The sequence below is a fragment of the Falco punctatus genome, assembly GCF_963210335.1.
Source record: "Falco punctatus genome assembly, chromosome: Z".
Taxonomy (NCBI): Eukaryota; Metazoa; Chordata; class Aves; order Falconiformes; family Falconidae; genus Falco; species Falco punctatus.
Genome location: NC_137586.1, coordinates 24,769,634 through 24,913,812, shown reverse-complemented (window position 1 = coordinate 24,913,812; position 144,179 = coordinate 24,769,634). Strand labels below are relative to the sequence as shown.

The 144,179-nt window shown below is 40.5% G+C and overlaps 1 protein-coding gene and 1 long non-coding RNA gene across 5 annotated transcripts; one reads left to right on the top strand and one right to left on the bottom strand.

Moving 5' to 3' along the window:
* Positions 1–49,171: 49,171 nt before the first annotated feature.
* On the top strand, positions 49,172–59,254 carry LOC308056079. Its single transcript, XR_013924695.1, has 2 exons — positions 49,172–49,433; positions 56,927–59,254. It is a non-coding gene; the product is annotated as an uncharacterized lncRNA (long non-coding RNA).
* On the bottom strand, positions 58,482–119,632 carry PIK3R1 (phosphoinositide-3-kinase regulatory subunit 1). Of its 4 annotated transcripts, XM_080370863.1 has the most exons (16): positions 119,484–119,632; positions 114,179–114,939; positions 86,099–86,191; positions 84,291–84,365; positions 81,280–81,411; positions 80,202–80,394; positions 79,924–80,003; positions 69,583–69,685; positions 68,804–68,902; positions 68,500–68,680; positions 67,899–68,024; positions 66,692–66,834; positions 66,257–66,433; positions 66,078–66,146; positions 63,570–63,740; positions 58,482–63,113 (listed from the first exon to the last, which is right to left on the bottom strand). In XM_080370863.1, the coding sequence occupies exons 2-16, from the start codon at positions 114,510–114,512 to the stop codon at positions 62,924–62,926; spliced, it is 2,166 nt and encodes a 721-aa protein (XP_080226989.1). In that variant the 5' UTR covers positions 114,513–114,939; positions 119,484–119,632; the 3' UTR covers positions 58,482–62,923. The 4 variants fall into 4 exon arrangements, with proteins under 4 accessions (XP_080226989.1, XP_080226992.1, XP_080226991.1 ...); XM_080370866.1 differs by lacking the exons at positions 79,924–80,003; positions 80,202–80,394; positions 81,280–81,411; ... (2 more) ...; positions 114,179–114,939; positions 119,484–119,632 and adding an exon at positions 73,572–76,282; XM_080370865.1 differs by lacking the exons at positions 79,924–80,003; positions 80,202–80,394; positions 81,280–81,411; ... (2 more) ...; positions 114,179–114,939; positions 119,484–119,632 and adding an exon at positions 73,198–73,544.
* Positions 119,633–144,179: the final 24,547 nt, after the last annotated feature.

Here is a 144,179-nt window from a genome sequence, read left to right as displayed (position 1 = left end):
TATTTTAGGTGTTGCAATGCAAATGATATTACAGGTATTCTTCATGTAACAGCACCCTCACTTCAGCTATTGCCTGTGACAATGTTCTTTTTAAAAGTTTTTGTATGAAGAAGTTAAAAAAGTTCATCTGGGTGCTTACCCAATTTTTTTTGCCAATTGTTTGTAACTTAACACTGTAGAGCATGATTTTGGCTGCAAAGAGGATTGCAGCAAAATGCTACCAACTTCAATGAGCTAAAGACAACACCTACCAAGTCCTGTACATTAGAGCAGAACTGATATTGCTGTGACTTCAAAGCAGTCACTATTCAGCCAATAAAGGTACAGTAATGCAGTTATGAAGCAGAGCTTTGTAAAATAATGTATCCCTTCTCGTGTTTCCTAACAAAATTGCTTATTCTTAAAAATCCACAAGATTTGTGTGCTGCAACTTTCATGGCTGAGTAATTTGTTTTTCCCTCTGTCTGTTTTGGTGTGGTTTGGGTGGATTTTTTTGTTGTTGATGGTGGTGATCTGGGTTAATTTTTGGTTGGTTGGCTGGGTTTCTTATCCAAGTTGCAATTTTTAGAAATAAATGGTTATAAAATGATACCTTCTTACCTGTCTGAATAGTGAGCTGGCAATTGTCTGTATCACCTTCTCACCTTCCTTACTTGAACAGCATACTGTCCATGCTCAGCTCTGAATCAAGCATCTCCCTGGCAACAGCAGAATTTCTAGTGGCAAATGAAGGACTCCTACAAATACGTTACCTTTTGGTGAGCGCTGGTTTGTTAAGCATTGCATGGCAATTGATTGCTAGGATATTCCACCCTACAAGAGTAATTGTATAGGTACTGACAAAGTTATTTTTTCCCAGCACTTAATGACCATGTAATAATACTTCAAAAACCTTAAGACTTGGCCATGACCTTAATAATTTGAGTGTAAACGCAAAGCCAGTTTAATGAGCTACTCCCAGTCTAACCTAAGTAACGAACACCCAGATGGAGGGCCTTACCCACAGATTGTTGATGTCTGTCTACTCCTATCAAAGGATGGTAGAGTAGGTTTGTTTTTTCTCTGCTGAACTATAAAGGCGTTCCACCTTTTAACATGAAGTGCTGTAGCACAGATACAAACAAATGTAAAGATGTTCTTATTATCCATTTTCCAGCAACTTATGCTCATTGGCTGGTCTCAGTTGTAGGTTTCCTACATTTTCTTGAAAACATACCTGACCAAACTAATTTCCCATAAGGTGGCAAACCATTGAAGCATTGCCATTCACTTACATGGGCTTGGAACAAGATACCATGTTAGATTACCAATGGCTGGAAGCACCTCCTTCTTCCTTGTGATGTTGAAAATCTGGTGAGTCTTTAGGGAAAAGCTTGGGCAAAAAGTGTTGGTGAGACTGCTGAAGTGACAATGGTAGCTTAAAAACAAAGTTGAGTGCATCTCATAGAAAATCCATGAGTCCCCATTCTTCAGAGGTTACACACCAAGGTTAGCAACACATTTCCTGCAGGATTTCCCTACCCTACCATGCTGTTCTACCTGGACAGAACTTCTGTGGGACCCTGACTTTCATATGGATGTCAGCCTGTGTTTCCCTCACTACTGAAGTCCTGGCTGCCTTCACATCCTCAATGCCAAGGAATTCCATAAGAGTGAAGTGCAAAATTTAAAAAGAACAAGAAGGAGCAAATCAGACAGAAATCTGTAGCCCTCAACTGTTCCTAAGGTTATCTTTTGTAAAAATTAATAAATAAAACAGAGACAACCCCCTTCCAACCCACAACATGACACTCAGTTCTCTGGGCAGAGTAGGGGCAGACAGTCAAAGTGCAGCTTGTGCATGTTTCTGAAAGCACTTTAGAAAATAAATCCCTGTTTTGAGCTGAAGGAGCAAAATTGGACTCTTATTCTCAAAAGTAAAGTCCCTAGCATCAGCTGCAAGAGGTCTCCCCCAGATTCAAATGAAACAAGGTTTTTGCAAGTAAAAATTCTGAAGTTCTCAAATAAATATAGGATTTCAGGAAAGAATTCAGTAACAAATAGTTCATAGGAATGTAAAGCTATAAATGGACCAACAGTTTTCTGATACCACACTTATTTAATTACAAAATGCAGAAGTGCAATAAAAGGCACAATTTGAATGTTAGCCCACATGGCACAATGTGCTTAAGATGACACCATGTTTGTAAACAGAACATTAGGTAGATCAGCACAGTACAAAGCAATTTAATTAGGGACAGCATGACCTTTAACTGCTTATGTTCAAAAGCAGCAGAAGGAACCTCACCTATAATGACCATTTAGCTATGTCTACTTTGTTGCTGTTTTCTAGCATTATCTAAATGAACATATTTTTTCTATATTGAAGATAAATTTGGACGTCTGTAGCCTTTCAACAGGGAAATTTCCCTTCCTCAGCTCAATGTTCTGAGTATTGTCAATGAGGTCATACATATGTTCTCAGTAATATAATGGTAGCTTCAGTTTAACCATCAAGATATTGATTTCACCCTTGGGAAACTACCAAGCTGGGCATCATTAAAATAGTATTTGCCACTTTGCACTGATTGTACTAGAGAACAGCATTCCTGCCTTACTGTCCTTCCCATGGTGAAAGTTGTGTGTTAAGCGGTGCCTGCTGCAGGTCACAACAGCGTTGCATGCACTACCTCACCTTAGTATATTTGCAGTCAAAATTACAGCCTAGACCATGTTGTGGTTTCTTCCAGAAACAAAGGAAAAAGTAATTAAAAAAACCTACTGACTTTAAGAAAAACAGCTATCATTTATACATTATAACTAATGAGTACCATGTAATCAAGACCTTAGCTTTATCTCTTTTCTGTATGATAAAGTGCTATCACTTCTTCATATCGTGCTAGTAAATTGGGTCAATAATGACTCAGAAAATGCCACCTGCACTTCCTGCCAAGCACCTCAGTTATACTACCAGTCCTTTAACTGGAAATACAATTTTCCAGCTAGGCTTTCTTTTTTTAAAAAAGTTATTGTTCTTGCATTAGAATACCTTGTACTTGCTTTGTTTTAAAATGTAATGGTTGGCACATACAGTATGTGGTTCTGAATAATATCCTCCAGGTTAACAAATACAGCCAAGCGTGTAGTGCCAGAAAATGGTTTGTTGAGGGCAGGGGCCTGCTTTAGTTAACATGGGAGAAAGGCACCTCGCTGTGCAGCTCTAGTCTTCAGGTACAGCTGCTTGACTCTAGAGCAGCTCTCCATGCCGTGAGTGAGACAGCAAGAAGAAATTAGGTAGAGGATTTATTTACAGGAAAGTAAGGAGCAGGGATGGGAAGTGGTCCTGTGGTAAGTGACACATTCAGCCAGGCTATGCTGACTACCTGGATTTCTGGGAATTTAAGCAAGTGCCTGGTTAATAATGCCTGGCTATTAGCCTAAATTAAGTAGTTAAGGAGTACACCCCAGCTGCACCCACAGATGTGGTGGGTGTCAATGAGTGCCCCTGGTCCCAGCAGGAATGCAGCTGTGTCAGGGGGAAACCATGAACTCACTGGGTGGACTCACCAGAGAGCCTGAAAGGAAACATCTCTGTCCTCCTGGAAATCCCTAGCGGAACATGGTGCAGCGAAGGGGCGGGGGGGTGAGTGGGCAGGAGGGGAGCAGTGCTTCTGCTCTCTCCAGGACAAGGTGATCATATATGTACATTGTCTTGGGGTCATTGTTAAAAGGAATATTTCCATCCCACTCCACATGCAAGTATGTTCAAAGCAGGAATAACTAATTTTATATTTTTTTTTTCTAGTTAAGGCACTTCTAGCTTGCGAGGGACTGGAAACTAGATTTTCAAGGTGGATGAAGGGTACTAAAGAAGGCACTTCACTATGGGTTCCTCTGGACCTTGGTCCCTCCAGCCCTGCTGTGACTATTACCCATCCAGCATATTTATTTGCTCCTGAGCTTTGTCGTGTGAACCAGGTAATTCCTCCCAAGAGGAAACCTAGAACTGGTGGATGGGGACTTCACTCCAGGACCTATTCCACAGAGCCAGCGAGGGTGTGGGCTGTGCAAGGGTTCACTGCTCAGTCCACCAGTCTCTCAACATTATCTACGTAAGTCTTGAGCTCCCACATATACCGTGCCTGCGTGACATACTGCTGCTTTCCTGAGACAAAACCACCATGCTCATGGGTTGTCAAGGCTCTGTCCCTAAATATATCTGTCTTATCTTGAATTGGTGCACTAAGAACAACTAGCATGTTTCAGGGGCACAGAGGGGCAAGCTGGGGCTGAAGACACCAAAGGCATTCCAGATGCCCTCTAGACTCCATCAGCCACACAGCTCTGACCAGATGGCATGGCAGCTTGGCACAAGAAGATACAACCACTGTGCTGAGTTGTGGCAGCTTGCAATTCGAAATCAAATCCAGCCTTTTCCAAGGCCAGAGATGCCACCAAAAGGTCTGGTGAAACTTCATATCAATGTGCAAGACAGGACTGAGACTTTGGTGAGGAGGTCTTCATTGACCCACCTCTGCTTTACCATGTTCAGCACCCCTCTGGTCTGGGACTGGGGCTCTGTCTTGAGCCCAGTAAACCAGGAACCCCAGCTGCCATCTCCGTGTCCTCAGGTCTTAATGCTAAGTAAGAGGAACCAGAGGAAGTGCCACCTCACCACTGGCTATTCATCCCTCATGAGCCTGAGGAGATGGTGCTCCAGGGGGAGACCAAAGCTCTGGGACCAGGAGAGATCTGACACTAGGTGAGTCAGTCTCAGGGGTTATTTGTTGCTAGGGCAGTTACACGTGCACGGGTGGCAGTAGGCACTTGCCTCCTGTCCAAGAGGCAGATCCATGGATGGTCCTTGTGACAGAGCTTGAATAAACCACTTTGCACTCTCCTATTGTAGCCCACTGGTTGGAACATGGATGCGGAACTTATCAGCAGCTCCTCCCCAAAAATGGGCAATCCTGGCTGTGCAATGTGGACCATGTGGGTGCACGGACTCTGCAGAGTGGCATTGCAAACACCTATTACTTGTGTGACCACAATGGATTTTTTCCAGTCCTTAAAATCAATAGCTCCATTAGGTCTGACACCTTTTCTATGGAAGTGGCTATGAAGTGTGGTGATGTGGCTCCAAGGGGGCTCCCAGTTCCTAGCTAGGCACCTTAAAGGTGGCCTTCCATTTTTCTAGATTTTGTATCCTGGGGTGGCAATATCACATGGTTAGTCCCAACAGTGACAGACAATGGTGTCCATAACCCCAAACTTTCCCCATGCAAGGGAAGGACTGCCATAGGTTACAACTGAAAATAAGGTTGTTTAGCAAGTGGGGCTGTGTTGGGGAAAGCTGAAATCAAGTGTGGTGTGCAGATCTAGGAACCAGAGTTGCACCTATCTGGTGGTACCCCTCACCCAAGCCTGCGCCATCTCAGCTGGGCTCCCCCAGGCTGAGGCCATCCCAGTGAAGGCCTTCTGCCATCATGTGCAAAGAATTTGTGGGTGCAAGTGGGGCAGGAACACTGAGGGTCAGATTTGCTAGGCAGTAACGATGAAGGTGTGTTGCCTTGTTTTGGTGTGCTCTGTTGTGGCCCTGTGCAGAATGCAGCACAGACAATGAGGAGTGAAGCTGAAGGAGCAGCTGGTGAATGAATATGAATGGCCCTGGGACCGGGACTATGACAAGGTTTGTTCTGACTTTTGCTGCAGTCAGTCTGCTCCAGGGGTGCTGATCATGAAAAGCATGAGCATGAGTCATCCCTCACCAGCTGATCGGAGGCCCCAGGCTCCCTTCATGGATCATAAAGGCTGCATAGACACAGCCTAAGTGTCTTTGTAAGCATCAGAACTCAACTGTCAGGCATCACTATTACTCACAACTTGTCTTTTGACAGGGTCAGTTCTTCTGAATCTGATTTCCCAATAAAAGCTTCTATATCTGTGCATTTGTTTTGCTGGTGGGTAGACATCCAAATGATAGTGCTGTCCAGGGAGAAACTCATGACTAAGTCTTACTGGAATTCACAAAATTTAAATCCTCCTACTGCCACTTTGAAGCTCTTTGTCCCATGCATACCCTGAGCCTACTGAATGAAAAGGACATAAGGAAAGGGTCACCATATCACCTACTTTCATCTGCTGCTGAGCACCGCCTCAGCAAAACCCAAGAGCAGGGTGTGCTCACAGTTGGAGTGCCCTGGGGTCCAGGCTGGAGCACCCATCACAGTCATCACCTGTAGCTGGCTAGGTCGGTTGCTACCCAGACAAATATCCTCATCCCCGGATACTTTGAAAGAAAGGGTTTGCCGTCAAGATCTTGGCTTGTCCCCTTGCAAGACAGGAATGACACTTTCTCAACAAGAGTTATTTGAAAGAAGAGTTTAGACTGCTAAGATCAGGACAGTGTTAATGAGTTAATAAATCATCAGTTTCCCCTGAAATTCTTTAATCAAAAGCCTCTCCTTGCCAACTCTACTGTAGATCAACATCAGAACAATACTGTAAAATAACCCCTCCAAATTCATGTTTCTCCGTTAAATATGGGTCTGACTAGTTCCCATTTTGTAACAGAAATACACACCAAGACTGCTCTAGATAGCATCTATTTGATTTATATCAGTCTGAACTGCTCTCTAAATCGGGGGAAAGGCCATGTTTTGTAGCATCGTTACAGGCAGGTAAAAGGGGAGGAGAGGCAGGGAGGAGAGGCAGGAGGTAGGTAAAAATGGCCTGCAGATTTACCATACTAAAAATACTGGAAGTGGCATTCTCATCTTCTGGATTCACTGGAGCAGAAGGGAAAGTCTTGGGGGCTAGCAGTTTGAGTGAAAAGGAATGAAGACTGTGGATTTTTTAACAAAGGGTTCCTTATTTCATCTGTTAATTAATAATTGATGTTACCTAGGTGTTAATAAAAGCAAACAAAAGACAAAACAGCTTTGTGAGGCTGATTTGAAATCCTGTCACTCCCACCTGGTCATACTGAGCTTTTTTTGCCTTACATAATCTCCCTTACCATTTCCTTCGCTCTTCACTCATCCTGGTCTCCCTAGTCTGCAGGGGTTTTTAGCCTGTATTTCCGATGAAAAAGAAATAGAAGATCCTAGGGGAAGGGACAGTCTTTTGCTATTCATTAGAGAAGACCCTTGCTCGGTTAGTGGGATGCAGATCTAGAAGCAGGATGTGTAGCCACTGCCGGTGGCAATGACATGAACGGTAAGAAGAGCTGCCCTTGCCTCTGGGCTGGGGGTCTCTGTGTGGTGCTGTGCACCACTGTCATGTCTGTACTGCTGCAAGTGCCCACAGCAGATGCTATCACAAGGTCAGCCTCTCCTCACTGAGGTCTCTGTAAGTGCTGGCGTCACCTTGTCTTCGAGATGTTGTCTTTTGTTCTTACTTTACAGACACAGGTCTGAGCAGCTGTATCTGAGCCCTCACAGGGAGGGGTCTCACATGCGGGGGCTTCATAAAAACGTCCCTGCAATCTAAAGCAAAAGAAATGTTGCTATTCTCACTCCTACTCCTTCTCACTGTCAAAAGTCAGGCCTGTTGACAGGCAAAGGCAAACGTAAATGACATAAACTTGTTAATTATTCGTTTGTTCACTTTTACTTTTGTTGGAAATACTTTTATAGTACTACATTTTTACTCTCAATAATGTTTGATGCCAAATCTGATATGGACCTATGGTATGACTTACGTAATTCATACTTCAACTTTATTCAGATAATGACATTAGTATTTCTCCTCTTCATTGCAACAGAATGTATTATACTTACATTTTCAAATGCTTAAATGGACTTCTACTTCTCTCTTGAAAACCTGTTTAAAGTGAGGTTAGAGCTTTTGCTAGGACATTAACTTTCAATCTAAACCTGCATCTAGGACAAACCACGTCCTTTTCAAGCTGAACATTAATTAGCTCCTCTCTTTCCAGGTACACTCAACCTGGAATCTTCTTGGTCTCCAGCAGTGAAAAAATGCCGAGTGAATAAAGCTGTGTCTGAGATGGGTCTCATACCCAGCTCTCCAACGGTTAAGTAAAGGTAGCTCTTAAGTCATGCTGACTTCATCCCTTCAGGGTTTTTCCATCCCCTCAGACACGTGGTACACTCTGTCTTTCCTTTTTTTCTGATGCAATGCAGCCTTCATTATTGAAACACTCCAATGCCGATTTACTAATTAGCCTTTATTACCAGAATTGGTCTGACCTTATCTACCTTCAGTACTGTTCTTCCTGGCTCTGTTCCTCCAGAGCATTCTCATCTATTCCCATGTACAATGTACATTCAGGAGCTTGTCTGGGTTATGAGTCAGAAGATAAACCCGTCTCCCAGTCTGCAGCTGTAGTTGAAAGGCTCCTGAGGTTTAGCTGTAATCTCCAATATTCTTTACAGTAATTGTTATTTTCTTTACAGGGTAGATTGAGGTATCAATATCTAAAAGCAGTAGAGGTATTGTAATTTGCCTGGCATTTTTAATCCAGACTATTGACTACAGGAAAAAATATAGGCATAGAAGTGCATGTGCTGATTATCACAACGGTTTTTCCTCTGTTAAGCAGAGGGGGAGTGCCAAGAGTCTCCATCATAAGATGAACAGTCTCCAGAGGCTGGGTAAGATTTGTTCCATCAGGTACTTCTTGCTCTGACAAAGATGATGGAGGATGATGGGGAGCTGTTGTCCCACCTTCTCCTTCTTGAGCAGCTGTGCCGACAGTGCCATGGCATAAATAATCAAAATAACATCATCTTAAACAAAACAGAAACCAACTTAGAAAACTTCTCAGTTGGAGTAGGCAGTTGTACACTGCAGTCTCCCACAAACGAGCCTATCTGCTCGTTTTTTTGTCTCCTCTGTCCAGCCTTCGGTAGTGTGTAGGAAGCCTGCTCAAGAGGGCTGGTTCACAAGAAACCAGCAAGATTACACCAGATGACAATCAAATTTAGCTGAAAGGCTAAAGCTGAAAGGACTGTTGTCAGAAGCTACGGAGTTCAGCCCAACAATAAAATGGATGCTATCACAGAGTTGTGTGTGGAGTACATGAAAGATACTGGTACTTGGGGTTTCATACTGGCAAAAGAGCTGAAGTATTTCTGAGAGGCTCTGTTGAGTTGCTGATTCCATAGGACTTGTCTCATTCCTTGAGACTTCTGAACCTGCTGCCTTCAGTGGAGCAGCAGCACCCTACAACAAGCTCTTCCAGCCCTAAGCACCAGGAATTATATCTTGTTAAATAGCTGTTCATATCCTGCGCCTTAGGAACGTCACACCACACATGCATGGCAGTGTGGCAGCCTTAACATTTTGCTACCCAGATGAAACGTAGGAGGAATTCCCTGTGTTACATGAATGTGACTACATCACTCTAGCCATAACATGATTTGTACTGGTTTTTTTTATTATGTTTAACATATTTTTAAGCACCATGCATAACACTTCTAGCAGAACACTGTGGATGGATAAATGTGTTGTGTAATATTGTCTCCCGCATTTGTAACATTGTACAGACAGCTGGTACATGGACTATACTGTAGGCAAAAAGGCAAAACTGTTACCTTGTGAAACATTGTTAAATTATTGACAGTGTAGAACTGCCCATTTATGAACAGGTTGGAGCATATTGTAGTTTTTGGAATAACACTTGCAATTTTCCCTGTAGATTTTGTCCTAAGAGAAGATGGTGCAGTCATTATTCATTCTCTTGATAAAGCTATAGCAATTTGGCACTTAGTCCCTCAGTTGAGGGAGAAGAAGGGGACTGTGGTTTTTATTCAGGCATAGCCATTTTTCAAGAAAATACAGCTGACAATGACAGAGGACTTCCCAATAGAGTACACAAATCAGGGACAGAAAAAGACAAAAAACCACCAAACTGCTCCCAACAGTGCAAGCAACCCTCCTCAAAGGAAGAAAATGGTTGTTGTGGTAACGACCAATTTCCTGATCCCAAGCAGATGCTCTTGAAAAGGGATGAATTTACCAGTTCTTTTGGCAAAGCTATTTTCTTTTGATTGTGCTGGAACAACTAGAAGATTGCAAGAGGCTGGTTAAAAAAGAAAGTAAAATTAAGGGCTAGCTATAATATTAGTTAGCATGGTGGGAAAGGCCTTCACCTGCATCAGCAGCATCCAGCAGTGGCAGACTAGGAGGCTCCATCCAAAATCCTAGACATGCCCAAAAAGGGTACTCAGCTCCCCAGAGACATAAAATAATCTTTTCAGTGTGAGTACTGACAAAAGAGACTGATCAAATCACAATGCATGCAGAAGGACTGACTAAAGCAAGGAGCAGCTCATAAAAGCTAAAGCAGTTTGGGCTGGATTCATAATCAGGATGAAAAGCAATGGCATTTGAAGGAAAATAACCCAAGGAGCCATGTAACTCCAGCAAGACTAACAGTCTTTGGCAAGGCTAAGGGCAATCTTCCTTTTGAAGACAGAGGAAAATTGGGATAGGCAAAGGGGCTGCTGCCAGAAAATGTGGTTGTATAAACAGGGAAAACATGCCCAAATACAGAGGAGACAAACTACAGAGAAAATACTTTGAATGTCATGATGAAAAAAGTGTACAAACAAGGGACTCAAAGGAGCAAAATCACAGAAACAAGCAGGCATCCAGAGCGAATACTTGCACATACATGCGCTCAGCACAGCACAAAACAGCAAAGGAAACCACCAACCACAAAACATAAAAATGAACAGAAGATACCTGTAAAGCTATCAGATGCTAGAGAAGGGCTGAAGCCATGAAAAACTAGAAGACAAAGGCCAAACAGACACTGGGACATGTCTCTGTATTTGTGTCACAAAGGAACCCTGAGCCTTTTGCAAGGAAATAAAGTGAAATTGCAGCAAAAGAAAGCAAATTAAAATCATATGATGGCACACTCACAAAACCAGGAACACAGTGTAACTTCTTAAAAGCAGGGTACAGGAAAGGAGGAAGGCTGGATTTCAGGTAGAGAGCAAAGAGAACAAGGCCGCTGCTTTTATTAAAATATATGACCCTAACAACACTGAAGCCAGAAGAAATGTTCCTCCCATAGACAAACAGCAAACTGAAGGCATAGCAGGAGCAACTAAATCTTCTGTTCCATCAAGGCAGCCAGAAGGCTACTAAATTACCATTACATTTTTTTTTTTGATGGACCAGGATGTCTTCTGGATTTGTTACATGTGCTAATAGATAAAACAGTTCGGCTATTATAGGAGCTGAGTCCCAGAAAATCAATTCCATTACAAGAGCAGAACAACTACCAATAGGAGCCACAAAGAGAATGGAAAAGGAGATCGTATTGTCACAGAAGCCAGGAGCTGGGTGAGTAGCATACTTGCTTAAAACCAGGCAAGATATTTGCCAGAGACCCTTAGTACTTAAAGCACTAAAAAGAGCTCAACATCAAAGACCCGCATAAGGAGAAGTATAAAGTGACTTGACATCAGCAAAACATGTTAGCAAACAGTGCCAACAACAGATATTAATAAATGTCATCAGAGCTACTTCACCTTATTTGGGTTGTCATCAAGTTGATAGAAATAGCAAAGAATGACATTTGAGGTAAAAAATAAGGGCAAGACTTTCAGTGTTACCAGAAAGATGTACAAACAAGATTCTTAGGAAATTGCATCATAGTGGATGATGTTCTGGTGGCACAGATATGATGATAGCTTGGGGAAGGCTGCTGCAAATCATGCAGAAAGCCCCACTGTCTTCTGGAACTGTCTGGGGATGCAGGACTGCAGTTGGAAGTGGTGTCACATGCAGGAGTCCCCTGACCATGAAAGATCTGCCACCTGGCCTTAGGAAGGCAGGAGTAATAAAACACATATACACACTAAAGGGATTCAGTCAGTTTATAGACTATTAGCGTTAGTAAACTAGCTACACTTTCCCCTCCCGCCCCTGAACCTTTAGATGTAAGTAGATTTTCATGATTGCTGTGGCACAAATGTACTATATGGCTATTGCAACACGGCATCGCTATCCCATAGCTCAGAGACTGTCTACTCATCCCAAGATATTGGGATGTATACAGAAAGATGTGACAGAGGCTGCAGAAATGGCAGTAGGTGGCTTCTGTTTTGAAGGCCACATTGAAACAGGGACTTGCAGGACCAGTACATGTGAAAAGTACATAAGAAATACATCCAGCATGTCCAAGGGACAACTTCAAAAAGAAAGCAATCTTGAATTACTAGGTAGCTTTTTAAAAAGCCTTTACTGTCAGCTTCTGGAAGCTTTCATCACATGCTACTGGTATTGCATAGATGGCATTTAAATGCACACTTCAGGAGATTGAGATGTACCTGGCTGGCTTCTTTTCCAAAGTGACATTGTAACATGAAGCATGACAGTTCACCAAAAACATGACATCATCAACTTCAAAGAAATACAGGCAACTGAATGACACAGAACACACCAATCAAGGTAGTTAGGAGGCATTTTCAAGGCAGAGGTTAGAAACAGTTTGAGGATGAGCTATATCATACAACAAATTGCAAGTGTTCAGGCCAGTCTTTCTGCCGGGGGCATAAACAATCAGAGTGAAGCATGATCTGACTCCGGTGACTGGTGAAATGGGACCATGACAACATCAGCAAAAGTTTTCGCCAGGACACATTTGAACTTATCTGGAAGAAAATGTGGGAGAGCAGAGATGCCATAGACAGCTGACCATAAGACCCTGTGGTCACTTCTGATATGTGTGGGAAGATTCAAAGGCAATTAAAATAAAAGACTTTCCTAAGAGGTCTGGCAGCATTGCAATTGTAGAATATTTCACTGCAATCATCAAGTGTGCTTCCAATAAAAACTGCTGCTCAGACTCCTAGGACCAGAGACATGGACAATGTAGTCACAGCAACCGTAATGCAAGGAAGATGCAGCAGGCCTTCAGTCTCATGGTGTGGTTTCACAGGGAAATCCAGGTTACACAAAGCTTCCTTCTAGTTACCTGTGTCTGGGAGGTCAGTAGTATCAGATCACCACTAGTGGAAGAGGGCTAGAAATGTTTTTTTCATGCCCAGCAGAGAGTTTTGTGATTACCACGATCTGCCACTTCTGCAGCAAAATTTACTGAATGCATTTGATGTTCATTCTGAAAAGCATAGGAGAGAAACACACATGTAAAAGAGGGAATTTGTAATCCAAAGATAGGGCTCTTATTCTTGACTGTGGTGGATGCAGCGTTCAAGTTCTTTACACAACAATGTGGAAGGATTTTTAGCTGTATGTATGTAAGTAATGTATGCTGTATGTATGTAGCTAAAAAGCTCCATATTGCAGGAGAATATCTTTAACCAGAAACATAGTCTATGCTGAGATTACTTGGTTTTTCTCCTAAGTTTCTTTCCCTTAATTCTCCCTATTTCTGTGGGTTTTTGGCAGGGGGAAATGAGGGGAGGAAACAAATATTTTTTTTAAGGATAGGCTGCAGAAAATCAATGGGAGCAGTGTCCATAGGTGAGTGGCAGGCCATATGATATTCCCTCAAGCACTCTCTCATCCTTGAATACTTCAGCTCAGGGGATATCTTGACTTAGATGTGCCTCTGCTTATTTGCTTTTTTTTCTGGATACTTGTACAGTGTCCCCTTGAGCCCCCGTTAACCTTCAGTAGTTACCGCTTTGTCATGCTCTTATTTTATGCTTGTACACTGAGCACAACCAGCTGCCTTAAGCTTTTGCTTGATTGCTCTGTGTGGGGAGTTATAAAACAGCCTCTTCAGTAAAGAAAATCCTTGAAGTGGCACAACGCTCATGGTCTGTAGCTACATGAATTTATAGAAAAGTCCTTCTTGAAGACAAGAAAAATAGAACACTCTAATTTTTCATTTTATCAGATCATTATACCAGCAGCATCACTTCCAATTCAGGTCCTATCCCCACTAAAGATACTTTTAAAACTTTATCTACAGAACAGAAGCATACATTCAACGGGATATATAATTAAGTGACATTAATATCTTCCTTATGAACTTCTTCATCATTTTTCTCCTGGACGTGAGCTTCACACAGCATTTTTCTGAGAAGTTCTGAACACTAGCTGATGGGGAAGCATCTGCACCGACCATCACTCATCATCCATAAACATATAAAGCTCCTTCCTAAATCTGCCTATAGGAAGCTCTAATATCTCCTTCAGTTATATCCAGAGTGGGTCTGGGCTGAGCACGTCCAGCTGGCAGGGCATGCTCTTCTCCACGCTGCCCAACTTGCCACCACTTGTGCCTCTTCTCCCAGGAAAGGCTTGGGGACAAGGTTTTGACCAGAAGAGAGATAGGCCTGACATTAAGAGTTAAAAAGCCAGAACTGGCTGCCATTGCAGACAAGTGGTGTTGATCTCAGTTCATGACACAGAGATGTTAATAACTAGACAGGGGCAGATATTTTTTCCTCAACCTGGGGGAATTTTTAAGCTTTCAGAATTTTTCTGTATCTCACGTCAAGGCAGAAAACGGAAACACTGAAAGCCAAGCCAGATCCTTTCCTGCTCCTTCACTCTGGATCCTCTTCAAAGTGTCTTTCAATTTCAAATGTATTTTCCCTTTCTTCTGTTTTGTCTTTGGGAAGAAGTCATATATCATCTCTGATCTGCTCTCCCTTTGCCACTGCCCTCCAGAAGGCACCCACTTGGCAGTAAGTGCCCACACTTCTGGCTGTGCCCTCTTACCACCTCTCTGTGAACAGTGGGGCCGAGCTGGTGTAGAGGTCCTCAGCACTCTCCTAGAACTGCTGCTATAGCACCTACCCAACATAACATAGTAAATGGTTAATATTTTTAATCTAAAAATTACTTAAGTGAGACGTTTCAAATGTGAAAAGTCTTTTCCAAACACTTCAAGGCATGAAGTTCTTCCACTGCATCTATTGCTATGGTCATTAAGTTTAGGTAAAGCTCTGTTTTAATGGCTGGCTGCCTCCCAGGTAAATTTCAGTGAAATACCAGGACCTACATTTGTAAGAGAGAAACAGGAGCTGAGCTTTTGCACCCTACAGCACAACTGACTCTAGAGGGAACTGGCCTCATTTTCCAAAGCTCTAGTAGGACTCTAGTAGGTCCAAATGAGGCTCAGCACTTTTGAAAGTAAAACCTTGTTATTCAGGGACTCAAGCATAGATCCGGATCTAGCTTCAAACACAAATGTTTGTGTTCAGTGTTTCCCTAGGACAGAGTAAATCCTGTCACCTACAGACACCTACATGTACAGCCTTCACCAAGATGGCAATAGAAATAGCTAGGCTAGTATTGATTTTCCTTGGATTGTGGCTATGTTGTGTAGGGATCTGTGCTGCTGTAAGCTGCTTTTCAGAGCACCTTTTGGATTTTTCTGGGTTCTGCTATGCCTGTCCTCTGTATTTATCTCTTTTCTTGACTTTCCTTGATTATTTTTCCAGTTGATTTGTTTAATTTTGAATCAACTTCATTTAATTTCATAATGCTCAGCATCTACTCAAGAAAAAGGGGCAAAACCATTTCTTCTTGTTTTACTTCCATCACCAAAGCAGTGAGTATAGTGATGTCTGTTGTGGGCTTATACCTGATCTAGTAAAGCAAGATAATGTGTCCCACACAAAGAGGCAGAGCAATTTTATTCAAAAAATATGTGTCAAGCTTAACAGCTCCTGACATACCCTCTTTTTGCTCATAACTTTAATGCCAAAGTGTATATACATCTGCAATGAATACAAATACCTGACATCAATATGGGATCTCATACCAACCAGGTGCAGGTGTGCATAATTTAGCTGTGGTCAAATGGCATTCCCTTAATGAGTTGCCTTCCTTCTTCTTGCCCTTACAGTCCTTTGCATTTGAAGCAGATTGTAAGGGACCCCTTTTCCACAGAGACAGCCAACACGTCTTTGTCTTGAGTGCTTTTGTGCATGGTTACAACTACCCTGACTTTGTATTGCTGTGACATCTACAAACCTTGGTCAAGGCTCACCATACTGTTGTTCCTGGTCCAGATAAGCATAGTAACCCCACAGTGCCATACCTTATATCTTTCCTCTCATTGTGTTTCTTTTAATGACAGGACACAGCAGGCTGGGCCATTCAGTCCAGTTAAGATGCCTAGGCTGCCCCTTCTCTTGTCCCAGCAATGGCATCAGTAATAGTCAGTTAATGTTGTTATTGCAGGAGCTGGTAGTCTTTGTTTGTGCAGTGGGAACTACAGCACCAAGCCGGGAGCAACCATAGAGTAAAGGCAGTTCGCCCTTTGGGAGACTGCAGCATAGCAGAGAGAGGAGGGTTTGGGCAGATGGGAGAGTACAGGAAAGCAATAGGAGGGCACTGGCTACATTAATAGAGTATTCATGCCCACAACAGCACACAGGCAGTCTAGCAGTGTCAGGTTGCCCAATGCCTGACTACACAAAAATCAAGCAGCAGGTAGAGCAGACCAGAAGTCTGCTTAAATCCCTCTTTACAGATGCAGAGATGGGAGCAGTTGAGCAGGACTGGTATCCAGGGATGTGCTGAGCTCCCTGAGGCCTCAGGCACCTTGTCACCATGAACGCTGCTCAAAAAATATACCAGAGAAAATAACCACAGTCCTAAAAAGTCTTCTGGCCTCCTGAGTGTGCAGCTACCAGGCATGGCCACTGCCCTAGAAAATTTTGTCAGTGACATCAGAAATAGCAGTTCCAAAAGAGACCTGATTCATTGACATTTGTTCTGTGAAATTTCACACTGATGCAATTTCAGGTAAATGAACACAGATGGAATCAACCTACTTCCACTTCAGGTAAATAGCATTTATTTATTTCCGATGCCCACAAAGCAGAATGACCCTGCTTTCTTGTTTAGCCCTGCAATGACAGGCCCCATCAGTTGATCCAGAAGCAAGCAGTGATTTTTAAAAATCAACATGGATAAGTTTTCAAGCCAGCTCCATTTCTGCAAGAATTCTAGCAGACTGAAACTGCAACATGTAATAGGCAAAAGGGGTGACAGCAAAGTAAAAAAGACAGTAACTGGAGACTCAGTAAAAACCTGTTAGACACAAAAGAGCTTTGTGTAGTGTTTCTGGTGCCTTGGCTAGGTGCTGTGTCTTAGCAGACAGCAGGGGAAAGGGCTTAGCCATGCATCCCTGGCTCTGGCCCAGATCAGCCCTTGATGTGAAGAAATCCCTGGAAGAATCTGTAGAGGAACAATGGCACAGGCATGGCAGTGGGGGCCCCTTGCCAGACCTGATGCTGTGGCGGCTCCCAGCAGGGACACACAATACAAGTACCATAGATATACAACATGCTGTTTCACTAGAGCCACGGGATGGGGCCAAGACAGATTAACACTCCTTCAGCATCACTCCACACTCTTCCAGCTCCTCCACTGCCTTCAGGATGGATGGTATTAGAATTCAGTGTTAGGGTACTGTGCATCTCCTGGCAACGTTGGCCTGTTACCACTTAAAACACAAAAGGGAGCTCCAGTGTTAGCAAGCAAGGCTGCTGGGCTGACTGCAGCAGTGCACACTTTCATCTCTCAGCTCAGCCTTCAGCAGAGTTCTAATTTATTTGCTCAGAACTATTTATATACCATTTTTAAACCTCATACATACAAGGTTTCAGGAATTTAACATGTTTTAAACCACTTCCACCTCCCCTTTTCATTCTGGTATTGAAAGAACAGACACCTCGTATGCATTATTGAACACTGAAGATCAAGACAGAATTGAAAAACAGACAAGCTAAAGCTAAACAAAATATACTGGGCTGTGTATCTGTTATGCTCTTGGTCAGCTCAGAAAGACCTAACCAAAATTGCCCCATAATACCCAACTTGTGCTATGTACCATTTACAAATCAGAACCTAAGGAAGATCTTTGGCAATGTTTTGTCAGCAGATAAGCTGGCTAAATGTTAACCTTTTTTTGCAATCCCTAATCAGAGGTTTCCATTCATACGACTGCTGTGTACTCTGAACCTTGAGTTAATGTGTCTATGTTTACAGGAAAGCTTTGGTCACATCGCTTTGGGGCTCTGCAGACATTAAAATGTGACCTCCTGCTGCCAGCTCAGGAGGCAACCTGCTGCTGCCTCTGCTTAGGTCACGTTAGTTAACAAGTTCATGTCAGGTCCCGTGTTTATCTTGTTAAACATGACTTGTGGTTTCCAAATGAAGCACACCATCCTGAAAGTAGAATTTTACAGACAGAGAAAGCACCATGATTTGGAAATTCACATTAGATGGACAAAAATATTTCCAAATCCCTGTACTGGAGTGAGGCAAACCTGAAAGAGATTGCTTGCCTGGGAAAGCAAACTCTGCCCGTAGAACACCTGCAAGCCCACAAGAGTCTTCTTCCATGAAAAAAATCAAACAGAAAACTAGAAATTTTGGGGTTTCTGAATATAATATATCAGTGTGGTCTATTTTTAAAATGTAAATGAGAGAGAAATATTAGCTCAGTGTTGTAATTCATCAGTACCAAGTATTAAAAAAAGGAATAGAAGATGCATAATAGCAGCAGAAATGTTAGATTTGCACAGTGCAGGTTGAAATTTCATTTTGGTAATTCAGGATTGTTTTGTGATTTCTCAGTAGTGCAGAGCTGACACAGTTAAACTGGTTGCAGGACAGATGCAGAGTGCTAGGGTAAAATGTTCTTACAGAGCAGTTCGGTGGCTCCCTGGTCTGACATGAAGCCCGTTCAGCAGAGGGAGGTGAGGAAGACCGGAGGATCTGAAGAGGAAAAAGCAGCTCATAATATTCTCTGTTTGTTCTGGCCTACCTGGATTGTGGGAATGCTTTGTGGGCAGTGCTGGGCCAGCGTCCTGCGCACAACAGAGCCATGTTCCCTCTTTCCCTCAAAAATTCTGCAGCTCCGGGACTTGCTGAGCTGCAGCAATAACATGGGGCAAGTCTTACACTCAGTATCCTGGGTATTCGGGCTCTGACTCTCTGTGTTTAAGTGTGCTGCTGCAGACTTAGCCTGTCTCTTCTGTGTCCTGACAACCTAGTTTTGAAATGCTTTTCCTGAAGTTGTGCTTAGACATTTTATTTTCCAGACAAGAAATATAGTTAGGTCACAATTCAGTAAACCATCCCTTTCCCACACAACACTTCATCACAGACTTAACTGTAACTTTAGCACTGACCTGAAGGAGATGTGGGAACATACTCAGTTTGCTGTCCATGCTAAAATATTTTCCTGAGCAAGGACTGGCAAAAGGATCAATCCTGAGCTGAACTGGGGCCTTGCCAGATTTTATTTTTTAGAGCCCAGCTGGTTTTTCCTGGTTTTTAGCTTAAAAAAACCCAAACAACAGCATTGCAAGAATTTATTTTACAACATGAGAAAAGTTCTATTTGTTATACTCTGCCATAACTCAATAACAATTGAAGGGATAGAGCTTACTAAAATAATTTATTTCTAGTCAGAAAGCAGAGATGAACATTTTAAGCTCAAAAAGTGAATGTTTTTCTGACTCACAAAAGGTGAGAGCTCAGGGCGATAACTGAGACTGCCTTGTGGTCTTACTGCAGCCTTCATGCAAAAGCTCCTGGGTAAATTAGTTGTTCTTACATGCAAACTATGGCAGTAAACCTTTTGTAGAGGTCCTTACAGTACTGCAAATCAGTTCTGTGAATGTAAGATCATCAACACAGGGATTATATTTATTCTTCCAGTCGTACAGCTCCAGGCGTGCTCTGACATTAAACCACAAAGGGACAATAGCAGAGTACAGGATCAAACAGCCCCACCTTAAAAATGCGACACCAGTGATTACATTAGCTTTGGATTTGGGCACAGATAAAGATACCGTTTTCTGGTTGCCTTACAGCTGTGGCCAGGACGAGCTCTCCAACAGCTCTCAGTAACCACAGCTCTTGCCTGAGGATCTAAATTTTAGACTCATGCAATGAAAAGCAGTAATGCAGAAACCTCCCCTCTCTCTCCACATGCTTCATGTGTGCACCATGCCATTGAGGCACAGTGTTTGCTGCATGTTGGTAATAAGCTGTTTCTGTAGACCTATTTCAGGTATGAATCATGATGGAACAAACTCAGCCCTGTGGGGTGCAGGAGGGAGCAGAGCCTTGGAGCAGAGTCTGCTGCTGCCCTGCTCAGCTGCCTTTCTGGCCCTAACATGCCACCTCTGCTGAGACTTTTCCCGGATGTACTGTAGTCCTTCAGTGTCCCCCCTCCTGTCATGGCCCTACTAAAACTAGCTCTCTCCTGAGCATTCTTCCCATCTGGACCTCTAGGAAGCCTTCCTTCAGCCTGTATCATCTCACCAAGGTGGGTCTGCTTCTCTCTGGGGTCTTTCTGTGCTCATTTAAGAGAGTGGGAAAATAATTTCCTGTTAAGAAATGATATACAGCTTTACTTGTAAATCCCCTGTGAATCACTACCCTCATGAACAGATTTATTTTACCATGTTTGATGTCAGATACAATCTAAATTATATTTACATGTGTCCTAGGCTTCTGCTGTGCAAAGGATTTCCAACATACTGAAACAAAGCCTGATAACTGCTTAGAACTAAGCAGTATTATCTGATATTTTTTTTTAGTGTCTCAGGAATAGTAATCATACATTACTTTGCAGTAAAGCCATTATATAGTGACCCATCTGTGGAAGATTTCCCATGAACCTAGTGGTGAAGGGACAACCTGGTTTAGCTGCCTATCGCTTCCACATGAAGCAGAAAAGCATGACTATATTGCCCAAAACTGCCTTTCCAAGAAGGCTGGTGAAAAGGAGAAGCCTGTGGATGGAGGCTGGTTTGTCTGAAAAACATTTAGTATGTATAAGCTGCAACCTTATAAATATCTGTAACTGTTTAGATTTACCCCTGTGGTCACTGAGGGATAGCAGAAGCATATCGTGCCATGTGCAATTACAGACTTCATCCCTCTCCACGTGGGAGGAGGCAGCACAGCTTTCATTAAACATCTTTTTATCCCAGACTAAAAACTGTACACAACTGATCAATAAACTGGAAAAGAAAATATATCTTTTATTTGAATTAATGAAAGCTCAAACTCAAGTATCAGCACAAAGGGTCAGACTGTTATGTTCTTAGGGGCAGAGAACAGCACTAAATGCAGTTTGGTGGAAGCAAATAGCAGATGCAAAGGAGCTAAGGGGTTAGCCAGTGTCAGTAAAGTACCACAGACAAAGTCACAAGAAAAAGAAACAGAGAAAGAAGGACAAGTGAAAGGGGGAAGTCTGATAAAGTACTGCCAAGGTTGTATGGAACTGTGTGGGTTTTCCTCTGCAGAACTGTGTAAGAAACATTTCCTGATTTTCAATGCCTTGGTACACTGATCCCCTTCTCTTAACAGATTTTCACAAAGATGTAACTTTTAAGATGAACCTGTCTGAAGCTACACGATATGTTGCTATATGCATTTGTTATATGCATTTGTTATATGCATGCATGTTATATACAGCTATAAAGTGTACACTACAGAGTATATAATACATGTTATCTGCTTTATAGTGGCCAGAATAAGCTCTAGAAAAACAGCAGTGATGCTTTCAGACTTCCAATCAGCTGGCCAAGCCAATAAAAGGTAATGAATTTCTTCATGCCCTTGCAGCATGGGCAGGTTGACTTACCTCTGACTTGTGCCTCCTGCATGGTAACCATTGATGATGATGTAAAGAGCCGCATTGTGAGCTGTTCTTTGAGTTGGCTGTACTTCCAGGTGATCACAAGATTTTGGTTGGCTTGTTTCAGGGAGTATTTTTTGTTTTGCAATTTCTTTCTTTTGACTTGTAGGTATGATTTATAGCTTGCTTTGTTTTTATGCAAGAGCAATTATTCATTTCCTTTCTGCATGAAAACTTTTCACCTTCTCTTTTGTGGCTGCTTTCCTCTTCAGGATTGCTGTTTCAGATTAAAGAGGTCCTAGCAATAACAGTTAAAACTGTCAGTTGCTGTCAGCAGTTAGAAGACATGGGGCACTAGGGGTAGATGCAAGCTGCAGTGCTGATGGGGGAAAAGAGCTGAATAAACCAGCCAAGATCCCCTACTTGCTGCTATGTGAGCCAGACACCCATACAGGGGCAGTGAGGACTGTCTGGTGTATCCCTCCCTGGATGTGTATCTTCCCATGGAGAAAGCCTTAGAGAGATTATTTGCAGGACTTGATATGCCTTCATCTGTTTGAGGAGGTGTTCTCTTAAACCAAAAGAAGATGTTAACACAGGCCCTCAGTACACAAAGTAAATGATACTAATCTCCTCTGTGCTTATTTTACACCAAACCGGCTGCCTTCATTTTGTATGTCGAGGACGACATCCTCCTTTCCTACACAGCTCAGTATGCACGGCCAGCAAGTGCCAGCATTGCCCCTGAAGGCGACTGATTCCTCGAGAAGTTTTTTGAAACCGAGTCCCACAAGCTTCCTTCTTTGCCACAAAGTATAAAGTCTGGTTTATCTTCATGACCATGCACAACTGCCTCTAACACAATTAACCTCCTAGCAGGCAGCCCCAGCTTTTAACTGTGTAGCTGTATCTGAAGTGTGAGCCACACTTACAGTTCTGCTGCTGAAAGGTGGGGTTTGGAGGTCAGCGTGTCACCCTGGATTACAGCGTACACAACCCAATACATACTCCTTCCCAAGACAAAGTCCTCAAGCGAAAACAGTCAGCAAGAGACCTAAACAGATAGATCTGGGACATGCAGTTGAAGAAGCTGAGTTTGTCTCTAATAGGTCCAGAAGCATGCCCTGTGCTTGTAAGCCTAAGGAAAGCATTTATGGACACCAAAGTTTAGGGTGATAGACTTGAGGACTTGGTAAATGTGGTTGGTTAATGGTTAAGTTAGTCACAGCTGTGCGGAATGAATCTTCACATTCATGCACTGCAGCTCACTGTTCTGCTGTTTGCACTGCACTTTGCAAAACTTGCATCCACAGTGTTTCTCCATATTAGCAGGAATTTTCCTGTTTCCACGGATGAGGAAATTGCATCACAGAGAGGTCAAATGATTTTCCCTCAGTCATACAAAGTTGGAAACAGACCGCAGGAACACCTAATCCATCTTCCTGGCTCGAATCTTCAGATGGCTGAAGAAAACCAGTGAAAGACTTTTTCAATAGTAGGTGGTAATTGCTCCACCACAGGGAAGATTGTAAGGCCATTGTGCATGGTGTTTCCAATGACTAAGGACACCATTTAAAGAGGTTAATAAAATGTGAAATCGTTATGGAATGATTTTTCCAGTCTCTGTTCTTGTTGGTGCTGGCATTAGCACTGTGATTCTCTGTGCCTTTCTGGTAACCATGCTATTTTTCTCCCTCTTCTTACTCTAAGGACTTCTCCCACAGGGTTTGTAGATAGATTTTGCTATTTTAGATAAATGAATTTGTGAGGGGTCTTAGAGAATAAATGCAGTGATTAAATCTTATTCCCTATATATGTGCTTCCAGAATCTGCTGTAAGTCAGCATGGTAGTGTGCTAACTCCTGACAAAGACCAAGATTTGACTAATGAAGTTCTTTGATAAACTTTGAGGGAGACTGCAACAGAATATGGTATCATCTTTCTTTCCTTAAGTGCTCAATTTGTTTCAGATTTGAAATAGAGAAGGTGGGGGGAATAAGGATAAAAATCCCAAACCCATGACCTAAATAAGGAAATAATGAGAAATGGGTAGAGCAAAGAAAGTTTTTAATAATGCAGGGATCCAGTTCTTCAAGTAGAAAGAAATTTAATCCATTTAATAATATTTAAACTAAGTAATCTTCTGTAGGAAACATTTCAGATAATTAATTAATTTTTTTCAAAAAACAAACATGACCAGAGATGTGTGTGTGATGGAAAGCTGGAAGTATTCAAACACAGGACAGTAAGGGATGCATAGTAGGCTTCTTTTCTGGGCCAGTGCTTCCTATTGTGTCCTGGATCCAGCTTCTTTCTAATTCTGTTGCCAGCTGTGCTAGGAGTGAGCATGCTGGGTCAAGGGGGCTATGGAGGTGACAGAAGCAGTCCAGCCTTCAGGGAAGTATCAGCATATGGAATGGCACCAGGGAGCCAGAACACTTTCTGGAGGAAAGCGTCACCTCCCAGACAGAGAGAACACAGGGAATGCTGCAGGGACATGTTGGTGTTTTCCTTGGATGAGCTGGCCAGAACTGTGCTAAATGTGTATCTGTGTGGTGATAGATACCTAATTTTCACAGTGAAGAAAGATTGCTTTAGGTCTTGTAAACTGACCTCCTGCCTTTTATTTGATCTTTGGGTTTTCTCTTTTTCCCCCACTCTTAGTTTTCCTCCCCTTCTCTATTATTTCTGAGAGACAGAGAGAGCAGTGCCATTTCAGGTTCAGAAACTCCAGTCTTCGAAACTCGTAGCAGCTCCCCTGGACTCCTAAGGGAACAATATTAGGGCAGTTACCTTGTACTCAGTGGAAGCAGATTATGGAGCCAGGTTACAGTCTGGGAAGCTGCAAGCAGCTTTCTGGCTTGATGCATACAGCTATGCCTGATTGCTCCCCAAATGCTGTGGAAATCTCCCTGCACACTTAGCTATTCAGATCAGAAGCGGGCAAGGAATGAGAGAATGACAAAAGGATCACTGTTCCCCCTCCTTCCACCACAAAGAGGGGATGTTCATTTCCAGGATGTGTATGTGGTCCAGAGGGTAGACTCACCCTGCAGAAGAGGCCATAGCAAAAGTCATCAAGGCTAATTTGGCTGTGAGAGGTTGCAGTCTGAGAATTCACTGGCATGTGAAGCAACAGTAATGGCCCTCCCATTTCTGGGATGTGCTTTTTTCTTTATGTTTTGTTTTCATTTCTCATTGAGTGTGCTAAGAAGGAAAACATTTGAACATGGCTCAGTTGTAAATAATACCTTTTATTCATACATACACACATGAGCCTTGGTGGATTCTGCAGTGTAAGAAAAAGAAACTTGGTCAAGGTCCCAAGCTAGTGAAGGCAGTGCAATACCATAGCTTTGTACCATTGGGACAATTGGTGGAAAATGATCAGAAGAAAGTGTAATTTTCCTGGAGGAAGGGTTTTCTTTCCTCTTACAACTTCCTGTAGGTTCTTCTAGTCTTGAGACTATAAGGGAAAAGATTTTAAGGAAGCATAAAAGAAATAACTCATTTGTCAAATATAATGCATTTTTTTTGGTAACCACTGTATTCAGGAGCCTTCTTTGCTTGCTGAAATTTTCTTCTGTGTTCAGCTATTTGGGGGGTGAAGTCTTCTGCATTTCCCTGAACTTTGTGCTTCACCACCCTGTGGCACATCCACTGCATGGTTAGACAGTTAAGAACAGTTGGCACAAGTGGAATAAAAGCCTCTTGTGTCCTGCCATAGGATTGTTTGTGTTTGTCTGCTTCCAGATGTGGGGTATTAAGTGCATTTTGGGGTTGCCATTTGAAGCTAAGCACTCAGCACTTGCAGCTTTTCAGCTGAATCTGGTGTTTATCTAAATGCTCAGTCTTTCGCTCAGGCAAAACAGCCTGGAGTACCCAGACAGTCAGCTGAATTGTAGCCTGTTCTGCTGCAGGAGCAAACTCCTTTGATGTAGAGGCATGTCATGAGGTTGTTTGCTTATACAGTGTTTGTTACTCAGGTATTTTTTATTATTTCCATTTGGTCTTTGCTCAGAGTTCACCTCCTTCCTGTTGTTTTGGTGTTAATCAAAAGAAATCTCTTTCAGAAGTTTCTTCTTGAATACCTTGAATGATTTCTGAACTGAGTATCAGATCCCATGAGCAAGCACAGATGTTTTTCAATAGACTATAGGTAGATGCTAATGTGTAAGTGTTAATCAAACATGTTGCAATACCATGAGTTAATCACAGGGGCTTGCCTGGTGGTCAAAAGATTTAAAAGAAAAATACTTCTGTGATTATTTCATAATCCCATTAATCAGAATTGCTTTGCAGCCAAGCACAATTTATAGGATCAGTCAAGTCCAAAAATGTTCCCAGGAGATGCCAAGCCCTGGTTTAGAAGAACCAGTGAGCCATCTTCTTCATGGTAGTGTTGACAAACTCTGTCATTAATGGGGCTTGTAGGTATTCTTTATTAGCTATGGCTGGAATGGGTTTGACTTACATGTGGTGACTGATTTCTTGCAGCACTTCTCTGATGCCTAACTCTGTTAATGTGCTGAAATCTGGACGAAGGGGAAACATACCTCTTGTGTGGTTGCTCCCACATGGAAAGGGCTTCTGCAGTGCCAGGGATGCCTGACACATATGTCTGCCAGTCCCTGACACTGCTTTCTGGAGAGACTGGGGAGCACTGGAGGGCTGACAAGTGGATGTAGAGGTCAGGACAGTCTGGAGCGTGGGAAGGAATTTAGCTGCTGCAAGGGCAGAACTGATACATATCCTTGCCTTTGACACATCCGTGATGGAGGATTTGGGGAACATTTGGATGATGTCCGAATGTGATAAACTCTCTCATGCTTTCTGCTTCATTTTCCTTTCTCAAGTTTAAACCTGATTTTTTCTGCAGGAGTATTTTTGGGACAGCTTGAATTCCAGTGATAGCAGTCCTTGCTGGTATTTAGCTATAACTTGTTATCAGCTTTTAGGTGCTTCAAGGAGGGGGCAACATTTGCACAAGGTACACTTCAGCTGTGAAGCAATGAAGGGGTTTGTAGTAAGCTGAAGGTGGAAGAAGAAGTTAACACACAGAAAAGAAGGGTTACTCTGTTGTTACAAAGAGAGTAGTCTCTGTGATAGAATGAATTTACATCCCTTCGTTCATTCTCCATTTAGTTTAAAATGTCCTAAATGTCTTTGTGCTTCTCTTCTTATTGAAAAATATATAAAGAAGAACAGCAAATGATTAAAAGAAGCCTGGTACACTAAATAAACAACACAAAAACAAACAATGACAAAAAAAGGAAAATTTGGCACACTGGATTTTTTTCTGTGATAAACCAAATCAATTCTTTAGTGTGATGCATTAATGTGTAAGGTTCTTAGCTTAGCTGTTGTTGGGAGATTTTATTCTTCCTGCCCCAACATTAAGAATACCAGTCCTTCCTGAGCACCCAGAGGAAGAGTTACCTAGGGTGCTTTACTTGTCCTATTCTTAGACTGAAAAGAGTCATGCATAGACCCTGAGAGTTCAATGAAAATTTAACTGGTGGCAGGGCCACACACATTGCAAATAAGATTTGGATCTTACTTAGGCTTGATAGTATCCAAAGAGAAAAGCTGAACAAGCACACTGATTGCAGTTAATGGGTTTGTGTTTCTTCTCATAAACACAGGCTTTAATAAACCTTTCACTAAAAAGTGGCTTTCAAAGTAATGTCACTCATCCTACTGTTCCTGTGCTTTTGTAGCAGTCTCTAGTCAGCTGCAGTAATGCAATAATTCATAGCTCACCTCTCTTGGGCCTGATCAAGCCTTTAGCATATACGCTAAAGCTTCTAAAACACAATTCCTCTCGTATTTGGTCCAGATGTAGGTAGCCCTTTCCCATATCATCAGAAAGATTAGCTCAGTCCTCCTTGGGAGGATTTGCCTTTGGGCTGTTCATCCTGTGTCTTGTCTCCCTGCCACAGCACTTTGCTTCCTGCAGTGCAGGTGAGTTAAAGGTCATGTAGCTCAGTGACCCAGCGTAACCAGTGCCAAGTACTTCCCCCAGTAATCAATATCTGTCAATAAGGTGATGCACCTGTTGCCCTGTGAACAATAAAAGACTTGTTCATTCAGTATCACATATTTTAGGCAGAAGTCTTATTTTAAATTAATTAAAATGTAATAATTCTGTCACAAATTTCCATTCAGAAAGAGTGGTGTCCTAGGAGACTCGTGGACCCTAGCCAGAGCACATAACAAAGAAGAAAACCGAGACAATATCTTTGATAGGAAAGAGGATGACAAATCACAGAATTCAGTGGAAAGGTGGAGTAGTCTGAATGTTATCAGCAATTCAAAGGTGAAATATCCATAACTCTGAGTTGGAGATTAGAGAACTGCCCCGTTATTACAATGCATCACTACTTTTAAGAAGAGGAACAGTTTGATGAGGAGCTTCCAAGAAAAAATAAATTTACAAGCAAAATATCTCTCTGAAGGACTACAGGTGGCTTGGGCACATGAGTGAGGGTTTAGCATACACTGGGAAGAGGGAAAGATGACTGTTTTACACCAGGTTTAGCAGAGCCTGTGCTGTCAGAGCAGTGTTGAGGAGAGGAATGCAGTAAAACATGTAAAAGAGCTAATAACGACTTCTGTAGGCATGAGGTTTAGAAAACCAACATGAAATAAATATTTAGGCAGGAGAGGCAGTTTCTGGAAGGAAATCCCAGGTTCAGGAGGAGCATAGAAAGCACTGGAGAAAGACGTGGCAAAGGCACATCTCCCTGAGCACTGGTACAGCAAGCAGTGAGCAAGTGTAGAGGAGCTCTGCCATGAACCCTGGATAAAGACCATTTTTGGCTCTGTCACCAGCCTGTGTGTGTGACAACAGCCAAATCATTTTACCTTTCCTGTAGTTTTTTTGTTCTTCCCACTATAGAAATGTCTCCTGCTCTGGTTCTAGCACAGGAGGGCCTTAGGTTTTCTGTGGCTTTCAGACACCATGGCACCAAAATATTACCTAACTGTAACAGAAATAATGGAAAGGAGGCTAGATCCATGTACAGGCCTGGAAAAGGAAGGTAATGACACAGAGGGAAAACACAAAATGTCGATAACCTTTACTGGGAAGGAGATGTTCTCATTGGCTTTGAAATCTTTGAGCCTCCTTCTCTTTATCCATCCCTTTTCCTCTTGTCATTCATCTTGTATTGTGCCTTCATTTTTATAGCTATCAGCTGATGTCCAGCAGCTAAAATCTACATGTCATTCCCAACCATAGCTTACACATTGCTACAAACTGCTTATCTAGCCCTGTTTCCATGGAAATGGAAGCTAGCAGCATGACAATAAAATAGGAGAAAATCATCAAGAGAGCAGTCTAATACCTTTATCTTACTTCTAGTTAGTAGTAGCAACAAGGCAAATCCTTTCTATCTACAGCCATTTCCAGTGATCAAAGTGGTCCAGTGAACTTCAGGATATCAAAGTGCTTTCCAAACTTAACTGTAGTTAGCTGCAAAACATCCCTGAGGTAAACAGTGCTCCCGTTTCATAATGGGCAAATAAGCTGCTTAGCCTTGAAGCTCCCTTGTGTTGTGAGTGAGTGGTTTAGGTCACTTAAGGAATCACCATCAAAGGTATTAGCAAAATAATTTTAATATGAACTTACGGAACTGTGACGACAAAGTTCAGTGACAAGGTTCACTCTAATACTTAGTACATGGATGAAAGATACAAAGGAAAATCAAGTTAGAATTGTGCTAGAAGGATTTATACAGAGAATAAAGATGCAAAAGGGTAAGGGAGGGCCTCCCATTATGTCGTGAGGTTCAGAGCAGACCCCCTTGCTTTCTAAACACGTAATAGAGCTTAGGTGAGACTAGGTCTGGTCTTAGTCTCAGACTTGGGCAATGGTTTATATCTAACATAGATCACAAGCTTTCAGTAGCATTTAATAATTTTCTAATCTAACATTTACAAAGTAAGTAAATAGGATTGAGTCTTGGAATTTCTCAGCAGGTGAGGGTTGAGCCTCGAGGAGTAAAAGATTTTGGCCCAGGCCCTGTCATCAGCTTTCAGTGATGGTCTTCCAAATTTCACAAACTGAAGAGTTTGCAAGCTCTGAGAGGTGTCCTGCTCAGGAGATGCTGGTCACAGCCCACTGTCGTCCAGGAGAGTTCAAAGGGTCTCACTTATGACCACTGTTTATAGGGTTACGAGATTATTTGCTTTAGTAATCTGTACATTTCTAACCTGGCCACAATCCAGGTCGGAATTCTCAAAACTCCAGTAGCAATGGTACTGTTCCACTAGGGCTATGACCCAGGCGAGGAATGTTCCAAGGCTGTCAGGGGATGACTGATTCTCTTGTTCATCACCCTGGCCAGGCAACCGGAGTTCCTGGTACAGTCAGTGCTGCTCCCACTGTAGCCATACAAGAGTTCCTGGGGTGGTCAAGGGACACTCAACCGCCCAACTCATTGCAAAGAGGCCAAGGCCTAATGGGAATTCCTGAGATCACAGAGCGGCCCAGAGGAGGGGGGAAATGCACCACCACACCTTGCCAGGTACATAGAGTCCTTGTTTGAGACTGTGCCTTTTTGGCACTGCATAGTAGTGTCACATAGCATGTGACATGGCACGACCATGCTAATGTGTTCAGGAACAGACCCCAGGGCAGACCATCACATTACTTTACCCCAAGAACAGTCTTCTTCCTAGGTGTAGAAGGAAATAAAATAGCCTTTCCTGGTTTTCTGGGATTACAGATTCTAATAAAATACATAAAAAAGAAGAAAAAGTGAGTGTCTCCCTTTCATTTCCACTTCCATTCTCAGAGAAAAATGAAATCTGTGAAGAGCAAAGCCTTTCAAGCACCTTTAAAACAATTGCCTATACCGTATGTCTGACGTCAGTCCCATTTCCATGGAAACAGAGCAGGAAAAAAAGTGCAGTAGAATGGGGCAGAGGACAGTTATGCAAATGTATGTAATAGTTCTCACTAACAGACTCCAGTTTCAGGTTAGGTGCATTTTAAGCAGGGAAACATAAAATCTGGTAGATATCTGAAGGTGGATATCTCCCCAGTACAAATCTTCACCAGCTAGTCAGATCTCTTCTTTCTTAGCATTCATATCACAATAAACTTTATTGCATTGTTGTCTCTTCAGCTTGGTTGTTGGTGGCACCAAACTTTATCTTGTAGTCCTATGGAACAAATGTATTAGAACAGTGAAAAGAGTACAAATGAACACCACAGTCTTAAAACAAATCTCAGACACATGGAAAATAAGTCTGTGTATTTGTCTATCCATCCACCTTTGCATTATGTGTGCATTTCTGCACTTCCACTAGGCCATGCACATAGCACTGACTTCACATGCCAGCTGCCATGTGGTTCTCTTTGCTTTCTGGGGTGATACAAGCATTGTAATGAATGATAGTATTTACTCTGGACAGTACTACAGCTTAATGGGAACACAACAATTTTCCTGTGGGTATTTGTTTTACTTGCCTTCAATGAAAACTTGTATGTGCATGAAGTCCGTGTGAGGCAGCAGGCTTGGGATGCAGGTTCCTGGAGCAGAAGGCTTCCAAACTCCTCCTTTCTTTGATAGACAAATAAGATAAAGTGGCAACAATGGGTTCATACACACTTGTTTATTTTGTGTCACTGACAGAAACGATGACAGAAAATTCCAGCACAATCTGTAATACACAGCTGGAATACTTTAAATGAATCAAACTTACATTTGGAAACAAGGAAGGAAAAGGTTTCCAGAGCTTTTGGTTGTCATTAGGGCATGGAGGTGGTCTTGCATGTGCATAAGGAGACACTTCTGCGTGGATTGACTGTTGCAGAAGTCTGTATGGGCTCAGAAGTTTGCCTATGGACATAATTTTTGGATTAAATCTGTCAGGAAGCTTCCAATGACACCCTCCTAAATAAGGTACACCCTCCAGGAAAGCATTCGGTCTTGTGGAGAAGGAAGAGGGAGATGCTGACTGTCAGGGCTTTACACAGTTAAACAGAGCTTGCTCTCAGGAAAGACTTTTTGAGCTAGAAGCCTGTGTGGCTTTAAACAAAAATTTTATAAGATGCTGTAATTCTTCGTTACAGCTGCTTCAGAGCTCCTTCAGACTCACCTCTGCTCTCACTATGGACCACTCAGTCAGAAAACAGGAAAAAATATCCTGAAGCCAGTAGCAGCTAGCTACTGAATGCTCTTCTTAAATTCCTGAAGGAGCTCAGGAAAGGACACTGAGGGATTTCAATGTGCAAAGGGGGGTCGCTGAGGACAAGAGAGGGGCAGAGACTCTCAGGGAAAGAATAACTGTTTAAAGGAGTCCTGCTGGCAGGAGGAGGAGGAGGAGGGAGCAGGTCATCGAGTATATAGTAAGTCTTGCAACATAGTCATTAGGAAAATGCAAATAAAGAGTAAATGAGGGGGAATTGTGGTCTGCTTAGGGATATTCTGGGAGCAGACAAATAGGTTGACTTAATTGGATAAGTTATTAACCATGAATTATTCTTTCCACTTGGATGATTAGGAAGCCTGCTTATTCTTATAGCACGTCTTGTGTTTCCTTACAGATCTCACAGGTAAATGCAGAACTGATTACTTAGGTAAGGCATTTTGATAAAGGAACACGGAAAACTAGTCAACTTCCCTGCAGAGGCTTCCTGCCCAAGGGCACTTGACACAGATCACATCACACAAAGAAATAGTTCAGGTGTGACTCTGAAACAACCACATGACTTGCACTGAACCTTTATTAGAAACCTTTTTAATTGTTTAAATGTACAGTTAAGAAGTCTGTACCTCATTCTGGCCTGAATAGAGCCAGTTCAATTCTCCTCGAACTTTGCTCAGAAAAGTCTGAGTTTAGACCAAGTAAAGCAGATATACTTTTATCGGGAAAGCTGTTTTGGAAAGGTTGATCTGAACTCTAGAGAGCTGTTAAGTGATGGTGTCCTCCCACACCAGCAAAGGAAAGCAGGAACTGCCTTACTGGATAATTTGTTTATCTTCAGATACTGCATGGAAAGAGAACTGCTGTCCTGTGAGAGCCCTACCTTTCTGGTGCTAGGAAACAGTCAAGGCAAGCTTGGTCAGAAAAAAAGGCACAACAGTAAAATTCAGTTCCTCTTTGAACAGTTTGAGAAAGCTTTGCTTTTTGCCCCATCTAACTTTCCAGTAAAGTATGGTCACAGCAAATGTGACAGACTTTTTGCCCGTAAGCTGGGGCACTCAGAGCAGTTTGCTGGTTCTGAGAGAGAAAACGAGGATAAAGCTCTGCTTTTGGTCTGATTACCATGGTCACCTGCTCCGGGCCTGCTAGACCTGCCTGTAACTCTGTGAGCACACAACTCACCCAGAAACACCTCTCAAGATCAGACAGTGCTTGAGGCAATCCACATGGCCTTACAGCCTGCACAGGTCATGCTAGTCCTCCCTCCATTATCACAGCTCTGCTCCAGATGTGATTTGTTTGTTCCTGCAGCCTACATAGAATGGCTCATTCACTATGTAGGTCCCATCACCAACAGTGATAATTTTTTTTATTTACTTACCAGAATATTTTGGGTCTGATACCAAAGATTCTTGACATATGAGAGATGAGGGTGGGTGATTGATGATAGCTCCTCTGCTTCCCAGCCTCTCCAGTGCTTGCTCTATGCCTGTCTTCCTGTTAAACACTTGTTTCATACACCAGGGATTCTTTTCAGGTCAATTGTCCCCCAGCTTCCTTAGGAGGAAGGTGCAGGTGTCCAGGCACTGCAGGGAGGAAGGCTGATGTCCACCCTCAGGAGCTCGCTTCCCACTTAGTCTTGCACAGATACAATGCTTACTTTCAGATCTGGACTCTGCACTGTTTTAGGGGAATGTGAACTTCTTTGACATGCATTGCTCAGAGCCTGTCCTGCAGGGAAGAGTTGTCCTGCAGTGGGTCCGGTGGCTGCCCAGAGTAAGGTTGCTTCTGGCTCTCTAGGTCACCCTGCATTGTCGTGCCTTACACATGGCTTTGGGAGCCAGGGGCAGGCCTTTTGCTTAGAAGATTCTCAGACCCAAGCTCTGGCTTTCTTCCATGACCTGAAATTTGTATAGGAAAATGGCAAAGAAGGAATACAGTGGAGTGAGGTAAGGTATATCTGAAGGCATTTTTGATCGACTCTTTTGCAAACTGTGTGGCTTTTTTTCTGGAAATCCTTTGGGTCTTTTGACAAAGGAGTTACCCACTTACAGAGACAGTCCTGCTCATCCCCGCATTTCAGAAGCAGTTTTTAGAGCTGTCTCTCTTGTCACCGACAGCAGCTCAGTTCTGACCCCTCCACACCACAGTACCTCCAGATTTCTGTGGTGCAGTGTGAGGTGGTACTGCTAGGAGATGGCACCAACAATGCTCCAGGTAAGCGCCACTCAGGAAATCACAGCTAGCAGACACCAGGAAGAATAAGGGTGTGGGGCCATCCATCTCCTTAAAGAGATATAACTGCAGCCTTCTCACTTTGCGTTTCCTGTTTATGAAGTTAGGAATGTAACCTTGCAGATACATTTCAATTTTGCAAATATTACCTTTTGCTTCCAAACATTCTTCAAGAATCTTATCAGCAATGCTGAATGGTTTCTGCATTGTGCTAAATTGCCAAAACAGCTATTTAGTTGGGCTGTGACTCAAAAGATCTGGCACCTGTTCAGTGCTCTGCTACCAAGTTCGTCTGTGGCCTTAAGCAGATCCCTTCTTCTGGCTGTAACACAGAGGGGTGAATTGTCAGCAAAGTGGGGGCATTTAATTATCTGATGTTTAGCTTGTTCAGGTGAAGGAATTGTCATGGCCACATAACGTGTCTAGAAGGAAGGCAGTGAGTGAAGTCTGCCCTGTTTCAGTGTAGCACTGGAGAGCAGAGAAAAGGAAGAAGAAAGTTCCAGCCAGTCCTACAGCTACCTGGAGCCTCTGGATATGTTTTAGCATTTACCAGATCAGAAAGTTTCATCAGGCTAATATTTGAGTTTATACAAAAAAACCTATGCATGCGTGTATGTATTTATATATGTAGTTGTACAGTTATATAGTTGTAATTATAAATGTAGGTTACAGTTGCATAGATAAAGTTATATAGTTTTTATATATAACTCTACACATACATAACCAGATTATCACACACATTTACAGTAAATATGGGGTTTTTCTGGTTTAAAGAAAGAGTGAAGACCACTCCCAGTGTAACAAGGGTCTCTCCTGAAAAAACACCAAACACAGAATCAGCTCAGGTCTATCTCTCTGCCCTTCTAAACATGGTAGAAATCAATCTATTCAAAAGATAGGGGCGAGACAGCAGATCAACAACATAGTCTTCATTGCCTTAAAAATCTAGGCCAGAAATCAAGCTAAGCATTTTCAAAGATTTCTGTAGTCCTCACACTCTACCACTTGAACAAGCAGAAACAATTTTTTTCAAGTGTCCTTACAGAAAAAATGTTTTATCTATTTGTTTATTTTTTTAAACTTTAATTTTACCGGATTGTTTGCTGTGTTTCTCAGACTTGCATCCCATTTTCTGCCCTTATCCTTTTCCTTGTTGAAAACAAGTTGTAAAATTGTAAAAGAGCCAGGCAGAACTCTGCATAGCCTCAGACTTAGGCTAGTGATACCTTGGATCAGCTCCTTCCTTAGCAGCTTTACTTTGGCCTACAACTAATTTTAAAATTAGGGTTGTCCATCTGGCTGATCAGTGACTGTACCCATCCGGTAAGCTGATTATGTCCAGCTCCCAAATGACTTCAAGTGTTTCCTTTTGTGTCGATGCATGCCTGTGCCCTGAGTCCCTCAACTGTCATTGACTCTATGCATGTGTCCTCAGTCCCTCAACCATTGTTGTATCCAACTGACCAGCCCACACCATGGCCCCAAAACTGACATCTCAGTTTTGGAAAAACTGGCTGACACAGGACTCATCTTTAAAAGAACAACTCCTCAGTTGTTTTTCAGCCAACAGACAAAAAGGCTCTTGTTCCTTTCCTCCCATCACTGCAAAAGTCCACCAAAAAGTACTACAGAATTTGGGCACATGGAGAAACATCAAGAGAGATTTGGAAACCATGAAGAAAGTGAGAAAATGGCAAAAACACCAACTGCTTATATTATCCACTGTTTAGTTTTGACTCAGAGTGTTTATTCCTTCTCATTAACTTAACTACAGAAGAATTTTGCATTATTATCTACATGGCATATGAAGCTTGCCTGTTCTGAAGAAGAATGTGGACACATTGGTGCTTATCACTCAGGAAGCTTCTCCAAAGTCTTGCTCAGACTCCCTATGAAAGGAATCAGAGCTGTTCCCTAAGCTGTCGAACCCCAGACTGCTAGCAAATCCTGACCAAACATTTTCAGCAGTGGTCACAGGGCTGACAATATATTTAGGGAACATTCTCACTAAATAGAGTTCCAGGAGTGTTACTTCTCCACACTACAGAAGATTTTATGGGCAGGACTCCCAAATGTGGCCAAAGATCCAGGACTGACTTCTGCAGACAGACTGATTATGATCTCCAGGTACTCCTGAGCATTATCCTACCAGGGGCTCTAGTCTGACTCTAGTGATATTAGGGAAAATTGAAGGAATTCAGCACTGTGTATATGTAGGATTAGGCCCAAATAAAGTCTTCATTGTCTTTGGGTGGATCAGTTAATTTTGACTGCTTTCAGTCAGGACAGCTGGGAAACATGTTGCTTTGGAAGAATTTTATAATTTCAAATAGCCTCTCAAAAGTTTACATTAACATCAATTTTTTTTTTTTTTCTCAGAATCCATCAGTTTTGTGTAACATTTTTTGGGTGATCAGAGGTTGAAAGTACTTACAGCCATTTTTGACAGTTTCCCATTTCTTGTGACACCTGAGCTGCTGGAACCAGTGCAAAAGGTTCTTTTTAGTCCCACCCAGACATGAGTTCCCTTCCTTTCCTCTCTCCACTCCACCTCTGTGACCCCCATTATCAAATACAGTTTAATCTTGCAGGGCTTCTTGCTCAGCAGCCACATTTCCAGAAATAAGAGATAGCCTTTGCAGCCTCCTGACATGACCATTTACTGTAGTAAAAGTAAACCCCGTGTGCTGGCACTGCTGATATTCTAGGAGGTTGCTTACATGATGTGCAGGCACTGGCTTTTGGTCACATCTATACCCTGTTGTAGCAGCCTTTGTGCTCCTTGCCCTGCCTGTTTCTTTCCTTTCCTACTCCTTCACTAGCCTGTCTCAACTCCAAGTGAACACTGTCTGTCTAATGGCATAAAACATAACAGTTACAACTATTCACATAAAAGCGCAATCTACTGTGGAACAGTATGACCATTGGAAAGCCCATGTGTCATATTTCTTTAGTTCTTTCTACTTTTTAAATTACTTTTGTAAGCTTAGAGGGACCAAGATGGCTTTTTTCATCTGGTTTTGCATCTTGTTGATCATAGATGCCTGTGTTCAACAATAACATAATAAGTTATAGCAATGTGGCAATGGTTTTGGACATAGTAGGAAACAACTAGTTAAGCTGTGCCAGCCTGAAATAAGCTTCATATTTTTTGTTAAACTTACCAGTAGTCTCTTATCCAAGTCATTAATTGATCTGAACCATCAGAATAAATGAATTATCAGATCTTGTGCACCTCTCAGTGCTTCAGTAGATGTCCTGTCAACTGCAGAAAATAATTTTTTTCCTGAAGGTATTCAGTTGTATAAATAACATATTAACTCATCAGCATGCAGGCAGGGATAAGGCAAAACATCCATGCAACGCTATTTTTGAAAGTATGTCTTTCTCCCATTCTTCTTGGCTGTACCATTAGTCCTGGATCTGACAACTTTTTTTTTTTTTTTTTTAATCCAGTCAAAAAAGGGAAGAGCAAACATATTTTTGCATCTTTTCCATGCTCTGAATTACTTTGCTGTAACCCTGGTTCTCCTTTGTACAAGAAACCAGCTGCTCTTATTCTGCTTGTGAACACACATGAAGTTAGGAAAAAATCCAATGATCTTGAGATTCAGTTAAGGCCTCTCCCATTACGTTCTGGAGCTGGAGCCTCTTACTTCTTTAGCTAGGAGTGCTATGGGTGAAAAAATGCAAAATGAAAAACATTTTTTTAATTCTGCATGTTATTGGGTGGATTTAGGTCCACAATGTTTCATGAAATCAAGAATATGAGATCATATTATATTGACAGAGATTGAGGAAGGGGAGGTAAGCATGGTTTAACTTGGTGAAACACCTTGAAAGGTCATAGTCAGTAGGTGGAATGACACTCAATGGACTCAGCATGCTGTTGAAGGTTATTTTTTGCAGTGCAGCCTTAGCTTAAATACACTCTCCCTGCTGCTGTAATCGGTATTGGTTGGCCACGGATTCTTCAAAGGAAATGAAACACTGTTCTCTCCTGAATTTCACGTTTATTAAAAGATTTCATCTTCTCCTGTGCAATGTTTGCATCACAACACAAATCATCAGCTTGCTTTGACCCTGACACCATTTTATAGGCTTAATAATAATAAATCTATGTCCTGAAATAGTTTCTGCAGATTACAGCAATCAATCAAAATTCAGGGAGCCTTAAACCATTAATGTCATCGGCAATGATCCAGCACCCTGGGAATCCATCTAAATCAGCCATTATTACTGAAAATGCTCCTTAAGAGCCTTAAGATAAAGGTAGTATTTGGGAGCATAAATTGCAGTTCTATTTTTATCAGCCATTGAGGGATGATTTTCATAGCAATTTTTTGTATCTGTTTTGAATAAGACAAAGCCAGAACAATTCTTTCTTTTGCCTCATGCAGCTGTTTTGGTTATTGTAATAGAAAAATAGAAGCCAATACATAGCATATAGCTTTACTAGAGTGAAACTGAAGTATTTGTTATGTAAAGGAGTCAAGTTTTTGAAGGAAAAGGAAAGAGCTGCCATCACAAGCCCTTACCGCACTTTATGTTGAAATATTTCTAGTTCAAGGCAATGCTCCTGAGAGAAGCTATGCCCACTTTATTGGACTACAGATACCTACAGGTTTGGTAATTTCATACTTTAGAGTTTTGTGATGTGGAGAACAATGCAAGAGTTCAGGACAAAGCAATTTCTTTGCTGATAGATCTACAACTCTTTGTCTTGGGATTTTCTGTAGCCATCCATTAGCAGAGTACCTGAATGCCTATCAGGTAAAATCAATGGCAACAGTGAAATCTTGCAGAACTCAGTTTTTTCTTTTGTGGGTAGAAGTGTTTACTTTCTTGTTTGTGTGTAGATTTTTTAAATTAGTTTTCTTTTTCCTGTTTTAATTGCATTTGTATGTGCTTTTTAGATTTTATTTCTGCTTAGCTGGTTGGGTTGAAGGATGCTGGTGAGACAGAAGGGCCACGTGCTTTGGGGTAGGGCCTTTTGAAAGTGTCTAAACTATGTCCTACTTACTATTGTGCCTAATGTGCTCTGACAGCTTGTTCTCACCCAGCTGTGAGCACACAACACATCTCAAACACATCAATACAGGCTCTGTGATCAGCACTGTCCTGAGCACATCCATCATGTTACAGAGATCAGAGCTCTGTCACTAGTGGGAATGGATTCAAGATGCCTTTGAAGACTGGATCTGGCCTCACGTGTCTGCTAGAAGCTGGCTGATCCTCCAACAGCCTATACCTAATAGATAGTTCTGAGGGAGTTCAGCAGTCTCCATCTTAAAAATCGATATCTTCAGCAGAGATCCAGCCACATAGCTACAAAATATGATCACAAACTTGAAGTTGGAGGAAAAATGTTTACGTTATGTTGCTACAGATAGGAATGTAAATCAGCTAATCATACTGTCCCTACCACAAGGCATCTCTGAAAAAGGAACAATCTTTTTTTCCAATGGCCTAATTTATCCACTGGTGCAGCTACTGTTCTGTTGTTCATGCCTTGATTTTTCCCCAAAATAAAGCAAACATGAACTGCATGGATGATTTTGAATCTTAATACCTAAAAACCAAAAGAACACAGACAAACCCCTGCCTCAGAAAGCATGTTGTGTGAGACTCACTTAAAAACATCTTAAATTTTCATCTAATTGAAAAGAAATACATCTACAGACAGCTTTTCAGCCTCCCATTTCACACTGAAAGGTGAAATATGTAAGAGGATAATTTTTTGGTTCCCTACTTTTGAGAAGCACTCTAGCCTCACTTGGTGGCTCCCTGTTTTTGCAAGTGCTGTAATTCTCTGATAAGAGACTAGCTGCTGTTCTGCACTTGAAATATGACATTGGCATTGTTGTCTGATAATGGTTCAAATCAAGCTTCAGGTGTCTAGGGAAAAAGATTTCCCCATCTGACTCATTCCCAATAAGAAATCTCTAAACTTTGTCTGCATCACCACAGAGTTCTATACAATTCTGGTCCCACCAGAAGCATGCCAATTTCCCTTACTTGAAGCTGGATTACAGCCTGCAGAGTTTATGCAGTAGAGAGAGGCAGATGTAACAGGGAAACAAACAGGTATTGTTCTTTCTCATCTGTTCTGTGAGTTTATAGTAGCATAATTATGAAAATCATAACCTAAGGAGGACTCAGCTAAATCACCTTCTCTTGTTCTCCCCTTAACCTTGTATTTCCTAAAATTATACACTTGACCTTTTACATCTTTCAAATTTGATAGCAGTGTCTTTCAGAAACAGACAGGCAATTGTGACCTCAACAATGTCAAATAATTCTATCTACTATTAGGTTCCAGTCCTTCTCATTTAACTGATTTGCATTCGGGGCTGCAGCTCTCTCTGAGCTAGGTAGTTGTTAATGGGGCCTGCTGCTGTGGTTGGTGATGCAATGAGCTATAAATGCAACCTTTTATTTTAGATTTTTACTATGCAAGTAAAACCAGTTACTGTAAAAGCTGTTTGGGAAAACGGGTGACAAAGCCCATCAATTGAATAATGTGGCCCGTTCTAATGTCTGAAATTTTGCTACAGGAATTACAGTTGAAGACTGAGGGTGGGAACCAAAAAAACCCTGAGGCCCGGCTTTGGAGGTGGAAAACTAGTACTTTAATGGAGTAGAAGAACAAGCAATGAGGTTTTTATTAGGTTATTTTCCTGACAAAAGTTTCCTAGTTGTACTGAACAAAGAACAAGAGAGGAAAAGCACACGAGAAGGAGCCATTTAATTTCTTGGGGTTCATGGAATTTCCATGTCATGATTTTGAGGCTGGTCTAGGTTCCGTCTTATGGCTGCTGCTCACATGGTAGGCAGGACAAATGCAGATTTTTCTGGGTTCTTCCTCTTTTGCCCCTCTGTGTGTCACACTTCTCAGGCTGCATGGGATTGCTTCAAGCTTTGCTCCACAGCTTTAACAAATGGTAGAGAGATCAGTAGGTACAGAGGTTTATGGTGTAGGAATGAGCCATAACAGATCCCCAGACAACACTGAAACCCATGGACCTGGGCAGTAACAGAGCTCGGGGATGTTCCGGCTAATGACTTAATCCTCAACTGATGACAAACCCAGCTTCCTTCTGTTCTTTCTGTGTTGCATTTTATCTTCAGCAGAACAAGCAAAGGTTAATGAAATACCTGTATTCTCCACACAGGTTTGGAAAGATTGAAATCCCTGGAAGGTCTTGGGAAGAACATTTGGACACTGAACAGCTAATTCTTGACACAGTATCCCTGCTCTCAAAGGAGTGTTATCTGAGAGAAGTGCTAATTTGCACTGCGTTGTATTTCTATGCAATCTAAACAGGAAGACAGTATTTCAGAACAGGGAAGTCTGGTGTGTGTGGACTCCCTGTACTTATGAGCATTTAGTCTTTTGTTTAACTGTTGACCTTCCAGCTCTGACTGTCTGGTTCTAGAAATGTAAGGGTTTTGATCTGTGAACTTTAATCTTTCACCTAAACTGCAAATTGAGACATTGTTTATCAGCACAGCAAGGGAGGAAAGACCAGCAGGATCACCTGCAGGCACAATATGTTATATGGCATAGACAGTCCTTCTGTCCCGCCATCCCAGAGATGTCTAATTCTCTCTTGGTTCTTCTGAGGACCAGCCCAGGCTCTGTCACACTGCACTCCAGTGAAATTACATAAAGAAGATTTGTTGTATCAGTGACAGTGCAATGCATAAATTAGATCATAACCTTACAAATCTACATCTGGTTTTACAAATACTTACATATATTCAATAAAAAATTCATTGCATTTGGTTAACCATATGCATAAAATGTCTCTAAGAGCTGAGCCTTAATTATTTAATGTGTTTCATCCTGTTCTACATTCTCTTAGATTTATATCATAAAGGAGAAATCAGTGAAAAGCTTGCAATAGTGTGACCTTCCTGGAGATTAATGAAGACAAATTAGTATAGAAAGACCTGATTTAAAATTATGTATGCCTTGCTAAATAAATCAAACATGATCTTTCTGAGTGTGGATTAGTATAATCTTAGCACATTTTGGTTTCCTAATTTCCAAGTTCCACACCCCAGAAGATTTAAAATCATTCTGCTGGTTCATGGGGCGCCCCAGTACTGCTGTCCCAGCACCACTGAGAAATTATGTCAAAAGGCACCCCTTCCTCCAAGCGCAGCACAGCACTCTGCCTAGTGAAGGTTAAGAAGCTCGTCAGGAACAGCAAGTACCCCCTGTAGGAGCTGGTAGAGATGTGAGGTCTTGAGGGACTTGAAATAAAAAGAGTACAGATCAGAAATGTTACTGGGGGACCCAGACATTATTCCTGCCTACAGGAACTAGGCTTTTCAGATCTGCTACAGCTGCAAGATAAAGCAATCCAGCCCACAAATTGCTAGGCTATGTTGAAGGGAAAAATTGGAAAGTGGGCAAAAAGATAAGTATAGTAATACAAAAATGTACACAGAAAAACTTCTGGAGGCTTTTCTGCTCCTAATCTGAAAACCCAAAAATCTCTTCCCAAGTGAGCTGGTTCTTCCAATACCTGGCTCAATAACTCTTAGTGTTTCCTCACTGGATGAGGACCAGAGAGAAAAAGCAGTATGTGAAGGCAAGCTGTGACTTGGGAGAGAGCAGTACTTACACTGTTGGGTTTATTGAGAGTATAACTTAATGCTCACTGCTTATTGCTTATGAGAGTATTTCTGAAGCTAAAGATGGAGGGAAGGATAATTATTTTAATTATCATTCTGCTGAACATCTGAGAGAGGCCTTTAAAAATCTCCAAACTGTTCATGAGGAAGTGTTGGTTCTCCCTGGACTTTCAGATTAAGCAGGCTGTCTGGTGTCTTATGCTCTACAGACCTGAGGGCAGGGGAAATTAGGTACAATAATGAACAGTAGGATTACAGTTCTTTTCCAGAAAAAATAAGTAAGATCTTGCATTAAAAATGTTTAAAATATCTCAGTCTTTTGTTTCTGTGCAGATGTGTGCTGTCATTCTCAAGGGATCAGGGTGGAGTCTGGATGGGAGAAGAGAAAGCTGAGAGTACACACCAGTGTTGCCTGCAAAGGTGTAATGGTCCACAGTCGGTGGGCAGTTAGACTTGTACTTAATCTTAGACTTGTACTTACTTACTTGTACTTAGTCCTTGGACTTCATAGTTCGCAGTTAGACTTGATGTTGTGATGAGGATCAGTGTACCCAAGGCCTAATGAGGCCTACAGAACAGATTGGCCATAACAGAGTAGAACTTTCATCATCTCTTTTTTTTATCCACATTATTCTTGATATAATGGGAAGCAACCTCAAGGGGTTACAGCTCTGAAATGTCTCATAAAATTTCTTATTTACAGAATTTGAAATGTGAAGATTTTCCTTCTTCAAGAGGAAATGTCAAGTGGAAGAATTGCCTGTATTGTGGGTAAGGAATTCTGAGTGCCGTGAGGAAGCAGAGAGCTGACAACTATACAGCGGAGGGGTTCTGAAAGCTGGCTGTGTTTTTGAGTCACTAACTGTACAGCAAACCTGTGCTTGGCCTGACATTATGCACAGCTATTAGCAGAGATACAACGGAGAAATAGATCCCATTCAGTGTTTCTTCTTTTAGGGCTTAACAGCTGTTTTGTAACTCGCAGTGGTGATGAATGTCTTTGAATACCAAGCAGTCAAAAGGATCAGTAGGTGCTCAGCACCTCTCTGCTGTGAGGACTGAGCAACAGGCTCATTGCAAATCAGTTCCCAGAGCAGTGCAGGTAGGGAAGTGTGTAGCTCTGTCAGTGGGCAAGGGTTAAAAGGTCTGTAACCCCTGATCTGCATCAGCCCAGTCAGGCTCAGATGCAGTCCTGGGATAATGTAGCAGTTTGGCTTTGTGTAACATCTGGACATGGCTGGACAAGGAGTGTCTGATGGAGTCCCATTCATTCATGGTGGTCCTATGCATGTCAGCTGCAAAACAGCAGTTTTCTGTGCTTTCCGGCACTGCAGCACTGCCAAGTGTGTTGTGCTTCACTGGCTGTGCAAGGATATGGTTCCATTCAAGACTAGAAACCCCACTGGGAAGAGCAAACTGCAAATAGCTTTTGCACCACACCTATACCACTGCTATGACAATATTCATGACCATTCAGGATTTTCCCTGATTATTTTGCTGGGCAGAAAAAACAAACTGCAGCATAAACTTATCCTTTCATTTTGAAGTCTGTTCCTGCTTCCTCAGAGATCCTGTCTCAGTAGGCTAAAAAGCATCATTTTTCACTCAGGTTATCTCAAGCAATGCAACTCATGCAGATCAAAAACTTTGTTAGGCTGCAGGCTAATATGCTCAAAAACTAGTTAGCTGCCTGTATTTGGCCCAGGGGGCAGTCTAGGCTACAATGCATTCAGTAATACCCTTTCAAACGTTGCTTTGCTCTTTATGTAATATAAATAAAGGTGGGAACCCATATGAATATAACTGGATTCCAAAGAGATACATCCATCACTGATATGTATGCAGATAGATACACTTACAGCTTCACTATCTAACTTCTCTAGCAGGTTTTCAGTGGCATTCACAATGGTGAAATGAAAGCCTACACAAAAGCTACTGCATATTGGCGTTACTAAAATCTTTGCAAGTTGCAGCTATGCACTGTATTGGGCTTTTCAATCATCTTAAGTTAAGCTGGCTGCACCTTTTCTGCTCCTAAAGAAGGATAAAAGACCCATGATGAAAGATACTTTTCCTGTATCCCTGACTTGTGGTGAATGAGACTTATCTGACTGAATAGTCAAGCTAAATCAGCATGATAATTCTGTTTTACTTGAGTAAGTTTGTAGAGGAAATGCATTCTCCCATTGTTCCTAATGCACATGGAAACTTGATACAAGTAAATTCAATCAGGGGTTTGCTTCCTGGCTGCTGATTTCAAACCCAGACTAAGAATCAAGCCTCAGCTTTTCCAAGGACTTAGAATCAGTTAAAGAAAAAGATGAAAGCATTGTGGATCACTACTGAGTCATACCCAGGGTATCTAAACACACAGGTGAACTGCCCATCCCAAGCATACAGCATGGTACAGATTTTCTGCCTCCCAAAACCTTCTGGCAGATGACAATGTTTGCTGTTGCAGTGGTTCACTTTCTGTTTGAGGTAAACAGCAACCATAATACATTAAGAAAACTAAGAAAATATTTCCTACTCCACACTGGAAAAATATCCCATGTGTACACGGCAGTTTTTAAACCATGCCCCACCAAACACCCTCTCCCATGAGAGCGATTCTTCTGCATCAGCCCTTTGGGGTCTGTTATCTCTGTCCTGCTCTGTACACTTGTGCTTGGATGACTTTCTCCACCACTCAGCCTCCACTAGCAAATCTTCTTGACTGCTTTCTTTGAAAATCTAACCAAAAAGTACCCAGAGCACTCTCCCAGTACTTCCTATTACTCATAGCTTTAAAATATCTAAGCAGTTTATTTTAAGCCACTCCTTCATCTAATTCCATGTCTCTAATCAAATTATCCTGCTGTTAGCTGTTCTCTCAGTAATCCTCAAGAAATTGTTTCTCAGCTAAGCTGATTTGTAACAAGTCTCCTCCACAAGCTCAATTCTGGGGCCAGAGCTCTTGGTTCCTCCACCCTGACCCTGAGCTTTTAAAGTCTGGAACATTTCCTGTTGGGGTTGTTATGCCTGGACGTAGATGACATGAGGTGATGCCACACTGCTGAAGAGCTCCACAAGCAAAGCCTGTTTCAGGTGACTTCAAAGTCCATTTACAATGGTCCTCAGCTTCATTCTGTACTCCAGAAATCACTGGAAAAATATCAGCTGAGCTGGGGCAACACACAAGCGGGGATGCAGGTTTTTTTCCACATCAGTGGCAGGCAAGTTTGCTTCTTTCACAAAATTAAATGAAATATAAATAATATTACTGTTGTTTGGAGGGAGAAAACCCAAGGGGAAGGGAGGCCTGTCTTCTCCTCATTCGAATGGCTAATTGCTAATGAGCTTCTGTCTCTGAGTCAGTTTAAGAACAAAAAAGCATCTTTTTCACAGTGTAGTGGAGTACTCTCACTATGATGCTAATAGGTACTTGGAAGAAGACTTTTTCAAGTGAGATTTCTTGTTAGTGCTATTACAGTATATAAGTAACATCTATTAGGGTATATAAATAATTAAATGGGGTGGGATCTTAAACCTTGTTCTCTTATATCCCCCAGGGAGAAATCTAGCCACTGGACCATCACGTCCCTCCTAACTGTCTATCCTTCACAGGCTCTGGGCCTGTGAATGCTTAATTATTTCTATAGGGAAGAATAAGTCCCCAAAAGAGATTGATATTGATGCAGTTTGGTTGTGATATTGGTTTGCTGAACTTAGTGTGTGGTTGTATCACACTGCTCTTCCAGAAGTGCATTGTCCTTGGTCATTTCTCCCAGACACTGAAAGTGGAAGCTTGGCAATTACAGAGCCTGTGGAAATTGCTTCTGTTAACTTTCAGAGTTTTTTTCTTTTTTGTGTGTGTGTCTAATTTTTCACTTTGTATGGATTGAGTGTTCTCTCATGCCTTTCCTTGCCACCTCAAAAAAGCTTGTGGCAGAAAGCTAAGAGATAAGGCTTTGCTGAAATGGAGAAAAAGAAGAAATGTGACCAATTGCAATGACAAGCTTGCGCTGCGTAATTTAATACCTACTCAAATGAATTCCTGCTTGCCTAATACACTGTATTAATCAGTGTAGTAGTCAGATGGCCACAAGAAAAGACAGAACAAAAGGAGAAAGAAAGAATCTGAGGAGGGAAGAGCACATCCATATTCCCAGGGAGGGATGAATAGACTTTTGGTACACTTATGTTTTAGGTGAATTGTGTCCACTTCTTCCCAGGGCTATATGGATCAAAAGCAAGCTGATGAGAGTCATCAGTGGGGTTCCCATGAACAGCTTGGTCTGATAGACAAAAACCTTTTGCATAGCCTCCTGCCAATTAACTCCTATTCTCACACAAGGCCAAAAATGAAGTAAAATAGCTGTGAGACTACTGAATGAAACTGAGGAATCAAAGAACAGGACAAAGTTTATCAGACCCATGTTACCTAGTCTCTCCTATGACAGAGCTTCATCTAGTGCTTGGAGTGAGTGAATTCCAGATGTTTCTTCATGTACCAATGAATAGGAGAAACCAGAATATTTGCCTTGAAAATTATTCAGAATTACATAGTTTTGTACCAGCATGACTCTTCATCTAAAAAGCTGGAGGGAAAAATTGGTTTGTCATTGTCTTAATCTGAAAGAGGTTTTTTTCCTTTGTTTTGGTTTGGGTTTTGTATTCGCAATGTTTGGAGATAGGAGAGTCCATTTTACTAGTACTTGTTCAAGTAATGAAGAGCAAGGAGGTACGGAAATGGCAGGAAGGAATACAAATTTAGAAATGCATCACATGGAAGTACAATGACTGACATGATAATTCAGGGATGACAAGGCTGAATCTGGCACAATCCTAAAGCTTTAGGTTTCCCTCCTTCCACTCCAAGATAAGCCTTCCCCTTACGGCTAAACAATGGGTAATAATGAAATAAAAAAGCTTATTTTATGTCTTTTTTTTGAGAGAGAGTTTTCCAGAATGTAAAGGAGGAAACCCCATTTGAGTGACTGGAAATCAAAAGGACTAAACGGTTAGGAAAATATTTCTAACAAAGCAAATGTTATTTTCATGCAGTATGAGTTCTGAATACATGGGCAGGCAATTACCCAATCTATTATAGGCCACTGCATATTGGATGGCAGCTACTGAACTCTTGGCTTCAACATGTTTGTATAGAGCAGTACCTTAATTCTTCTTCCCCTTTCTGTTAATGGGAAGAACAGCAGCTGGGAGGAACATTTGCTGTGGGCAGAGTGTAGACTGCATTAAGGATCAAACATTTAAGCAGAACATTTCAACAGGGATGCAGAACCCATTTAGATTTCAGCTGTGAACATGTTCAATCTTGTTTAAAATTGAGCCTCTTCGACTGCCTCTGCAAAAGCTGAGAAATACTAGAAATTAATCTTGTATTTACCTTTGAAGCAAAAGGTCACAAGAACACAGTAAGAATATCCCCTTATTTGTTTATATTGATAAATACTTAATGTAATTTTAGTATGTGTAGCTATGGTACTGTACACCCCAGAGTTTGAAAGTGGGTCTCACATCTTCTTGTGGAATTGGAATTCTGAATGGATTTTTTTTCCCAAAAATTGTATTAGATCAGTCATGAAATCCTGGAGATTTAAAAAAAAAAAAGAGAAAAGCAATATTCATGAGACACTGGTTTGAAACAAAATTCTGGAAAAAAGCCAAAGCAGAACACCACCCCATATTTCTGAATGTAGACATTTAAATAACTATGTGGAGCTGAACATTGCAGCTGAAGTTATAATGAGCCTAACCCCCAAATCCTTAACAAATTTGGAATCCAGGCCTGAATTATTTCAGCAACTTTTTTTCAGATACTGGATTAGTGCTCCTATAATATCTTGCTTGGTTTATCATTGCTTCAGTTCTATCTTTCAGTTTATCATTGCAGTCTGAGGGTTTTACTGCCTAGCAGTTGTAGCAACAGTTTTTTGTTCAGCAGTACTGATGGATTTGACTGTCAGGAATTTGTCTGTTCACTCTTTGGTATTCTCAGGTCAAAGAATTATACAGTTCACCTATGTATTATTTATATTCATGTATTTTAAATCAACCACCTGCTAAGTTCATCTGTTGCCCTTGGACCTTATGTTCTGAGAATCACTAACTGAATTTTCTGTTTGTCTTCTCTGTCTTTCAGAAGTAGTTGTGCCTATCACACCATCTCATCAGCCTCTTTCACCAAACTAAAGCACCCTAGTCTAGCATATGTCCTCTCTCATTGAATCTACTCCGCACCTTCAACCATCATTGTTGTCCTGCCTGGTACTTTTGCTAGTTTTTTTCATTTGCTTTTCTGGATAAAGGACTGTATGTAGTCTAAGATTTCCAATATCTTTGAAACAGCTGAGTTGCTTACCAATTTATGAACTTACCTTCTTTGGGTCGGGGACTTTCTCACAGATTCAGGTTTGATATGGCAATAGACTGAGATGTGAATTTCCACAGCCAGCCTGAGAAGAAATGGTAGGTATGGGACTTCTGACTGATTGTTCTTATGGTGCAAGCTGGTGCTGCGGTAGTCAAAATTACTGACTTGTCCTGTATGCCTGTCTACACACACACACACACACACACACACACACACAAACACCAAGCAGCTTTATACATGGCACTTTTAGGAGAGGAAATGTACACCTCCCTTTGCCCTCACCACTAACGAAAAACCACTTCCTCCCCTGCCCCTCCCAGCTATCTCCACAATAAAACAGAGACAGAAAAAGTTGAACCTTCCCGATTCAGATGACTGCCACAAGAATATCTTTTCACCAGCTCCTGTGAATTTACTCTCATATCAACTGTTTGTCCCATTCTGAAAGTGACTGCTGATGACCAGGTAAGCCAAGCATTTGATCAGACTGCCAATTTGCCCTCCCTTCCACCAGCTTATTTTTTAGGCAGGGAGGTGAACATGCAGAAGAACACTAAAAAAAGAAATCCCCCGTGTGGGAACAATATTTAAACAAAGTTTGTAGTTCAGATTCAATAAACAAAGAGCTCAAGAAACTCAGGCACCTGTAAGAATAGTCAAACTCTCTCATTGGGAAATACAAGTTCTATTTTCCACTGCAAATAGCATTCAGGTACACTGGGTACATGCAGTGAGGCACACAGTGGGAACAGGTTTGTACAACACAAGTACAAAATCACCCCACTGAAACTTGTGGCAGAAAAATTAAATAATACTTATAATTTAAATTATCTCACTTATGAATGCAGTATCATCAGGGCTAGATAAATTATTGAAAAAGATGTCAAATAAATTGCCTATTGGATATGATAGCCATTTTGCTGGTTGAACAGCATTTGAACAGGTGTTCCTCCAATACAGTCCAAAAGGGATTATTTGAGTGAAGTTTTAATATGACTCTTCTTCTACTAAACTTTCTTTAATGAATACCCGGGTGTGATTCTATCACCCACTCAGCATTTTTGCACTTTGATACTGCCCCCATGCAAATGATAGGAGAATGCTTTCTACTTTACTAGATCATGCATGTCTTCAAGACCAGGAGGCCTGACCAGTGACTGCTGTTCAGTCACATTTAAAAATGCTGGTAAAGAAAGCAGAAACCATTTAAAAATATTTTAGCTTAGCAAGTAGGCAGGGCTAATCACTTTAATTTAACAATAAAGATAGTAACCTGAATGGCAGCCAAATCTATCTATAGGGAACAAAGATAATTCTGGGGAGATTCTTGTTCTGGGATTAGATGGAGTCAGTGAACCTAAAGAGATTTTTGGCACACACAGCCCCATCATGCATATTTGTCGTTTTCTAGTTCACATGAATTTGTGCTGGGATTGGAGTAGTCTGGAGGGAAGGGGTTTGAAACAAAGACCCAAGGGTCTTTTCTCGCTTGGAGTTTCCAATCAGTTAACAGTTAGTTACACTGTGATATATTTTTAGAGTCATAAAAGCTTCTGACACATTCATTGGCTTTTTTGTTACTGCTGTGTTCAAATAGTCATGTTTCTGATCCAAAAGACTAGGCACTATTGAGCTTTTCAGTAAAAAGGAGCCAAACCAAAACTGAGGATCTAAAATACCTTTGATTTCTGAGTGGATAAAGTACAGCTATGAAAACACCAGGCCAGCCTGGTTTGTGTGTCATACTCAGATCTGGCTGGGTTTGGTTTCCTGTTCTGTTTTTAAGTTGTATCTGTTCAAACCAGAAGGTTTGTGATTACATGAGATCGTTTCTTATGGTGGAAAAAGCTCCCAGACTTTGGTCCTTTAGAATCCAAAGCCAGACTCACATTGCAGACCTTGCAATTAGGCCTTGAAATGTGACTATTGATCTAAAAGTAATTCTGATCTAGGTGTCACTTTTTGATCTATAATACTCAGTAAAGAACCAAGAAATCAAGCTACTTACAGAAAACCACCACCATCTTTATAACTATATGATTACCTGTCTCAGCCTAAGCCTGCTTAATTTTCAAGAAGCTTTAGGCTTCATGCTGTACACATGGAGTAACCACTGAAGCTGGGATGTGAATTCAGTCTTCCCTTGTCTCTAATGAGTGTCCTAGTGACTAGGCACTATAAAAATTTTTCTTTATCCCAATGAATATTTTTATTTAAATGGGGTGAAACAACCAGTAGTTGAAAGCTAACTCTTTAGTCTTGTGCAAAAAAGCATTCACTTAGGATGTCTTACCTCTGACTTCAGCCACTGCCTACCAAAGACTCTCCTAGACCTCTCGTATGCTAAATGACTACTAACGTGTTCACTGTTGACTAACAGGCTGTATTAGATGGAGAATGGACTCCTGATTTTAATTTTGAACACTGAAAAAGTTCAGCTGAATCCATAACCCTTGTGAGGGGTTCATATCAAACAAGTAAGGTTTTTTTTAATAAGAATTGTCCTTGCAGAACTAGTCTTGATCAACTCCAGTATATGCATGCTGAGTCTTACATTCCTAGTCTACTTCAAGGCCCACAACTAGATTAATTTCTAGAAAGGATGGAGAATGACAATATCTTGCTGCTGAGTGGGCCTCACTCTGACACAGGAATGTAGCCTTGGATTATTAAATGCATCAGCACTAACAAATACATCAACCACTTTAAACTGATAAAGATGTTGGGCTCTAAAATTTTGGCCTTAATGATCTGCAGAGCAAAATTAAAAAGATAAGTAAATCTGAGGTTTTACAAGACTACATGAATAGAACAGATAGACATTAACAATCTTGTCATATTTCTCCATCCTTGATCCTTCTCCTTGCGTTCAAGTAGATCTCCCAGGATATTGATCCACTGAAAATGGTTAGCTTAGAAAAATACAGGAAGAAGAGCTTTTTTCCAGGTCCACAGTCCCTCTTTCTCAGTGAGAGCCAGTTCTTAGAGCTCCAGAACCAGGTTTGCTTCTGAAGGTACAGAGGTAAAAGTGTAGAGAGACTTCAGATGTGCAGTATCTGATGGGACTGATACCCATAGGTACCCATTACTTTCTCACGGGGACCATAAAGTCAGCTATTTCAGTGTCAGAACTGTACAGAGTATAGCTGACTTTAAATAAAATATCAGAAGAAACCAGCTGCCTAACTTGTGCTGATGCTTTTTGTGATCTAAAAAGCTATGAAGATGACAGCTCAAAGAAGATGTTGATACATGTTGAATTGGGCATGGACTTGCATCAGCCAAGGCCTCCATATGTATTACCAGATATGGGAGTACTTTCTTTGAGGTTCTGCGAGGCATGTTCCTCAGATGCATCCTGTTTTTGTATCAGCTAGCCATCACTTCCCTTGCATCTCCACTGCCAAAGAAAAAAAAAACAGGTGCATGGGTAGGAGCAGCTTTGGCCTGCTTCAGCTGTTGTTTGGTCCTCTCAGTGGCTGGAATACTAAGATTTGAAGACAGTCAAAAAAACCCCAGTCTTTGTTTTTTGACTGAAGATGAATCCATCAAACTTGATACAGAAATCATAGATACAGCCAATAAGGATTGGGATGCAGTGATGGAGCTGTGGTAGACTCGCTTTCCACGCTCCAGTGTCTTGTCACCTCGAGCAGTCTGTTTCACTTGTGCAGCGTGGTTACTTCTTTACTGAGATTGACATGGACTTTTTCAGGATTCTCAAGAGGCTTTTCACCAATTTTATATATTTTCAAGGCATAAATAAATTTTAAAAATGGGAGGAGTGTGGCATTTTGAAATGAAGACTACTAATTGGCACAGCCTTACTAAGAAGCTGAATACATTCTCAGTCAGCTTGTCTGCAGACCTGAGGCCATGTGGCTGGTTGTGTTCAGCTAAGAAATGCCAGGTGAGCCCAAGTGTGCCCGCAGGTATTGTAGTCAGTGTCCTCAGCATAGACATGCTGAGGAAGCATGTGCATTCACATTGCTACAGAGGTTCCAAAAATAAAGGAGGGAAACCTGTTCATTTAATTGACACAGCTAACAACCTTCCCCAGTAAAAACAGCTTTCTTGAACCATCTTAATAGAGGATGTGACACCAAAAGGAAGATTCTTGTGAAAGAAATTCTTACCAAGACTTTACTAGCAACCCCTTTCCCTTCCCCTCTGCTCCCATACTCTAAATATGGATGTTTTGAGCCAGCATTAGCCAGGACCTGTCACACACAGCTGGCCAGAAGAGTGCACACACCCCCCAAGTGACTTGCACTAATGGAAGACAAACTTGGTTCCAGTCTCTGGCTGCACGTTCCTGGAAGCCCATGTGGCCCAGCCAGATAAGAGCATTTTCTCCAGTGGAGAACCATGTATGAGACCTTGCTTATCTGTGCCTGACAAGATTACAGTGGGAAACGGACAGACCATGACAAGATTTCAGTTTTAGTAATGCTGTTGTTATTGGTAACAAGGATCAAGACATTTTGAAACTTCAACATCATTTAATTGTGTGTATTTGTACACCAGTTGGCCATTTGGTATTTTTTAAATCAGTTTGACTTCTCATCCTCTCTGAAACACTCACAGCCCTGCAGAACAGTGATTATGCAAATTCATTAACCTGTTAGGTCTGCCTGTCTTCAACTAGGAGCATTGTTCTTCTGTCTGGAACCCTACAGTGCCTGACATAAAGAGGCGCAATGCTGTGAACCCATTCTAAGGATCTTACTCACATATCCTGAGGACTCCTGGTGCTCATGGGTTGCTTGACAGTCCATGGCTTTCTTGTTTACATTGCCTGTTATCAGTAGAGCAACAGCTGTTTGCATAACAGCTTTCTCTCATCTCAAGTCTCCTGAAGCTTCTCCCCAAAATGTTGTTCTTGCCTTTGACTTGTCACTGCATCTGCTCTAGCCACTGAGGCTATGCAACGCCAGATCTTCCATTTCACTGGACAGGGAAAATCCCCATGCAGTCTGCAAGCCCTTCTGAGTAAAGCATTCTCCACTGAAAGGTTTGGTTTAACTGGGCTAGTTATGCATATACTCCTGTACCAAAAAATATTGTAGGGCCTGCCACCTTCTTGAATTTTCCATGTAGTAGATGCATAGGGAATTTCACAAAGCTCTCTTGTTCTGTGGTAGAGCTCAGTGTGACCGGGAGGTAATTTGACTGAAGTCTTTTCTATCTTAGTTTTACTGTCGCAGTATCTGACCCTGTGTTCTTGGCCAGGGATCAGCTGAAAGGAAAGAAAGTCAAGGTCCCTAAATTTCCTCTGGGTAAGAAAGGAAATAACAGGTGTGACTAACAAACTGTTCTCACTCGGACAAAACAGCAGCATCTTCTTCATCCATGTCTTCTCAGCTGACCACATGGCTAGTGAGAGACCAAATTATTCCCCAAAAGACAGGTCTGTGACTTTCTCATAACAGGCCATTGGAAGGCACCAGTAAGCCAGGCCTGAATCAGTGCAAGGTTTTGCCCTGGAGCAGACAAAGCAGCTGACAGTATCCTGGCATTGCTTATCCACATTGCTCTGCATGGAGTCCAGCATTACAGCTCCAAGGAAGATATGGCCCAGCATCTTTTTGAACTTGTTTGCCACCTTTACAATTATTATGAAAGACCAGAATTCTATAAACCAACTGAACTTTCAGCCCCAAATTAATTGCCCCTTATCATTATGACTAAGAGCAGAAGATATCACCACTGGTACTGGAAAGATTAAAAGGGAACTGCCCATCAGCAGGGAAGAGACAGTTCATCTAACTTTGGCCACCTTAAAGTTGCGTGTCTAGCAAAAACCATTTGCGCGGTCTCCCTCTCCAGTCAATGGAGTGACTCCAGAGTGTGATTCACCACATCCTAAGAATAGTGCCTGAGGTAGGTGAAGTGAATCACTGTGGGGAATTGCCTGGCTCTCTCTGTGAAGACAGTTTTGCCAGATGGCTTTGATGGAAAGCCCTTCTTTTGGGTGCTTAAAATTAGATGAGATGAATCCCACCTCAAAATGTTCAAACGCACTGTCTTCCTGAAACACAGAAGAGCTGCTAATTGCATGAGCATGCGAACAGCTGCTGTTAGTAAGTGGCAGCCTTTACCCAACAGAATTAATAATCCTGCATGGATGTCACAGGGAAGGTGGAAGGTGCCTGGAGCCCTAGCACAATGCGGTCAGCATCCTTGCCCAGAGGATGCAGTGAGAGGTGGGAGACTGTTCCCTTCATCTCTGCCCAGTGGCATGGCACAGCTGGCTCCAGCTCAGACAGCTGCTGGGTTTGCATTCCTCTCATATTTCCACTTCATACTCTTTCAGGTCTGTACTCCCATTCAGCCTCACACACACATACAAGCTGCTAAGAGTTGCTATACTCACCTTTTAGGAAGGTAAAGCTTACACCTCATTCCCCTGAGTGCAGTGACAGGCCCGAGGGCACACAAAAGCCAGCATCGGTATGAAACACTGCTGTGGGTACTGGACAGGCAGGTGTGATGAACCACCTGGTCACACAAACCAGCCACACGATTCCCTGCAGGAAGGTCACCAAATGTTGACTCTTGGTGTGTCTGTTTCACCTAACACCCCATCAATAACTTTGCTGAAGCACTTCGGGTAGTTGCAACATAAAATATATATATATATATATATATGAAAGAAATAATCAAGCAACCTTCACAGAACATTTGTTTTACACCAAGAACAAGATTTGTGGAAAAGTGAAGTAACCCATGTAGGAAATAAACATTTATAGAGGGAGAAATGCTCTCAGATATTAATTCATTACCTTTCCTCTCAGGCTAGAGTCTTCTAACGAGTTAGGAATACCAGACACATGACAGTCAGACAGACATCATCTGAATTAAGTATATTCATATCCAATTTTGTCAATATCGTTTGTTCAAAGACCCGAGGATGGCAGGTTTTAGACCTTTTTGCATGCTACCTGCTAAATCTTCATCCTATCAATATTTGCACATGTTTAAATCAGTGGCCTAAACTCCTCCTTTTTAGTATGCAAAGGTAGTTTCTTCATAGAGGAAAGAATGGCACAACAAGATGTGTCCTTGCAATGCTGTTCTGGCAGGAAACATGGCCTGGCACAGGATAAACCCCCACTTTTTCAAAGAGCTATCAGGACTTTTCTGGTTATCTGATTGCTTTTCAGACATTAAAGTGCTGTTTCCTGCAAAGATTAGCCAGAGTTTGAACAGAGGCTGATCAATTTCTATCTGTTGACCCAGAAGGTCCTGACAGAATTTCTATTTTTGGTAGTCCATGTATTTGAAGTCATGGGTCCTCAAAGGGACTTTAAAAAAAAAAAAAAGAGACACCAGAACCATGGCCTCGGCAGCACTCCCACAGTTTGTGCTTTTTGTTGTTTCAGAGGCAATAGAGAAGGCCTAGCACCTTCTGTACAGCCCACATGTGGTGGGAAGCACGTCTGACCCCGGTGTCCCACGTGCCATCCCGCAGCGAAAGCAGAACTGCTTATTTTTAGCCTTCTTACCAGCCTGGGACACTGGCAGGACCTCAGTCACGGTTTGGCATTTCTTCAGGTTTCACCCAGGGTCCCCATGGGGTGTCAGGCCCCTGAGGTAAATGTTAGATATCCTAAACATAGTTGTCTCAAACGGGTCCCTGTGCGAACAAGAGGGGCTCTTCCCCGTGGTGCAAGGGAGGGCTGCCTCCATGAGAGGCTGTGACGGGCAGCAAGAGGTGGCCCAGGGCCTCAGCAGCGCTGTGCCACAGGGCTCTCCTCACGCTGCCATTGTGCCCCTGGCTGCCCCCACCTGCCGCCATGGGAGCGCGTGTGTCTGCCTGTGCAGAGCCGCCCACAGGCACTCACTGGGGCTCTGCCTGACCCCCTGCCTGGCCTGTTTGCTTGACAGGGACCTCTGTCTGCCAAAGCCACCCTTGTTCACCGGCCAGCTGATGAGCACTGGTGTATCATTTACAGGGGGCCCAGTGGCTGAAGGAAGTTTCCCGTCGGGCAGCGGGAAAGCCGGGTGCTGGGTGTGGGGATGGGCGAGATGCTGGAGGCTGAGGGGAGGAGATGCCACCTGTCCCTTCAGTGAAGCCCCGAGAAGGCAAGTGAAACGTTTTAAAATCTCTTCCCTTTTTGGCTTTGCAGCTTAGACAAAGGGATTTGTATGAAGTTACTCGCACGTGACTTTGCACGAGTCCAGCAGCTTGGGGAGGAAAAACCCTCACGACAAGCATTCCCAAGGCCTTTAAAAATACCACACCCACTTGTAGCTGCACAGAGATAGATTTAAGCAGTTTTTCATATTCCCTATGAGAAATGACCATCAAGCCTTAGCAGGAAAGCAGAGAGGGAAAGTGGGGGTGTGTTTGTCTGCAGATAGCAAAAATAGAATGACATTTTGGCAAACTATTTTTCCAGTCTGCCATTCTATACAATGTATGACACAGGCAAGAAATCTGCTGGTGCATAGATTTCTGCAGATTATGATCAGCCAGTCTTAATTTCTCCCAATAGCTGATGATGGACAATGCGTGACTCATGATCTAGCTAACCCTATTTTCAGATGTGAGCTCCATGGTTGCAGAAGTACTTGTGTTGCTCAACATCGGCTCAGGGAGTGGGAACAAGATAAACTCAATGTCTCTTTCAAAGAATCAGCTTACTAACAGAAAAACTGCAACAGACATGCTCATCGGAGATGTAGCCCCGTTTTCTATTAAGCTGGCTAAAAATATGACAACAGCATTTACTCTAAGTTTCTTCTAAGAACCTCTAGTGACAATGTTGTGATTATTAAGAATTATTTCAAGCCTGTGCTACCTGAGTACCTCAGTCAGGGGCAGTTATGTGACCACTGCAACCAAAATATGGGTAGATTCTGGAGTGGAAACCTGGGATAGAATGGGAATAGGAACCTCTTCCACTTCCAGAGTGGCTGGCCAACTTCCCTGGAGAACCTGTTCTGGGGCAAGATACGGATGGGCTCAGAGAAGTCAGATACCACATACCCACATACCAATAATGAGGGGAAGAAAACAATGCTCAGAATCGGTCTTGCCCAGTCCTCCCCTTACTTCCTCCTTCTTCTTCATTCTATTGGTTTTCACATTAGATGCAGCCATGAAGATGGTAAATAACTTCAAGCTGCAACAGCTGACAGGCTGGCTTAATGGAAATCAGTGACAAAACTCACACCACTTTCAGAAGAACCAGAACTTCATCTTTAGTGTAAAAGGTAGATCACAGATCATGTATACAGTACTGCTTTCACAAGAGTATGAGGTGAGCAGAACTGTCATTTTGCTACTGTTTGACACAAGGCTATTTTGGAGCTACTCAGCTCTTCCATTCAGTTCAATACATAGGATGGCTGTGAGTCAGCTGGAATCATTTGCTCCCCAGTACCCTCTAATATTACGCACATCTGTGTCTCATGTCAAAGTAGGCCACATATAGACAGGAAGAGTTGGCCAAGGATGATGGTAAATAGACATCTCAGTCCTTACTGAAGCCTCAACAACTGAAATGTGTTTTCAAAACAAACTTTATTCTGCTTGAAGACTTATTACAATTTTTAAAGCAACTTAAAAACAAGACACAGCTCCATCAACTCTATAGCTTTAACAAAATTTCAAGGAGGCATGTTTCCTCTGTTGCCTTGTAAAGGCAACTTACAACCCACTTTACCCTCTACCTCCTCAAAGACCATTTTAAAACAAAGTAATCTTAATGTTTTAAAGACATTTAACAGAACAGAGCTTTATTTCTAAAAACAAGAATAAAAAAAATAGCAGCATCTTGGGCAGCTAATGCAATCTCATTAGGACAAGTGCAATATATGTTAATAATCCCCACAGCCCAGTTGAGTCTTCAACTGCAGTAAATACAACATGATTCTACATAACATGTTGTATTTTGAAACCTTGTCCCATGGGAGGCATTTTGCTTTGAGCTGCCCATTTCTAAAGTGACCCTGAAAAAAAAATCATCAGGATTCACTTTCCCAACTTAATACCATGCATAGCAAAAGCACTGTGTGAAAATCGGCAGAAGTATTCCCCATTAGAAGCATCTGAATGTTTTCCCAAGCGTTATTATTTCATTGCCAATTACAAGACAAAGCCATTTCTTCACTACAGAACAGGTGACACCAAATAGAAAAATTTGAAGATTTGGTTTTACAGATTGCTTGACAAGATTTCTCAGATAACAGAACCATACAGACAAGGTGGTGTTTTGTTTTTTTTTGTTTTGTTTTTTTTTTTTTTTTTTTTGTTTTGTTTTGGTTTTTTTTGTTTTTTGTTTTTTTGTTTTTTAAAGAAAATATTTAACAACACAGAAACTCAGTATTTGGAAACATGCTGCACCCACAAAGGTCTAATTTGTATGTGTGTGTGTCTTTAAACAAAGTTAACGATATCACTAAATACTAAATTCAGCAAAATATTCGTGTTTGGTGAATATGTACCTACACGGGGATCTATTCATACATGAACACAGCAAGTGTGCATGCATACGCACAGATACACATCTCCAAACCTGCAAATTCAAATTTCTCCTTAAGGAAATCAGAAACTCCTGATTTTGCTTGTGGGTTTTGGTTCTCTGTGTTATGTCTCATACCTTTCAAAGGTGTTGTGAAAGTGCTGCTGCTCTGCAGCATAACTCAGGGATTTAAAGCAAAACAAAAAAAAATCCCCAAACCAAAAAAAGATAACAAACAACTATCAACCTTGAATTACATTAAATGGAAAAACTACATGTCAATAGAAATACAGAAAAGCACTGTGTTTCTTCAGTTATATCCACATGCTTTCTTTCTGCCTACATTAGTCTGTCTGAGACCAAATCAAAACTGGAGTGAACGATATGGTACATTGAGTACAAGTCTGCAGTGAATAGGGCCTTTGGCAGGACTTAGCTCTGTGCATTAAGGAGCGAGAGAAATGCAGAGGCCACACAATACATAAGTACCAAAGAAAACCCACTCATGCCAATTTGAGGGCATAAGTGATCCTTGCAAATTGCACAGACCCTGTGTAGGTAGAACATCCCCTTAAAAAGCCCTAAGCAATCATTGTCACAACATAGTGCTTATTTCTCACTGTTGCTTGTGCAAGAAAAGCAAGTGCCAAATTTGTACACACACTATTCTTTTTCCCTGCTACACAGATGAAGAGAAGTTGTACACCACGACAGGAACAAATAATATTCCATACTCGGCTGGGCATGCTAAGGATATGGCCCACCAACATAGCAGAGGTTTTCTTAATATGAGTAAAACTAGATCCAAATGCCTTAACTATGATAAAATTTCTTGACAAATGCTACGTGAAACATCAATCCAGATTACATGTATTTTGCTTATAGAGAAAAAAATACAATTTTACTCTTAAACTATTTAACATTCAAAAATTAATATATGTCCAAAGAATATCTTGGATTGCTACAAATGTTAAATTGTTGTATATTGAACTAATTCATAATTTCAAGCCCAGTAGTGTAACTGGCATGCTAGAGTAACTGTTGGTGCTTTTCATAGTAAAAACCAGTTATTAGTAAACCAAATTTACATGGTCCTACAGGCCTGAAAAGAGTGTGGAATGAGGAAGGGAAAGGTTGAAGACTAAACTTCTATTTAGAAAAAATACTAAGAATAATTTTGTACGTGGTGACTATCCTGCAACATTAATGTTGGTTGAATCACGTTTCCTGATATAAATTCTAGTAAGAAAATACATCTACAGGAAAACAAAGACGACCCACCAAAAATAAAGAGCACAAAATCAAAATAAAATCAAAAGCCTTACAGTCTCAGAAATGAAGGAAGGTAAAAATTAAAAGATAATATAAAAACTACTGGAGATTAGGCTATTATTTCCAATAGCCTAATAAGCGCTGCATACTTGGAATTAAAATACGTGTATCTCTAAAACAAAGCTATTACAAGAAAACTCCATGGATTTTGCCCTTTTGATTGTGTGTGCAGCTCTCTTTAATAGTAATGGATCTTGCCTTTGTGTCTTGGGGGAAGAATAAATTTGTATGTGCACTTAGTGAAAACTTTTCCAAGATTTCTCTTAACTTCATTACTTTATTGATTTGCAATGTGTGAATTTCCTGAGCAGTCAGGACAATAAATAACCGTTGCAAACCATTGACAGTGAATTATCCCACAATTCCTGTTGTTTGCTTTAGTGGGATTCATGTATTTGTTTCCCTTAACTAAACCGTAATTCTGTAAGTCTCTGGTGCCTGAAATTATAAAAGTGTTCACTTATGATACTGCCCCAGTCTACAAACTTCTGAAAATAAATCAAAGATGTTTAATATGATAGTCTAATCATTTTCAAAAAAGACATTTTCCAGTCTTAGCTCTATGCTATATCTAAACATTCTCAGTACAGGTGGGAGCTTTCTTTTTGCAATACTAATACAAAAAAACCCAACCCCTAGGCAACAGGTCAGAGAAACTTCCTTCATATGAAATGAAAATACCTTTACATGCTGACAAAAGTTCTGCCACAGTAGGTCAAGAAGTGATTTATTTACTGTGAAGAGTGGATTCATTCTGGGATCGAAACTATCCACGCCAGTAGCCAAACTTCTCATTTTTCTGCAATCACTATTAGAGGATAGACAATTTTTCATGTTCCAAATACAAGACAATCATGACAGAAGTTCAAAATGCTTCAAGAAGCAAACAGCGTGGTACCGTATTCTAAAGATATCTCTGAAACGATGTTGTTGGACTCAGTGATATTTTGTAATGTTCTTTTTTTTTTAATTATTATTGAATAAAGCAGCTTTGAAGCTTATCAGGCACTGCCCCAACAGAATATTTTGTCAAAAAAATTATGAACTTTTAAAACTTTGAGCTAGTAGCCCAATATTCTGTACATAGAAAATCGTAAAGTATTTCATAGTTTTAATTCTGAAGCCAACTCATGCTGGCCTCCTGTACATTTGAAAAAAAAACCCCAAAACCTACAACAAACAACCACCAACCAACAAACAAAATGAATAATAAAAAATAATCATCAGGAAAAATATTCTCAGCCAAAAGAAAGAAAGAAAAAAGAAGACAAGGAAACAGGAAAGAAAACCAAGCTTAACCTGTAGATATGCTTGAGAGAAGACTACAGCCTAAAGAAAATTCAGTATTGCATAGCATGGTCTAAGCTTTCAGCAAACAGAAACGGGAAAAGAAAAGCAGTTTGGTATTGATAGTTTCCATCAGTGATAGTTAGTCATCCAGTACTATGTACATTATTATATACTGTATGCCACTGAAAGTCCTGTTTTCTTCAGTCTTAAATATATTCTTAAAATGGATTTTTAAATGTCTAAACAAAACGCTTCCTGGCACTTTGCTATTACAAACACTCTGAAAAACATACTGTAACTGTAGTCCTTTTAAAGTGTCCCTTAGAAATGAAAGTGCCATTCTGCTACATATCATTCACCAGAAACCAAAAGAATCCACAATGCTGTGTGTCTGGATCCACTGAGTGCAGCAACACCAAGTCCAAGCCAGGTCATGATGACAGAATTCCAATAACTGAATGACAAAGACCTCTTATACCTTGTGTGTGGAGAATCCAATGTTCTAGCTGGTAAAGCTTCAGAAGTGGTCGTAAACAAGCACCATGCTTAAAGGCCTCTATGTCCCTGCAGGGAGATCAGGTTCAGATTTCTCTCTCTTGTGTTTTAATTTTCTTAGTTACAAAAAAAAAAAAAAAAAAAAAAGCACTTCAGATTAGAAACATACGTTCACAGCTTAATACTGTGATCTCTCCCACTACAGTTGTGAAGGAAAGCTCTAGTCCCATCTGAAGACAGATAGCTTTGATACTGCAGCTCAGATTCTTGAGTAAGGCTGAAAGGAGCCTTTTCTCTCCAGAGGCCTCAATGTTGTCAAATCTTTTCTTTAGAAAAAAAAACAAACAATGCAGAGTATTAAGATCTTCATCGCCTCTGCTGCGCGTATACTGGGTAGGCTAGTGTGACATTGAGAGAGTCATTGTGCTGCACAAGTGATGTGTGTTGATAATGTAGCACCAGTTCTTTGAGCGAGTTGTACAAGTTATATGGCTCTGCAAATCCATACCCAGTAGGTGTTTTGTTTATCACACAGTGCTTTACTTCTCCATCCACCCTAAAAAGGAAAAAAAACCCATCAGTTTTTAGTTTGTCAGTACAGTAAAATTACTAGAAAATAAGGTATTGGCAATAAATCTTAACATGCTAGTCACTACCTAGAATTCCTGTCTTCTGAGGTGGGATAATGGTAAAAACCTAATTTTAACCCAAATTCCCAGATGTTGTGTTAGCTTAGAGAGGCAGCAGACAGGCAGAACTTAGCAGATGCACAGGAAGGAGTGCATTCATACTTTGGTTTCCCTTCTTCTGTGTGAGGCTCATCTGTGGGAGTGGCACAGATCTGAGCTGTGTAGGAAATGGAGCAGCAATAAGGATGGCCTCAGGTCTTGTTGGTCTGCTTCTACGCACAAAGGTCCAATAGGATCTGTGTATATGCAAGTGTCTAGCTGCCCCTGGCTCGAGGTAGGTGCCTCAAATTTTGGTTACATCATTTGCAAATTAGAGTACGTACACAACAGAGCAGGCATAGCAGCCTTGTTTGCTGCTTTCTCGAACAAGGAATGTTCCATCTCGTTTTCCCCGCAGCAGATTTTCAGCTTGGCTTCTATTGATATTTCCCACATTCCATGTTCTCTCATCATGATGGGGCAAGTCCTCATCATCTTCTACCATAGAGTATTGGCTGTTGAAATAGGACAAAATGTCTTTGTGAAACACACAGCAGAACAAAATCCATGAATTAAGTAGTCCCCATTTCATATTAGTTAAAAAAATAATCAGTGGTTAGTAGGATACTTCCCTGGTAAAACTAGGGATGTAAACCATGTAATACTGCACTGTTCAAACCACTTAATAAAAATAAAATATAAGCTCTGGTTCTTGATTCTTTTAAAAACACCCCTGTAAATCTGAAGAAGAATATAAAAGGATGTTGTGTTATTCTTCAGAATCTGCTGTGATGCTTGAGTACTTACACTGTTGCTCACTGTTTTGGTAAATAGCAAGACCAACAAAATACCCTCTGATTCAGCTTCATTTCCAAAGATAAGAACACTTGGTCAGCAGTGAAAAACCATGCAACATATCAGCTACAGCTGTTGCTTGGGAAAGCTGTGAGCAGTTGTGCAGGTAGACTAATTATTTACAGGTGAGATGGCTTTGTGGAAAAGGTGGAATAGTAGAGCGCTCTCACTCTCTCCCTCCTTATGACCAGATTATAAGACGAGCATAAAATACAGGGCCATCTCCACCAAAACAGCTACCAACTCTAACGCCAATTCAGAGTTATAGAGAACCCTCTGAGCTAAAGCCCACCATGAAAGATGTCTCTGGGTCAGCTACGTGGACACCACTTTGATGTTCTGCAGTCCCAGAGCCCCCCACTCCTCCAACAGCGTGAACTGGTGGGTCCTGCCTCTCCTGCTGAGATTGCAATCAGCCTCTGTTTAGCTAATGTATCTGTTGTCTCTGTAATAGGTTTTTAATCACTTCTCCTTGGTCTAAGAAAACATGACTTCTCATTCATCCACAGTTCTGTCTTTCTGAAGATTCTCAAAGTACTCTACAGAAATCAGCCATCTCAAAAAGAATTAAAATTTTCAGAAAAGAAGATGGGTTCTTTTGTTTCAGATGACGCTTTCTAGGTCCCTTATCCCACTGTACTCCTTTGCTCTACATGATACTCAAATACATTTAGCAGTGGCTCTATTTGCAATGAGCACCTAGAGAAAGTGATTCCTGTTTTTCCTGCTGCTCATTATAGTGATTTTTTTTCTGCATTACAACTTTAGGAAAAAAGTCATATTCTGAAAGTTTAATTTTTCAGCAGAAACACAAGCACTTTTGCCATACTTGCTGGCAAGGAGAGTAACAGAGTAAGGGAAAAGGAAGATTTTCTTTAAAGTTTCACTTACTATTTTGATGCCACACTACAACCACGGCCTGGTGTTGTTCTTTGTCTACTGTTTAAGTGATGGAAATACTACTGGAAACAGGTGCCTACACATTCTCCATCGTATCATCTTTGAGCTGTGCTAAGACTGAGTAAACAACATGGCTTTAAAAAGTGCATGCCATTTTTATCCCCTGCTTCCATCAGTGCAGCCACAGCAAAGATGCACAATTTCCAGGATAACAGTAGGAGACTCAATAAACCAAGCCAAATGAAAACATATGTGGACACGGCTAGAATGTAAATCCACTAAACAGTTGTCACTCTGCTGCTTTCACTGTATGTTCAGCCAGGCAGTGTAAAAGGCATGCACAAGAAACTACATATGCAGAAAATGTTGAAATGAGTATTACTCAGACAACTTTCTATTTGTTCATTCTTCACTCTTACTACTCTTTTGATAATATTGTGTGGCTTGCTTTTGTTTAAATTTGGTCGACATTCACAATACCAAGGTGCTTTGTGCTTTTTGCTTTTTCCCCAGGAATGAAGTGAAATGTATTCATTAGACAAGCCCACGTCAGAACCTATAGTAAACTGAATTGCTTGAAATGACAGAATACTATCCTGCCATTTCCCTCAAAAATTAAATAGACCACAAAACCAGAGAAGGACCACTCCAGCATATACAATTTTATCATCTCCAACAGCAGTGTGATATGCTGACATGGGTACCACTATACTAGATAGCACCATAGTACCAATGCTTGAAATTTGGAAAAAGCCTGCCCATGCCTAAGAGACCTTCTGAACAACTTATCCATCCATATGGCATCTCTGTAAGATACTAACACCTTATCATCTGCATTTTCAGGTAAGAATAAAGACACACATTACATTGCTGTGCTTTGAATATGAACCTCCCAGAATAATGGAGAGTAGGGTGTGTAACAGAGTCCTTTGTAATATTTGCATTACATAGACTGCCATGTGTTAACAGTGTGCGTTGTTACTGGAGACCTAGGCTTGAGATTTCCTCTGTGTGGTCGAGGAAGTAAATATGGTTTATCTCACTTTTGCCGAAGATGATCTGAAATACCAGAAATACTTAAATCTTTTAATACTCACTCTTCTGTATTTTCATTTCCAAGCCATTCATTTAGCTTCTTTTGCCGAACACCTTTTTGAGTCAGCCACCTGGACAATAATTACAAATAAAATTAATTTTTAGTCACAGAAGCTGGTTACCCATAAAACCCCCCCAACTTTTTTAAAAAATAATTTTGTTAATTCATAATGATACTCACATCAAGTACTGGTCTCTTGTCTTCCTCAGCTGTATGAGGTCTGGCTTAATGCTGTTCATACGTTTGTCTATCTCTCTATACTCAGCTGCTTGCTTCTTTAAATCCTCTTCTAATCTACGTCTGCTGTCCACAATTTCACTTATTCGAGACTTCAGTTTTTCATAGTTGTGCATGATCCTGAATGGAATAATGTGGTAGGTTATATTCTGATGATGTCTGATTCATAACTTCATAATCTGCTGTTTAGCGGTGTGTAATTTCTCTAGATATAGCTATACATTTTGCAAATTCACATCTACCCCATTTTGAGGCTTCTTTGCTTATAACTGAACAACTTTAAACTTGACATCTTGCTTTAGTTTTAGGCAGATCTACACTTGGCATTGTTTCTTTCTTCAAAATTATACAATTTGAAATGCAAATACAAATACTGACCTTTGTATTTCTTTTTCATTTCCTTCCCGTTTAAATTTTTCAATGTACTCCTTACTGTATCTTTCTTGTGTCTGGCACTGCTCTTCAAATATTTTTATTGTTTCATTAAATGCTTCAATAGCTGTTCTTTTCATTTGAATTTCCTGAAAATAAAATAATTGTTATTATAGTTGTTATCTGACAGCATGGATGACTTATTGGCATGCACCCAGGAACACTTCAGTATATTGCAGAAGAAGGTTTTAATATCCCCTTACCGGAACGCATTCTGTATGCAGAGCCCTGTAACAGAGAGAACAGGCCTGTGCAAAAGGCTGCCATGATTAGGCTTTCCATGATTAGGTTTTCCAAGAACAGAAAACTGCTAGGCAAAGAGCTAGCTACAATCTTTGTTTTGTATAAGTAAGTTTTATTTGTGATGATTAGAGCCTTATGGCAATGCACTCTGCCCTTTGTACCAATTAATGACCTTAGAGACACATCTGGCTTTCTGAAATAAAAGTGTAAGATACTGGCTTGGACAGGTTTCAGGAGGTCATTTAGTCCATCCTCCTGCCCCTGCAGAGCTAGTCGATAGCCAGGTCTTTTAAGGCATCAGTTCAAGTTGCCTGCACTTCCCCACCTTTCTTCCATTATTTTAGGTGTATTTCCTGCACATTTTAAGAAGCAGTCTTGATTCTGGGTCTGTAAAACTGCACTAATTCATTGGCACTTCAAGACTTTGCTACTAATTGGTTAAGTTGAAAGAAGGACAGAGGCAGTTTTGCATTCTTGCATTATTCATTCTGGATCTACACGTGTCACAGCTCTACCCTGCACAGATGAAACCAGACCCTTCAAACAAAAACTAGTAATAAAATACAATGCTCCCCTGCAAATGTGCCTTGAAAACCGTAACTCGGCTTGATGAGGTCAGTGTGCAGAAGTGCTGGTAAATCAAGATAGTTCTTTACTTGCCTTTTTATGTAAGTGTGAGGCTTGGGTACAGGGTGGGTTAGGTTACAGTTGGTAACTGTTCAAACATGAGTAAGTGATTCTACTGTACTGAGCAAACACATCAGATATGTTTCCTCTTTCGGGCAATGGCAGTGGTGGCAGAACGAAAGAAGGCAAAAGGTGGAAGAAGACGGCAGTATGAATTTACAATAATATTCTCTTAAATCCACAGAAGTCTTCCACTCTCCCTTTGGTTTCATATCTAGCTCACCTGAGATGTTCTTGTGTAGTCTTCATACAGTCTGTCATATTCTCGGCTTTTTTCTTGGAACTGGGTATTATATTCATGTAATTTCTTTCCCACTGCTTCAATGCTATCCTCTTTCACAACTTGATCCTGGAATGATGAACAGAAGGCAAATTATTCCATAAAGAAACAACTATATTGCACAGATTTTCAGGATAAAACTACTTAAAAATGCCTAGATAGTTACATGGTAAATGTGACACCTCTGTCATCAGTATGGAGATATACTATATTATATGCATAATATGCAAATGAGAAATTAATGTCAAAAAGCAATTTTGAATTGTACATGTTCAGCTTTATATTGAAAATTATATATTTCATCATTAATGAGAAGGATATTTATTAACGTAAGTTTATTTCTTAATAATGTATTGGCACTATTTAAAGTTTTTGTTATTTACATGCAAACTCTGAAGTTGGTTTTAAACAAAAATATCTGGGTTTATAAACATTTTGTTTTTTTAAATATTAATGGATCTGAGTTACTAAAGATAAATGACTCCCCAGTCTGCAGTAACTTCTCTGTATTTAAGTGAAACACAAAATAAATAGACCAAATTACCTGCTGGTACTTAGATACCGGATACAGTAATTTTACATCCAGTTTAGGATTATACTGGGCTAGAGATTCATTCCGGTAGTGGTTTATTAGCTCTACCACAGAGTTGAAAGTTAATGGGTCAGAAAAGCCATATTTTCCATCTCGATGAAATATTTTGATCAATTTGTTATTTCCTCCTTTCCTGCAAATAAAGTTTGTGAAAAGTTAGGATACTTCAAGAACTGTTCCCTAAAGAACACTATATTTTAAATGCAGTATTGCATTTTACTGTCAAGTACTACAGACCTAGTGTAACTAATCTTACCTTAGTGTAAGTGTGTAGTCTCCATGCATTTTGGTTGAAGCATCTCGTACCAAAAAGGTACCATCAGCAGTGTCTCGGAGCTTCTCATTTACTTCTTCTCTAAAATGAAAGCAAAAGTAACCAATCATTTCAGCTACTTCTCACTCATTTATGCTCTCCCTGTGCTCTAAATTCTTCTGTTTTAAAACAAGTGCCTTTTAGAAGCCTTCTTGATCGCTATCTTAATAAATACAGTTATTTAATAGCTTATGTAAAATTGCTGGAGAACAACTGGGATATAAAAATGGTATATTCTATGTCCTCTCACTGCTGGACAAAATTATATTCATGCAAAGGTCTTTCTGCTTGTTCATACAAGCCTGCACAATTGGAGCAGCCAGTGCTGGTCTAAAGTATCTATATATAGTACAGTTAAAAATGTTGCTAATATATGGCACTTGTTAGTCTGGCTTGTTAACTATTGTGCCTACAGCTGAGGTTCTGTATGAAAGACAAGAAGAAAATACTGATTTCTTGGTGTTGTCCTTTCATGCTACCATTTCATAGAGCTGTCTTGAAGTACCAGAACAATTATTTCACATTCTACATTCTAACTGACAGTAACTTTTTAGTCGTGTTTGGAAAAAAAATCAACCATAATATGTTTCTGATGGAAGATGTCCTAAAAATGGCTCTTAGAACTGTAATTTTTCTATATTTAAGCATAATACATATACACAGAATAGCATAGCAAGAACATAAAGCCAAACACAAGAAATACATGTCTTGAGCTGATTTACCGTGAGATATCTCCCCAGTACCACTCAGCATCTTGTAATGACATGTTGTTATTCATGCTGTTGTTAGTTACAGTATTAGGTTTCGGTGGCTTAGGAGGCAGTGCTGCAGATGAAAGGGGAAAAAAAAGAAGTGATTATAACTCACTGAAAACCTGACTGTATATTCTCTGAAAATATACATTACTACCTGAATGAGGAAAAAAAAAAAGAATAGCTACAAAATAGTTTTCCATCACTAGTCTTTAAAAGACATTAGAGGAATCAAGCTATTTTACTGAAAACAATACAGTTCAACAAGAAAGATGTACTGTTTCAGAGGAGTATGTTACTGTTGCGATAATGTATTTTAAGCAAAATATAATACCACACTCATCGTCTCTCCCTGTGATTTCTTCATTGAAAAATCACATTGCCACTGGAGAACAAAAAAAATCTGAAGTTTGCTTTTATCCTCTTCCACTATCTTCAGGTGAATATAAATAATAAAGCATGTAAAATGTCTTTTTTTCTCCTTCCTGCGTAATGATCTTAGAGGAATGTTGCTGCTTCTTCACCTACAAGCTGAGTAATAAAAGATGCAAACCCACAGCAATACTGTATATTTGAAGAAGAATTTTTTGTGATCCTCAGCTTTCTGTGCGATGATTTGCCAAAAAACACTTTAAGAAACCCATCCAAGATCCAAATATGCTTGTTTTAATCTTAGTATTCTGCAGAATAAATTGTGTTCCAAATGCCAGGACTGATTAAAAACCACATCCCCCTTTTCTCAATGTCAAAGCTGCATATGTATACCAGTGGGTGCCAGAGAAGATACTGCAGCACTACTGAATCAGAATTAAAAATCAATTCAGCTCATTTAGTTCTCCAGTAAGTACATCATTCCTTACGGATGTCCCTGTCCTGTACATTACAACCAGCTACAAAAGAAAATGTTTTTAAAGTTGCAGTGAATATCAAGATAACAGAATATTTTTATATTATATGAAAAAATGATGCGATATCAGGTATTCAATTAATATTGCTAGACTTTAAAATCTGTTTTTCCTCAAACAATCCAAAATAATGATTTGCAATCACTGTTTCAGGAAATAGAAGTGTTACTACAGCATCTCCTTTTAGTCACAGTGTGGAACAGAGACAACAAAAATAATAATGAAAGAAATAATTTTTTTAAATGATATAATAGCAGAACTAGAACTATATCTGACAGAATAAAATCAAAACAGAAACAGGTCAATTCAGTAAAAATTCAATGAAGGAAGCAGACAGGTATTTCTACAGGTTAAGATTCTAGTTATTATAACCATGCACCAAACCACAATTTAATTCTAATTTATGAAAAAAAGGAAAAAGAAAAACTATTTGTATCAATGACAAAGTAAAGAAATCCCACATAATCACTAAGAATTTTTCAGCAGCTATTGTAAAGACCAAAATTAATTAAGTCTTCCATAATAAGACTGCAGTTTTACCTGGTGGGTCCATTTCTATGTAAAACATCAAGTCTGTGCCACAATTTATATCTGTCTTAGGATATTCTATATCCAGTTCTTCCATATTCCAAACAGTATTGTACATTTGTATGAGTTTCACTGAGTAAGCTCAGATACAAGAAAAGAGTCAGGCTCTCTTTGTAATGGTGTCTTGGAATTCATTTTAAAACCTATAAGGGGCTGCACTGTAACCTATTACATCATAATCCTCAGCCAATCATCTCAAAATAATGTCACCAGACCACTCCTGTTTTCTCATTTTGTTCTACATTAATCTTAAAACAATTTCAGTTTTGGAAAGAATCTACATTTAGCAGAACTGCAATATAAATCCAGTATTACAAACAAAAGGAGCAAGCGGACTCTCCTTGCCCGTGTTCCCAGCTTGCTTTCCTGACTTTGCAGCATGGTACAGTCCAATCCTGGCAGGATGACAAAAGGCTGATATGCTGCAGCACGTAGCTCTTACACACACGCGCACACAACACACTTTAGAAGTAGGTCGGTCACATCTCAGTTGCATTCTCCTGCTTGGATGCCTGAAGTTTACCATTCAAAAAGCTTTAAAAGGCTTCTGGACCTACTACATATTAAAGATGCAAAAGAGAAAACAGCATGACTCTGTGTGTGCGTGCGTGTGTCCATTACACACTCATTTTACACATACATGTAAACAGAGACATGTATCTCCATATAATGAAATATGGATTACATTTTTAAACTGTGCAGATTTCTGTTATTTTAATGGACACACAGGTCTGATATACTTGAAATTATTATATAAAATGTGCTTACTGCAGAGATGTCTTCCCCGCTTATTTTCTGATAAAATACAATTCAAACAGATCTAGATTAACTCATTTTGAAATCTAAAAAGCTAAAGATCTTATATTCAGCAGACTTGCCTTAAACCATGGAAGAAAGTCAAAAGTGAGCAAGATCTTGAAAAGTGATTTTGCTGAACATAAAAAGCCAGTCTGTCAGGATACAACAAGATTTAGTCTGCCTTTTCACACTGTTTCTCTACTCTGTTCTCATTGAGATATTTATCAAGGTAATTGTTTTTAAAAGCAGGAGTCCCTTGTTAGTATCTCCTTCCTCACTTGACTTTATGTCATCAGTATCCTCCTATCATTTAGAAATATTCCTTCTTAACTCTCCCCCACTGCTGACTGTAACTCTCTCGGACCTCTCGGAAGAAACACGCACAGAATAGACTATCAATTCCAGAGCAGAATGCTATGTAAAGCAATGTCACTGCTTTACACTTGCTATAATCTACAGGGGCAGAAAACCAGATACCAAAAATAACCACAACAAAGAGTAGCTGTAGCAACTATCTGTGCCTGCATCATAAGAAATCCTGGTGTGGCTGAAATAAGCTCTACCTCAGAAATACTCATTAAAAAAATTAACACAATTTCTATCCTTCCCAAGTATTTCACACATATCTACCCCCACTGTGTGCCCCTGAACAGCTTACCCCTTCTAGACAAGAATTAACATACAAGAACATGTCTGGAGTAGCAACAGTTACCAAGAAATGCATGCTAGTTTACTTTATACATTAGATAACCTTAAATTCATTCTGAAGTAAACTCTTGTCTCCCTGTTTAGGGAACCTCCAAAGATTCCTTCATTTCCAAAATGAAACAGGATATTTAAAATCACCCCAGACACAAGTCCAAACACTGAACTTGGCAGTTTAGACCACCTGCTACCCAAACAATTGAGTTGCCAAGGTAATTATTTAGATTAAGTTATAAAGATTTCCTACAAAGACTACACTGCTGCATTTAGGACTCATGTGGGATCAGTCAGATTTTTTATTCTGTTCAATAAAGGCTTTCAAGAAAAAGTACTTCTCCAGGGTTTCACTGGTGGCCAGATTCTGGACTGCCCATTCTTCTATAATCAGGTTAGCTCAGCTCAGACCAGCCTAGCTTGCAGGCAAAAAGTACAGGAGGCAGATAGGTGATTCCCCATTCCCTATATAACCTGAAGAGGCACTCAGGTAGTTGACTTTCATTCATGTATCTTAAGACCTGATAGTCAGTTATAGTACAATACTTCAATGAAGTGATGAAGAGAACACACACAGAAATTAAAAATCACTTACTTTGTAAATTATGCATCACAAATGATCACCCTTGTAATACAGCCTGAAAATACAATCCAATAACCTGAAAAATTGTTTTCCTCTTATAGAAATCTTGCTTAAAAAAAAAAACAACAACCCAAAACTTCTTTTACTAGGAAGCTTCTCTGAAGCAATGAAGAAAAAAGATCTGAAAAAGAGATTTCTCTGCTTTCCAACCAATGTTGCATAAAAATCCCTAAATGAGCTGTAACATGCAGTAAGAAAACCCAAGTCTTCTCTCTCTTAACTGCTTAAAGCTCTGTGCTATGCAGAAGGTATCCACTTACTGGTTCATCATTAAAAAGTGAACCTGACTTTAGTACTGTGAAAAAAGAAAAAACCAAAATACCCACCACCCTTGGAGCTTGCATGTCTCTCTCAGATAAAGATCTCAGTTTCATGATTAACTTGGGCAGGTTCAAATATTTGCTGAGCCAGGGATTTCAGGTGGGGGAGGGGGAGCCAGATTCAAAGTAAAAGTTGTCATCAGCTAACAAGTGGCCAATGCAGGACTAACTTTCTCATTTTAGCTAAGTAAATGAGAAGGGCATTGTAAGAGGCCTTAAAATAGTCTCTGTCACTGACTGATTGCTGAATGCAGTAGTGAAGTTGAGAAAAGCACCACGAACAGGCAAATACAGGAAGTGGCTGACTAACTTACTGCAAAAAACCAAACAGAATCAAAACCTTCCTTGAGAAGAGCTGCATCTCTCAGAGCAGCTCTGTGCAAGCAAAATAAAAATAGCCTGCTTGCAAACACAGCATCACCTCCTACACACTCACGCTGTATCACAAATACAGGTGCAGCTTGAAGACCCTTAGCATGACGCTGTGAAGCATTTTATCTGTTTCCTATAAACTGAAAATAATAGAAAAAACACCAGTCCATATGCATGGTGTTTTCCAGTACATCAGGATAATTCATTTCTTGGGCAGGCAGGTGGGAGAAGGGACTGCACTGAGAGGAAACTAGTTCAAATTTATTTTCCTTGCCTTAGTGTTCGGTGGAGATCAGACTTGCTAAAGGAACTGAGCAGCAACTGAAGAGCCTGCTCCCCTTTGCCTGCAGTGGTTAACTTTATTGCCTGCTATACTTCTACAAGGAAAAATTCAAAGTGGAAGGAGAAGTGGATCACAGGGTATAATTCAGAGAAAGAAGAGAAGGGGATTCATATTTTCCTCCCATGTGTTGGAAATTGTGAGAACTTCTAGTAGCTGCATTTCTTGAGATCTGCTTGTGCTCCTTATGGCGGTCAAATGGCACTGAAAAGTTCTCACCTCCAGAACACACCATCTCCCAAAATCCAACTATGCTACACAATACCATTGTACCTAATAATGGAATCCCAAACATCTGCACTACATTTTTTATGTTTTACAGTCGATTGATCAGCTTCACCTGTAACAATCCCCTGTTTTTCTAATGCCAGCCTTTGCCTGCTTGAACAATTGTCAGTTCTATATATAAAGCAGCACATTCCTAAAGATACAACATACTTCAAATGCAGATGGCAACCTGTGTTTCTGAACTTACCCACCTTCATCTGACAGTAACTCATGTCTCCTATTTACTATTAAAAGTTACAGAAGGGGATGATAAGACTTCTTGGTTAATAGGGCCACAGTACAGAAGCATATTCTCAAAGGAGAAAAGACCACCATTGAATTGGTTATCATTTTAGAAAGCATAGGTAACCACACAGAGATAAAAGATAAGGCTCTGTTCCTGAGTCAATCTGTAAAAATTTTTTGGGGGGGGATTCCAGTGCCTTGGGCAAATTTGCATTTCTAATCATCCTGCAGAAAGGAATCAAGTCTCTTGTCAAAAGAAGATACTGGCAGGCACACAACTGCATTTTTACACAATTGCCCTATCTTGACTATTATTTAAATTTCAAAATCTTAAGTGGTGCCCATTGAATCTATAGATTTGTATTTGCAGAAAATCAGCAGCCTACTATTTTTTGCAGTCATACTCACAGTGGTCTTCTATCGATAAAGTTTTTTTTCCCCTGAAAAAAAAGATGTATGAAACAGGAAGAGAACTGATCAGGTTTGGCAGGCCTGCATGTGTGTGTTACACATACTTAAATACAAATACACACAGGCTTTCATGTATCCATTTGTAAAACATTGTAATAATGTCGTACATGTTGTTCCCGGTTTACCAAATACTTTCCATTAGGTACTGAGAAACATAAAGCATAACTACAGTCGATACCTAAACCAAGAATACAGCATTCTTTTTAATTTTTACATTAAACACTAATTTTAAGCATGCGCGATTAACAAAGCCTTTTGCTCTCCGCTGGTCAGGTACAAAGCCCGGTTTTTATTAGCTTAGAAGGGGAGCCCTCTGCCGGGTGATGTGCAGATGCGCAACATCCCGCCTGCGCGGCACCAGCGCTCCCCGGGACGGACGGCCTTCTGCACGCTTCGAACCACACTCCGCACCGCTGACAGGCCAGCCAAGCCTGTGACATGATGCTGAAAAGTCCTGACAAGGGACAGTATTCCTGCATATTTGTTTGTGTCCCCAAGACACTAACGACAGGACTGTGGGCTGAGCCTGACCACCGCAGCAGATCAGCGGAGCCTTGTGTCTAATTCCAAGAGGAACACACAGCCTTCACATTCTCCTGCTCTGGATGTTATGCCACCATGCTTCCTAATATTTTGTGCAGCTAAAATCAAAGTGTCTGCATCTTGGTGATACTGCCAGGACTCTTACCCCATCCCAAGCACATGAGGAGTTAAGTGTAAGGCAGCCTCATTACCTCACTCACTCTTAGCTATGACCCCGTGAGTTCCTCTTCATGCTTAAAACTGCAGTATTTCACAGTTTGAGCCACTATTTACAAAGTTATTTGTAAGTCTGGGAAACAGGAATAAACTGGGATAGACAGTCTAGACAAAGCAGCTCAACTTGCATTAGTGCACAGGCCATTAGAGGCTTCAATTCATCCATACAGGACGGCAATCCCTTCCTGCTGCTGCAGTAGCTCTTCCTCTGCTCCTCACCAGCCTGTCTGCCCGCAATGCCCCCAGCTCCCCACGTCCTCTCACTCTCCCACCCCGACCCCCTTCCTCTCTCCCTCCCTGCCATAAGGAACACCTTAATCTCATGCATTCAAAGCCACTCCGTGCTGCTTGATACCCTTCAACCCTGAGAGGCCATCGATTTCCCTGAGTTCCCCCTGAAAATCACCTCCCAGTCTCCCATTGCCCCAGCCTCCTTCTGTACAACCTGCCTCCCCACCTACTACCTCCAAAATGACCGCGCTGTCCTGAGCATACACTGGGCCGCACTGATAGCTCTGGGACCTGCATCCAGCACAGGCCTCCACCAGACATAAAGCCAGAAGCCTTTACGATCCCTGAAAATTAACCGGGGGAAAAAAATAAAAATCCAATCTTCTATATCTAAAAACATAGCCTATTTTTCTTTTATGTCTGAAAGCACACATGCCTTCACACCTCTGTATGATGAGTGAGATTCTATCAGACATAAGCAGCACTGTTAGCTATAATCTACAATTAAGATATTTTCTTCTAATACTAGTTTTGAATAACATAGAGACATGCACTTTGTTTCTGACTGTGAGATCAGTATTACTCTTCAAATTAAAGCTGTTCACCAAGTTAGGGTGTTCAAGCGGGATGCTAAGTCACCTAGCTTGCGGGCTAACACTATCTTTTGGCTCTCCTACTCATGATAAACTTGAAGAATGAGACAGGAATCAGAAAATTTATCTAGTTACCAATCATTCAAAACACCAACTATTTCTCCAGTTTTGCTTCTCCCGCAACATTACTTTGTCTCCCCCTAATACATGCATAGGCACAACAAACATTGTAACTTTAGTACTTTGACTTTTGTGGAGGGCTAAGCACTATTCTAATTCACAAACTAAAATGCATAGTTTGCTGCTGAACACTGTGACAGAGGAAAAAATAAATCAGTCCAGAGCTGTTCTGTGGTAAAAAAGATCAAGTAATGGCTCAGGATTAACTCCTGTTTCTGCTTTACGGTGTCCAAAGCATCACTCTAGCTATAGGATGCCCAACTAAAGATGCCCAATTTAAGATACTAATTTTAAGATATAGTAAGATAGAAGGTCCAATCGCATACTTTCTATTGGTGTAAGGCAAGAAGGATAATTAGTGGGTGAAGGGATAAGAAAAACCCCACAGCTGTGCAAAGACCTCCTCCCTATTCAGATCAGTTATCTCCAACACCACATTTAATGTATATATGCACTGTGTAAGATGCCACTAAAACTTCATGCACAGCTTGATTTAGAGACAGTATTTTCATCCAGGTTTGAAAATAACAGAAAGAAAAAAGAAAGGAAGAAAGTATCACTCCAGCCTGTGGAAAAGTGAAGAATTCTGGTAGCATTGCTTCCTTCTTACTGCTTAGTTGTCATCACACTATCTTCAACAAGTAAGATTCTTTCTGTTTAAAACCTCTTAACTTCTGCACTTTTAAAATTCTATTACAGACTGTATTCTCAAAACAATTATACGACAAAAAAATTATATTTTCTAGGAAGCTTCCTTTTATTACAATGTCTCTAAACAATTTTTATGGAAACTCAAGCCACTACAAACAATAATCTCTAAGATGATAATTTAGAAAAATATATTTTGTAAGAACTATAAGAACAGAGCACTTCAGATGATCAGGCCACTAAATGATTTTGGTATGGAAACCAGACTTGTGGCCTAGTCCTGTAAATGTACGTAACTTTCTATTAATGTTCAACTTTTGGAAATTATTCAGGCTCATTACAGGCCTGAAAGCAGAGGCTAGCTAACCACAGACTACAAAGCTTGAAGATTTGTATCTGAGGGTTTTTTTCAGCATATTAATACCTGTGCAAATGTTCTACCAAAAAAAATTCCGTTGCCCAGGATGGACTTTGGAATTCCCAGGGAAGGGGCTCTATTTTCCTAACAGATCCTATGAAAAATCCCAGGAGGACCCTCAACATAAGCTACTGCATTACAAATTAATTAATGCAGAAGCAATATTAAAAGCAAGTGGATGTTAGATTATAATTATTAATGTAGTGTTAAACCCTATACATCTGATGGATACAGTCCCATCTTCAAGCACCCCAATGATATATAAAGATGTCTAGACTCCTTGTCCTCATTAAAGTTCTAACATTCACACCTTTCACTTGTATACTTTCCTCACGTGAAGCAATTCAGGACGCTAAGTGATCTCTTAAGTGCAGCTTAAGTAACTCTTACTGTTGACCCTAAATTTGTAACCTCCCAGTCAGTGCCTCTACCCATATACATTTACATACTCTAAAGCACTTGCAAACATAGCATTTAAAGAAAAGCTATGAGCAAACTCTTTAGAATATTAGAGGATTCAAAAATATATTTTGCTTTTTAAGGCTTGTAACAGATGGCAAAGAAAATAATTTTTAACAGCAGCTACTTGCTAATTCTTAGTAAAATAGGACAAATAGTCTTTAAAAATTTGAACTCTTCTATTTCTTATGAAGCATTAGGAGGAAAATACATAGTGGTTCTCGAAATGCCTGCTTAAGTATCTTGACAAAATTGAACAAAACCAAACAGGTATAAACTAGCTGAAAATAGACGTACACTAGATGTTAGGGAAAGGTTCCTAACTAATAGAGATGGCAAAGCTGGAGAAGCCTCCCAGTCAAAGCATCAGGAACAAAAATCTTAGCCATTTTAAATTAATTTTCACTAGTTGATGAAGGGGATTTTACAAAACACCTGCTTGAAATACAAGAAATAATGCATTTTTCTGCTGCTGTGTTCTAGATGTTGAAATCTTAAGCAACCCCACAAATCCTACCACTATGAACTTTACCTTGTACTTTGAATAGAGAGGCAGTAAAGCTACAGCCTGCCCAATGTTCTGTTCACCATCACCTCATCCTTTGGATATTCTGTGTTAATAAGCTGTACAAGGAATTACTTTAAGCTAACATCTAAAGTCCCCCTTTGTTAATTATTTCCTTTGCACATAGATAGCAACTCTGCCTTGCTCCTACCGAATATTTAATTTTAAACCAGGGATTTTTGCATAAAGTAGAGGTGGGGTTTACTGTTTGTTGAGTAAATTAGATGCTAACTCACAGAATCAATAGAAGTGTAATCTAGCTTTCCTGAATGGGGTTTTAATATTTTCCATGTTGTTTATCGATACTGATAAGTAAATCTTTTGAGTCTCTGGATTAAAGAATACATATATGTAAATAAAGGGGGAAATCTTACTTTCTTCTGATAATCTCTATCGGGTGTAGTAGTTCTAAGAAAATTTGCCTGAGAGTAAAGTGAAAGTTAAATAAAATCTCCAGAATTTACTGCCCTACCCCCCCACCCCCACCCCCACCCCCCACCCGCCCTGGGTATGAGAAGCATACTACTGGTTTACAGGTCTTAAAAATTCAGAAGTTCCTTTACACTCTTTACTGAAGAAGAAATAACACTCCTAAGGCTGTACAAACTATAGGTACTAAACTGATTTTAATGAAAAAGACAATTCCTTAAAAAACAAGGACTGCATTTCTACTTAGTTCTGTAATTATGAAACATTGCATAAGTTTGATTAAAAAAAAAAAAAAAAAAAGCATTTACTGTCCTTAAGTTGAATTTTAGTATTTAAGAAAACAAAGTTCTATAACTTTTAAAATTAAAAATAGTTTTTACCTGGTACAGGCTGTCTCTCGTTCCATTCACTTGTGATTAAAACCTCTAGGATTTTTATGTGGTGTTCAGTATTATCAGAGCTGCAAAAGATGGATTAGGCAGTAAGAACTAGGAAAACTGCAAGTTTACATTAGAATTATTAAAAAAATCATTGGAAAAAATTACAACAATGCCCTCCACATTACAACTAAGATCAGGAAATTAATTCACTAAATTTACTTTTGTATATAACTAAGCTATATTTACAGTATCAAAAATAATAAAGAGGACCCAAATACCTTGCTATCTGGAACTTGAAAAGCAGAGGGCTGAAAATTTCAGCCAGAGACCTTGCATTTTTGCTGGAGGCTTGACAAACTCTGAGGAAATGTTTGAGCAAATACTGGAGTGTGAGCCAATACTGGGGAGGTATATTTGGAGATCTGATGAGTTTCTTCAGCAACTGAGCATATTCCTCTGAGCTCTGCACTTCTGCAAGCAAACAGATACAAGGCTCTTGATACCAGCACAGGAACATTCAACAAATAAAATAAAACTATATATGACTCCTTTAGAAGTATCAATTTTACAGAAAAAAAAAAACAATTCTGTCCTTCATTAGTGCCCTAAGACTTCCTCCTTCTTTTGAAAAAAGTGAAATGCTCAAGGAAGAGTAAAGAACAAGTATTTAAAAGTCAAATGGAAACAGATATGCATTTTGGTAAAAACCACAATGTGTTCAGAGTGTACTGGTAGAAGTCTGTCTTGTGTTTAGCATCACACATGATTGGGTAATTCTGAGATGCACTAGATAAGTCTCACAGGTGCTGTTCTAACTTTCAAGGTTACCAGTAACAATATCCTGTCCTAAGATACATAACAGAATACTTGGCCCATGTACTGAAAGCCTATAAGCTGTACTTGTTTGAAATGACCACTGTAGATGCCGAATCTTACATGCATGTATTTCGCACTTCATACCCTGCAGCTCCCAAGGTACTGCAGAACAGCATGACCTCCAATACATTTACTTTGTCAGCACTGATAAAAAGTTAAAAATTAGCCTTCTACGTACAGATAGGTCCTTGATTTTTCACCCCAGTTTTTCTACAGTCATTCTACTTACTAAAATGAAGAGAACTGTGCTATCCTTCATATCTCCCATTACGTTTACCTAAATAGGTAGCTAAATAATGCATGTCTAGATCTTCATTGAAACAGTTTTCATCAAACATGGTGAAGGCATATATGTTTTCTGAGATGCTGCCAGGTTTTGCACAATCTTTACTATTTGGTGGGTGACAGCTGGAACATCAAATATTCAGAGTTCTAATAAAAGATTTTTTGTCTGACATTGAAACAATGTGATAATCCTACCTTGAGTTACAGAAATCATATCACTGTAAATAGCTGCTGGAATGATGGGATTTGGCAGGTCCAGGAGATACCTTTTGAGAGCATCTGATAAAGTGTGCACATCAAATGTCTCTAAGTCCAACGAAGAGGGATCTAAAGGGAAAGAGCAACATACTTTTTAGACATTAGAAGCTGGAAAAAATACACAAGTTCATGGTATTAGGTCTTTATACCAAGCCAAACCTCCTAACTTTTATTTGGTTTACATGGAACAACATGCAAGAAAGAAGGTAAGACACCAAGAAAAATCTTTTACAGTGCTCAACACCATGCTCAGGCCTTTGGCATCTGATGAACCAAATGGCTTCCACTGCTGTGTGTGGCCTTCTGTCACATACAGGACAGGGCTGAACTCAGAATAACAGTAGAGACTTGCTGCATGTTGCCAATGTTATGGAACGCCAGAGTATTTTTAACAGGTCTTTGTTTTACCTGTAAATATTTTGTGTAAAAGTAAGTATTAAACAGGGGTTTGGGCAAATGCAGCTTCTTTACTGGCAGTTACTTCTATTATGACTGCAAGTTTGATTAACAACTTGGGGCTCCAAGTCTGTAAATATTTATGTAAGTCAAAACAAATATGCATGTGCAAAACTGGGTGCTTGCTGTTTTATGCAGCTGTTAGGATTTATCTTGTAAAATCTGATATCCTTCCAGGATAGATATGGCTTGGGCTAAGTTTTGGGAGCATCACACGAAGAACTACTTGATAGTGTTGGAGCAAGGAATATCAGCAGCAAAACTAGGAAAACAGAGAAATGCTTACCTAGTGGAAGCAGGATTAGGGTTCATCTTAAAACATGAAAACTCTGGCACAGTAACGTCCTGGATGTTTATAGTAAGATCCACATTTGGTACAAGGATTTAGAGGTATTACTGCTGACCAACTTCCTAGGCTAGTCAAGGCCACTGTAAAATAACTCCTGAACCCATCTAGCCAGTTTAAATCGAATTCAACAGGGAGATTAAAGGAATCAGGTATGTGGTATGAAAAAAGGCAGCCAAGAGAGGGTAGTGAGAAACTCAGTGCTCCTCCACCTCCTTTCTGTTTTCCCCAAAAGAAAGTTTGCAGTATGAGCTTAATTCTTACCAGACACTAAATAATTTGCATGGGAAAAGAGACATTATGAATGGCTCAGATGACAAAAACTTGCAGTGTGGTTATGAATTCTACATGAGCAATTATGTGTCAGAGAATCCAATCCCAAATTAATGAGAAATAGTTTTCGTTAGTTTTGTTGCTCACAGGATGTTTTCTATTTCATAACCCAAGTTAAATCCTCGTTCTTTCAGTGTTGACCCATACTCTGAAGTATATTCCAAATTATTATAATGGATACATGAGCAAGAATAAACTTGTGGTACTCTGCAACTGTTTGGGTGTAATGTCATAAACAGACCTGAACTCTTTCATCAGCCAAGCTGGCCAGATGGAAGTCAGCTTTGATTTTAGAGCTAGATAGCACTGAGCTGAAGCTAACACACAGTTACCCAATTCATATGGAATAACACATAAGCAGAACAGCACACTAATGCAGTTCAGCACACCAATACAGTTCATGATTTTGAGACCAAAGCAGAGCTAACTCAGGGAGTAGGCAGAGGAGGTGAGATCTGTCTGTATCCATGTATCTGGACACCCACTGTACCAGCTCTGTACTGGAAGATTGTGATCCTATCTTAAAGAGAACTCAGAAAGATACACTTTTACTAAAGGGTAAAGTCTTGTTTTCTCAAACCTAGTTACATTTTAAGTAAGAATACATGTAGACTACAAGTTCTTGATCTCAGGAGGCAGATGAACCTTTCATAAAAGTACACCTCAGTGCAGAGATTTAAAAAGGGATACGTTCATATTGGTGCCACAGAAAATCTATATTTATCTGGACTGAAAAATATAATTACAACAGTAAAAATACAGCTTAGGCCGCTAGCACCACATGCATTTTCCTCTCCCTGCTTGTACTCATATACTACTTCACTCCCACCACAATCACAAGAGGACAGGATGCTCTTTTGATTTGAAGGAACAGACAACTCATCGTATCATCTCTTATTCATTCTGTTAGTATTTGCAATTACTAAAAATGAAGAGAGCTAATTCACAGTTTTGAGTTTGCTTCCTTTGTCCCTTTGGCAACATGGTGTGTAACCAGTTTCATTTTCTAGCCATTTTCTAGCACATTTTTGTGCTCCCTCATGCAAGTGCAAGCTCACACCCACTTTGCACTGCAGCTTACAAAGGCCTGGGCAAGCACTCGTCTACAGTAGCTCCTGATCTCTCATACTGCAACTGGGTGTTGACATGCCAGTATATTCTGGCCTGCAGTAGAAATCAAGAGTACCAAAAAGAGCAGGAAATTTATTTCAGGAAACTTGAACAGGTATGTGGTATTAGTGGTGTAGCTGCATTTTACTATCTGAAACCTGAGAACCCTGCCTACTGCAGCAACATTAATTCAATTCTCTCTTTCCCTTTCAGCATCATCTCTGTAGCAAGTAGGGAATGTGCAGCTACTGCCTCCCCACCTACAGGACTGAAAAAACGCACACAGATGTATGCAAACCAATGGCCATTTGTAGTGTATCTATATCTTGCTTTTTTAAATTATTTTATTATTTGATATATATATATATATATATATAAATTATTTTATTATAGAACACCTTGTTTTATTCTGTACAACTAGACTGACAGTCCCTGAACAAGCAAGTGACCAAGAAATTATCAAAATAATTATTCCTGGAAAAACCCATGCAGTGCAGCCATGAAAAAAAGGCAACCTCTAAAAGTAAAAAATACCTTTCATATTAAATGTAAAGTTAGAAAACTTTTTTACTTATGTTTGTTTTTTTTAATACTGTATTATTCAGAACCAGCACATATATACAAGCTGAATAGGGAAGCACAGAAGAGAAGCAGTCTGACTACAAAGTTCGTCTAGTGCTTTAAGGAAGAGAACTGTACTTGCCACTTTCAAGGATTTGTCTTAATTCTGATGAGCTGCTTGAGCCTTGTGTTCCATACAAAGTCGAGCACTCCAGACCTTCAAAACAAAATCGAAGGGATACGTCAATTTTCCAGTGACTGCTGCCATGACACAACATACTTGCTGTTTTCTTCAAGTAAGTACTTACAGTATAAATTTGCAACATTCTCCCACCACTATCCACCCACCAAACCATGGAATGTGATTGTTTTTTAAGGCTGTAAGAAATCTCTCCGTACATGCCAGCTGCTGTGTCTGCAGAAAGAGCTGGCCAAGGAAGATCAGAGATGCCAGCAATCCCACATATTTTGTTCAGCTCTCCATGGGCTGACTTCAGAAGGCCAGGACCAGGAAACAGATTCACATACCCCAGCGAAGAAAACAGTTTGCAACAGCAACATGGCAGCCAGATCTTCCTTTACACCCTATATGGCAGTTAGAAAGACCAGGTCTTTCAGGTGAGTAATAAGTGAGTGGTCTGAGTCAGGTCACCCCACAGTAATGGGACAGGTACATGACAAAAGTTCTGACACATCCTAATTAGCTTTAAGGATTTAACTGAGACTTCTAAGTTAAAACTGTGCCTAACCTTTGGCACCCTATGCAGTCAACAGGGACAGAGTCCCTTCTACAGGACAGGTAGCCCTTAGACCACCTTTGACCATCCACAAAGCCCACAACCTCACAGTATACATAAGGTGAGTGTCACATCATTAGTGTGAGAGAAAATGTCTGTGTATGTCACGTGTCTGATGATCCTCCTGAATAAAAGACACCAACAGAGTGTTTTCAAGTGAAAGATACTGTTTACAACTTCCCTATCTCAGTGAAAAGAGAAAAGACACAGGGAAAGAGACCATGCCCAGGGATGCAGAGCACTGACAATTTAGGAGTATCAGTGGTGTTTCCTGGAAGCAGTAGTTGCTTATGCAAACTATTGCTAAATACTGGCATTCTCATTGATATTAGCAAGCTCCTACTCATTCAGGAAAGGCTTAGTGTCTTAGTGTCAGAGCTGTATGTGAGCACCTCTGTCCCCAAGGACAACCTGAGTACGATCAGGACACCACTTGAGTACGATCAGGACACCACTTTTCCTCTCACTCCCTGGCTGTAAGGCCACTGAATGAGCAGGACCCACTGAGCTGCTCCATACTTCACCAGGACTAGGAAAGTGACATCAGAGGAAGAGCCAGGAGGAAAGACATTGGGCAGAAGAGGCAAGACATAGCAGAGGAAAGGGGAAAGCCTCAAAAAGATGAAGAGATTTCAACATGGGAAAGCAGGAGAGCAAAAAATCATAAAAATAACACTGGCTGGCTCAGCATACAGCAGCAGTAAAGAAGTGGCTCCTGAAGCATAAAACCAGTTGTTTTAACTTTTCCATATTTAATTATATTTTTTTCTTTTCCTTCCACACTTTGGGGCAAAACATTATGTTTGCCTGTGTATCCAATTCAATATTATAATGACGTTTCCATAACCAGCTTTCTATTGGTTAGAAAAAATAAAGCAACACCAAACCCTTCTCCCTTACCTTTAATAATACTTGTGTTAGTTGAGTTATTAAATGTCATTTGAGGTAAGCTTTGGTTTTGCTCCTACAGTCCAAGTTGCCTCTACTAAGCAGAAATGAATGCAACAAACCTTAAATGAGATTATTTCATATCTGTTAAGTAATGTGATGCATTAGCAGCTCTAAAAAGAGGAGATGCCAGTTCTGGATCTGATTCTGCAGTCTTGGCTCATGTAAGTAACAGAAAACCTTCGTAGATCATTCTTCAGCCTACCTTTCTTTTCAATGGCCTCCATTATCTTGATAAGAATTGGTGGAGCTACATCAGGAGGTGCGAACTGCTCTGTAAGATCTGGAAGCGAAAAAGCTGTAAAGAAAAAGAGGAAAAATAAACCAAGCTACAGATAAATGCAATTTCTGTTTATGAAAACTATGACACATAATGCAACCAGTTACTTTTTAAGTACAGAACAAACATCCCATTTGTCAGGCCTAAATGAGAGCACTCCATACGTAATCAGAAAACTGAATAAAAATGATAACTGCAGTTTTATAGTGTTTTCTTTTAGGGACCTCAGTCTGTCCTAGAATCATCCTCCATATTGCCTAGGAAAAGAAAACACAATAAAAGTTTGCAGTCCACGGATGGGCAGAAACACAATGTAAAGGAGAAAAAATCTATTGGTCTGAAACATTTACATCCAGTGTGTGCCAGATGAGGGAGCTAAACACATCACCATCTGGGAGCTGCTGATCCCCTGCGTAAAACAGACTTACAGAGGGCTGAAATAGCGGTAGAAAAAAGTATTTCACACTCATGCAAAAGTTCAGTAACTTCTGTTTGCTTTCAATTTTCAAGCATAATACCATTAACGGTACAGTCTTCTTGAACAAGAATTTTCTTTTCTACAATGACTGATTAAGAAGAAATAGTAGTATAATCAGAAAGGGACATTTTGCAGATTCAAACAAACCTGTATACGAATTTTATACAAAGTCACTTTTCACGCAATCCTGTTGTTTCACAGAGGGAACATACTGTATAGAGGAATGTTCTGGCTCTGTGATGCGAGGGATTATCTATCTCTAAACACACAATTTTTGCCAAAAAATAATTCAAAAGTTTTAGAGCGGTCCTATTTAACGCTTGGAAGGCAAGAATGTTTACATAAAGATATTATTAAACTACTGCAAGAAACATCTGGCACAGTTTGATAGATTATGATTGATAAACAAAGCTTAATGACTGAAGCAAAAGTTGCCAGTTGACTAAGTAATGGTGATCTCTGCCTGATTAAACTCATCAAACAGAGAGAAACTGTTAAACACACATGCACTTATGTGCCTGCATGCATATGTATACATACATGCATGCACATGCACATACTGTATTTTTAGAAGACTGAAACTGAACAAATTATGAAGGTTACTAAGTAGAAGAAAAAGAAAAAAAAACCCCACAAGATTAAAATATGAATAAAGTTTTTAATGAAAACTTTGAGATAGCCAAAAAGTAAAATACACCAGAACCGAGAAAAAGAAAGCAGACAATTTTGGCTGAGAATTCATCCTATTTTGGAAGCAACAATTACATGATCTTCAAAAATGCCAACAATTTAGAAGTGGCAACACAGCAAGGAAGGTACATAAGTCTGGAAATGCAGAACACTGAGGAGAGAAATGAAACACAATAAATAACAATTACTTATGAACTAGTAATGGAAGTGGAGCACACTAGGACATCGAGACATGTCCTTCGCAAAAAGAAGCAAATGATGCTACGATAATGATGGGATACTTTCTAATCCATTCATAACTGAGGACATTAGAAAATCACCTCTTAGTCATAACAGTTTAACTTACGAAGCTCAGAAAATGAGTGTTCAGGAGTTCCAAAAGAACTAAGCAGATCTCTGGTCTGCTGATGTTACTTTTTAATGACTTGTAGAAAATCAGAGCAATTCCTGGGGATCAAAGGCATTCTAATGCCTGATCCACACTTTGAAAGGACAAGTAAGGTGACTATATGCTAGTGACATTATCAATCCTGGGCAAAATAAAGGAAAACCTGGCAACTAGACTCGTATGATAAAGCAATAAATGATAGCACTGTAACTAAGGATTGTCTGCATAGCTTTTTAGAGGATAGGTTCTGTTAAAAACCACACCACTTCCTTCCTTGGGGCACATTAGTTAGCTGAAAAATGTAAATCAGATAGCTAACTTAGTATAACACTGTGATTAAAAGCTAAATTCAAAGAAAGCTGGTGTTACATGGCTATAGGTGACAGCAGATCTCTGAGTGTAGTTATTAATGCAGAACAAGCTACTCAGGGAAGGAATGGACTTTTTGTCTCTTTAAATCACTTTCAGGTTCCATTTGGAACACCTCTTCTAGCTTAACATCTGAGGCATGCTGAAATACAGAGCATTTGGTTTGTAATACTCAGATCAAATAGTTCCTTTCAACTCCAAACTATGTATCTCTTTTACCATGAGGGCAAATCTAATGAAAGAACAAATGAAAGACCTGATCAGAGTCAGATCAAAGGATATGCTATGAAAATAAGACTATGACACACTCATAGACTCACAGAATGCTAAGGGCATAAAATGCATCCCTTACATAGTAGCACAGGAAGAACAGATTTTAAGAACAGAGTTTACTTAGTTTTACTTATGAAAACTTTCTGCTCCCTTAGGTAGCCAGTTACATTAAGGACCTCTCTCCCTCTTGTGTAACAGCAATGGAATTTTATCATCTCTGAGCAAAGATGCTCATCTCATCATTCTAGCTGGACACAGCATGCAGTAACAATGAACAATTTAAACTGAAACTGAGGAAAGAAAGGAGAGGTGAAGGAGAAATAGACAGAGGATGGATGTCAAACCTGACAGACATTTGAAACATTTCAGGTGACAGATCAGCAGTTCAAGGACAGTCCATTCAAGCTACTGTGCAGCAGAGAGAGCTATGCTTTCTTGGATTAACAAAACTGTGCCTTGAAATGATGGCGAGAGATATTCCAAATACCTACAAACAAGGTGTATTTAGAAAAATAACTAAACTTCCCACTAGATTTAGATTTTCTGCATGAGAGATAAGTGTCCAAGCAAAGGAAAAAGGAGAACCCAATGTCAGGTGAAGATTTCAGTTCACGGGCAAAAGCCCTTGCAGGGTGAAGAAAGAACTGCAGAAACCAGTTTGTCTCTCTGGAACATAACAAATGGCGTGGATGTAGACTTTTACCTAGAGTGCCTCTTCCTGCAACCTACCTGATGCTCCATGCTTCTCATTCACACTTTAAGCAGGATCTTAGTTTATCGTTTAGGTTTGTATCATAATCTGTCACTGGATCTCTTTGTTGTACTGTATTCCTGGATTGATAATATTCTTAGTGAAAATGAAAGGCTTTTGGAAGCTACGCATTTACCTTCATATTTATGCAAAATCTATAACATGTCTACTGGACATATGTATGTAAAGCAAATGTAACGCTGGTTAAAAGGAAAGATGTTCAACACTCCTCTGCTACCCTAAAATACGCAATTGGAAAAATATTAGAATTTTAGGAAATCAGATAATTTCTGATGTCTCTTTCTCCTTATATCCCATTCCTTTCCTCCAAGACCTGAAATTTCTATCTACTAAAGACACTGCTGAACTTTTAGATATGAAGACGATATATAAGCTGTAAAACAGTTCTGTATTTGACTGAAAACTCAAGATACTCACCTCTTTTAATACTATGCACACACTGGTGTGTATAAGCTCTACAGTTAAAGGACACAAACATACATACACACAATGGCAGGTACAAAACCTGCAGTTACCTTCACAGCCATGAAGAAGAATACATCTAAGACACACACAGTTACAGTGCTCAGCAACATTAAAAAAAACATTCACTTCATCAGCATGTAGGAGATGGTATTAACAAATTAAAATCACTTAGCCTCCCACCTGTTCTAGGATTTCCTGCTCATTGCACCACCTCCAATATAATTGATGAATAGCGTCATACTTTAAACTTTCCAACTTTTGCACAAAATAGAAAATTATGTTAATTTAGAGGCGAAAGGCCTCATGAAGCACACATCTGTCAGGAAAAAGAAAAGACAATGGTACTTACAGAACTGAAGCTAGTTTATGATACTTATACAGAAGACAGCCGATTTGGGAACTGTGCTCTTCAATTTCAAAATGCTGAGAGAAAATGGCAGAGTCTAAACTGAAGAGAACTACAACTAATGTTGGAAAGAAAGAATTTGACTTCCTGAGCCAGAATACAAGTTAACTTTAAAGAAGTCCTGTTTCTAAATTAGGTGATCCAGAAGAAAATTCAGCATGCATATTAAGATCTACAGAGGGAAGGAAAGGAAAACTTCCCAGATAGGTTAGTTTTAGTAAAAGAGAAATGAACAAAAGCTCACATGCAACCTGCATTTAGTACCTGATTTCAGAAGCATCTTCTGCTTTGAAGCATGCTCTAGCACAGCACGAAAGTTTGGAGAACCAAATACACTCTTAGGAATCTGAGCAACTTTGTAGATCCCTTTGCTACAATCCAGTACCAGCTTTTCACTTAAAGGAATCATTTTCCCCCAAAATTCCTCTTTATTTTTTATTTTTTAAGTTCCACCTTCTCAAAATATTAAGGTTCTGAAGAGTTCTGAAAAGCTGCCATATAGTTTTCACGTCTTCTTTCTAGTCACAAGTCTGGTAGTGGATCTCTAGATAGTAAGGAAGCTTCTGATGACACATGATAAAGGCTGGATTTTCCACTAGCTCTATTTTTACCTTGCCACAGTGAGAACCAATGAGATGAACCACAAGCCGGCATTCGCTTTAATCTGCAAACTCTTCCCTATCCCTGATACAGACAGGCCTAAACAGCTCTAAGGCAATGGCAACGTGTGGGAGATGAGAGCATACCTTATGTTCAAGGGTTGCCAACACAGCCTCGAAGTGCAAGATGAAACCAGCACACAGCTGCACCTTTTGGAAGGGTTCTCAGTAAAAAGAGATACTTTAGAGTTAGTACCTGGCAACGACAAGTGGAAATTTAAAGCTAGAATTTGGCTTCAGACACTTCTGAGCCAAATCTTTCATTACTGCCTGAAGAAGAATGAAATGAGTATTAAAAAAAAATGAATACAACTTAAAATGAAGCAATACACACCATGGAAAGTTTAAATATCTGATTATTTTACAAGAACTAGATACTAACATTTTTTGAATGTAGCTTTGAGTCAAGATTACTCCATGTATGTTCTTTTTTCAGAAAGGCATTCATATTGCATTTGATGACAAAACAGTACTACGTAAAAGTCTTAATATTTGAGAGCTCAGGTCTTAAGATGATCATAACTGTCTTATGTGCATGCAGATATACTCTCTAGGCATGCAACTGCATCCACTAACACAGTGAACTATGCATTCATAGTTTTACACGTCTGAAAGTCATACAGTATGTCCAAATGTGAATGGTTTGACCAGCGCTGAAATTAACTGTAATAAACACAAGAACAGAAGAAGAAATTAAAGATAAGGGTCATTGTCAAGCAACTTGTGATAATGTCTCCAACAAGACCGGCCAGCAAACTATAAAGAAATGATGGCTGATTGAGCACCTAAAATACTTTTGCCAGTGGCACCACCAAGTGGGATAATGCATGACAAGTTGTGGACAACCAAGGTTTTTCCACAAAGTTCAACAACCATGCTTGCTATTGAAAATTCTGGGAAATGTGGGAGCCTGCTTTGTTAATTGAAATGCTGTTATTTTAGCAGTTATATAGTATACTATGTATGGGAAATGGAATTAAAAAAACCTTCCCCTATTACCACCCATATTCCTTGAAACAGAAACTGAATTTCAGTAAGGATTCATAATGGCTGAATTTAATCACTTGTCAGTATACAATGTCAAATTCAAGTGAAGACACAATTGTGCAGTCTGGCATTCCTGTGCAGCCTTTTTTAAGGCAGTGGCATGAACTGAGGCAGTCCTGCGTACCCCTGTGTGCTGACCAATAGTGACGCCCAGACCAGAGAGAGACATCAGCACTTCAGGAGGCTGCACGGAGAACACACCGAAAGCCATGCATATGGAAACATGAGTTCAGATCCTGTCGAACTGGAAAGCACCATGAGGTGCCTCTGCATGGGTGACAGCATGGCCCGATGCGTCTCATGGCCCTGCAGTGGCAGCTGGTCCAGATGCAGAGTCTCAGCTGCTGCTGCCCCCTCAGCACCTGCTTTCATCCGCTGGGGAAAAAAGGCCACACGAACCTCACAACCCGTCAGAGTGAAACAACTCTTACTGACACAAAACTCCTAACTTTCAGTGAGAGGGAATTTCAGGGTCCATTATATGTTTCTTTATAGCCATAAGAAGTGGCAAGTTCCTGCAGAAACTTTCAGCAGAACAGTGTGAAGATTAAAGAAACCCCAAACCTTATGGAGAAAGTTTCCACAGGTATCTGTGCTTGGGGTTCAAAGCCAGACCAAGAGAGAAGATAAGGAGTATGGTATTACAAATACATACCAGAGAAAAATTCACTCAGATTGGAGAACTGAAACCTTGCCCTGGCATTTGTAATTTCAGACAGCCTAACATCATTTACCAAAAGGACAGGCAAGCAGTGTTCAGAACTACCCAGCTGCTATTAGTGAAAGGTTTTTACTGCACAAGAATGAAAGACAAGAAGGTGAGAGCAAAGACAAAGAAGCTGATGTCCCTCTATGTCTCAGATAAATGAAGGACTGCAATAGATAGTAAATTCAGCCGCAACTATTGGAAAAGAAAACACCTCTCCTTAGACCCTACTGACCTGAGATCATTCAGTTTGGCTACATACATTTCAGCTTTCTAGAAGCTGAAAGCATCACTGAAAATGGCAGGAGAAAGAGCTGTTCAGGGCTCAACCACCTTCTCCAGTACTGGTTTCATTAGGAAGATTTTTAAAAGACAACACTATTCATGGAAAAAATATGAAAGAGATTTAAGCTTCAGTGAATTTGACACGTCATTACAAGTGGCTTAATAAGTCTGTCTACTATTACTTGTCTTTTATTTTTATGAGATGTCGTCAATCAGGCAGACTGTGGACTTGGAATACCACAGAAGCCTTGGCAGCCAAGGGAGACTAAATCCGGAAGAAATGCAGAGAGGTAAAGATTATCCCAGCACTAGAAAAAGGAATGGTCTGCCCCACCAACACTATCAGTCCCGGGGCTCACAAGAAGCCCATTTTTATGGAAGCAGAAAAATGTCTGCAAGTCAAGATTTATAGCGATATGAATGACCCCAGAGCTATGAAAAGGAATAGGGAAAAGATGCCTGCTGGTGACCTTACATGACTGGAGTAGAACTGGGAAGCTGGATGGAAATACCACCAATTCTAAAATCCCTCAATACCATGCGGCCAGCACAGCCTACTTCTTCCATCGATCAGCAGGTGTTGGATATGAACTAGAGGACAAAGTGACAACTTCATTTAGATTTCTCTGTTAATGTGCACTGAAGATTTTAGCCACAGAAGGAAATACAGATCTGTACCGAAAAAAATGTTTTGCTACATCAGCTGTCACTCCTCTTTTTCCTTTGTCTTCAATGGAGAAACACCTGAATAAAGCAGAACACCCTTCCTAGGGCATCTCAAAGAATACATTTACCCTTCACGGATAAACAGTACTCTGTTAATACACCTCTGCACTTCAAATAGCTTTTTAAAGCTTCCATATTTCTGCTGTGATCCCACATCAGCAACAGAGAGTGACAAGAACTTTTCCAAGGGACTTATTCCAAAGGATGACAATCGCAGAAGTTCTCACCAGCATGACCTTCTGAATGGTCAGTCTGAGTGTATTGCCCAAAATGCATCTCCGGAATCCTCTGCATGAGGTAGGTACTGACAACATCATCTATAAGCTTGAAAAAGGGCATTTCAAACTGACTTTTGTAGAAAAATGTACAAAACCTGTTGTAATATCTGTGGCACTTCACAGAATAAAGCCAGGCGGTCATTTTTCCAGGAGGCCAAATACATCTGTATTAAGATTGGGACATTTATAGTCAAACTCACTGAATCTAAGAGGGTTGGAATAAAACCTGAATGTCATCTCATTTTATCCTGGCTACAAATAATGTGTCAAAAAGACATAGTTACCTGTATAAATCAATGCTGTAACTGAGACAAGTCAAATACTTTGCCTAGATACTTTCCAGGGTTATCAGCACATATATGCAAGCAATGATCTGACTGATAGAAATCACGTGCATGGTGATTATGCAGGAAGTTTGGGGGGCTTAGAGACCTAATTCCTCTCCTCATCCCCACTTAGAAAGTTGCACCAGCTGCACTCTGCACTCTCAGGGGTAAGGAGAATAAGGGGCAGCTATGGGAACAGTGGGGAAACAAGCTCAGGGAAATACAGATTAGTGCAAGAAAATCACCTATAAACAACATATGGCAGAACTAGACAGAAGAAGGCTTTGATTTCATATAGAAAGTCATATTTTATAATATACCAATTCTCCTGAAAGAAATCTGGGGTCTCTACCCTTCCCTGACACAAAAATGAACACTTGTCACAGAGCTGCTGCCTTAATCAACAAACAATTCCTCTAAGACAAAAGAAAATGAAAGTGTGGAGAGGAAGAAAAAAAGAGAAGATGGTGTCTGGCTTGAGGGAAGTTTAGCTGCACAAATAAGCAGAAAAATAAAACCACCAGGCAACATAGTGTGGAGTCCTATATTCCTTTATAATAGTTTAGTACTTTTAATAGTAGCTGCTAATCATGTTTCACACTTATTAGTGTTTCGTAAAGCCCTATTTCTATCATCTGTTGAAAGGGAAGTGATACTGCCTGTACTGGGAAGGAATTCTGTACATAATATTCTATCAGATTAAACCTCAGTAACTTCATGAATTATGAGCTGTCAGGCACTTTTCTTATCTGCTACAGAATATACTTCTTAGAAATAGGAGCTATAAATAAGACAACAGATGTTCTTTGTTGGCTTCAACTGAAGCACAGATAACTTTTAAAAAGCATCCTGTAGTTAAGATTGTTGTAAAGACAGTATTCTACTTCCCTCTATGTGTGAGCTTTTACAATACTCCTTTTCAAACCAGAACTGAACTTAGGATTTGAAATAGCTGCAACTATTTACAGTTGGTACTAATATAATTCAAGAAAAAGCAGCCCTGTTCAGAGGAAAAATTGCAAGGCTTATAAAAAAAACCCCAAAACTAACTCAGTGCAATATTCTGGCATGCAGTACACTGCGTTATAATGCTGTACTTAACACAAACTGTTTTGCAAAAGAACCCCCCCAAAACCCACAGAAAAGATGGGAAAACCACCTGCTTATTCAACTGTTTGTTCAAAGAGCTGTGAGATAAGCTGAAACAGTAAAATAAGAAATAAGCAAGAATGTAGTAAAAGATGCCTTTCTGCTTCTATGTAGAGGAAGGCACTCAACAAGCTGAGGAGCACAGAGAGGGCCCAAGACAGGCACTGCTGGAGCTGAACCCCAAGCAGGCTGGCACCAGGGCTTTGACACTGCCAGTCTCTGGGAGAGGTGCGTCCCACCTCCTTCCCACTGTCTGGAGCACAGGGCATTGCTAGAGGCTTCCCACGCTCTTCTCAGGGGTGGCAGACCGATGCATGATTCCCTCTTTACCTCATTCTCAGGTATCACCCCAAGCCCTGTGTGATGTAGGAAGTACAGTGGATGGTAGTGTTCTCACAGTCCCAAAGAGCATCACTTTAAATGGAAAAGCAGCTTAATGTCTCTAAACAAAACGAGCTAGCACAAAGAAAGTATTTTAATAAGCCAACACCTATTTTTCTGTCTTACTGATGTCTGCATGGTCCCTGCCAGCAGTTTTCAGTCAGAGATATTAGCAGATGAGAGGTAAAATGTGGTGTGGATACCAAGTTACTGCATCTCCACAAGCAAGGAAATGATGACAGAGGTGACAGGGTCAACCAAGAAGCTAGATGTATTGCCTTTTTTGTCAAGGGAGTCTTGTTATACTCCCTCCTCCTCCTTCAGAATTGCTGCTCCAGGGATAGAAAAGAGCTGAGCTATGTAAGAATTTGAGTGATTTCACCCAGTTCTCCTCAGAGATACTGACAATGGAAAACTTACCATTCCAGCTTCCGGCGTACATGATACCAAGAAGGAAAATATGTGTCACTGAATATTCAAATGTAATGTGGATAGTGTAGGTGTGAGAGGACAACAGCATGTTCCACCGGCAGCTGCATCATGTGACCTACTTAGCAGTTTCCCAGTGCAACCTTCAGAGTTGATTGCCATTAAACATCCAGACTGCAGTAGTAGTACCTAGAAGCCCTTATCAGAATCAGAACAAACTTGTAAGAGTTCTCTACAAACAAAACATCCCTTACTGGTCTTATAATTAACTAAGCCATCTCTTGGAATTGATGCCAGCTGCCTTCCCTCAAACTCTACTTCATCATTCCCCAAGGGTATTAAAGCCATGATATTCTATTAAGTTCTGCACTACAGACTTTTTTTAAAAAAGGATCAGTGAGACTCTAGCAAAAGCATAATTTATTTTAAATATGTAAGTTAATAATACATTTACACAGTATTTTACTGCAGTGATTCTACAAGGAATCAGCAGCAAAGCTCCTTGTGTCTGATGCCTGCTATAATACACAGACACATAAACAAAACTACATTAAAAGACCAAGAGCACAAGTTCAAGCACCCAAAACTTAGGACCACAAAGAAGTAAGGCTGCATGTGCAATTTCAGTTCTCGTTTTTCTCTTTCCACATAATGACATAGCACTGTTCCCATAAAACTATCCTGCTCATTTCAGCGCACAAAGCCTAGTGCTCTCAAGGGACAGAACCCAGTGAAAAGCTGAAGTATATATTACATGGAGCATTATCCAGACTGTACAAGGACACATCCAGTAGGCTCACATTCTCCTGTTTACCTTCCTCTTCAAACCTGTATTTTCTATTATCTCAGCTCAACTTGGCTTCACATACAAGAATACTTTGCTCCTCAGCTTGTTCTCAAGTTGTTCATAGCAAGTGGGGAAGGAAGTATGTATTCTGCTGCTCCTGGAAACCTTTGTCACATGACAGAGAGGCAGCTGCCTATCTGTTAAGGGAAGGAATGCTCAGGTCTATCTCAAGAGGCACTTGAAAATTTTGGTTCTGGCCAGCCAGTGGAGAGTCACGGTGAGATGATTTCAATGACCTCCATCAGGTAAAACTTCACATATAGAGCAACTTCCCATGCTGGACCCATTTTACCTAAAAAGCAGTGACCTGTACTTTCTTCTGAATAGTTTGGCACTAACCTACAAGATTGATAACCTCACTTCCCTTTCCATATAACCATGGTGATGACTAGTAATAGTGCTCCAGCAGGATCTGCTTTTTGTAACTGAGACAGGGCTGCTGGATGGTTGTTCACTGTGAGATACTGGGCATGCTGGAACTCTCTTCCAGAATGACCTGTCACTTTTGTAGAGGATCCCTGTTCCTTAATGGTGTTTCATTTTTTTCTGGTACCACACAGTTGTTTCTTATGCAAGACCATCACTGGTTTGTGATAATAAGTATGCTTGAGAAGCATATATTAAAACATTCTTTTTTTATTCAATAATCACAATACATAAAAATTCAGGCCAGTATGTTGTTCTGCTCTGAAAGAATACTTTGGTTTGCTACCTTTTTGCTGTAGAGAAACTAATAGGGGAAAAAAAGCCAACAAATCCCCATTAAACTATCCAGAGGCAAGCAATCTAAGGGAAAAGAATAAGCTCTTCACTACTCCAAGAAAAAGATGTGTATTACTGTGCTTTGAGAAACCCAAGTTGTTTAGATCTGGAAGATTTACATAAAAGTAATGGCAGAAGCTGCTGACAGATAAAAACCAAAACAGCTCCTTTATCTTTTGGGAATTATGGGAAACATTTGTAAGTACACAGAAAGTTAAAAATACTAAGTGTATAGCAGTCACCCAGAAAAAAAAATGCCAACAGTGGTAACAGCAATCCAGAATCAGGACTTTTTTACTCTGGAGACTAATGTATTTCAAATCAGGACTTTTGCCTCCTCTTACCAAAAGAAAAAAAAAAAAAGAAGAAGAAATACCTTTGGGCTAGGACTCTAGCTGTAGCAACAGAAATATAGCAATGCTGAAAAACAACATTATAAGAAAGTAAAACTGGGTTAATCCTTACAGCCCTTAAACCATGGGCTGATCCAACACAGATACAGAAACATTACTAGGAAATACCTGAACCAGATCTACAGAGAGTTTATCCCACCATTATCTTTAATTTCAGATGATGAAGAAAGCTCAAAATCTGTATCTAGTAAGATATTTTGACCTGTACCATACATCTGTCAAGATTCCTCTGCATAGTAATGTCAGTGTCGATTTCTCATTCCAGTATGCTTCATACTGTTAAGGTGCTACACAAAAAGGATGCCACAGAATATGAAGTACATGTACTTAATGCATGAACCTCTCCTCCATAAATCACTGTTCACACTCTGCTGCTTAAGTAACTGTAACTTAGACTCAGCAGTTAAAGGGATGAATGAATTTCATGGACCTTTACTAAAGCAGTCAGGGTCTCAAGTGGCTGGCTAACTGCAACTGGACGAAGGACCTTCAAGTCGTGCACTGTCTAGCACAATGCACTGCAGAAATTCATGCTGTGCAAAACTGTTTATAAGAGGTGTAAAAAAAGAATTGAAGATTACAACAAAGATTGTGCCAATGAAAAGCTAGCATGAAAAACTGTCGATGTTTTTACATCACTGTCTGCAAGCCAAAGATTAACTGAAGTCAGGGTAAGGAGGTATGGAACAGGATTTCAGTCTGCATTGGGAGTGTATTCATTTGCAAAGAAACTAAAAGGAAGAGGCAAAGTCTCTCTTTAGGAAAGCACAAGCATAATTCTAAGCACTTCAACTTGGGGAAATCCTTTTGCAATGTCCATGCAACCCTACGGTGTTAAAGAGTTTCTCGGAGGCTAAAACAAAGAAAGATGTGTCCCTCTTGAAAACAAGCAGTATGTTGAGAAGAAGTGAGACTGAGCAGAAGCTGAAATTCCTGCAAAAATTAATTTGTAAGTGGCCTTGAAAAGCCTAAACTGCAGAGGGGCTGTGCAAACTAAATAAACATGCATCTGGTTAAGAACTGACAACATATTTCCTTGATTTTTAACTCAGGTGGATTAAATGAAAGCTGCTCTTACAGGGAAGAAGCTGGAGGGGCAGAAACTATTTTTATGTCTTCTCAAAGACTCATGAGGTGAGCAAGGAGCACCGTAACCTACTGCTTCCCTTCCTTGCCCCTGCCACCAGGCAGCTGCCCTACTCCAGCACAGGGGAACATGCTGTGGACATTCTCTGACTTTCCTGTAGAAAATTCACAGGGAACAGGATCAATGCTCAAGTTGACTGCCTGCCTCTGCACTTTGGGGAGTACTGAGTGTATAAAAGAGCATGCCAAGAAATACTAATCTGTTGAATATTTAAGTGCTGCAACTGTACGGAGCTTCTACAGGTCACGCACACAAAATCCCCAAGTCTTTCCACCAGCCTGCTCCTGCCAAGACAGTTAGTCTTCTAACCAACCCACCCACATCTGCAAATATAATTGCACTATCTATCTATACATGTATCTCTATTTCCACATATACACAAACAGACCTTAAAGCTACAGTCACTCAGATGTTTCAGAATGTTGATTATAGGACACAATAATGGAGTAAATATATATATCCCTGACTTGCACAAGATGTGATCAAACATGTGAAAAGGTCTTCCAGCTGTGATTCACTACAAAATGGGTGGAGGTTTGTGAGGCTGAAAGGCTGCTGGCTGGAAGGCGTAAGGTTTCTTCCACACTGGCCAGCAAGGACTGGGAATTGGCTGCTGTTCTGTCAAAAGGCCAGGTATATCCTGGTTGTTTTCCTGCTATCCTTGGCAGGGAGGGTTGGGGGGTGGAGGGTGTAAAAAAAAAAAAAAAGAAGGAAGTCTTATGTAAGTCTTATATGTCTGGTTTTGTTATTATGCCCCAGAGGAATCCCTTGGTCATCTTGCCAAGAGAAAGAACCAGAGTTACCTTTATTTGACCCTACCAGAAGGGAACACCTCTTTCTCATTTCATTTTACTTTTTAAAAGGAATTTATTTATTTATTTAAATAGCTGCCATGCCAAGAAACAAAAGGATGTCTCACTTGACTCCCAGATGGAGAATCCATCCAAAAAAACAGTTCCCTGTTGAGGACAGAAGGAACAAGAAGACATTAATTTCAAATTAACCTGATTTCTGTCATTTTTTATGACTCCTAGTTTTCAAATGTTCACATGACCTGCCTGCTACATCAGAGCAAGCACCTTTCTACTTACTTCTCCTAATTTATCCTTCCAAACTTGTGCATGAAGCTGGAAAAGATGTATCCTAATTAGCTCAGCTTGGCATCTTCACAGAAATTTCCTGAGGCTTTTACAAGATAAAGCTCTTCAAAATGCTATATGCAGCAGACAGCTGGCTAACTCGCCTAACCTCTGCTACATTACCACTAGGTACCTAGTTCTTACAGGAGTCAGAACTGCTAAACAGGAGCCTGTCGCCTCCCAAAGGGTTCTAATATTTTATGGTAAATGTGCCACTAACAGCCTCTTTCAGAGGTATCAGTATGAGCAATCATATAAATCTAGGTCTTGTTTTAAGGGAAATGCTTTTTGTTTTGGTTTTGTTGTTTGGTTTGTTTTTAATAGTGTATTTCTTGAACTCTCAAGGGAGGCAGCACTTCTGCTTCTCTCTTCCTTCTGTTTCACTACATCTGTCAGCTTTCCACCAGTCAGCTTCCCACATTTCAAACCTTGCTCCCAATCTGAGAAGTCTTAGGAGACAGAGCAGCTGTTTATTCCAATGGCATTCAACTAGGAATAAATAATGTAAAAGACCAAGTGAATATTCTAATCTGTGCTGCCTGCGGTTGCAAAGGAACCCAAACTGAGCAAGAAAGTGCAAGGCTACAGGTGTCTCCAGATACACATGCTCAACTTGTTTGACTGCTGTTTCCAAAACCTTGCAGGATAGTTCAAACTACAATGTATAAAGACTGGGTTGGTTTTTGTTTTGTTGGATTTTATTCCCCCCCAAAAAAAGAGCTACAAATTACACATCACCAAACTAACATGCAGAAACTTAGCATACACTGGGAGACTACATACTGTAGTCTTATGTCAAATGGAGACAAAGAACAAAGTTCTAGATCCTATTAGAGGGTCCACTTATGCTATGATCCGATCCACTTACGCCATGGTCTGACAGTGCTTTGTAAAGCTTCAAAGCAAGCTGTTTTGTTTTGGGTTTTTTTGTGCTGGGTTTTTGGTTTTTGTTTTCTTTTGAGTCAGAAAAATAAGCATGGATTAAATATTTCTGATAGACTGCAAACAGGTGACAAAATCATACTTAATATGACATAAAAGTCCATATTCTCTGGAATATTAAATTCATATTGAAATGAGAGAATGTCATGCTTTTACTTCTGCATGACTATCCACTTCAGCCCAACAGAACAAATTGGAATCAGATTTAAGTCTACTTTCTCCTGCTAGCTTTATAGCTTCGCCATGCTTTCTGCACATTACATGTTCTCTCTCCTTCTCTCAGCATTTGGCCTCTTCCTCCTTCAGGCATTCTGTAATCCTGCCAGCCAAAAAGCTTTGCTTTTAATAAGCAGATCTGCCAACTTAAACACCAGTCTCCTAAGGCAATGGAATAATGAAACACACATGTATGTACTTGCACATAATCTGTCAAATGCCTCTCTAGCCCACTACAAACGATTTTTGCAATTCAGGGTTTTCACAGGAGCATGCATTCATACACCCTTGGTTTTCAAAGATCAAATGCCATGGTTCTTCATAGTCCTGTGTCTTGTTTGTACATACAAGCCCAATGACCCTGCAATTCCTCTATCAGTATCTAGAAGACACAAAATATGAAAAACCTAAAAACACAAAGGCTGTGCAGACAACTTCATATAGAGGAAGCATATCCTTCAATTTCTCTAACTTGGCATAGAACTCTGGTGCAAGACAGCACAGAGTCCTCCACAGCAGAACACTCTTCCCATGTTTCTAGTGTGTCTAGAAAGTCAATGAATAATCATTCCAGGTGTCAAGAGTATTTCTCATACCTCCCCTATTAGTCATCTATCATGCACACTGAAGCTGCCTCGTTTTCCACTTTCTAAACTAGTATTTCTCAAAAGAGAAATTTAATGTATGATACTAGCAACAGAGTAATCCAGGAAAAAATTTTGTCATGCTAGGATGAAGCTGCACTGCCAAACCTCTTGATTACACAACGTTGCAGTTTACAGCATGGCACAATAAAGACGGTAGCAAAAGCATCTTTCAAGTAAGCAAGTTACTGATTGGTATTAGAAAACCAAAATGAAGATTCAAGAACTCAAGAATTTACTATATAATGTCATCATTTGCAAAAATTCCTGCATTGTGAATCTCAACTATAACATGGTGAAAAAAAGCGAAACTACTAGAGACGCACTATAAAAACCTAAAGCAAAAGGTACTTAAAACACGTGTGTCCCTGAAATGTGGATTTCTATTGGAAGACATGCTTTACATGAAGTACTGAGAACTTAAACTTAGAATTATCAGAATCGGGAAACAAATGAGACGACATTAAATTATGTCACAAATGTTGAATATGTGCACTCACATTCTAACAATTCTTTTGCTTTTGATGCTTGTATTTGGATTCCAGCTGGTGAAGCTGGATGACGCAGGCAGGGTATGCCAGGAAGATCTGTTCTGCAAGCAATCATCTTGGACACCCAGTAATCAGTAACTGAAGCCAGCCGTGGAGTGAGCAGATGGTACTTGCTCCTTGTGACAAATGAAGCCTTACACTGTCAAACCTAATGCAGTTCTGGTTCCTGGTTTTGGTTATCCCAATGAACATCTAAGTGTTAAGAGTATAGAGATCTTTACGTTAACAGTTCCACCCCCCGATTCAGCTTTTTGAAACATGACCTCCCTACTACAAAGAAATCAACCTTTAAGTATCTTAAAACAGTAGTTACTCTTTTAATTGTTTTTTTTGGTCTACCTCATTCTTCACAGGAATCATGATACCACCTTTGCTCACAACAGTGTCCAGAAGATGACTTAATATTTGTGAATATGAAGCTCTATGAAGCTGTTATCAGCCACATCACTGGAAAGCGCAGAAGAGGCAATGAAGAAACCTGTTTCCAGAGACAAGCCTGAAGGCTGTGAAGAAAAGGTGGCTTAAGACCACAAACTGAACAACCAGAATGAAGCAATTCTCATTCAGTGAAGGCCTTGACAAGGAGCAAAGCAAGGACAAGTGGGAAGAGGGGTCAGACGACTGTAATTAAAAACTATCAGATGGCATACACTACAAGAAGGTGTACTTAGATGTACAAACAAAAGTTTTAGATACATAGCTTTGCAATCTTAACAATGTTAACCCTAGTAAAGTGTGCAATTTAATTCACTGTGTATTTGCACATGTATCGAGGTAATAAAAGTCTATATTTATCATAAAAGTAATAATTTGTACAGTAACAGACTATACAATTAAAACTGTCACCATATCATTTCCTCAATTATATGAAACACTCATTACCATTGCTTTAGTTACCCAAACAGGCAGCTGTAAGGAAAAAAAACCCAGCCTTGCCAAAGTATCTAGCAGCATGGAACAAATTTTTTCATATGCATTAGTGAAAAGGACTGAATAAAATAGAAGAAAATAATTTGGTGAAAATAATCTATATCCTGTCATCACCAAATACACAAATACTAGTAAATTTCCAATTCCTACTATATAATGGACTATACAAACAGCTAAAAGTTAAGTCATCTACATTGAGTATGTACTAAATGGAGGAGTGTGGACTAATTAGAAACATGCTTTAATCTGTCTATAAGTTATAAGCTCAATATAGGAAGTACCCAGTGAAATTCCACGCCCTGCATTAGCTCTGGTCCTCAGAAGAGATGACTGTGTTTCCCTTCCATGTCTTTGAAAACCGTGAAAGGACAGTCACTGTTCTTTACATCAGTGTTTATCGTGTAGTATTTCTGCATATTCATATTATATGCAGTCTGGTATACTGGAATCTCTTCAGAACATGGCTAGTATTTGTGCTCCAAACCCTCAAGGCAATGGCAGTTGTGAGAAGTGAGAGTAAGAGCTACGGTATTTGTCCCAATGCTGCTGAAGCTTGACTATAGGTCTGATCTTGTTCCTTCTGAAGTCAGAATGGGTTTTGCCACCAATTTAAGGGAAAGTTGAACAGAAGCCTGCTGCTTCTTGTGTGGACAAGTCCTTTAAGTAAACAAAAAAACCCCAACCATACACAATATTTTCAAGAACACCAGCACTTTAAAATAATCTTATTTTTAGTTTGCATCCAAAGGGATCTTGAATAAGGCATTTTAATATTCTCTTTAAAGCAGCTCACATTAACAAGCATGGGCATGTTCCATCTAAACTAACAGACAATGTACCACAGAATTTGATTGACTAGCTATTTAGATCAATCAAACAGACAAGGAAAACAACAACAACAAAAAACCCCTAACCATTCTCATCTTATTGGTGTGATCTTACTGTGTTATAATAAAACTCTAGATATTTGTCTTAGAGGAAACATCTGGAGAAAAAGCTTAACAGTTGGTAACTGTCTTCCCCTTTTTTGCTAAACTGTACATGCAACGCAAAGTCCTGCATCTTAAATCACTAGGGAAGGCACCCGCATCCACTATCGTTTTCAGTGCAAGTTTCAATATCAAAGATATAAGAGACTTTTAACTACCACTACAAAAGTAGTCCAAAGCAATGATCAGTATTACACACCACAGATGAACACCAAATGTTCCTCTAGCAGTTGGAATGCTCCCAAAAGCCAGAAGGCAGCTCAAAAGAAGTGAGACTTCATGCTAGTTCATGCTGTAGTAAACATTGTTAAACCACTGATTTAATATCACCCCCCAAAAGTGTCCTGATAATAGTGGGATTGTGAAAATCTCTCATTTCATGTAGGGGGCTGCAGCTTACACAGACTACAAAAAGAGTTTTGGAGTTGTCAGCACTAAGTTTGACCTAAGAGGAAGTTAGAAAAACATGAAAGTGGTGGGGAATGCACGCTAATCTTTCAACCAATGGTAATAAATTATTAATGCAGCAGAGCAAAGACAATACAAACGCTCATTCCTCTGTGCCCATGAGGACCCCTCCCTGAGTGAACAGGGGTCCTTTATTTCCAGATATCTGAGATGAAGTTTTTGCTTCTTACTGTTTTGAATATGTGTTCTATAACCCTTTCTCTACTGACCAGGCCAGATTGCAAGGACCACTAAAACAAACCTTTATCCTCAGAACTGGCTTGCACTGGAACAAAAGGCCTCCCTCCCTAAACCTTTGTCTCCATAAGAAAATTGCTTATGTAGGCTAATGACTAGCTACACTATCCTGGCCTCAGGATAATGGAGTAATTTGGACTGCAAGAACATATTCTAAATTATGCTGAAACATCAGTACAGATTTGACTCCAAAGTACACAAAATAACTTGCTTCAAAATGTCAAGGGATGACATTTTTTGCCCTTTCTCTTAAGGGAATGGATATATTGCAAACAATGCAATAAATACCAAATGAAGAATGAAAGACCGGTCAGCCACCCCATTTCAGAGGAGCTCTCAAAAGGTGTCGACCCTTCACAGAAGACCCATGAAGAAATGGGAAGACCATGGGAGCAGATTACACCTTGCTGCATCCCATACTGCCCTGGAGCCTCACAGTCTTTTGCAGACTCTGGCGAGGCAGATGCCCCTCAAGCGTGCATCAGTCAACTAGGAGGAAAGAAATAAATGGCGGAGGGCTTTGCTATGGCCTCTGTTGCTCCTCACCTGTGCTAAAAAGCTGTGGTCTTGGCGAGGAGACAATTCAAGTTTAAGTTCATAAACACAACAGACATTTTCACGCCTCCATCTAAGCACTGCACATGAAAAATTGAGAATTAGCAACAGAGGGCTGGCATGTGTGGCCACAGGCTTGAACATCATGTGGAAGTAGGAAAATGACTGCAAATCTTTGCCCTTAACTGCTCATTTCTGGAATGTCCCTGGATAGAAAGATAACAAAACCAGACACAGCTGTGTAGCCTTATCAACCACTGCACGTAATTAGTGGTTTCTTTCATTAATTCCCTAATTTAAGTGCTTTGGTCTACCTCCAGCAAAAAACAGCTTAGGAAGAGGGCTTGGAAATTAAAAGGTAACCTCACAAACTAAAAGCCTTTCCTTTGAGACACACTACTGGAGAAGCTACAACATGCTTTGAAACATGAATCTGCAGCGTCTGATACCATTTAAAAGTTTCTTCACCAAAAATAATTCTCCATGCTTATCTGCTAACTACCAATCTTGTCCATGAGAAATGAGGAAATCTAGGAAGAAATCTGTGACAGCACTTAGTTTTCTCTTCTAACCCCAACAAATAGATTCCACTGTCATATCTGTAAACAAGACTTACAACACTGGTGCAGCCATGCCTCCTGGGAGGTGCATTCCCTCCTCGGACTACAGATCTCAAGTTGCACTCCTCTTCCCTCCTTCCCAGCTGGTGAGCAGGAGGCTACAGCACACTAGTGCTCAGACGTGCCACATCCAACAAATCGACTCCCACAGCAGAGAAAGAGCAAGGAAGAGACCCCTTGAATTACACCAATCTGATGTGTTTTAAGTGGAACAGTCTGGCTTCTGGCCAGTATCTTTACATTTTCAAGCATACATGTTTTTTTTAGAAGGAAGCACCAAAACTTTACAGGAAAGCAGAGTTCATCTGGTTTCCCAACATGCAGAAACTCAATTTAAAAAAAAAAAAAAAAAAAAAGGTCAAAGAAACCACAGAGAAAAATTAGCCTCATCTATGCTTTGCCTATTTAATGAAAAATACTATAGCTACTTGAGAGCTTCTGGAAGCTGAGTGGACCAGAAGTAACTGCTCTTCCTGTACAAGGTCTGCCTTCTGCTGGAGCACCTTCCCATCCTGGATACCATGGAGTGATCTGTCAGCATGGATAGAAATGGAAACTGGCATGTTCAGACCTGCCAAGGGTAGATCTCACTTCTTGCCCTCAACACCTACAATCTCTAGTAAAGAACCTATCTCAGACATTAACCTCTGTGAAATAACTCTTAATGCAGCAAATGATGCCAAGCATATACAAAGAGATCCAGAGGATTATGCAAGTAAATTGTCTGATAGCTAAATGAACTGTTAAAGACCTTTTTCATCATTCACGTCACAGTTTACACAGTAGTTTTGAAGTACAAGATTGTGTTAAAAGATATTTTTAAAGTGTAGAAATCATATACAATTACACCTTTCCCTAGCTCAGGGCAGTAGCATGTTTTTGAAACTCTGTCCTGAGGTTTTTGATTATAGATCCTTATTACCTGAAAAGCTGTCAGCTTAAACATTGTTTTCAAAAGCTGTCTTATATGCAAACTGGCTTATGAAGCGGATCAATATGTGAAAATAAGGAAAATGGGTGCTGTTCTGATGGATGCTGCATACAGCATTCATAAAAGAGTGAACAAAAAGCAGTCAAGTTAGTACAAAGTTACACCTGTTAACACTTTACCAGACGACTTCAGGCAATGTCCAAGGATACAAGCACTTCTATAACAAAGTGCAAAAAATGTAACACATAACAAAAAAGAAAAAAAAATCTCTTCTATTCATGAAACCACAAAATAGGACTGTATTTTAGACATACATAACCACAGTTAATTTTTTTTTAACAAAAAAAAAATTATCTTAAAATTCTCCTAAGTACCTAGATTTACACCAAAGTATTCTCAGGATTTAAATCCTTCTCTAGTTAAAAGTATTTCTTTAAAATCCTGTAATTCCCTTCATCATTCTTAGCTATGAATATAAAGTAGTTCTTTGTATTCTAGCCTTCAGATTGATTTCATGGAAGTTTATCATGGAAAGCAGCTTTGGAACAAGACACAGATGTGAAACAGTGCACAGCCAGCTGCAGTTACACCACCTGTGTTCTTTCACACAAGAAAATCTGGATGCGTACATGGCATCACACAACTATTTATGTGGGCACAGTCATTTGCTTGGGGTGCAGCATGATCCATTCTTGGCAAATACTTAGCACCATGTGTTGCTGAAACTCACGAATTGATGTTATATGCAAGCTTAAAGTAAGAACTGTTTGCTACCCTGTGGGTTTTTTTTCAGATGTTCCTGGATTACCCGTACAGGAACAGATCAAGATGATTCCAAGGGAGAGAAGTAGGCTACTTCATCTTTGCCTTTTTTAAACATGCCCCAGGAGCATTCATGTCAGCAGGAGGTATTAACAGACTGAATCAGTATTACAGAAGGCTAAAGAAAAGTAAACCAAGTCACTCAACATAATGTCACTGTTGTAACTATAAAAAGGCATATAAAAATTGGTGCAATACAAAACAGAAAAATATTTCTACAGCATCAAAATAGGAATGTCTTATTCAGTTTCTTAAAGCAAAATATGTAATAAAAAGCAACATTTTTTTTAGCTTAATTGATACAGCTGAGGGAAAAAGATGCATTTCAGCCACAGAAGCTTTTTCAGGTCTAAGATTATCTTTGAGGCTCAAAAGGGAGTTCGGTGTGCCCCAAGTAATATATTTTTTCCAAAAAATATCGATTTTTCAATTAAAATATTATTTTCAAAAGGTCTGTCTCACTTTTATTCTTATCCTGCAACGATTATAACACAACGTGGAAGACCGTGGTTTTAACCGCCTTCCTTCCTCTTCGTTTCCTTCCTCCTCCACCAGCAGGTGGGGCCACACATCAACCATGAACTTGCTCAGGTCCACCGTTAACGTGCAGTTTGTACTAGTACTTGCAAGCATATCCCTGTGCTTTCTGTGGTGCTTACATAGACTTTTTTAGTTGCTGTCATCCTGATTTTATCACTGTGGAAAAGTGCTCTGCCTCACTTTATCGCAGCCTGCAAAAATCTCTGCTTTCTTTAGCAGGTGGCATGAACGGTTTTCAGATGCATGCGCTCATTGTGGCAGCTAGAAATTTGCCTTGTACACCAAGAAAAGTGAGCTCTAGCAGCTGGCGAAGCTCTATGGCAGGAATCTGCCAACTCCTCGGTGCGAGTCAAAAGCAACCAAATTGAAGTTTGTGACTGCAGGGCAGTTCTGACAAAGGCTTACACGCAAACTAGTTTTTTTAGAATGAATCCAGGGGCTCTGGCTTGAATGGCAAATACATTTACCAAATGAGATAGTGACTCATCACTTCACCCCATAATTTCCTTTTTCCATTTGCCTCAATCAGGAGGGATGATGACTGTTTTATTCCCAGCAGAGGCTCCAGGCTCACTTCATTCCACTCACTCTTATGTCCCCTAATTTACAAATGTAAACAATTTTCAGAAATGCAAGTGCTCTACTGGCTTTATAGCAAAACTAAAGAAAAAAATCCTACAGCATATTCATTCAAGCATGCACACACGGTTTTATGCTCTCCGTCAGTTTGGATCTTTGTCAGACATTGCATAATCTGGTCTCTGAAAGGAAAGTTTCCAAATGTTCTGTGCCATTATCTTTGTCTAATTTGCTGATCTGTATCTGTTCTAGGGAAAAAGTGTAAAGAAAGGAGGTCTCTTTTGGGTTTTTTTTTTGCATTTATTTTTTTTTTAATCTATGTTCTGGTTTCATCACAAGAAGGAAGAGCTTTGGATTATTTTTAGGCTCCAAACCAGCTGAAACTGTATGAAGTGTCAACATCACAACCCTTTGAAGTTACACAGGAAGTTGCAGGAAGCTCCAAAACATGAAAACAGCCAAATTATTCATACAAAGACCTAGTCTGCCCTTCTGCAATCTGACCTTAATTTCAAAGTGGGAATTTGGCATTCCAAGTTAAAGCTGAAAGTGTTTCTGTCAATCAATCAAAGCTTTATGCTTCAAAGTCTGCTTCATTTCAGCCTTCACAAACCAGGTAGGAAAATAATACTGTATGAACCCACTCTAAAGATATGCAGCTGTATCAAATGAGCTGAATCAAAGTTCACAAAACTCAGTTGGACTCAGTACAGCTTATGCACTTTTCATTTGCAAAGGGTTGGGCGAGATGGAGCTAAGTAAGGGGAACCAGCCTTACGTAGCTCCAATTTAAAAAACAAAAACATTTTAAGCCAAAAAAAAAATAATCATATAAAATCTTTACTACTTCACATAAACTTCAGGTGTCTAGCGGAGGGCATAAAGATGACCCCTACAGTGGGTCTGCATTGTTGCAAGTGCCTTGATTCCTCCAGCAGCAGCCAGCCACCTTGCCTGGTAGGAGATTTAAACCTGGGAAAAAGGCATGTTGTACCCGTGAGAGCTCCGCAACAGGAAGATGAACTAAACCTTCCTTGCCATAGCTCTGATGCAGCAGGCCTGAAACTAAAAGCTGCTAAAGACTTCCTGGGGCTCTTGTATCCCCTTAGTTTTCATCTCTCTTCAGAGGCAGTAACACCTGCCTCCCTCCCCAAATACAGACTAAATCTATCTATAACATACGTAAGGTAAAGACAGGCAAAACGCAACAACCCTAAAATTTCAGTCAAGGAGCCTCAGTTCTAGTCTTGACCAGTGGTTCTAGAAACGTAAATGGATCATTGATAAAATACACATCTGGGGAAATATTTGACCTAAGTGTGGTAATGGATAAATTAATGCTTTAATAGAATTTGATACCACCAGCAGTTATTTTAAATATTAAAAGCCAATCTGAAAACAAGAGTTCCCTATTTAAAAGTAAGACTGTGATTGCATAAGACACTGGCCCGATGAACAACTCTGCCCATGTTACTAGCCTCACTGACTGCAAAGTCTGTTCAGATGTCTGTGATTATTTGTGTATGAGTACTGAAGAGTGTGAATACTGGCAGCATTACCTAAACATTGCAATTTTGACCTAATACAAAACAATCTGGACATCAGTGAGCAAGTGATCAAGCTTAACAAGGCCAGGGGGAAAAAAATCATAACAAATAATTAAGTATTAAAGAGTATTGAAATCATTAGAAAGTATTTTCTGAAAAAAATGTAAATCTATGTATGTGGTTTCACAGACTGGTTGAGGCTAGAAGGGACCTCTGGAAAACATCTAGTCCAGTCCCCTGCTAAAGTAGATTCACCTAGAGCAGGTTACACAGAGGTAAAATTTAAATAATTCATATAATTATAGGTATTCTTTAAAATCTCCAGTTAAGTTTCCAATATTCTTATTCAACACATACATAACAGAGGTACATACAGAACTGACTCTTCACAGAATGAAAAAAGTATACGGATTACAAATAACTGAGGTATATTTAATTAGTGTGCTTCCAGTTCCCCATTGATTTGTCATTTTGATCCACAGGAGTTTCAAATGATGAAGTATTGAAAATGTAAGTGTGACTGTGTTTGGTCAAGCAAGTTTCATAGTACCCATTAATTTATTTCAAATACACTCTAGGGGCGTAGAGAGAAGTGTCACCCTGGAAAGAATCTTCTGGCCCACTGGCCATCACATTGGCTGATGGACAGTAAGTGTGCTATCCCCTGCACCAAATCCCATATACAAAATAATAAAGCCACCTGAAAGTCAAACAAACATTGTTATATTATTCTTTATCTGAACTGTATTTCCACCTGCACCTCTGGTTTCACCATAGGTATCATTCTGCTCACTTAATTTCACCTTCCTTTTGTTTTTTTAATAATACTCTTTCGATACAACATTTCCCAAATGCGTTTCTATGATTTAAAGCACCCTCTGCCTTAGTTCTTTACAGTTATAAGATCTGTAAAGAGATCACTTCTTATTACTTTTCACAATTTTAAGTTAACACACATTGTTTTAGAAGTAATTAAACCTAACTCTTGAGCTATTCGGAGTTCAAAATTCAGTGTTTCCCCTCCCTAATTATGTTGAAGGTCTAATCCCTGATCCTAGGGCATTACTGAAGTTGCCTAGCCTTTCACATGATGCTTACAATCTTCAATTCAAAAAGGAGTTTTGGGAACTTAGGGTTTTGGGGTTTTTTTTCATCAGAAAAATACAAGGCTGGATTGCAACCTGATTCTAAAACATTTTGGAGCGTGACAGGATCACTTGTGAAGACTTTGAGATTAAGATTCCCAGTTAAATTAGCACATCTTGTTTCAAATCCCACACTCTCAAGGTATTAAAAATAAATGCATTGTATGTAAATAGTACTCTGTCCAGAAGCTATAAACTTCAGTTTAAGAGACCTCTAGTCACTAATGCTCAGGGCATCGTCTCATTCCAAGGAAGTAGGAAAGCTTTTATTTAATCAGAGCACCCAGATCTGCAGCAGAATTTCCCAGAGTAACTCCCTGCAGCTGAAACTCCCTTAAACATCTGTTAGAAACACAGCCCCTGGGCAGGCTGGGAAACGGCAACATTAACACAGGGGCCTCCCAGCACAGCCTTGTGGCCAGCTCACATCGTGAAGCTGTGAACAGGAGCATCAAGTAAGCATGAGTTCAGAGACCAAGCAACTTAATAAAGCACCATTTGACGTTTAAAGCAACAAATACCTGAAAGCCTGGGATGCCAGTTACTTCACCACAGCACACACATGTAAAGAATGACATTTTCTTTCTATCCTCCACCTCCTAAAATGACCTGTCAGCACTGAGGTGTCTATCCAAAGAGTCATGTTTATTCTGCTGCTACATACTATGCAGACAACCATCTCTGCAGGTGGGTTAAGAAAAAAAGTCACTGTTACCTCATCAGCACATTAATATCCAATACAAGGAATGATCGAAGAAGTAATGGTGTTTTCTTCCAAAAGCAAATACCCCAATTTCAGAATTAATCTAATAAGAAGCCAAGAGACTTTAATGAATAGAGGCTGAGAGTCTGAGGACTTGAGGAACAGGGACAGTATGAACTACAATGCCACTATACTCCCATCTGCCCCCCACCTTCATTCTAGCAATGACGTACACCTAGGCATTATACACTTGCAAGCAATTCTTGAGTGTTTAAGGACGTTACTACTTAAACCAGTTCAGATTTACTCTTTGTTAAGTCCCCACCAACCTAGAAATGCTTCTGCCAGGTCTCCACATACAATTTCTGTACTTCTGTTATCTTTGTTGCTTATCAACATGGTGGCATGGAAGCTGATAAACTGATACCACAACTTTGCAAGTGATGGTACAAAGATTTCTGTGGAGGCAGAGGGTGATGAGACTATTCACGACTATGTGAGAACCAGGATCACATACTACATACAACCTGTACTTCCTACAGATACAAACATTGAGAATTTAAGAAGTTTTATATCCTGAAGCAATATAAGTACCAACATAAAATCTACCCTAAGATGGACTTGGCTTGCTGTACGTTAACTGTAACTCCAAATACCTTAATATCAGTAGGTAAAGGAGACAACTTGGAAGAAAGTTGGGTTTTTTTTACCCTAAAGTTCCTCCAATTAAAAAAGAGAAGGCTCTTCTACTAACAGAAGAGTTCTGATCAGATTCTGAGTTCTGCCTAACATACTGCTGCAAATGTAGGTTTAGAAAGCAATTTATGTTTAAACAAAGGAAATATCTTCCTCTGTTTATACAAATGCTATTTTTTCTACTGCATGCCTACCCCCAAAAAACATTAATCTGAATTCCTCTTTATCATTATCCCACTGTTCATTTTTAAGTACCTGCTCTTACCTGTGACATTAAAGCTAAGCCCCCATGACAAAGTACGGGTTTTTTTCTGTTAACAAGAGATTTCTGATAGGAACCTACTGTTTATTTGGAATTCGCACTGTCAGATTCACCAAGGAGTTTCTCAATATTGAGTCTCATAAATGACAGAGGGAAAAATTTCCACCAGCTTCTTAGAAACCTAAAATAAATGCTATCCTGCTCATTCACTGTGTCTTTACAGTTGTGAATTAGAAGCATACTTTCCAACCTGTGAGATGTACCTCACAGCTAGTTATTGGTCTCTGTGGTGCCTGAGACAAAGGACACAAAATTATAAAGCATGTGAGGTAACTATTATGAAGTAGAAACAATTCTTGACTGAAATGAGCCATGCACTAAAAAAGCTGACCAGCAGGTGTTATACACATAAATGTACAGTCAGACAAGTCTATGAAACAAAAATAGCTGAAAAACATGGAACACACACACAACTTCTGAGAATACTACTGACCTTGTTGCTCACTCTCTGCTTCAACTTTTGCAGGACTTGGTGCTACAGGAAGGGGCCGAGGAGGACGAGGCTTCGGAGTTGGGGGAGATATTTTTTTTCTTCCGATGTACTCTACGTAAGTTCCTGGAAAATCCCCCCTTTCTCCTGTGGTTTCATTAAAGCCATTTAACCAACCAATTTCCTCAGGCTTTGCTTCTTCTCCTTCATTGAATCCAAGTGCTAGTAAGGTACCCTTATTCACAGTTAATATATCTCCTAAGTGCAAGTCAATGTCCTCCTCTCGCTCTTTTTTGTAGTCATATAAAGCTCTGTATTGATATCCTTCGGCACTCATCTTGGCAAACAATTTAACATTCAAAAGTGTTATTAAACAGTATCAAAATGTGATTGTCCAGTTATATTTTTATATACAGAGAGATTCAAGATGCATTAAATGGGATAATAAAAATGTCAATAGCAACATCTAAGTAATAAAATCCACCAGAGAATCAAAAAGCACCAGGATCTGTCATTTCACTGCTGATGTTTTTACTAATGTATTTATTCTGAGACTGTGATTGTCGCAGAAGTGTGTGTTCCACTTCTATGTCTAGCAATATTCTTCCAATTAGTTCCTTTTCTGGGCTTGCTGGCTCTTCTGGATGTCCATGCTCAACTTCAGCTGACTCTTGTAGCTGGTCACACCTTCTTCAGATGCACTTGCCACAGACTGCCCACGAACCTCAAATATCCTGCCACTGAACTCTACACACGTGCTTTTCCTGGAAAAAGAAGAAAAAAAAAAAAAAAAAGAGAAAACTGGTGAAATCATTCTCTTCATAATCATGCACTTGGGAATCCATTTATGACAGATTTTCTGCAACCCTGGCAGAGCCCTAAATAACAAAGTGACTTCACAACAACATCTGCCACCTAATGTTTGCATTTTTATAATGGATGTATGTCTAAATACTTGAAACAAATTTGCACCCCTGCAGTATGAGGCATGCTTCTTTCTCTGTGGCTTATGGCTACTGAAGTCTCAGAGTAAGAGGGCTAGGCCCTGGAGAGATCCCTGTATTGCAATATCTAGTCTGATGGCAAGACTTCACATGTTATGTCCCTGAAGACACACACGGCCACAACCCTTCCCTGTAAGAGGTCTGGCCGGGACAGAGGAGGAGCTCACTGTAATTAGTGCTGATGCTCCCCACTGGGGTATCCAATCTCCTGCTGTTTGTTCAGAGGGTGAGGCTGGGCAACAAACCCCAGCCCAAGGCCTATATTCCAAAAACATATTGGAGGGAGGGGTCTTTTCAAAAATCTGCAGAACCAAAAGATCCTAAGTGCTTTTACTTGATGAGTACCGTATTTCTTTTTCCTTAAAAAGAGAAGCTTCCCGACTCCCCCATCTTACAGATGTTTTTTAATGTGTTTGTGGTATTAACACTAGAAAAGCAATCAGCAACTGAAACAGGCACACCCAGACCACCTAAGCACACTAGCAGGAGGAAAGCATCAAGCTTTATGTTTAAATTATGCTAAAGGCAAGAGAATACAGGCCTGAACATTCAACTCAAGGTTGCCCAACCATGAAGTAAAAAGGAAAGATATGACTAAAATAAAATTATTTTAGAAAACAGTAGCTTAAAGACATACAGAAAAGTGAAAGTTTTCTAAACATTATTTCAACTGTTCCTCATTTTCATCTACTTAAAAAGACAAGCCCAATCATAATTTGAAATGCTACACTGGGAACCAGAAAGTGCTAACTTTGTGTAGTTTAGAATAGAATAAAAGACCCAAGGGGACTATGTCATATCAGTAGGTGAAATATTGTCTGTGTAATATACAGAAAGCTGATTTTTTTGAGAAACACTTCCTTTTACATTGTAGAAACACCAGTAGACACGGCTGGAACAGGGAACATCTGACAGCTCTTTTCCACACCATTTTCTCTGATGTCTAGTCATCAAGTTGCTGGAACATACTAACGGACAAACTAAAAAGTGTTAATAAGAATGTATATAGGCTTCATTTGCCAATGAATGACCCCAATCCCTAATTTGTATGCAGCTCCTCTTCAGTCCATCAGGTCTAGTTATAATTCCCTGCGGCTTGTTGCACAACATCTCTTGTAACAGAACAAAGAAGAAAAATCTTGTAAATTCTGAAAGAACTTGCTTATCATCCCTTGCAACCAGTTTTTGCTGTAGGAAACAATTATCTGAGTCTGAATTAGACTTCTCATTTCAAAAAGCCTACACACAAGTATTTATTTTAATAATTTGCAAATCTATCCACGTGGATTAGGCATCCAGCTCCTACCAAAATTTTAATGAGAAATTTCTGCAGCCACTTCTGAAAAACCAAACTATGCTGCATAGCTCACACTACCAAATATCAGATGTTGCAATTAGCATGAAGAGTTTCACTGATATTTCATTGTGCCTCGTCTACCAGAAAGCGTAGAGACAAAAATTAGAGGGAAAGAAAAGGAAACAAAAAACTAAAGCACAAGTATCAATTAAACTGCACAGAAGCCTTTTCAAAAGTATGGGTTCCTCCCATTTCATATAGCAAGGGAACAAAACGCACTAACACACCTTAGATCTAAGTGTTGGAGCTAACCTAAATGTTTCCAGTCAAAACCAACTACGCACAGCAAAACCTGCTAGAAAATTACCACTTTGACTGCATTAAGTATTCCGAAATATTTATTTTCTTTTTAAGAAAGGTTGAACAAATACTCTGCTACAGCTTACTTCACTCCTACTGCCTACGGGCATTTTGGCAGTCAACGAAGTCGGTCTTCTAAACACGGCGTGATTTAACTAACTTTACCTACTCCTCTGATCTTTTATTATCAAATGTGTCACAGCAACTTTACGGCCAGATATTTAAAATGAGTGTCTCTTATGCTTGATCTGACAATACGGAACTGGAAATGTCGTAATAACATAAAATCTGCTTATGACAGTTTTTAAGTCTATTTTAAAAACTCAAAACCTGAATCAGATAGGACAAAAGGTCTGATTTACTGTGTGTTAGAATAACGCAATGCAGTTACGGTAGCAAAGTTTCTCTAAATCCAGTTACCACTGGTTCATACTCACTCCTCAGCACTGCTCTCAGTACAGGGCCCTCAGCATCCTATCCTCTAACTGATCCTGGAGTTAACCAGGAGACACTCCCATGGGTGAGCCATGCTGAATTTCTTGGATTTATGCCTTTTTCTATTCTCACTATCTGTCAGAGACTCAGACTCCAAGAACCTTGCAGAGGGCCCTAGCACAGGGACAGATACCAATTCTCCACACCAGCCTGGTAACACTGCAGCGCGTCCAAAGAGCCCTGTTTGACAGTTCTTTACTTACTGTTTTGTTAAGATCCCATATAGACAAATTCCCTTTACTCCGAGTGAAGTTACATGGGCTCTGCACTCACGACATTTTGACTCAAATTGACTTAAGCTGAGCAGTCTTAAAATAAATAGCTCTGAGACCATCTTAAGCAGAGAGGAAAAAACAAACCAAACATTTAAGGCAAGAAACATTGTTACATTTGAGATGATGTATTACTGGATTTCCATTTGGCCGGTGGAATGGAAAAGGAGGAAGGAGTATTGCAGGGAATCAAACGCTCATTTGTTTTTTATTTACTGTCTAAGAGCTTGATCCCAGTGAAAGATTCCTGAGTTCAGGCAGAACTCTCGCCTCTCAGCGGAATGGTTTATGGTAGGCACTTTAACAGTTTTAACATTTAAAATTCAACAGAAAAATTCAACAAAAGATTCTTGTAAACTTAGGTGGAAAAGGAAGGGGACACAAAAGCTTTCCCTCCACTCCCCCCTTCTCCCTCTGTCAAAAATGATGTTTGGCTCCCACTCCACTGGTACCCAAGCATTTCCTCCCATGCTAGCTAGCATTCCTTTGGCAACAGAGAATAAAAACTTCAACTCCACAACTCCCAACTACCAGCCCAACCACAGGCGTGCATGTGTGCTGTTTATACGGCAGCCCTATATAAGACAGCAAAGATTTTCTTCAGCTTTATATTAACACATTTAACAACCATTTCTCCTTGTACAGCCACCTCTCTCATATTCAAAAAAATCCCTAGGGAAACAGTGCCTAATACGAACTTTCCTGCTACTGCAATTATAAACTTCATCAATAGAAGAGTGGACGGATGTACTTAGTGAGGCACTGAAATAACGAGAACTGAAGTATAAGTGGAGAATTTGCTTGGAGACTGACTCTTCTCCCCACTAGGTGTCTACACACCTGTAACACCAACCGCAGTCATCTCTGAAGTAAGATGCTGCTGCTCTCCAAAGGGAGATGACCAAGGTAAGTTACACGTGAGAACACTATTTTCTGCAAGAAAGGGAGCTCCATGATATATCGTGAGGAAAGAGATGCATACTTATTATACCTTTATACCACTTCCAGTCTTTGGAAGAGTGATTTCGAGCCTGTGGAGATTCTACCGCTGAACAAATCCAAATACATACACATGGAAGAAGTACATTAACTTCACTGCGGACACTGTAAAACGCATCCCATTCCGAAACGTCTCAAAGACTTCATACGAGCTGCAAAGCTATGGAAGAAGGTAGGGGGGCGTCATGACAGTTTTAGAAAAGAAGCTTAAACCATAATTAAAAAAAACAAGGAAGACAGTACAGACTGAGCCCCACTCCTGTTAAGAGGCCCGCCAGTTACGCCCTCTGGGAGCCCTGCACCGACACGCACCCGGTCTGCGGCCCCCGCCGCTGGGCAGCCGCTCTCCAGGAGCCGCAGTCGGGCCGCGTCCGGGGGACGCTACCCCGCGGCGCCGGGCAGGGGTGCGCGCAGACGGCGCTCCCCGCACCGCGGCCGCCAGCCGGCCGGTGCAGCAGCACGGGTCCCCGCGCCGCACGGCAGGATCGGGGCTCCCAGGCAGCCCCGCGGTGGCCGGGCCTCGCCCCCGGCACGGCGCGCCGCCCGCCCTGCCCGACCAGGAAGCGCCGAGCCGGGCCGCCCCCGGCCGCGGGGGGCGAAGAGAAGCACGGCCGGCCGCGGGGCTCGGCCTCGGCAGCAGCGGGCGGCCCGCCCGGGCCTGCCGCGCCGGAGGGCTCAGCGGTGCGGCAGCCGGCCCGGACGGGGGGGAAAGTTGCACGCGGCGGCGGCGCTCCCGCCGGACCTGTCACCCCGCCGGGGCGGCCGGTGCCCGGGTCCCGGGAGGCCGCCCGGTCCCGCGCCGCCCGGCCCCACTCCCCTGCCTCGGCGGCCGCTCGCGAAACATCGCCAGGTGAGGCGGCCGCGGCGGCAACTCTCTTTACCTTCACTCAGCCGCAGCGGCGGCGGCACCGCCACCGTCCGCCGCCGGGGAACCGCCGCCGCGCCGCCCCGCGCTCCTCCGCCGCGCGTCCGTCCCGCCGCGCGCTCAGCCCGCGCTTCTCCCGGCCGCGCTCGCCGCCCCAATGTCTCAGCAGCGCCGTGCCCGCCGTCGGCCACGCCCCCGCCCCGCCCCCGGCGCGCCCGCCAATCCGCGCCTCTGCCGCCGCCGCCCCGCCCCGCGCCGCCCCGCCCGCTGGCTGGCGGCGGCCGAGGGGCGGTGCCTTGCCGCCGCCCGCCGCAGGCAGGCCCGCGGGGCTGACAGCCGGCGGCGGTGTTGCGTTGCTCGCGGTACTCGCCCGCGGCCGAGGGGGACCGGCGCGGCAGCCCCCAGGCGCGGTGCCGGCGAGGCATGGGCGCCCTCGCGGCAGGCCGGGCCCGGCCAGGCCAGGCCGGCAGCGGCGGTGAGCGGAGCACGTGCTGCTCCTAGTCCCTCTTCGGGGATTTTTCTCCCCTTTTCTCCTGCCCTCCCGCCCGAATTACGCTGGCGGTGTGAGCTGCACGGCGGCTCTGCTCCCCAGCAGGTCCGGAGCCGGGCCGGGCTGCCCTGCCTCGTCGGGCTGGTGGTGGCCCGCCCGGGGCTACACTCCGGGGAACCGCTGTCGACCCGCCCCTGGGCCCTGCCCACCGCCGTGCCATGCCAGAGCCCCTCGGCCCCGAAGTAGCCAGAGCTGCCCTGCAGCGGGCACCGTGGAACGGGTGGAGGTGGGAGCTGTATGCGGCAACAGAGATCATCACTTGATGCCCTTAATGACCCTCACAGGGTGCCCGAGTTTGCTGGGCTCCGTGCGCGGCAGAAAAAAATGTCATATGCCCTGCCTCACGGAGTGCAGAGCCTCCGGTGCATCTGGCAACGCGGGGGTGTGACACCACCGCCAGGTTGCAGCGGGAGAGCTGTGCTGCTGAGGTACTGCTGTGTTTGAACAGGTCTCTGTTTATCTTTAGATACTAAATATGTGTACATATGTTACCGTGACTCAGTCCTTGTAGGTGTCACTGTGAAAGAGGAGAAAGTGGTTTAAACAGAGTTATAACACATCCAGGCTGTCAAGGAATGGATGCAAGGGCAGCTATGCAAGAAGTAAGCTAAGGGTTCATTGAGGCCTGTGCTGTGAATACAGGTGCTAGGGGTTGACCTGATTAAAAGCTGCCAAATGAGAGACAGGTAGAACATCGAAAATGTTTGCCGCGGACAGAATGCGAGGAAATGCCCTGTGCAAGACTGTAGAGACCATAAAGTAAGACAGCCTGAAGCCTTATGATTGAAAGACTATATGTTGCTGGGGATGGGGACAGTGGTGGTGGTGGTGTGTGTGTGGGGAAATCCGCCTTGCTTTAATTTGGCAGTTGGGCATTCTGAAACTGAGAATTACCATATGGTCTGATCGTGGACAACAGACAGGAGAAGTGGAATGATTTTAGTACAAATAGGTGTAATTAGTTTTTGCCATGTTCGGTAGATCAGTGTGCATGGTTTTGGAACCATTTTTTTTTCCTGAAAAATGTTCTAAGCTAAGAAATCTGGTTCTCCTGAGTATGGGGGGAAAGTGGAAATCTCTCATCAGCCATAATGTCTTTAAAATGTGATCTTCCATGGCCTCTTATGCTTTGGAGGGGATTTTACTTTTTTCCTCATTGAGTTCCTAACTTTGCAAGCTTCCAAGAGACACTGGAAGGATGTTTCCTGACACCATTCACCCATTAGTCATTTCTGCATTGATTCATTAGGACTCAGTTCACTTCAGGACTGCAGATGAGAGAAGATGACAGCTCCTAAGGCTGCTAGGGTGACAGCATTGATCTGACACCATATGGGGGCTGGAAGGCTGCAGCTGTGGACTCACTGGATTCAGTCCCTGGAAAATGGTAAAAATGCCTTCATTAGCCTAACTAGCAATCTAAACACACAGAATGACCTTTAAGCTAAACACTTATTTTGAAACAGAGACTGGTGTTTGTACGTAAGCAAAAGCATTACTGTAATTTAAATACTAAATAGTAAAATTGTTGAGGGGAGTAACAGCTTTTGTCTCATACAGTTTTTTGTGGGATTGAAAATACAGGCAGAAGCAGAGTTAAGAAAGAATGTTACATTTCTTCTGTCCAGACTGCTGTCTGTGGCGTTTGCTGTTGCTGAGGGCAAAAACAGCATGGATTTTGAAGGGGATTAGACAGACTGGCTGGTTGGAATGCCAGTCCTGGGCACCGGCCTGACAATGGGTATTTAGAGGAACTAAAAACCTCTCCAGTAATGGTTCCCAATTGGTGAGACTAGACTTGTCTCACAGGTGAAATGCAGGGCTACAGTCAATGGCTGGTGTTTGTCACTGAGAGGAAAGTCTCCAGGGTAGGGTGACCTGGAGACCAGGTCTCCTGGACCAGGACAGGTCCAGGACCTCCTTCTTGCCTTTCCTGTCTAGTAACTGAGCATCTCAGTCTCTGCTTTCTTTACCAGTTTTTGTCCCTGAACTTGACTTTTGAGTTCACTTTGAGCACTTCACTTGCTGCTTTCTCTGTCAATCAAGGAGGAAAGGGACACAAAAGAGGGAAAGTAGGCAACAGCAGCAGGTTGCTTTGTTGCACCCCTTGCTGGATTTATTGTCATACCTTTTGTGACTTCTGTCTCAAGGTCACTTGTCACAATGGCTCCCTCACATCCCTTTCCCCACAGACCCCAGCATTATCCCAGTCTCTCCAGGAATAATTTGCTATGTCTAAACTTGGTAGGGGAAGGCTATGCAATAAGGTTGCTCTAGGAACATTACAAGGCACTACTCTAGTGTAAAGCTTGTCCTAATAAGGGCAAGGATGTGCAAGTTGAAAACCTGGGTTTTTTCTTCAATCAGCTACTTTTCAGAAGGTCTTAAGTACTACATAAAGTTTTGCATATAAAGCTTATGGTGGGCATAATGCATGTAGATGTGTTGATTAGGTCTATATTTGTTGAGAAGGAATTCTTGACCAATTGAAAGGTGAAGTCATTGAGGCAATGTGTAAACAGGAGGGTTTGTCAAGGCAAAGGTTGGTGAAGAGAAGAAAAGACAGAAGGGTGAAATATGGGTAGAGTGCAAGATTATCAAGGTACAAGTCATACACATTTGTTCTTGCTAAGGAAGACAACTGTAGTCTCCATCTGTCAGGAGTCCTCGAGTATTTCTGCCAGAGGCTGCTCAGGGGAAGACAATAAAAAAAGTAAGCAGGTCTCTTGTTCAGTACTACTATGAATTGAGCCTTTGCATCTTACCTCTGGGTAAACTTTATTTCATAAAGGTTATGCAGCACTGGAGAGAATCTACTCTGGAGGTTCCCTTTCCTCTGGCACAAAGAGTTCAGCTTGATCTTAGAAAGGAAATTTTAAAGTATGAAAACTGAGAGGAAAAAAACACACTCATCAGAGGATCTGTGGGGAAAGCAGAGTTCCCAGAGTATCAGATCTCATCCGCTGTGACTGGCAAACTCAATTTCTCTTCTTTACTGGCACATTTTAAGCAGGGATATTTCCTTCTGTTTCTTCTAAGATACCAAGGCAAATCCATTTGTAAAGTAAAGATACCTAGATTAGCAGATTTTTTAAGTGCTGAATGTGATCCCCTGGGACAGCGTGAGCAAAGGTTGAAGATTCCATGCAAGGGAGTTCTATTGGAATATACTTTAGGTGTGATGAATGCTAATGGCACATGTCATTTCTAAGTTCAGAAGAGAGTCCTGTGATTTCTGACATAATAATTGTACCATCCTGCAGCAGTGGTTTTTTCAGCCAGCTGATTTGAAGGTTGAAGCTGAAAAAGAATCAACACTTACATTCTTTCTTACTCCCAAAGACGAAAATGAATTCATACAGTGTAACTATGCAGTTCTACTAGCACATATTGCTGATTGACTCACATAAAATTCCCGAAGGAGTGACCTTAGTCAAGTCAGGAAAGCAACAGGAAAAACTGTCCATAGTTATTGTAGACATGAATTAAATACAAAATAAATGAAATGGATCACAAGAAGGACAAGCATTAAAGACCGTGAATGGTGACGTTTTCCTGTCATAGCCAGGACAAAGAAAATATTGCTGTTCAAACGTGGGTTTAAGTGTGTTTCAGAAGACAAAACAGCGGCATAAAAGGCAAGTTTCTTCACTTCGTAAAAGCATTTTAACATAAAAAGGAAAAGAATGGGCATAAAATAAGATGGGGAAAAAGGAAACAAAGCTTGCTATCATATTAAAAATCAGAGAAGTAAGCCTGACAGCCTTCATGTTAAAACTGGAAGGAAGCTGATGAGCAGTGTGCCAGTCGTGCTGGGCATCACAGCATGGTTTGATTTGAATTTATTTCAGTTCTGTGGGAAGGATAGGATGGCTTCTATCTGGCTAAAAACCTGACATCAGCAGTAAATGTCAGTGTTTCAGCTAATGAGACAAATCTGCCTTTGTAGACGTTTCCAGTGTATGATTCATTTCATGCTATGGTGGACATCTAAGGCTTTTTTCCATTCTTCAAGATACAGCGCCAGCTGAGGAGGTGCTGGAATCTCCATCAGTGGAGGTTTTTAGGAAAGCTAGTCAAACAGCTGCATGGCAGAGATAACTGGTTGTCCTGCCTCGGCCAGAGACGTGGTATAGATGACCACTGGAGGTGTTTTTATGGTTCTCTAAGTGCACATATATATGAATTATCAGAAGACAGAAACCCTGAGAAATCATACTTTTGCTTAATTAAATATTCCCACCAGAAGCAAAGTGGCCCAAAAATTGCTCCCCTTCACCTACCTGATATCTGAAAACTAGATGACTGTAGTTGTAAAAGCAGAAGGCCTTCCCTGTGCAATATGATCTGTTAGCAAGGACTTTCTCCAGTTTGCTTTGGAGCACATTCCTAAAACACAAAACTAATGAGAAACAAGATTTCTGTGTACAAATCATGGCCAGAAAATACGTTGTGTTCATGAAAAGTCTTCAAAATATTTCGCTTAATAAACTCAAACTATTTTTAGTCATCCGAAAGTTGACTTTTTATGCATTTTTCACTAGTCTTATAATTTTGACTATGAAAATTTACATTTTGTCAAGAAACCTTTTGAAATCTGTAAGAATTTTTTTTATCTACAGACTATTAAGACAAATATAGACAATGTTTTTCCATGTCTGAAGCACAGCATAATTGATAAAATAGTGTTATAAATATCATATCTGCACATGCAACATCTGTGTTTATCTTTCAACTATATAAAATTACATAAACATAGATTCTGCTTTTTATGAAATCTATGAGTAATTCCTCCTCTGCTCTTTCAATGCTCATACGCTAAGTGATGGAAAAGTCTGGGTTTGACAGCCGTGCAAGACTCATGTCTTCTGTGTAGACAAGTGGTGCAGTGTGAACAGAGATCTTGGAAGTTTTCACATGCACTGTTATCATTTCTATATTGATGTCTATCAGCACCTTTAAACAAGACCACCAGGAGTAATAAGACCACCATGAGTAATAATGTGTCTGAACTTCGAGGGCCATCTGTAGATGCTTTTTGTACTGAGACTGTTTTCCTGAAGATGCCATTTGTAGGTTTTGGTATTGACATCTGATCACAGGGAAATTTGTGTCCGGCAATAGTGAGCTTGGTCTGAGAAGCAGATGCAGTTTAATTTACATTGATACCATTTAGCCATTTCCTATCCATTTGTATAGAGTAAGAGTTGTCTAGTTTCTTCCAATAACATTGGGGTGGAAGATGTCACATCTTAGTACCAATTGTTTGAGATATTCTGGACCCTTAACTCAATTATTCATAGGAGTCACTCATCACAGTTAAGTCTCAATATGGGTACTTGATAGATGGCACCTTCCTTTCTCTTGCAAAGTGCATAAGATGCAAGACCAAGCCTTGGAAATCTTGCCAATTTAGATGTGGTTTTGTACAGCCTGCAAAATCCACTGCAATATGGGCGTGAATAATCCAGATTCTGCCAGGCAGGAACATGTGCTGTTGCTCCTACATAAAATACATCTTGAGTGACATTTCTAACAATTACGTTACTAGGAAGCAAATACAAAAGTAGGGCTCATCCTGTGAAGCTAGTAGGAGCTCAGGGCCAGAGGAAAAGCGTATTCAGTTTCCTTTTGCTGCCTGTGCTAGGAAAGTAGTTCTTTTTTATTACATCTATAAATGAAATAATCTTTGCTGTTTAATCTGATGGGCCAGAGCTATAATTTTTTAAAACTTTGAGATAGATTTGCAGCATGCTTAACCAGCTGTATCATAGTAGTCTGTTGATAACTAATGGCACAGCAACAAGGCTTCCACGTGTTTGTTGCACATATTATTACATGATAGGACAGCTGTCATTCTAGCAAGCTCAAAATGATAATATAGGTAGTGTGAGCTGCACCTTAGAATGTCAGGCTTCCCTAGATCCCAGCCAGCTGAGATGGCTGAGAACATTTGCCTCTCACTTTTTCAAGGGGAAATGCATGACAGCAAATTGCCTTTATTATTCCTATCTACTACTCTTCCTTAGTAGGAGCAGCAAGTGGAACCAACAGTGCCAGTTCCACCTTGCAGCTATGGAGCAGGGTGATGCATCATGGATCTCCTCAATGCACATGCATACCAACACATATGCACATGTAATTAAACATTAACTGTGCCTGTCATCTGACTAGGGTGGTTTGTGGCAACAATGTAGTTGCTGCACTACAAGATGGTATGTCTTATTGTAAAAATGTTACAAAACTATTAAATGAATGTCAGCGTAAAACAAGCAATTATGTGAGCAATTAGTGTTTGGAACTCTTTTTTTGTTTACATGGTCTAACTTTGAAGCTAGCCTTCCTTGGAGCAAATTGGAAAGGCTGATCAAATAAGCTTTGACAAATGCATGTAAGCTAGTATTTCCCTACAAACTGAAAAGTTGTTTAGAAATTACTTTCTCTGCAAAACTAAAAAATAGGGAAAAGAAGAATGTTATTTTGGGGAAGAAACCGAGGCAGAAACTTGAAAAGCTCGTATCAAGAATATTACATCAGGAATTTGCTAAACTGAAAAACCCAGCCAAAGAAGACCTCTGTTACTAGCAGAACAAGAAAATGCTATCCTTGTGTTCAGTTGTCATCTTCATACTATCAGTGAGCCTCAGAATAACAGAATAATTTAATGTTTTTACATGCAGCAAAAGCGGTGAAACCTCCTCCCGTTCTGACTATCTGTTAAACCACAAAGAAAAGGCGGGGAGGGGGAGAAAACCACAGTTTTAAAGTAAGGGTTTGGGTTCTAAGGAAAACAATGGAAATTCAAAGGTAAGGATGGTGGTGTCTTCCTGTTACCCATAAATTTGTACATTGTTGTTGCATGTTTCATATGAGGACAAGCATTTCATTTCTGTATGATGTTGGAAATTAAATGCATTTTGGAAAATTAATGCCTCCCAATGACCTTTACAAGAGAGGAGAATGGACCTAGAACAGAGCCATGTAGCCTCCACCAGTATTTGTAAGTGGTGTAGGGGGTTGTTTGGGTTGTTTTTGTGCAGGCATAGGTTTGGATGGCAAACAATAATCAGTAGCTGGTACAAAGATACCATGATCCCCCTCAGACAATGATGAAAGTAAGCTATGTTGGCTGGAGTGGGGTTTGGTCTCTCACTGCCCTTGTTGGAGCGTGCCAGCTACCTGAAGCAGAAACTACATTATGGAGCACAATTTATTAATGCAACTTGCTGCTGGAAAGAGATCCCTTGATGTGATGCAACTGTGTTTATAGTAGGGTCACCAGCCTATTAAGGGACAGGACTGCCCTCTGGCCTGCTTCCTGAAGCATCACTTTTTAATTAAAGGAATTGAGGGAACTCATAGTTCATCAGCTGTATCATATCATAAGTCAGATCTCAGAGGGATCTTGTGACAGCCTTGAAGATGTAAGAAATACCTGAACTCACTACAGAAATGGACTGAGACAGTAGCCAGCATAAAAAGTCTTGAATGTGACAGGGAAAAAAAAATGTTTGACTTTTGTGAGTCCTTCTAGAGAGAAGGTCTTAAAAGAAGCAGAAGATGCTGGTGGCTTGAGTATAGGGGGGAAAATGCAAAATGTATAGACTGTGGGAACAGAGTGATATGGTGAGGTGCACTGTAAGAAATAACATGCTTAAATGTAGGACAGAACTGCTGCTACAGCAAAACATTTTCTTGGAAGGTGATGAGAGGAAGTGCTATTAAAGCAGTGCAACATGTTCTGAAACTGTGGCTGTTCTTGTATGTGACTGAACTCAAAACTGCCACGGGGCTGAAATGTGGGAAGCAAATCCCCTGTCTCGGATTGCCCTGCAGCACCTGAGGACTACAATCTGTCTTTTCTGGAAGGCCAGGAGGCAGAAAATGGTGGTCCAGGGAGGGCTGTTACCCCTGCAAGGTTGGCTTCTCTCAATGCTTGTACAGTACTCAGCACAGAGGCCTTTAGATATTTAGTTAATAAACATGATTTAGATATTCACAACTAAAGTGTCACCCAGGGGAAACTCCAAGCTGGGTGAGCCTATGATGTGCCTTGCCTGAGTTATGTGGCTTAGTGTAGACTTGGACTTGGACAACTTAGACTTGGAGTTGCTTGAAGTAATATCAAGATGGAAGAAACCAGAGAGCAGAAATGTGGGTAATATAAGACACACGGAAAGTGAGTTATAGGGTGTGGTAGATTCACCTGTGAAAAAAGTTGTAAGCGGTTGTCCTTAGAGAGTGTTTCTGCTTTCAGTAGAGAGGCAGAGGGAGGTCTGGGTGAACAGTGTGTGTTGTGTTGCACGTGCTGCCCATGGTGCTACACTCAGAAAAGCTGGGGGGACACAGGGCCTGTTGAATTCACAGCCCAGTATCTCAGTTGAAAATCACTGAAAGTTTCCCCTATGTCTTTTTTTTTTTTTTTTTTTCTTGTGGTTGCTAACGGTCTACAAAATAACACAGGGAATGCTTAGAATAGCATTTCAGCAATGGAGTAGTGAACTGAAAAAAAACCCAAATTCTTTTTCAAAAGAAAAGCCAAAGGCTTTATAGTCTACAGATAGTCTTCACTGTGGGCTGAGAGTCCTACCTTATTTCTAGCTGGAAAGTATCATGTGTTCTGGATTTTTAGTAAAGCATTACAATTCTCTGTAAGAACTGTAATCATATAATATGAGCCTGAATTTCTTCCACTAGTTTTAGTGGGAACATGACCAGGCTGGATGGATGCCTGATCTATGTATCTGGGTCCCATACAGTAATGGGTAAAATGGGAGTTAAGTAATTCCAGTAAGCCTGGTGAGCTTGTTTCCTGCACAGTGCTATATTTCATATCATATCAGCACTGCATGGAATCTTAGTGAGCCTTGGCAATAAAAAGCTGAAGGGAGACAATTTTTGGAGGTACTCTGTAATAGATTTCACTTCCCCTGAAGCCTCAGTATTTCTTGAAGAATCCTCCCTCCCTCCATGATATTCAGCGTGTTGCCCTGGCTGTCTTAAATGAGAACTTTCTGTTACCATGTTCAACTAAAAAGACAGATCCCCTCAGTGGATAGATGCATCAGTGGGATCCAAGCCCCAGCTGTGCTTATCTTTGGAGCAGGCACTGCAAAAAGAGGCCCACTCTGGAGAGCTGTGTGGTGAGAGGTAGGTACAGGGCTTAGGTCAGCCAGTGCCTCCCTCTGTTCTCAGTACTATTGCAGTGCTGTGTCTGTCGGAGGCTTTGTTCTCCCTGAAAACTGCTGTTGGGGTGGACTTTGGCATGTGACCTTGATTCAATGGTGCAACGTGATAGAGCAGGGAAGTGTGGTGGCCTCAAAGATGTTTGTTGCTAGGGGTGGAAAGTCAGGCTTAGGATCAAGCTGAAGACTTCTGGAATCAAGAGCCTGATTCTTAGTGCTGTCCCTGGAGTTCAACTCCAGCTAGTGGCAGTAACTCCTCTTCTGTAATTCACCAAGCAACACACACAGATCCACTGGAGGAGGGCAATGCAAAGATGAGAGACCTGCATAGTCTGCATAGTCAGGTCTGTGGCAGGTGAGCTCACACTTTGCGTATTAACTTTATCACTTGGTCTATAGGAGCAGAGTAAGTGTGCGACTTTGTTCTTCCCATATAAGCCCATGGAACATAGGCCTAGGTTTTTAGGTCATCATCTTTGCCCAAGCTTCTCACCAGCTTTTGGCCATACCATAGTGAGCAGACAGACAGAGTTCTGTCCAAGTCACCTGGCCATAGCCTGTGTGCTGGAGCCTTCTCATCTGCAGAAAAACTGGACAAGGTTCTGGTGGGGCACTGTGATGGATCACCAACTTAGTCCAATGGGAGCTTGATTCATGAGTAGGAAAGAGAAATTAACATTCTTTGGGATTGGTTTAATGTTTGAACATAGTTTTTAATTCATAGAACTGAAGCTTTAAGAGGCAGGTACAGCCTTCTGTCATGCCAGAAAATTGCTGACATATTTTATCTACATATGGTCACTAACTTGCATGATACCCCAGATGGAGGTTTCACTGAACATTCCACTGAAAGTTCCTGACAATTTCAGGACACCCTACCTGTGTGAAAAGATATTTTACTCCTTAGAAAACCATTGTCTTATCTACTGTGACAAAGGAACCAACTCACATAGTCCCATGTCCTTGTGTTGAGCCCTATTGAAGCCTGCTTGTCAATCCTCACCTGAGGTGAACCGGCATGTATTTATTTATGCCACCGGGTTATTTATGTATGTATCTGGGTTGTTGCTAGTAAAAGGGTGTAATGCAGACAGATCTGTTTAAAGGATCCACTTTGTGGAATTTATTAAGTTAAAGTGTTAAATATTCTTGTTGCAATTATTCATCTTGTTAATAGATAAGATTTCATTGGATTTTACCATTAGGTTACCACACAGGTTTCTTAAATAGTCACAAGTGCCTGTAACCACATTCCTGTATCTACCAATAAAAGTAGTCTCCGCTATAGAGGAGGAAAAAATACAGTCTTAGTTATAAGTGATACATAAGACAGGAATAGTATTCTAAATACTCTGATCCTTTTTTACACTACTGTGTAGTAAAATGAAGTCTTCAGCAAATCTTTTTTGTATTAGAAGCTATTCCTATGAAGAATTATTCCCCAAATCTCCTTACTAAGTGCTAATATTGTTCCTGGTAGAATCCACTTTATATCCTTGAGTGCTAACATTTACAGTACATTTTCTCATTCGTTTTTAAACCATGCTCAAATTAGAAATTTGCTAAAATAGTTGCTTTTGTAAGTGGAGTATAAGAATAGTTAATAATTTATATTTTTCTGATTCCAGAGTGCAACAGTGTGAAAATGAATGACTAATTTGTTCTTGATATGGGAAGGAATTTTAATCTTTTATGAGAACATCTTGGTTGTGGGTATGCTTATCTCTGAGAAAGAGAGCTGGAATTCTTCAGTGGGCAATGTATGAATATTATCTGAGGCAGTGTTGAAAGTAAAAATAATTGAGCAAGGAACTAGCAACAATTTCCTCTACTGTGTCTAAGATTTTTATCAGCTGCTTTCCAAGCAAATTGTTAGCCTGTGTGGAACCAAGTATTATTTCAGAACCGTAACAATTCATTTTTTAATTAAGTATTTATCTGCTTCTGTTACAAGATTCAAAAGACCATTGTTACAAATAAGCTAAGAGAGAAGTTTGGCTCATTTGTAATAACTATTCCTAAAATGGGGATTTGACAATTGGCGTGTTACTGCTACTTCAGTTAGGACTCCAGAGAAGCTGGTTGTCTTGTTGCATTCTGGAACCATTTCCCTTTGTTCTGCAGTTAGGTTCATGCTTCCATTTAAAGATCAGCAGCATGACTGTAAGTGCAGACTTCATGACTGCAGGGGCAAATCAATGCTCTTTCCTCATCACTAGCACTCCCTGGTACAGTGCCCTAAGGATATTTTTATGTAGCCTGCCTTTTCATGGGTGTGGTTGGTAGGCAGAAAAGAATAATGAAGCCCTGGTCAGCTCCAGCAGTCCAAGCTCTTTGTTCAGCAGGTGTGCAGTTCAGAACCACTTTCTCACATGTGTATTTCCAAGAAATAGGTAAAGCCTATTGACATTGAATCCACTAACTCACTCAGTAAAACACAGCATACAGAGGCTAATTAATTTAAAGTACTGCTCATCATAGACTTTTGGTACTGCTGTTGATGATATATAGTGGTCAGTAAAGAAATGCAGGGAACAGCAAAGAAATCTTCCGAGCAAAAACCAAGAAAGATGGCATGACCTAGCCCTCACACACATGCACACACACGCTCACTACCTGCATCACTTTCACACTCAGCAGTTTTCATGATCAGATTCTCTCCCTGTATAAGCCACTCTTTTGTCCAGGCAAGGATGTGAAATGACTAAATGTGCTGCTAAGCCCATGGGCAGTATCAACTGTCTAAGCGAAGTGGTCATTAGTGTCTTAGGTAGAAATAGTGACTTGAGAACTGTTTCTCAGCCCCTTTCTTTGGTGTGTGCTTTAGCTGCTGCCTCCCTGTTCTTCTCTTTCACCTTATGGGTTACCACATCCTCAAGACACTCATTTTACCTTACAATTCCTGCCCCAAGGAGAGGATGCCTTTCTTCATGCTTACATAGCACTTAAGATTACAAAACTTCAGTCCACACAAATCTGCTGAATGATATGTAAATAAAGACTGCTACCTTAGCTAGCCACTGGACTAATTCCAGGAGCTGAGGCAGGTTTCCACTCTTTTCATATTTTGCATTCCTGATATAGTGACAAAATCCAGACTTCGCAGGTCCCCAGATGTAGTGGTTTAAGAAAAGTCGTTTCTGGTCCTTCTCACTGCAGTCATCTTTTTTTGTCCAGGTGGGGCAAGGGTGGGAATGGAGATAAGTGTGTTGAGAGTGAGGAAAACAAAAGCAAAGGAAAGGAAAGGAAAGGAAAAATAGATTTAACATCCTTATGTGACTCTAAGCTGCCTTGAAAGAAACTTGTCCAGGGGCTTTAGGCTATTGCTTTCCTTAGTTTTGGCCTTCCCATTTTATCTGAGCTGGCATGATCTCAGCAGCTTTGTCTGCCTTCTGTGTTTTGTTTTTGGGAAACTATATAACTGGAAATTAAAACAATTTCAGAAAGAAATCTATCAAATGTTAATGTCTGCAGTGGCATAGGGTTTTATTCTTTCCTTTCATGTTTTCTGGAGGAAAGTCTGTTCTTCCTTTCTTCTTGCAGTTTAATGTAACTTTTTCCATAATTGCTTGGTTTAGATTTAGTGCGTCTCTTAACCGATTTCATAGCATTTCACATCTCTTAACAGAAATGTAGAAAACCATTCTGTACCTTTTACCAGTTTTACTAACAGTGCACTTTCAATTATGTTAGATTGTGGTGAAAATAGGGTTGGAAAGGACCCATTATACTTCTAGTTCGTCCTCTTCATTCCAAAATCATTCCGTATAGCTTGTTCTCAAGTGCCTTGAGCAACAGCATTTCAAGTTTTTCTTCCACTCTTCCATTTGGTATACCATCTCATGTTCCTGTAGACATCAGTACTAAAAACTTTTCTTGATATGTCACCCTAATTTAGCTCCACTTCAGACAAGTCATATCACTTTGTGCCTACAATAGGCAACTTTCCCTTTTTGTTTTCAGGAGTCTTACTCCAATAACTTTCTGGAGTGAAGAGACCAGTGCCAAATAACATGTGTGAAGATCTGCCATTTCAAGAAATCTAGAGTCCTAAGCAATCCTGAATCCAGATACCAGAAAGCTGTGAGAGTGACAACTTCAGCTGTGCTGGAATTATTAGGTGTTTGTGAGCTTTCACCAGATGGATAGAAGTGGTGTATGCCAACTCTTCTATAGGACAATTATTCATCTATTTTCTTGTAACAATTTATCTTTTAAATTTCTGACTCTTCTCTGTGCTTCCTTGTACTGAATCAGAGATGGAGGATGACACTGAGATACGGAGAGAAAAGTAGGGTACAAAAAAGTCCAGTTCTTTCAACAAATAGTCTGTCTTGTTGCCTTCATTCCTCCTTGTGTATACCATACCGATACTGTGCTGCTTCAAGCTGCTGAAGAAGAATTGCCTTAGGAACTGGGGAGAGGAATTATTCAGCTTCATTTTCTTGAATTTCCCCACAATAGTTTGGTGAATAATTGATTTAAAAAGTCCTAAACTGTCCAGTTGTTTGTTTGTTTGTTTCCTTCTTTTTGTACGCACCAGAAAAATAACATCAGAGCATGTACAGTATGCAAGGTTTTTGTGCTTGTATACTAACATACACATACAAGTACATACACAAACATTGCTGCTGCCCTGTTGATTTTACACTGCAGAGTGGATGCTATTGTTGGCTACAGACTCAAATGTCATCTGCATTTGGCTTCTTCCAGCTTATGATTTCATCTTTGCAAATGCTGATTTTCATTTTCAGAAGTCTGTTTGTATGCACTGTAAACTGAAATGTTCAGTCTAAAATAGTTTCAGACATTAAACACTAATCAAAACATTTTATGGTTGAATTATGCCTGCTTCCACTGTTTTAAAAATTCTCCTAGTAAAATCACATCATAACATTTTAGGCTAGATGCCTAACGCTTGCTTGTTCGTGCACTACCTTCATCCAGAGAAGCCACCATATTCAGGCAAGCAGGACTTAAGACTCTAAAAGGCACACATTATTTCTGGAACAAATCAAACAAAATAATGCCATTAGTATTACCATGTCCACAAAGGACTTGACGTTGGGCAATTTGTTAAAGTTGCTGCCTTTAATTTAGTAGCTACCTTTAAAGATCATGCAATTTCTTTACATTCCAGGATAAATGCCATTACATGACATTGCAGAATGAGGGTCGGTGATCTTTTGAATGTCTCAGTGGGCAAAATAGGTGATGGAAACAGTTCTGTCCACTTAGAGATTCTTTCAAGTCCTGCTATAAGGAGGGGAAAGACACCCATTGACTTCATTGGGAACAGGATGAGTCTCTAAACATCAATAAAATCAAAGAAGTCTCACAGTGAAGTGGCCTATCTGGCACACATTAAAAAAAACCCGATTGTAAATTTTGAAAATGAGTCTTCTTGCAACGTAGGCCAATTGGTCAGCTGCAAATTTGGCACAGATGTGAAGCATGTGTCCTGGGCAGTCCACAAGAACACGATGTTCTTTTTCACTTCTGAGAGCTTTAGAGGCTGAAAAGAAGGACTCAACCCAGTGCTGAAGAGTAAATGCTGAAATAATGGAGCTAAATACAGAAATCAACAAATACTTTATAAAGGTAACACTTCTTTTGGAAGAAAAGAAATTAACGAACCCCCGCCCCCCCAGCTGAAATATTTTTAAGCCAAGTGTACTGTTTCATTGTGTGTCCCAGAAAAAAGAACAAAATTCAAAGAATTCTCTGGCAGAAGCTGATGGAATTTGACCTTTATATCAATGCTCTGTAGAAATCAGGCAGAATTCCTGAAAAAAACCCAACAAAACTAAGCATGTAATTTTCATCCTTTAACCATCTGTGAGGGGAGGGAAACTCATCCAAAGAGAGGAGAAGCTGCAGAGCCCTAGGCATCCAAACTGCTGTGCAGAAATGTTGCTGCTCTGTCTCTAAGTAGAAGTACGATTTTGCTGCACAGACTCGTATTTGGTCCTTTTAAAGCTTTGTGCAGCAGGCACAAACTCCAGAAAGAACATGTAGACTTTTAACTGCATATAAAGACACAAGAGCAAAAATGGCAGTTAAATATTGTGGTTGGTGTAATGTGCAAATAGAGCATAGCACATGCACACTTAGGCTTGAAAGCAGCCACTGCAAAACTGGTTTTGATCACCCTGATTTCCCACAAAGGAAGTTTCTCATGCTTAGAAAGCAGGAGTAATGTCATTAATGGCAATGGAGCTTCACCACAATAAAAGAAATGTGAGGTTCAGTATCTGTACCATGCTGTTAAACCATAATCTCAAGAGACCTCAAGTCTAGTTCTTGCACCTTAGCATTCTGTAATTACATAACAAAAGATACTTTGGAATTCCTTATTTCATGTCTTTGGGGGTAGACTGCACTGTTAAAACAACATATCACAGTATATGTGATTGGTAACTAAATATCCCCATGACCTAGACAGCTGCTTCTCTCCTGTAATTGCACCTTTCCAGGGAAAGTGAGTTTCTGAAGAGTATCATTGCAGTTGTTAAGGACACCTGAGAATGAGATTTTCAAGCAGATATATTAAAAACTTACTGTTTAAAAAACAAGTCTATGCAATCTTATGTTAGTGTTTTATTCTGGGGGCTTTAGAACCCCGAAGTTTCATCTGCCTTTTGTTTTGCTTTTTACTTCCAGCAGTTGCATGTGATCTGGAGTTGTCATCATCCTCCTCTGCTTCCCTGCTGGCTCAGAGTGCCTTTGTGACTGTGTTCCACAGAGACCCAGTGTGGCAAGTGCAGAAAAATACATTAAAACTTTTTTTTAAGGGTCATTTTAGAACTCCTATTTTCACTAAATCAAGCTCTTTTTCCAGTGATAGAAATGGATGCTAGTAGCTTAAATTAACTCATGGGTGCTATGGTGTATTTTCACCTCTGTTTCTATGGAAGTGGATGTCAGCCTTGGAGAGGGGAGAACGATTTTAAACATATACTTCATGAAAGCTGTCACCTACCTCATGTCCTTTTTCACTAAAACCTGACTTAGAAAGGTTTCTGGTAGCAAAAACAATGCTCTGCTCACTGGTTTCAGCTGCTAGCTGAGGACCAGGCTAAATGAATTTTTCAGTCATACACAAAAGAAAATCCCAATTCCAGTGGATTCTAGATCCCGATTTGTCATTGTCTTGCATCCTGTGCAATAACTCACTGTATCAGAAAGCATGTATAAAATGCTATGAAAGTAGGATGGGAGAATAAAGCATCACTGAAGTGGGAAGATTGCTTTGTTCCTGCATTCAGTGTTCTTGTAAAGAACAAGGCAAGATGTGCAGGAAAGGGTAGAGAAAAGGCAAAATTTAAGTATCTCCTCCTAAAGGGAGCACAGTGATTGTCAGGCACCTTGGCTCTCCAGCGTGGTTTTGCAAGTAAAGTCTAATACAACATGTCTTTCTAAAAGATCTTGGCTTCCAGCAACATTTCCTTAGGAAGAGTGATTTATTTTTTAATTTTTTTTCCTGATTCATGGATAAAATTGTTTCGTTCAGCAGATCACAGTATTTATGTAACTGAGATCAAAATTTGTCCTAAATATAGAGGTAAAGTGTAAAAGACTTTTTTTTTTACCCCTAGCAGAAGATTGAAAGAATATGAAACTGATTACACTTTGCTAAAAAAAATCACGTCCATGTCTTTGATCTGTGTATATGTATGCATGATCTTGGTTTCATATAAAATACTGAGGAAGGATATCATGGAATGAGTATTTACACAGATTAATATGACAAATAGCAATCACTCTTCCACCTGTCTGATTAACTTCTTTGGCACAGTGTGCGGAGGCAGAGAACACCTGTCCTGGCATGTGTGCCATTTCAGCAGATTTTGGAAAATTGCCACACTTGTGTTTTCATGACTCTTTGATGGGTTCTCCCATTGGACATCACCTGTGTTTAGATTATGTGAGTCAGATGTAATCTAACATGCAGCATGAGTCTTTGATATCTGTAACTGGGCACACTGCAGAGTCTCAGCAGTGCAGCCCCTGATAGATTTAGCATACTGAGCATTTTGCATAGTGCATGACCCATGGATTCCATATGTGCTTCTCATCATCCAAGGTCCAGCCCTTCATGCCTCCCTCATTGCATACTTTGTCCATCCACTCCGTTGATCCAGTGGCAACATACTTCATTGAAAACAGAGCACTGATCAGTTTGTACCTGGTTTGAGGAGCTGACTTTACTTTGATTTTAATGCAAAGAAATCTTTTTGACAATTTGTCACAGTAATTTTCTCTGAAAAAGACCTTTGTCCTAGGCCAGTTCCCACCTGGAACACTGGTGCACTGGAACGAACTGAAGAAAAAATACTTTCCTGGCTGCATTTTTTTAATGCTTTCGGAAGTGGGGTAAGAAAAAGAACCTTGATTTTTTTCCCCAAAAATGCTGTGGTGTTATCTGAGGTAATGTTTCTTTTCATAAGCTACAGTCCCTCAGGAGTTCACACTTCCCTCACTGAGTTGCTATGATGTGTCAGAAGAATCCCTGATCATAGTACCACAGAGAAAACTGAAGTCCCAGGGCACGAACACGCTTAGCATCTATTGGATCAATCAAATTTGGAAATGGTGACAAAAGGATGGATTCAGCTGAAAACCAACAGCATATTTAACATGATGGTGAAAAATTGTATTAGTTGAAAAAGCAGTTTTCTGTTGAAATGAAGTTTGGACAAAAAAAGCCTCTCGACCAGTCATATCTGAAAGGCTAACACTCAGCTGATGGCAGAGTATTTGGTTGCTACTTTTGTACAGATGGCTGTGTAACATTCACAGAAGGAATAGTTCTAGGAGCCAGTTTTTCAAATGTCATCGTCTACATATGTCAGTGCAAATGGGTCCCTGCATATCACTTGTGCATGCAAATGATAGACCTTGCATTTGCACATGAAGCACAGATCAGCTTTTGGCATTATGCTACAGATGGACAGATAAGGTGTGAATTACATTTCTTTAAAGAAAGGCAAACTACAAACCCCTTTAGAAAGGTGGTCTCTGGGTTTGTCAACTCCTAGCAACATAGAGCTGCTGAGGTAAACAATTATTCCTACAATTTTTATGAAGAGAATATTTTTCATCCTCTTGGTATGCTCTTGTTACCCCATTTTCCAAAGATCTGATAGTGTTTGCTGAGGCTTTGCACTGCAGAAATGAAGACAGCTTTTTAAATTAATACTGGCATGGGCTGTTAGTAATCACCCACTTACTTCTGCACAAAAATTGGCAGAAAGAAAATACGCTGCGTCCATATTAGGAGATTGGATTATTTAAAAACATTTATCCTTGTCTTTAATCTGTCATTATGTCATTAATGATGGATCCTTGGCTGGGAAGTGACCAGATTTGTACTTCTGATTATAGTTACCATGTGATGTAAGTTGTGGTGGTGTTGTTTTTTGGGGGTCTTTTTTTTGGTTGTTGTCCACCGTCCACACCCCCCCACACCCCCACACCCCCCCCCCAAATCTCCTTTATTCGTGAGAATAGATTTCTTACCAGAATAGCTAGGATTAAGAAACTTTGGACCAGGGTCTCAGCAAATCTGAACTCATTCCATTGGCTTCTATACTGATTACTCAGTCATAAACTGAAAATAAACAGCTTCATTGAGTCTCACAGTAATTTGAAATAGTGTTAAACTGCTAATAGACTGCTATATATAGATGTGCAACTACAAATCTGTTAGCTGGACATGCATCAGATATCACATTGAAAGTTTTATCACTGCTTCACTGAGCAGTAGAGAAGTACTAATGTTTCACTCTTACTGTGACTAGCAGAAGTTCTTCAAATAGTATCACTTTAAATGCGTAACATGCAATAAATTCCCTTTTGCTTGACTGATTTTACTTAGTATTTATATTTCAATGGAAAATGTCACAAACCTTTTCTCTGTCTTAACACAACTGTTTCCATGATGAGAAAAAGGAGGCAGAACATAAAGTTTTAAGTTTTTATATTTATTGTTAGCCTGGCTTCAATATTCTTGGTATTTTTTTTAAGGTACTGAGTTACTTGTGCCTTATTAGTTAATTTTCTGGCTATTTGACGCCAATAATGTTAACACAAGTGTAATAAACTTCATGGAAAGTATCATATTTCAAAAAAACAGACAGCTTAGTAATTTCTCTGCCAGTCTGGTCATATGACAAGGGGGGGACTTATCATGGCACACTTTTTCTTCTAAGTAAAGGTAAACCTTATAGTAAAAGGTAAGCTATCCAGCTGTTATAGTCTTGCATTTGGCTAGTGAGCCATGCACATATTTGTTGGTCTTCAGATGTATAAACAATTAAGAACATACAGAATCACCAATGAAGAAGAATTGAGTGCAACTTTTGTTTGGATTCTGTGGGAGAACAACTCAGATAAGTATTAGCTTTCTGATTAAAGGCAACACAATTGTTTTTACTGGTTTTAGATCTTTGCATGTGCATGGCTAAATTAGAAAAGATAATGCCATAGAGACAAGTTTCAGAAGGTTTGGTGCAGTATTTTATATATATATGTGTCTGTGTATATATATTGATGAAATTGTAGGGCTTAAACAATGTAGGGTGTGGAAGACACTGAAGGAAACATATTTCTGAGCCCAGGGAGAGTGACCAGAAGACCCAAAATAGTAGACAGTAAGTAAAGTTTCCTAGAGGTAGTAACATGCCAGCCAATGCAGTGTGCTGCTATCAAGCTGGATATAGCAATAGCTAACACATCTGTTTGTCTTCTGAATGAAAGGGATGAAATAAATAAAGTGAACATTTCCTTCCTGTCCTTCTCCCCACAAATAGATTCAGAAAAAAGGGCCTTGGGACTTTCTTCTTCCCCTTCGAACTTAAATCTTCAAGGCTTGTTTTTTCTGTCTTTCAATTTCTGTAGCCATCTGTATAACAAATATCACATAATCTTTGCTCAGAAAAGTGCAAAGAAGTGGGGAAACTAGGCCTCATCTTTAGTAATGAATAATTTTGAGTAGGAAAGAAATGGCCCAAAGAAGCACTGCAGGATAATTAGTGTTAGGACATGAGCTTCATATTTCACTACATAGTCATCTCCAAAGAGTGGAATTTGTAGTGGTGTGCAGCCTGTAATTCAGTTCTTAGACAGTGTCTGGGAAGAGTCTTTCTTTTTGCCATTGTCCCTCAAGTCTTATCCCACCATGCATTTTACTGAACATGGAAGACAAACATCTGACATGAACAATGAAAGCATGTTTCTCCTGCTTCAGAGCAAAGTATCGGACCAGATACTCTCTTGAGATCCCTTTGCTATCTCATTTTCATTGATTGTATTGTTGCAGGCAACTTCCCAGTGATCATACAGTTTTCTTTGAATAGCAGAAAAGCAAAATGACAATTAATTAGAATCAAAGTCCTGTCTAAATGTAAGTCAGAATTTCACTACTCAGAAAGTAAACTGCAGTTGGAAAGAAAATGGTTCCTGTCTCCTTGGATCAGTATCACTCTATTGCCAACAAATTCATTCCTAGATGTAGACATGCAGTTTCTTTTTTCTCTAGTGCAAATCCTAGTTCAGGTCTCTTTTGCTCTCCCTTGCCAGTGATAGGTCATTGCAGAATTGATATTTGATATATTTGCAGCTAAGTACGTTGAAGACCAGTTTGCACTGTAACGTGGAACTGTGCAGCAGGTCTGAATTCTGTGCTGAGAGTATAATTTCCAAGATAAAAGACTCATTTTGGTTTATTTAGTCTACCCTTAACTTATGGAATATAGGCATCCTCTTGCAAAGTATCTACAAAAGATGGAACTATATCCAAGAACTGACAGCTATTCAGAAGGGACAATAAACAAACATGAATTCATCTTGAAGTCACCAAATGCCAGGAGAAGTTATTTTAAGTCCTGCCAAATGTACTGGATGCTTAATACATGTGGTAGACACAAACCAGACAGCATTCAGCAGGCATACATGTTACTAGAGAGCAAAGGCTACTCCTCCTCTTTCCAGTGCTGTTGCTCCATATGGTGGCTATAAGAACACTGAAGTCTCAGTGACATTTCAATGTGCATTGCCTTTCCACATGCTGCAGAGTGCCAGGTTTCTTATAGACAGCTCTTGAAATGGCAGGTAGCCTAGATCAGTAATTACTGTCCACATTTCTTGAATTTAAGTTCTTTGACTCACAGGTGGCTATTAATGGCTTCAGAACAGTTTCAGAGTGAAACATTTGTAGTGAAGTATTGAAGAATGACATTCCAAGGTAAATGTGACATAGCTCCTGAAGAAGGTATGGGTCTATAGATTATTCATTCAAACAACAGTTACAACATCCTTGTCACCACCTTTCAAATATGAAAAAGAAAATTATAAAGTAGCCTGAAAATTTGAGCTGAGCAAAATGAGCAGCTGTTATTTTTTCATCGTTGAGTAAGGAATTCTACTGTTCTACTCCTTGAAGTGTATACTAAGAAGTAAATGCAGGTATGGAAATTTTACAGTTGGCTGAGAGAGAAATTCAGGCATAGAAATGTGATAGAGCGGACTTTAGAGAATTCTTTCTTTTCTTCTGTATTTCCAATATGTCTGGAGGTACAAGACAGACATCATGTTTTGTCTTTGAATTGTTATGTGAATTTCAGCACAGAGGTGAGAGAGGCCAACAACCAGGATGTTTAAGTTTTTACTGGGATCAGTCTCACTCCATAGTAAGAGTGACTGCAAATGCCACTTCCTAAATTCTTAGCATGTATTTTTGCTACCTGACTTCTGTGACTTGTATCTCTCATATTCAGACCCTAGTTTTAAGAATTGCTTAGGCCTTCACCTTTTTGTCTACATGTTTTGCTGCATTATGCCTCTAATTGCAAAGTGAACAGCTTTGTCCTGTACCTGGCACTGTTTTCTCTTTCAGGGGGTATCACTCCTCATTCAGTGGCAGCCTCTATATTCAGTCCCAAAACAGCAGTCTTCTTCATGTTTTTCTGTACTCCTGGAGCTTTTTCGAACTTGTTCCTGGGAGTGGAATGCAGACTAATAAAATTCCAGAGTATGTGAGGTTTATAAATAAAACAAAATGATCTAAAATGCTTAGAAGGGTATTTAAGAACACTAACTGTAGGCATGCATGGATACATTACCCCTTACCATCTTTTTTGACTTTAAACAGTTGATCCACCCACTAGTATACATGAATAAGCCAGTAATGTAAAACTTTCTTTGTTCACAGCATGCATTGCTCTGCAGTTTAGCAAACAGCATTTGGAATCCCAAATGCCCTTGGAGCCACATGGGTGAGAAAATTCCTACAGTAGACTTCAACATTTCCCAAAGAGTTTGACAACTTTCTGGTGGGAAGAGAGTCAAATGTTACTTTCACTGCCCTATGTCCAGTTTTAAAAGTATATTAGTAAAAAAGAACTGAAAGAAATACACATATCAGATCTCAGTCAAGCATCTTCACTTAAATCTATGGGAATCTTCCAACTGTGCAACAGGATCTGTCATTTAGGAACTGTTATATTCCTCATTTACTAATTGCTGTCTCACAGCTACTTAAAAGCCAGTTTATGGCTTTGAAAATGGAAAAAAATAAGAGGTCAAACTGCAGATATAATAATCACTAAGTGAATAAGCAGATTTTTTAAATGCACTGTAGGTTGGACAAAGAGAAAGCCTCTCTTTTTCTGGTAGAGGATAACTCTTCTAAGACAGCTGTTTTAAGTCAGAAATGTCAAATGACCAGTCTACTCAATTTAGTTTGCTTTTTTAAAACATGATTATAGACTCTACTATAGCAGGACTCTGTCATCCTTGCATTACAGGACATAGGTAGGGCAGAATGAAGCCTTGGATATGAGAGGGTGGTGAGCTGTACACATGCCCCACTGTGCAGGTTGTGTGCCGGGCAGGTTCCAGGCTGTACATGATGTAAATCCCGTGCCTATTCAATTAGTCTTTGTGCACAGAGGGGTGGGTTTTCATTAGAACCAGATGTTTGCTGTAATCTGAATTGTTCAATGCACCTTATCACACCTTCGAAGAGTAGGGCCTTCCTTAAATTTCTTCAGCAGTGGATGGACACTGAATCTCAGCTCCCACTTTAGGGCATTGTACAACTCAGGCTACTGCAGAGCATATTTCTGCCTGCGATTTGCTACTGTTTCTTGAGTAGATACTTCTCTGTTTAGATTTTTTTCCTCTGGCGTTTATCCCATTACCAGGAGTTTCCATTTTCAGCCTGTAGCAGAAGGCTGCCACAAAATATGTTCAGCTTTCAGGACACGTAGAATGTGTGAATCCATCGAGCTTGTTAGGTGGAAGAATGGGGCTTTGATAGGTTTAAATAGATGCTATAAATACTACTTATAAAAAAATGCTGCTCCTGTTTAAAAAGTTTGTTTGAAAAATGTCTATGCTTTACAGGCACTGAAAAAATATTAATGTAGAATTAGAATTTCAAAGCAAAGTGGATTATTGCCTATTCCTTTCTGCAAAAGGACAACTGTAAGTTTATGGAGTTTTATCCACTAAAGAAATATATGACAAGTCAAGATGTACTAACCAACCAACTAGAAGATGTCTTTTTACATACTGACTCTCTAATTGAGTTTGGAAATATTCCCAATAAAAATATGACAGCCAGAGGCCAGAAGAATGGCTCATCAAGAGGGGTAGGAATCAGCCAGGAGAATGAAATAAGAAAAAACATTTTAAACCCTAAATAGTTGCTTTTATTACCGTGTTAATTTCAGTGTTACCACAATGTTTCATTATAATTTTGATTTTTTTTTCCTGAATAGAAAACAGGATACTTAATACAAAATCCGGTTGTTATGATAGAAAACTGCAGAAATGCAAACTCCAAATTAAGTATTTTTCTTTCATTGAATTGGCATGTTTTGACAGAACATAAATCAGTGAGGAAGTTTCACATCTTCTGTAATAGCTACTGTACTAGTAACCATTTTTGTCTTATGTACCCTAAAAGCCA

What these genes read in the sequence shown, in the direction of transcription:
- PIK3R1 (XM_080370863.1), bottom strand. Translation starts at nt 114,512, where the DNA reads ATGAGTGCCGAAGGATATCAATACAGAGCTTTATATGACTACAAAAAA. An exon ending in TTCAAGTTCCAGATAGCAAG is followed by an intron (nt 80,004 to 80,201) that starts GTATTTGGGTCC and finishes CATCTTTTGCAG; the next exon opens with CTCTGATAATACTGAACACC. An exon ending in TACTGGGGAGATATCTCACG is followed by an intron (nt 68,903 to 69,582) that starts GTAAATCAGCTC and finishes CTTTCATTTTAG; the next exon opens with AGAAGAAGTAAATGAGAAGC.